This window comes from Heptranchias perlo, chromosome 22, assembly GCF_035084215.1.
Source record: "Heptranchias perlo isolate sHepPer1 chromosome 22, sHepPer1.hap1, whole genome shotgun sequence".
Taxonomy (NCBI): Eukaryota; Metazoa; Chordata; class Chondrichthyes; order Hexanchiformes; family Hexanchidae; genus Heptranchias; species Heptranchias perlo.
In genome coordinates this window covers 24,024,578-24,156,495 of record NC_090346.1, presented here as the reverse complement: position 1 = coordinate 24,156,495, position 131,918 = coordinate 24,024,578, and the positions used below count along the sequence as shown (strand labels likewise).

Below are 131,918 nucleotides of genomic sequence, written 5' to 3'. Positions count from 1 at the left end.
TTCATCTCTTGCCAAGGTCCCTGTGGGATAACACTGCCCCATTCTCACATCGGCAGCAGATGGCTATCACTCAGGAAAGTCACTCCAAGCCTCTTAACAGCAAATCTGAGTGTGTCTGCACAGACCGCTCATTTCCTATTAGCATTTTAATCTGTTCATTATTTCACATAGCATGCCCTGTAGACCCTCCTTTCAAAACAAGGTCTTAAGGCAACAAAAAGATAATTGTGTGTTGATCAGGTGCTTTGTTTCAACTTGATGGAAAATGTAACTTAACTCTTTGTTTACAAACTCAGATTCATATCTGTTTTATTAAAAACACATATACTTACAATATAGAAACTAAATTTTACCAGTCCCTTAGGAAATGAACTAGATGAGCTTTCTTATTGATGATAGTAGCTGGCAGAAGAGGAACTGCTGGTAATAAATCTCAAAAACACTTAATGAATTCTGATATTCAAAAATCCCTTCTATAGAGAGCTTGCTGTTTAATAGTTTTATGTTATTTCATGAGCCTATAAATAGTAATGTGTGTCAAATTATCCTCAGTCACGATCTCCGGGAATATGTTGTACTGAATAATGTAATAATAATCGTTTTGTTCTGACCAGCATATTTAAAGTGCCAGTATCAGTGTCAGTAGCACCTCTGTTTAGTGTTTATTTTAACCTTTGATTGATGGAAGAAATTGTGTGCTGCAAAATTGTTTATGCAGTGTTCCTATTAAAAATGAGGAGGGGAAGCTATCAACTATTTTTTAAACTTCTCTATAATCTGTTAGAGTTCCCCAAAACAACTGCAGACAATTGTATAGTTCTCTTTTTTTTCTAACATAGATAGCCAATTGTTTAATGGTTTCACTTTTTTATGTTTTAACCTATTTGTTGAAATGGTTATTTTGGAGTTTATTTACTTGTTTTCTCCAATTATGACTGTGGAGATCAAGGTTGTGAGATCAATGTAACTTATATTGAAAACACCCAAAAAGTGTTTTCAAGAATATCGATAGATGATAGATAGCTAATCATAAATGTGTGGAGTACTTTTTTAAAAAGTGATCATTTAGTTCCCTCATATTGTTCTCCAAGGGAGAAAACTCCACCCAGATCTCTGCCAATTTCAGTAAGTATTGAGGCAGCTGCAAAGAATAACGTGAGAGCATAGGCTAATTCAATCCGACTTCTCCTTCCCTGAGGGAAGTGCATTGCCTCTATTCTGCATTTCTCCTGATTGGACGATGGAGATTACAATCTTGCCACATGGGTATTAGAGGGTGAACTCAGACCCTAGACGATGTGCAACCTTTGTTTACATTTAAGAATGCGTAAAGTTTCAAGGGAGCCTGTAAGTGTGTGTGTGTGTGTAATACAATGGAGAATTGTTCTGAGTATAAAGTATAAAAAGGCCTCACCGTATGCTGTAATAATAGGCTTAAGTTATGAAGACAGATACAGCAATTGTTTAGAAGGTAGATTTAATGATTTTTCCATTGTATAACATTTCAATTATTTACTAGTATAGACCTAAATTTAAGATTATAATCAGTGCCTCTGGCCTGCATAAATCTGTTGTACAATATCAATTTAACAGATCTACTTGTAGATGATGATTTTGTTCACCCTATTAGCTGTCTGAAAAACCCATCGCACATCCACCTATAGAACAGTACTTGTCTTCATGAAAAACTGTTACACTACCCTTTTGTTGCATTGCAAGCAACACAAAGATGCATTTCATCATCATGCTACATTTGGTAAAACTTTTCAATGAAGGTAGCTAACTTGAAAGTTATTGGTCCATGGTCCAGCATGTTTATGTATCAACTCACCAGGCTAAAAAGCAATTGAACATTGGTTTACATCCATGATTATCCAAAGGTGAGTTCCTGGTTTCAGAGTAAGACACCAAGACAATGCTAGGCACTTTAACAATATAGAAAGATCCACAAGGAAAATCACTCTAACCTGTTCTCATGTATTACTTTGCAGTAAGTTGCAAAACAGAATTAACAAAGCCTGGGAACAGGACACCTATCTACTCTTTGGTTCAGGAAATGGTAGGTGTTTGACGAGGAGGAAGATATATTTAACAATGATGGCTGGGGGGTGGGGGGAGCGATAGGGCAATAATTGAAATGGTTAGTGTATTATGTTTAGGTTGCAGAGCTGTTTTCTGTTCTTTGCTTAGTCAATTAAAGTTTATACCTTTATGTTATGTGAATAAAAGGGTGTGCTCACTTTGGCATCATTTACATGAAAGTGTGAATATATTGCTTATCAAACAATTGTAATTCAATAAAAATAAATTAGTAAATGAAAAAGGTAACTATTTTCAAATGGTGGAAAATATTGTTCATGTTCAACACACCAAGAGCTTTAAGTTGCAAAGTAAAAACATGTTTATACAGGGTGGGGCAAGCTGAAGCAGCACTTGATCTCCACACAGAATGTTGAGTTGAAATCCTAGGCCTTGCTATAATTCCAACTCTCCTACCTCAGGTGGGCAAGTGTGTTTCTTTGTTAGTTTTCAATAAGGATACTTCATGAAATGTTACTTTAATGGAGACAGGACACTCAGTCTCAGTAGAAAAAGCTTACACTTATTTGATTGAGTCACCTGTCAGCCATTCAGAGTATTACTAATAACTGCCAGAGTGAAATTTGCTCCCCAGACATGTTGGAGTTGATACAAAAACATTAAGTGCTGGGAACACTCAGCGGGTCAAGCACCATTTATGGAGAGAACAGAGGTGTGGACCCTTTGTCAAAGCTCAGGAAGATGTATTTGGTGGTGGATCGTGTTGGAGGTGGCAGAAATGGCAGAAGATGATTTGTCAAACGGGGAGGCTGGAGGGGTGATGACAAGGGGACACTGTTACGGTGGCGAGGGCAGAATCACGGGAAATAGGACAGACCCAGTCGAGGATCTTGTCTACCAACTAATCCTCAGCTGAGGAAAAAGGAGGATGTTTCAGAGTGCATGTGTGGAAGGTGGCATCATCAGAGCAGATGCAATGTGGACAGAGAGACTGGAAGAGGGGAATGGAGTCCTTACAGGAAGCTAGGTGGGAAGAAGTATAATCCAGGTAGTTGTATGAATCGGCGAGCTTATAATAGATGTCAGTAGAAAGCCCATCCTAAATAGAAAGAGACAAAGCAGAAATCACGTCGAAGAGAGGAACAGAAGTTATTCAGTTGGCATTCCTGGAAGCGAAGTGACAGTGAATTAAACAATAGAAACAAAAAGCAAAAAATCTGAAACAAAAACAGAAAATTCTGGAAACTCTCAGCCGGTCAGGCAGCACCTGTGGAGCGAACAGAGGAATTAATATTTTGGGTGTGGACCATTCGTCAGAGTCCAGTTGTTCAAGTTGACATTCATATAGATCCCTATGTAAACTGCTTTCAAAATGTGTGTTATGGGGGGTCATTTTCAACTTCACCACCTGGGGATAATCTGGCTGAGCAACTCGCCCGCCTGTTGTGGAATCGACCTGAAATCAATGGGATGAAAATCGGGCAGATTCTATAACAGGCAGGTGATCAACTCTGCCAGGTTATCTCAATGATTTCTGGGTTATTGTAAAGATGTGGCTGCCGTAAATGTATTTCTCTCTTATGGATCATAACTCTTTAGAGCTATTGTGGATGGCTTTTAAAAAAACACATTCAGCAGTTGTAAATATACGTTAACTATTCATTATTAGTGGTTCAAGCAGGGAAATAAACTGTTTAATCTGTGTTGTTGCCAAACAACATTGAATAATTTTACTGTTAATTACACTGGCTTGTAAACCACTGCATGCTAGATATAGACTATAATCATATTGTATGATTAAATTAATATTAATACTTGTATTAGAATCTGGGTAAATAATTGTTCCACCACCAGCAAATCCATCCTCTTACAAAGAACACTTGAAAAGTCTCAGAGGCTTTGTGTAGCTGGAAACGCATTGCTCTTTGACTACTGATACGGAGACAATGTACCACTTCCTGAGGCAGAACCTAACAGACACACCAACATAGGTTCATTGCCAGACTTCCCCCTTCCCCCCACAGCCCCCGCCACCCCCCCACCCAAAAAAAAACTGCCCAACTGGTATGCAACTAGCAACCCATCTTAATAGGTTATTAGTCATATATCCCCCCCAGTCACCAGAGAGTTTCCCACAAGAAAGCACACATTGCAGGGGGAGATACTGTCAGCACAGCACCAATTGTTGTTTGCATTTTAAACACACGTTAATGAGAATGCTAACCATATATCATTTTAATCATTTTTTTATGAATTGCAAGTTCATTTCTCTGCAGGCTTCATAAATGATTAAACAAAGTGAAAAACTGCATGCATATTGTATGGATGCTTTTTGGTGAGATTTCGTGCCAGGAATAACAATCTACAGACCCCCTGAGGCTGGATTTTAAACCCTTTTGAGTCAAGTCAAGATTTATCATTAGATTTTTCATCTATAAACAATCAAAATCTGATTTTTATGCAACACACACACAAAAAATTGGATAACCTTATCATATTAGCCAGAGGTTTAAAAGCTATTGCTCATGCAGGAGCTGCATAATCTGTTTTCAGAATGATTTAGTGAACAGCTTATTTACTTTCTTCATTTTGTAATAGAATCATGATCACTGTCTGGGTAAAAAAGATAAGCATGATCCAATATAAACAAACCTGCCGTGATAGTTATCTAGTAAAGTTGTTGATCTTGAAACCTACTAGAAATTAAACTTCAGTTGTCATTGTTAAAGGTATTGCATTATCCCACAGGGAGGCAGTGTGATTGTGCTAATGTAATGTAAGCTGTTTCCATAGCAATAGAAAATACTAGATAAATAGTTAAAGATGAGGCCCCATAACGTTGTATATGAATGTTCAGTTCTTAAAATGTATATAAGTGCAATTTGCATTATAAATATTCAGATAGATTCTCATCTGTGCTGCCACTTTTGATATTCCTGATGCCTGTTCTTTCCTCACCTCCACTATACTGGACAACAATATTTCACAATCCCAGCCATATATGCACTTGGCCTAAAACTCAGGGTACAGAAACCTCAATGGCTCACAAGTTACCACAATTCTGAATGCTCACAGCACTATGGTCCATCCCTTTATTTTGGCATAATTTGCCCTTCTTGCCAGCACCAGACAAAGATAAAACACTTTTGTGACATATGCCAATCTGAACAGATAATGCATGGATTATGCCTGAAACTGGGAAAATAACAGGCAGTCTGGGTCTCCTTTCATGTGGCCTGATCCAACCCATCCAATGTTCCATGGAAATGTATACTCCATCCCTCTGCCCTGCTCAAGGGCAAGTCAGACCAGCCTAAGTCAGGGAGAAGGTGACAGCCAAAAGTACCAAATTTTCAACCCATACAATATTGTCTTCCTGCTGCCATGTAAATGACTCCCAAGCACAGCTTCCTTCTTACAGGTGACCAGGCTACCCTCATCATCTATAACTGAAATGTCCTTTAAGTTTGCACAACGATGTTAATGATTCTATTCAATGTAAGTCATTGCAAAGCTGTGTGTGAATAAGATGTAATGTAATCCAGGTGTCTATCAATCTAATATATAATCTTTAACTTTAAAATGGTAGAATTTTAGTGGTTCCAGTCCATAACACTCTGGCATCACATTTCCTGTGTTGTGTTCAGACATTATGTTTTTTGATTATCTGAAATTTTTAAAAAACACAATCATAGCTCTCTAACGATCCCAATCCACTGTAATTATGCTGACTCATCAAGATTTACCAAATCTGATACTTAACCAATCAAATTGATCAAAACATTTGACAAAAACCTTTTATCCACTATTTTTTAACAATAACTGAAATTTATAAAGGCCTAAATTCTTTTCCGCCCTAAATTGGATCTGATTCCTGCAGCGTGCAGTGTCAGAATGGAGTGGCCTGAGGATCAAAGTTAATTAGTCCTCAGGCTTCATCAGAATAAATCAGGGCCAGGGTCACCTAAAAAATGGCCTCGACCAATTTAGCAGTGGCCTGAACTCCCATGCAGATCGGGTGTGGGCCTCTGCACTGTTAAATTGGATATTTTTGCGCCATGAAGCAACAATGTTAAATTTTGACCCCATAATGTCCAAAAAAAAGGTTTGTATCACAAGAAGGTCATAAAATTACATACTTCACAATAACACAATTACATTTTACTATGAAATTATCTTTTGTGCCTTTGAGTGCCTTGGTTAATTTTTCTTTCCTTTAATATTTTTACTTGAAGGCGTAACCTGGCCTCTCCCAAAAGCCAGGTTTTGCCCTGGGTATTCTCCCCTGAGGTATCACTCTATCAGCTGAAGAGAAGTGCCATAGTCCTGAGCATGTGTGAAAGTGTGCACAATTTGCCAGCATGCTTCATAGCTCTTTCTCAGTACAGGTGGAAAGGCAGATGTCCTCATGATGTAAAAGGATTTCTCACCTTCTGAGTTTTTCAGAGGATTCAAAAACAAGCTGTAGGAATTAAATTTTCCAGTAAAGTTTCACAATTGTTACCAACTGTTTAATTTTTAATTCAGAAAGTGAGCACAAACAGGAGTCAATTAGCCAGCAAGAGAGAAAGAGAAAGACTAAGAGGATTTACCAGAAACTGTGCTTTATTTTTGTTGGAATAAAAAACAATTATTTTTCATAGACAGATACTTAGTGATTGACGTTTATCTCCCAGTAGGAAACTGGCTGGAAGTGGGTGGGGCAAGAGCAACGGCTGATTGGAGGAGTTGCTGTTGCCAGGCCATCCCTTATTTGCAAGGTTGAAGTGAGGCCTGAACCTGAAACACACTCTGCATAAGCAACTCAGAGATGGAAATTCGGTCAATGCTGCAGAGCCCACAGTAGCTTAAAGGGAAGATGCATTTTTTGTGACCAAAACAGGTTGGCAACATCATCGAGCTGCAGGAAGCTGTCTGGGGGCAACAAGAGTTGCAGCCAGGTCCTGAGGTTTTAGAGGTTTTCAGCCATAGAGATGCTGGTGGAGGATGTTCAGAATAGAAAGGAGGTCTTCTTTCCCATGGATGGTTGGCGGGTACCAAGCCATATTGATGAGTAGGCACGGCAAGAAGCAGCACAACATATAAATGCAATCAGCATTATCTCCAAAACTTTCGCTGCAATGCAGAAAAAAAATAATGATCTCACCAGGAGTACCAACGTAAGACTCCCCTTCACAGCTCTCTTTCTGCACAACCTTGTAGGACCCTACCTTTGCTTCGTCACTATGGCTCCTACCCTTCCCTGCTTGCCCTGGCTGTCCATAAGTTAGCAGAGAAGACCTCACTGCATTTTCCTTTCTGCTTGCACTCACACCCTTAAAAGCTGCTACTGCCTTCACAACTACTTCTCCCTCTTAACCTCAGTTACTGCTTTGTCCTGACAGAAATTGGCATCCCACTTGACTTATATAATGAGTTTGAGGGGACTGCACTGGGGGTTCATGGAGCACACGTGAACAGGAACAGGTGGAGGTGGCAAGGAAGGTCAAGGGAAGATCTAATCGGAGGGCCAGCTCATGTTCTAGTTCTGCTGAAGAGGATAGAAATATAGAATTCAGGGGCCCAGCATTTAAAAGAAAGATGATTTCTGTGCACCAGCAATTGCTGAATACATTGACTACCTGCCAGGGAGCTTCCAAAATATGACTGATAGTATGGTGGAGTCCACAACCAACTTGTGTGGGGTTCTAATGCATGGCATCAACACTTGACAGTCGATCATGGAGCATCTGATCACCTCAATGGCCATTGCAGCTGAACAACTTCCCCTCCCCCTCCCCCCTCCCCCTTCCCCCCTCCCCCCTCCCCCACAGGAGTCTCTGACACCAGTAACAGCATTTCTCACCAATGCTTATACTGGGGTCATGCAGGGTCTAGGCTCAACCATCTCTTCTGCCTTGAACAGGCTGGGAGATTGAATTGATAGAGGCTTCACTTGGATCGCTGATCTCCTAAAGTCTGCTCTCCCACAGATCAGTAGATGTGCTGAGCCACAGCCTGGTTGCAGAGACAGATGTACAATGGGAGTGAAACATGATGCCATCTCTTATGATGACAGCACTTCTATGGCCCCATGAACCACTGAACCAATGTTCACCCTGATGCCAGAAAGCCAGCTGGGCCAGACTCCCCTGGCAGACGCTGAGTTGTTACAGTCTGAAGCTGGGCCCTTTCAGGCACGAGCTCCTCGAGGCCCTTGAAAGAGTCACAGCAGCCTCCTACCTCGCATGTTGCAGCTATTGGGGGAGAACTAGAGACAGAGCACTTCAGAGAGGCATAAGAGCTCACACAGGGTAAGAAATAGTTTGTAGGCCTTTCTGTAAGCCAATAAAACCACAATGCTGTTGAAAGTTTTGTGTGTGGAGTATTCCTATAGCAATACTGTTTATTTTAGGGTGGAAGGACTGGGAGAGATGTTGGACATAGGATCAAAGAATCATAATCTTACAGCGCAGAAGGAGCCCATTTGGCCCATCATGCCTGTGCCGGCTCTTTGAAAGAGCTATCCAATTAGTCCCACTTCCCTGCTCTTTCCCCAAAGCACTGCAAATTTTTCCACTTCAAGTATTAATCCAATTCCCTTTTGAAAGTTATTATTGAATCTGCTTCCATCACCCTTTCAGGCAGTGCATTCCAGATCATAACAACTTGATGGGTAAATAAATTTCTCCTCATCTCACCTCTGGTTCTTTTGCCTTTCATGATTTTGAACACTTCTATTAAATCTCCCCTTAACCATCTCTGCTCTAAGGAGAACAATCCCAGCTTCTCTTGTCTCTCCATGTAACTGAAGTCCCACATCCTTGGTACCATTCTAGTAAATCTCCTCTGCACCCTCTCTAAGGCAAGGGAGCACAGATTGTTCAGCTGAAGTTCTCCTCAATGTGCTGTTGCCAAAGAGCTCTAACTGTAGGCAACTGTTGGACCCTCCCTGCTTCCTTGCCATCTTCTATGCCTTCAGTGCCCTTTTTCTCATCATGCTGAAAGTCATCCTCCAAAGGTGGCTCCATGTGTTGTCCCCATTGCAAAACAAAGTTATTCAGGATACAGCAAACCACAGTCATATGGGACACCCTTTCTGGGCTGTATTTCAAGAAGCCATCAGATCTGTCCAGGCATCTGAATTGTTGTTTAACAACTCCAATGGTCTGTTCGATGAGAGCTCTAATTGACCCAAGGATCTGATTGTAGTGGAGTTCCACAGCCAAGTATGGGTTTGCAAGAGGAGTCACGAGCCAAGTATGCTTCGATAACCCTTGTCTCCAAGCAACCAGCCTATAACTTGCTGTGCAGGGGCAAACAGTGGAGGAATGGACAACAGCTGCAACCTAATATCATTATGCAGTTGCCAGGAAAACAAACAAAGACCTGCATGATGCACTGCTGGTTATCACACACAAGTTGCACATTATTAATAGAGTGGAAGCCCATGCAATCTACAAAGACAGTCATGTGTGTGTGAAGGAGTCTGCAGGGTGACATGAGTTATTTAGGTCTTGGACTTGAGGGAAACCTACAATCTGTGTGAGCCCCATCGTGTTTACTTTAGCGTCAGTCACCTACTTAAGATAAGGATAAACTGAAGACTGATGTTGCTAATATTCCCACCAGCAGCCTGGAAAAAGCTGGAGGTAAAGAAGTTGAAGACTGCATTGACTTTGATTGCAACAGGCAATGCTATGCTGGCAGCAAGTCTTCCTGCAGGATATGACAAACTCTGTCACTGCCTCCCTAGAGAATCACAGCCTTCTTATGGACTGCTCCTCAGACAAATACAGGTATGTTGTTTTGAGCCTATAAACGCTGTTGGGAGGGTAAAGATTCCTCCAAGCACACCTCTTTCTCTTTGCTCTCCCTCCAGCTGCAGTTCTGTTTGCTCCATCTACCTGCTCTTCTTCCTTCTCCTCCTCCTCCCAGAGTGGGATTCCTAGAAGGACCCCCATCAAGAAACAACTGCAATGTCAGAAGCCCCTTAATAGTTCAGAAAAGTAACTACAAGCACTTTCATTTCCTTTAAGGTCAAAATGCACAAGCAAGCAAAATGTCTCCAAAAGCCCTATACAGCTTTACCTGAGAACAGCTGAGGATCCCTTTAAATGTTGTTTGAAATGAACTCCTCAGGATGCACCACCTGTGGTTAGTGGGCAGAAGCAGGAAGTGGCATTAGTCAGGCAGTAAGGTCTGAAAATTATGTTGGCGTTGTAATAATACCACTTGAACCCAATCTGAATATTTCATGAGGCCTGTTTCAGACACGAGCTCTGGCTGCCAGGAATTATGTTCCTGGCTCCTGTAAAAACTACCACCCCATTTTTGAGCACAAACTGAGCTGTAAGAAAATGAAAATCATCCCCTTAGAATTTGAAACCAATGATCAGTGATAGAATATTTTTAGTTAATGGACTTTTAAAATTTTTCTCAGTGTCTTTTCTCATGCTGTTAAATTATTTCTGAGCTTTTATTTCCAAACAAAAAACAAACTGGAATTGAATTCTGAAATCTTTTCAGGTAAAGATTTTATAAAGACAGAGGCTAATTACAGAATACATTTTTTTTGCATTGGGCTCTTTCCTGGTTGCAACAGGTGACACCAGTCATATTAGTCAATTTGCAGTCCATGCGTGCACCAAGCAGTCACTGACACCCTCTTCGCCAAGGCCGACCAGCATATCAGGTTCCCCATGGACACTAGGAGCCAGCAGGAAAGGGTTGTAGGTTTTGTTAACATAGCAGACTTCCTCCAAAACCAATGTTTGATTGACTGAACCTAAGTTGCCATCAGTACATCTGCCAATGAGCCAGCAACCTTCATGAACAGAAAAGGCTTTCACTACCTTAATGTTCAACTGGCGAGTGATCACCACCAGTGCATCATGCAAGACGGTGGCCACTTTCCTGGCAGCTAACATGGCACCTACTTACTGCATCAATCCTCCATTCTCCCTCTCTTTGACCCAGCACGCCAAGTTAGAAGCTGGCTATTCTCTTTATACCCAGCTCATGGCACCTGTCCGAAACCCACACTCACCGGTTGAATGGAGATACGTGAGCCATGGGACCACGAGAGCAATCATTGAGGAAGGCCATTGGAGTGCTCAAACAATGCTTCTGCTGCCTGAACAGGTCTGGAGACTTTCTGCAGTACAGCCCACAGAGAGTGTCCTGGATTGTGGTCATCTGCTACATTCTGCACAACTTTGCAGTGCAATGAGGCCAGCAAATGGAGCCTGGACAACATGAAGGCCTCTGCCATCTGATGAGGAAGACCACAATGACATTATGGGCATGGAGCTGAAGCAAGAGTGCAACAACATCAGATTGCAGCTAGAGCTCTTCAGCAGCAGTTAATTGACCACTGCTTCATCGGAACTCTTCCCATCCCCCCCCCCTCACCTCACCTCTGCATTAACAGTCCTGAACACCATCTGTACCAGTCTTTCCAAACCTCCAACATTGATATGCATGACACCTGACATCGCAGGCTCAGTGGCAGACAAAGTCATAATTGCAAATGGTGTGACTCTATAATTGCTTACAGAACTGCCATGAAACAACATTATCACCCATGTGTTAGCCTTTCTTAAGTGATCTGTTTGCTAGTCTAGTGTTTGTATGAGTTTCTTCCCCAGTAGCTTCAGTAAGGGTGGTGGAAGGCTGCTGATGCTCAGATGAGGCCCTTGAAATGCTTGTGATCGGTGGCCTCTAGGAGCTCGAGCCTGAGAGAGCCCGGCTGCAGAATGCAGCAGGTTGGCTGCCGGGACAGTCTGGACCAGCTGACTACCTAGCACCAGGGTGGGCATTGGTTGAGGGTATGGCGAAGGAGCGAACATGTTGTCATTCTGAGAGAGGACAGCATATTCCACTCCTAATGAGCCACTGCCACTCCCATGGGGCACTCCCACTGATCCTCAGAAGAATAGACTGTAGGAGATGTGTGATATTATTGAAGCCCATATCAATATGTTGCCCCAGCCTTTTGAAGGTGATGGAGATGGTGGAGCCCAGAGCTTGACTGGCACTAGTTTGAGCTTTGATCAGACAATTTAGTGCTGGTGACACAGAGTCTTGGACAGAGGGCCCGGTTGCAACATCCACAGAGGTGACCACATGCTCCATGGTAGACAGCAGAGTGCTGATGCCTTATACCAGAATGCCAAATAAGATGCAAGCACTCTTTAAATAAGCGACGGGCCCACCAGAAACCCCTCCCTCCAATTCGAAATGCTGCCCATGAATGAGCTCCATATAAGTCCCAATTATCAAAATGGTTCAGGCCTCTCACTGATGATATTGGGCAGTTGACCCGATTGCATCACCTACCACCCACCCAAAGTCCACCCAAAATCAAAGCCATACACATTGAATATAGTTTTATAATTCAGCAAATTCCTCACCAATTAGTAATGACATCTTGTTCTGAATTTATTAATTTATAACTTGACCTCTGTTATTATAAATCCATCCATGGAAGGTCAAATATATTATAATAAACTTGGTGTTACATGGTTAAACACTCTTGTCACTATAAAATAGCGTATGCTCCAACTGTGAGCAAAGCCATGGGAGATCTGCTAATATATATATACACATGCATCTAGAGTGCATTTTGTCCATCACACCTCAGGTATTAAACTTCCTATATCACACCTTAGGTATCACACTTGCATCAAAATTCATCCACTCCATACAGGTTAAGTGTTGGATTGTCCTTTTAGGCTGCTGGTTAACTTCTGCATGTTTTTCCCTCTATTTTCTGCGTTCTACTACTGAATTGTGACTTCCGCTAACAAGTGTTTTCTGGTGCTGGACTGCTTTTGTCTGCCTTCAAAACAGTTTTATTGCAGTCATGGGTGGTCTAGTAGGTCTGCTTTTGGGATTAGAGGATGAGGGAGAGCAGCCAGGTAGACAGGAGAGAGCAGGAGCAGCTGGGAGAAGAGGGAGAGGAAGGCACCGCGCAGGAGGCCATACCCACCGTGGGTCTTCAGGGAGCACTTCTCGTACCTCAAACTCACTGAGCAGCAATGCCTCAGGCACCTTTGCCTCATTAAGAAGACTGTCACCGAGCTATGTCACCTACTGCAGCCGCAACTGGAGTATCAAGCTAGGGCATGGACAGCACTGCCTGTGGATATCAAGGTCATCGTGGCCCTTAACGTTTATGCAACGGGCTCCATCCAGTCTGCAGCGGGTGACATCAGCGACATATCCCAGTTTGCTGCTGTATCCGGGTGGCCACCAATCCTCTCTACATCAGGAAAAACACTTACACTACTTTCCCAATGAACAGAGTGAACCTGGACGGGAGAGCAGTAGGCTTTGCCCGCATGACAGACCTCCACAGAGGCCAAGGTGCCAATGACTGCACCCACATTGTCTTGAGTACTCCCCATCATCAGCCTAGTATCTTTCTCACACAGAAAGGGATTCCACTCCCTCAATGTCCAGTCATGATTCATTCATCCTATGCCAGTCCTCTGTGCCACCTTTATTCCAACCAGGCCGTCAGGTAACAAGTTGGCAATTGGGCGACAAGGGGTATCACCTCTGGACATGGCTCATGACTCCTGTCAGGAACCTGGGCACAGTTACAGAAATGATGTAGGGTATTCCTTATTTCCTGTGATTCTTGGACATTGGACGAATAGTCAAGCAAAGAAAGTCACCCTCACTCACAGTAGTTTTGTTAATCAAAAGTAATTATTTAATGATGTTATAATTCATACGAGCATTCATAAAGCAAAATCAAACCACACATATGACTTTCCTCTATAAAATCCCATTATACACTTAATAATTTGTAACATCATTATGTAAGACTTAACAATTCATACACACATCAGGCAAATCGTTAATATATATACAACCTTTAAACCACAAGGATTTTGCTCATTGAGGCCTGAAGGTTGATCAGCTCTTCAGTCCACAAGGTCCTCTTCGTCTTGCGTGATGTTTGACTGCAGTGTGTGATCCTTGTGACTGCCGTGTGGTGGAGAGACTGTTCTTCTCTCGAGTTCTTTTTATATTTTTATATTTTACCAATAGAACGTAGAATTGGGGAGTGTCAATTGCTCCCTGTTGCTATGCCTTAATTATTAACATACCCCAATGATTGACAGAAGGAGGGGCATCCTGTATCCACAGTGGGGGCAACAGGCCCTCCAGACATTTGCTCCAGAGGCAGTGGGAGGCAGTAGGGGATGAAGTCAATGTCAGGTGCATAGAACCACAAACATGGATGCAGTGCAGGAAGAAATTCAATGCTTTGACACGAGTGGTCAAGGTGACTGAGGTCAACTGTCAAGTGGCATCTCCTACCAACTACACCACTAGCCGCATCCACTGCTCCACGCACTACAAACCCCATCACCCACCTACCAACAAACTCTGTCAATCAGTACTCAACACTTCCAATCAGATGCTTCCTCTCACCCTCACACATTATCACTGTTGCAAGCTGCACACCCACAACTCACAGGTCACACACACTAGCAGCTATTCAACCATGACAGCCACATCACCCAAAAATCTTGCAGGACACTCACTGACACACGTCCCGCTTTCTTGCAGGAGAAGGTGGTGCAGAACAGGAGGCAGCAAGTGGCAGTGGCTCCATGGAACATGAACTTGCTGTCCTCTCTCAGGGTGACAGCATTCCTGTCCCATCCCTGCCACTCTGCCAGTGCCCTTGCTGTCGCCTGTCAGCCACCCTGTAGAGTGTTGAAACTTTACTATAGGAACATAGAAAGATAGGAGCAGGAGTAGACCATTTAGCCCCTCAAGCCTGTTCCGCCATTCAATGAGATCTGTGACCTAACTCTATATACCCATCTTAGCCCCATATCCCTTAAAACCTTTGGTTAACAAAAATCTATCAATCTCAGATTTAAAATTAACAATTGAGCTAGCATCAACTATCACTTGTGGAACAGCGTTCCAAACTTCTACCACCCTTTGTGTGTAGAAGCGTTTCCTAACTTCACTCCTGCAAGTCCTGGCTCTAATTTTTAGGCTATGACCCCCAGTCCTAGTATTCAAGTATAGGAGACCTCCAAAAACAGGTACAAATGCATCAGCAGCCAGAAGCAATAATCCAGCAACTAACTTGTAACTCCTGCATGATCCCTTTAAATAGCGTGGTGGGGGGGGTCTTCCGTGCTGTGTAAGGCAGTTCCTGTGCGAGGTTAAGACAGTGCATTGGCTGAAGTGTTGAGTTCCAAAATTACATCTGTCCCTTTAAATCAGCATTGCACACTGATCTTCTGCATAGTCTCCCTACTTCACATGGTGCCACTTTCATTATCTGCGGGTGCACGAATGCCTTTACCAATATTGTGCACACATTCCGGATGTCATTTTGGGTCCTTAGGAGTCCACGGAACACCTTCACAACGGGCACTACGTGGCCCAATTGAGACCCCCATGTGCTCGAACCATGAAATGTAAAAGGCTTTTTTACTATCTCTGTTTATGGCCCCTTTCATTTCTATATATAGACATCCTTAATGGTTCTGACGTCTCCAATTTTGATTGCTTCAATGGTTTCAAATCCATTCCTTATACCATTTGACCATATGTTGGATGCAATACTATTTGATGTTTTACAAATCCCAGTTCTTTGAACAGATTACCAGATAGGAATGAGAGGCCCGTGCCTTTTCACACCTATCATTTCTTTCCCAATCCAAAGCCTTTGATGTATGTCCTTGTTGCCTGCTCTTACATTACTTCATGCTGTGTTAAAAAGCTTGTGTTTCCAAAAGCCCATGTGTTTTAAAAGCCTGAAAACCCTCCACGCTCAATATTATCCATCTAGCTTATTTATTTAATTATCTAGATATCTATCCGCAGTACAATGTCTTTGATTCCGAAACTCATACTTATCCAATGCCATCAGCATTATTGAGGGAACACAGGATTTGCGAGAACACAGTTTACTACATTATTGTTTGCAGATTTTCAAATGTCTTTGTTTAAACTGTTAACCTTTTCCTTCAAATGTCTTTTGTTAAATGGATTTTGAACCCCACAGTGACCTACAAAGAAATCCATTCTGTCACCAGAAATATCATCGAGCAGACCGTAGGCATTCTCAAGCAACGCTTTCACTGCCTGGACTGTTCAGGAGTATTTTGAAATACAGTGAATCCAGATTTATGGTCATGTGCTGCATGCTGCATAACTTCATGATAATGGAGGACCAGCCCTTACCCTCACCCGAGCAGGAAGAAGTCAAGGCGGAGGAGGAGGAGCAGCACGAAGAGGAGGAAGAGGAGGAGCAGCATCGCCCAGAAGTGCCCCATTTGCCAGAGCTCTTAGAGATTAACTCATCCAAGAGTGCTTCACGTGAACCATCGCTCCCATCCCAATACACCAACAATCCCACAATCCTTATCATCATCGTCTTTACTGCCACCATCCAATTGCACTTACTTCACTACAAATATTAACACCAACACCAATTCTAGAAAAGCAGATCCAACAACTCAAATCCATCTGCATATAATATTTAACTGGAGTAATTAAGAATCACCCTTGTGCAACCCCTTAATGACTATCTTATGTGCTTGGTCATCTATCCTAGCACTCCTATGAAGTGCATCCCCAGTGACTACAGCTTGGGAGGTGCTGAACTTCCATTGAGGACACTTCCGATGGCCATGGTGGGTGGCCTTGAGCAGCTGTGAGCCTTGAGGGCCCAGCTATAGACTGCAGCATTTTGGCTTGGGCTACGGCAGTCCAGTCCAGCCCAGCCCAGCTGGCTTTGTGGCACTAAGAAGGGCATTGGCAGCGTGGGTGGCAGGGGAGCAGGAATACTTTCACCCTGAGAGAGGACTGCAAGTGCCTCTCCTGTGGATCCAAGGCCACTCTCATGGAATTCCGCCTCAGCACTGCTAAGGCTCTGTGTAAGATCAGAGTGAAGGAGTGATGTGATGTTCTGGAAGCAGTGTGAGCTGTCATGGAAGCTGTCAGTTGAGGCTCCATCATTATGAGTGCTACTGTTGTGCTCATGGAGGTGACCACTTGCTCCATGTCGGATAGAATGGTCTCCATGCGCCACACGAAGCCTCGACACAAGTTGGAGCTGGAATCCTCCATTCTCTGGGCCATTGCTCGCAAGCTCACTGGCAGGTTTCCAAGTGCACCTAGCATTTCCTGGCATATGTCTATCAGCCTTCTTTGGGAGACTGCGCCCTCAAAGTGAGTATCTGAGACATCTGTAGCAGAGCTAGTATGTGATCTCGTCCCCCTGCGTGTGTGTTTTCAGGCACGATTGAATATCAAGACCATTGTGTTTTGAAGCAGCCCTGTACCTTATTGGTAAGAGCATTTGTCTTGCAATCCACTGAGTATAGGTTTAAGTCCTGGGGCTGCCTGGCACTCAAATCTATCAACCTGAATTATGATAAATGTTATCAACTGTCAGCCAGACTACTACATGGAATGCTTGGGGCGATGGAGGCAAGATTTAAATCATTCATCTCACTCTGCTGCATGCAGACTGCCTGTTGGCATAACAGAGCAGTATTTGTAGGAGTCAAAGAGATGCTCACAGCATGAACCGTTCTATGTTCCTTGTTAAAAGGAGGATAGAAATTCAAAGTTTGAAAAGTGCCAAGAACAGAAATTATTGAGGAATTATAAGTGTGTATGGGCTACTAAGGTGTATAGGGATCGGTATCTGCATGAGTGGTCCAATTAACAGCCCACACATCTGTCCAAAACCAATCAGAGGTCCTATAGATTTTAATAGTTCATCCTGACCTTCTGTTATGTTGTATAATATATACAAATTATTTTTCTTTCTTGCCTCTATTTATGATAAATGACTGGCACCAGGCCAAATTAATTGACCACAAAATTGAGGAGGCAACGAAGAACAATGCATGTAGGATAATGGACAATATCCAAGGTTCAACATCAGAGTGAATGACTATTGTCAGAGGTATGCAATATCAGGCCATAAATCTACAGATTCTGACATCAGGAGCACATGCTGATAAAGGGAATTGTACTTACCATGTTCCTTTAATGCTAGTTTGTAATATTCAGCATTAAACATTTTATGAAAGTAATATTTTTATAAATTACACATTAAAAATAGCTGTAAAGAAGGTTTTTGTACGGAATTAATGAGTTTCTGAATACAAATATTTATTTTCAGGTCTTCTTGAACATAAGCAATTCATATTCAGTTTTTGTATTGAAAAGGTGGCACATAAAAAGTGGGAGACAATAGCTACTGGAGATACTTTTGAGGAACAGGCCCTCCAGATCCAGGGGCAGGAATTGAATGAGATAGTAGGAGATGGAGAAGCAGGAGACATGGTCACAGCTGAGGGTTTAGAATAATGGTATGGTTCAGCACAGAAGGAGACCATTCAGCCCATCAGGCCTGTGCTGGCTCTTTGAAAGAGCTATCCAATTAGTCCCACTCCCCCGCTCTTTCCCCGTAGCCCTTTACATTTTTTCCCTTCAAGTAATGATCCAAGTCCCTTTCAAAAGTTACTATTGAATCTGTTTCCATCATCCTTTCAGGCAGTGCATTCCAGATCATAACAACTCGCTGCGTAAGAAAATGTTTCCTCATGTCGCCTCTGGTTCTTTTGCCAATCATCTTAAATCTGTGTCCTCTGGTTACCGACCCTTCTGCCACCAGAAACAGTTTTTCCTTATTTACTCTATCAAAATCGTTCTCTTAAATTTCTCTGCTCTAAGGAGAACCACCCCAGCTTCTCCAGCCTCTCCACATAACTGAAGTCCCTCATCTCTGGTACCAGTCTAGTAAATCTCTTCTGCAACCTCTCTGAGATCTTGACATCCTTCCGAAGGTGTGATGCCCAGAATTGAACACAATAATCCAGTGAGGCCTAACCAGTGTTTTATAAAGGTTTAGCATAACTTCTTTGCTTTTCTACTCTATGCCTCTATTTATAAAACCAAGGATCACATATGCTTTTTTAATGGCCTTCTCAACTTGCCCTGCCATTTTCAAAGATTTGTGTACGTACATCCCCAGGTCTCTCTGTTCGTGCACTCCCCTTAAAATTGTACCAATTAGTTTATATTGCCTCTCCTCATTCTTCCTACCAAAATGTATCACTTCACACTTCTCCGCATTAAATTTCATCTGCCATGTGTCTGCCCATTTCATCATTCTGCCTATGTCTTCCTGAAATCTGTTATTATCCTCCTTAATGTTCACTACATTTCCGAGGTTTGTGTCATCTGCAAACTTTGAAATTATACCCTATATACCCAAGACCGGGTCATTAATATATATCAAAAAGAGCAGTGGTCCTAACACCGACCCCTGGGTAACACCACTGTGTACTTCCCTCCAGTTTGAAAAACAACTGTTCACCACTACTCTCTGTTTTCTGTCCCAATTTTGTATCCATGCGGCCACTGTCCCTTTAATCCCATGATCTTTATTTTTCTAACAAGTCTATTATGTGGTGCTTTATCAAATGCCTTTTGAAAGTCCATATACACAACATCAACTGCACTACCCTCATCAACCCTCTCCGATACTTCATCAAAGAACTCAATCAAGTTAGTCAAACACGATTTTCCTTTAACAAACTTCCTCATTAAAAAGGTGTTACTATGCAGATTTTGCCAAAGATTTGCTTGAAGCTGCTGTTCTGTGAAAGCTCTCATGTCAGTGATTGTGTTATTGAATAGGATACAAGGTGAAGCAAGTGTTGTACAAACTGTAATTGAACAATGGGAGGCCTTCAAGGAGGAGATGGTTCGGGTACAGAGTGGACACATTCCCACGAGGGGGAAAGGAAGGGCATCCAAAGCTAGAGCTCCCTGGATGACTAAAAATTATTAGCCCATACTTTTCCAAGTGCCAATTAATTTTGTCCAGGATTATTGTCTCTAAATGTTTCTCCACCACCGGTGTTATGCTGACTGGCCTGCAATTGCCAGGTTTATCCCTCTCCCCTTTTTTGAACAGGGGTGTAACATTTGCAATCCTCCAGTCCTCTGACCCCACTCCCCTATCTAAGGATGATTGGAAGATTGTGGCCAGAGCCTCCGTAATTTCCACCCATCCTTCCCTCAGGATGCATCTCATCTGGACCGGGTGACTTTTATACTTTGAGTGCTACCAACTTTTTAATACCTCTCCAATATTGCTATTATCTCCTCCTTTACTGCTATATTGGCAGCATCCTCTTCTCTAGTGAAGACCAATGCAAAGTATTCAGTTATTACCTCAGCCATACCCTCTGCCTCCACACGAAGATCTCCTTTTTTGTCCCTAATCTGCCCCACCCTTCCTTTGACAACCTTTTACTATTTATATATTATAAAAAACTGTTGGGTTCCCATTTCTGTTAGCTGCTAATTTATTCTCATATTCTCTCTTTGCCCCTCTTATTTCCTTTTTTAGATCTCCTCTGTATTTTTTGTATGCAGCCTGGTTCTCTACCATATAATGAATCTTCCATTTATTATAAGCCTCGTTTTTCTGTTTCATTTTAATCTCTAATCTTTAGTCATCCAGGGAGCTCTAGCTTTGGGTGTCCTTCCTTTCCCCCTCATGGGAATGTGTCTACTCTGTACCCGAACCATCTTCTCCTTGAAGGCCTCCCATTGTTTAATTACAGTTTGTACGACACTTGCTTCACCTTATATCCTATTCAATAACACAATCACTGACATGAAAGCTTTCACAGAACAGAAGCTTCAAGCAAATCTTTGGCAAAATCTGCTTAGTAACACGTTTTTATGAAGATGTCTTCCTAACACTTTTCCTCTTTCTGTATCTGCAGGTATGACAGAATAAACTATCTCGGATCCTCAGAAATTGACTCAACCAACTCTTCACACAGCACCCTGTCACTCAACTTTACTCTTGTCAATATGATCGGTTAAAATTGCAGCCTTTCAAGTGATTACTTTTCTGTAGATTTCTTTGGGATCTCTGTTGATTTATATTTCAGTAAATCAGTATGCTTAAGTTGTGCATTTCAGCCAATGAGAAAAGTGTAACACTTGATTTGTTTTCCCCCACAATGGACAAATTTAATGTGCCACACACAGATTCAATGGCCTTGATATTAATCTACCCCCCCCCTCCATGACAGGCGGGAGAGGGTCGGGGGTTGGGTTGCCAACTCTGGTTGGAGGCATTCCTGGAGGTTTGATCACGTGACATTCTGACCACGCCATCCGGCCATGTGACACCCAATCACATGACTTCTACAAATGCATTTACCTTATAAAGGATGGGTACCCTGTCGTTGACTATTTTTGCTCATGGTGTCATGCTAGCAGCTGTTGTGCGGCAAGTTCCAAGAAGCAGGAGGCCACCCATGAGCAGGTGAAGAGGGGAAACCGAGGAACCCCCCCACTTTCCAGACCCCCCCCCACCACTTCAGGCCCCACCATTTCAGACCCCCCACATTTCAAAGACCATCCCATTTCAGAGACCCCCACATTTCGAAGACACCCCTAATTCAGACACCCCCATTTCAGACAGCCACCATTTCAGAGACGCCCACATTTCAGAGACCCCCACATTTGACAGATGATCCCCATTGCAGAGAGCCCCCACGATTCAGAGACCCCCCGATTGCTGAGACACCCCCCCCCCCCGATTGCTGAAACCCCTGGAATGCTGACACCCGTGATTCCTGTCTCTCCTGCCCCTTCACACGGTCGTGGCTCTCTGTGGCGGCGGTCGGGTGACCGCAGGCTTCACCCAGCCTGACGCAGTGGGCGCACTGTGGTGGTAAATTTAAATCACTGATCTCCTGGATTCCGGGAAATTCACGGTCATTCCGGGAGGGGTGAGAGCCTGTGGGGGGAGTGTTAAAAGGTGAATTGTGCAGAACGCGACCCCAACCCTCTGCGCAAGCGCCCGTCGCCATTTTTAAGGCGGCGGATATCAGGGCGTCTGAGTGGAGAGGCGAGACGCTCATTAACATATTTAAATCGGGCTTCTGCGATGCAATTGGGAGCTCGATTTGGACTTAATTGTTGCTGCACGGGTTTCCCAGGGGTCGGCAAATTTAGCAGTGAAAGGGAGGCGAGAGCAACCAGATCCCCAAGGTAAATGGCTGTTTCAGCACTCCTTGTGGGCCAGGAGGAGCAGGAGTGCTCCCCCAAGGCCCTTCAAGGAAGCCTTAGGTCCTGCCCCCCCACCAACCCCGCTCTCCAGCCTCCCCACAGCCCTCCCGATTGCTGACCTCCCCCCAGCCCTCCTGATTACCGACCTCCTCCTCCCTATCCTGATTGCCGACCTGCCCCTTCTCCCGATTGCTGGGGACGCTCCCTAAGGGTTCAGCTGGACATTAAAAATTCCATGGCACTATTTGAAGAAAGATAGGGCATTGTCCAGCCCAACATTCCTCCCTCACCTTACTGCTGTTTGCAGGACCTAGAAGTGTGCAAAAATGGTTGGTATGTTTACCTGTGTAAGTTGCTTTGAGACATTTCGGAGAGACATGATAATGTGAAATACATTGTATATACCTCTGGATGAATTACTGTTTTCCTATGTATCATTTTCTGTGGATTTCTATAGCATTTGATTTATGATACAAAGTCCATATTGTCACTGGAATCAAAGCCTGTTTTAATTTAGTGTTATCTATACAGGAAACTACTACATTCATCATTGCTGTTGCTTTAGTTTTATATGTTAGATTCCTCTCTGCAGCCGTAGTGAAACTATAATGAACCACAACGAACAGCAAGAGTAAGGAAAAAGGTCATGACTTTCACAAACAAAATAAACATGCAGACACCAAATATTTTGACATAAATAATATGCTCATTAATATATGAACTATAGGACTGTTCACAAAACAAGGGGGATAAGGTTAAATTCATAACAGACTACAGCAATTTTGATGACCAATTATTAATGCTTAAAATTTTTGTTACCTTTTCAGTTTTTCACATAATAATCATGATTATTGCCATAATTTAAATGATATTTAACTTGATATGTTTCCATCGTAAATGGTAGCCTTGAAGGGAAGGAGGAAGTTTTACAAGGGATTTCTGGAAAACCTCAGCAGGTGGAATCTGACAGGGAAGGAATAAAAGAGGATGTAGAACGGTATTTGGGAAAAGTCCAGAAAGAGGATACGGCTGCAGAGAGGAATATAACATGTAAAACTAAAGCAACAGCAATGGTGAATGTAGTAGTTTCCTGTATAGATAACACAAAATAAAAACAGGCTTTGATTTCAGTGACATTATGGACTTTGTATCAAAAAATCAAATGCTATAGAAATCCACATAAAATGATACATAGGAAAACAGTAATTCGTCCAGAGGTATAAACAACAATGTATTTCAAGCATCGGTATGTAAAAGGAATGGCAAGGTGCAAATCAGGGCCTCCTCTTCACATGTGGCAGTCTGAGACATTAAACTTATATCTTCTGTTTTGTTGCATATATACATTTATAACTCATACGTACACTAAATCAAAGAATACATCACAAGCAAGGAGAACAAAATGTCTGCAAAAAGTAAATAAGATTCTGTTTTAGCCTGGTCATGTGATATGGTCAAGAACAAGTCTGTTTTGTGCGAATGATGCGCTAGTTTCCATGGCGGTGGGTCTGGAGATGGAGAAACACAGAGACAAATAACCACAATAATTGATGTGGATCTGTTTGTGATAGACACGTTATAAAATATGTGTAAATTATATCTTTGCATATGAAATTGTAGGTAGGCCAGGGCATTGGGATTTTTACATTGGAGCTATGGCTGCTGATTCTGATATGGTTTCCTTTATTTTTGTTTTGACCATCTTTGGGTGGAGCAAATATACAAGACTTGATAGGGGCAGATGTGAGCTAATTGTGATTGCTGCAGCCATCAAAGGCAGTGTCAGGTCAGATGAAATTCCAATAGCAGATCCAAACAAGTGAACAGCTATTAGACTGCTTTCCATTTCCCATTCACCCAGATGACAGAAATAATTAATATTGATTACCAGGATGTTCAGAAAGGATATGAGAATTTCATCTAAGCTATTTGCCTATGTTAAAAAGCCTTTGATTTGAAGTGTAAGATGCTGCCTGGACCAAGTATATTTACTGCAGCCTTTTGCTATATCTTTAATTCACTTAGCCAAATTGGAGTTATGTCACAGCAACAAGATAGATCTCCATGGAGCTGAAATACTCATGTTACATTGAAAAAAGATCCAATTAACAGATTCCGAAAAAGGACAGGAATTCAAAGAATTCCATAATGCTTTGTTATTTTGGCTTCAAGAATTGGTTTTAAGTATCGGTGAGATTTAAGTACTGAATAGTTATTTTATCTGCTGATTTATTTTGTTTCTGTATAAATTTATATCTTATAATAACTATAATTTATCATTTAGATTGAAATATATGCTCTGTCTGTGTGGTGTTTTCTTATCGGTAAGGTAAAGTGTTTGTTTATGCACTATTTCCAGTGCATGCCCAGAAGTACAAGGTAGATTGCTAACCCTGAGAGAAGTTATTTTCAATCACTTCATGCATAATGTTCAGATCCAGCTTGTAGGATGCAATAAAGAGCATTGAGAATGAGCCCAAATTGTAACATTATTCTATCATACTGTACAGCAACAAGATATATATTTAGATCACCAATGCAATAATCTCATTGGCCAATCTTTACATAATGATTTATAATGGTAATTGACATTCCTTTATATTTATGAAATAGTATTTTTTTTCTGAATGACATTTTTATGTAAGTATGCTTGTTATTTTGTAAATAAAAGCAATCATAAGAAATGATCATCAAGGGCTCGCCAATTGGACAAAATTCCATTAAGAAGCATCATTGATTTAGATTTAATCTAAAATAATATGCCGCTTTTAGAGAAGCAAAATAGAAGATAAAGAGATTAACTGACTGGTGTTCTATCGTTGCATTGAAATCAATATGAAATATGGTTCTGTAAAATGAGATATGCTAAGTAACATGGTGATATGAACACCTCTGTAATGTGGGGATGGGAATCACAGTGTCAGAAGGAAAAATAAACTAATTCAAGATGTTAAAGAAAATAACATGTTTTCTATTTTACATTTTCTATATTTTTAGGAAAAAATCACTAAAAGAATGGAAAATTAGCATGTCAATATTAATGCTAAATGAAAAGTATGACATTCAGCAAATCATGGTGAAAAAGCAACTTCACAATATGTTGAAAAATTATTTAATATTTCATGTTATTTTCCATTGTATGTTTTCCTCCACATACAACAGGATCGGGCTATCGTTCAGGTTTGGCTCTTGAGCGGGGCAGCCTCTTAGCTTAGTGTTTTCACCACCTACAGTAGACACAATTGGGTGGGAAGTATAAAGTGTTTTATCTCCCCTAACTAGTTAATATAAATATGTCTAAAAGCATCTACGTCACAGGAGATATTGTAATTTTGAATGATGATTTCCTCCATTTCAGGTCTCTCCTCACATCATGGACCCAAGTCAATGGCAGGTTACAGGTGTCTTTGGGAGAAGCTCCAATAGCATGCTCTGAAATCAACATTGGAGACTGGTTTTGATGGCATCTGAGCCAGGAAAAGGCTGCACCAACCTGGTACTATTGTGTGCTGTGTCTGTCTAACAGCTACCTCCATTGAGAACTGTGCAGAGTTTTCAGGCTGGGGCTTACTTACAACATATTAACAGAGGGAATTGCTTGGATGATTACAAAATTACAGAAGCTCTTAAAGAAGTATTGTTCTATGATTCTTTTCCCCATTGGTCAATGGGCTTGTCAAAAGGTATGTAGAAAATTAAATTACATAGAACAAATTAAGACTGGTTTCTGTGTCCTTAATAACAGAGATGAATTTACAGAAAGGTGCTACATTATAAAAACTGAAAATAAATTACTAGATATATGTTGTGCCCTGATTTCACAAGCAGGCTGTCTTGTAATTTTCATAAACTGAGGTATTTTTTAAGTCACCCCCCCAAGATTTAATTAGGTTAGAACTCCTTTTCCTTTTTAAAGACTGAACATCAATGATCAATGAAATATGGAGCTGATCAGAATTCCAAACAGTTAGTTTTTCAGTCAATAGGAGATTGAAAACAGCTACTTCCACCTGTGTTATTTCTCCCAGCAAAAAAGCATATGGTAGAAATTCATGTTGGACGATAGTTTTAAAATGGGCGTTATCGCATGGGCCACCTGTTATACGCCCTGCTCGATATTCAGTAACATTTGCTTCAATATAACAGGCGGTCAAAGCAAAACCACCCATTTTGCACTACTGCCTGAGACGAGTTTATACCCATTGTGTTTATTTGTGTTGTATTCCAATTATATTTTGGTACCACCTCTTGACAGCTGTTGGCAAGGATGTAACATAGGCTAAATAACTGGAGTTTCGATGCTTAATTAAATTCATGTACATAGAATTCTATATATTACTGTGCATGAAAGAACTCCCGTTTATTTTAAATGGGTTAATGTCTACGCTAAAATAACCAATAAGGAATGACATTTGAATATGGTAAGCTTAATTAGCGAATATAACCAACGGTATTTTCTAAAATATAAACTTCTTCATTTGTACAGATTTACATGCCTACATTTTCTTTAATTGGTCTAGTTTAGATCAGTTGCTATTGGTGTGTATTGGTGCAATTGTAAGTGTATTATTTACATCCAATTTAACTAGGTCAGCTCATTAGTACAGCTTTGAGTGCAGATTTGGATGATTGTAGGAAGCACATTAGTGGTCGAAATATGAAATTTAAAAGAATGGGAACAATTAAAGCAAACAATCACAATAGGGTGATAAATGCAAGTCTTTCGAGACCCTTACGAAGCATCGCAACCCATTAGCAGCCTTTGCCAAGATTGAAGAGACTGGAAACTAAGACAACTAATAATAAAGAAACAGGAATCCCAATCTGCAGGCAAGTGATTGAGCTGTTTGATGGCTACTGAAATAAAGGTGGTTCTGCAAGACGTGGTTGCAAGGACAGTGGTCATCTGTGTCATTCCAAGGGGCCATCCCCATAAGTTAACAATACAGGATCCCTGCTAAGAGCTGGAGCCAAGTTTAAGGCCACAGCTGACCATTACTGCCACAGCACATGGTAGCCCTATGTTGCCCTAATTGCAGGTGTTCATGCAACATGTGGTATGACTCTGCATCGGTTCTTTGTTAACTCAAATCCTGTGACGACAGTTCTCCATGGTCATTGCGAGGCAACTGTTCAGGAGGTGCAGAAATAGTTAGAGGCATCTTCATAGGTGCCGCCAATCAAGCTCCACTGACTTTTGCTCACCCTGGTATGGCTTTTCATTCAGTGTCATGGAATGCACACTGTGATTGAAGTGTTTCCAAGCAAGCATCAAAGATTACAGTTAATCAGGTATTCATATATCTTGGTGGTGCCATCTGCTGTCCCAGATACTTAATGAGAAGAGCAGCCACCACATGTACTAATTGTCTGGCAAAGCAAGATATGTTCACCTCTGCCTGCAGTTGCAGGGGTGCGGGTACTGGTAGGTGGGCACAGAGCATCTCTCATACAGCTTGACCCGCCTGGCATCTCTCCATAGATCCTCATCTTCTTCATCCAAACATGCCAGTAATGGTACTGGGAATGAAATTCAGTGATTAAATGTTGACAGAAAAAAATGACCAAAATAGTAACAACAGAAAGTAATGTTTGTGGACGTGAAGTGTGCACTAGATTTGTAATGATATATAGATTTAATCACCATTTCACCAAAAATGCATAAGCTGCAAGTAACTTTGTCTTTTCCTCCCCCAATCTCTTATTTCCAATTATTTATATTATAAAATATGTTCTTTGCTCTATTTCTCATACTAGACATGCCTTATTTGCTTAAGATGCAAGTACTTCATTGGTTTGTTTATTCTTCCGTTCTCAAAAATGTCCTTCTTTTTCTGAGTTATTTAATTTGTTGTGTGATTATAAGATTTTTTCCTCTCCCTTACTCCCTGCAGTGAACTTCTTGCCATAGTACTGCTGAAGGAAGTTTTTCCAAATGTTGAGTCTTCAGTGACCAGCAGATGACCAGACAGCATTTACCTTTGCACATGCCAGGCTGACTGACTTGTCTATAACCACAATGTTTGAGATCAGAATCATAGCACCTCATAAATATCCTGCTCTAACCCCAATTCAAACAACGCCCCTTCAGTAACAGTGCTGCATTACAGGAGATGCAGTCTTTCAGATGAGACATTAAACTGAAGTCCCATCTGCCTGGTCAGATAGGTGTAAAAGATCCCATAGCACGAATCGAAGAAGAGCAGAGAGTTCTCCTAGCCTCGTAATGTTCTCTGGGATATTCCCAGTGTTTTGGAGTTCACCAAGAAAATTGAGGATATTAACAAGTGGCTGGCAAGATAGTATGAAAGTAACAAGCCTATCTTCATAAGACAGAGGAGGCAGGAAAGAAATAGGATTGCTGCAGGAGTTCCTCAGGGCAGTGTCCTAGGCCCAACCATCTTCAGCTGCTTCATCAATGACCTTCCCTCCATCATAAGGTCAGAAATGGGGATGTTCGCTGATGACTGCACAGTGTTCAGTTCCATTCGCAACCCCTCAAATAATGAAGCAGTCCGAGCCCGCATGCAGCAAGACCTGGACAACATCCAGGCTTGGGCTCATAAGTGGCAAGTAACATTCGCGCCAGATAAGTGCCAGGCAATGACCATCTCCAACAAGAGACAGTCTAACCACATCCCCCTGACATTCAACGGCATTACCATCACCGAATCCCCCACCATCAACATCCTGGGGGTCACCATTGACCAGAAACTTAACTGGACCAGCCATATAAATACTGTGGCTACGAGAGCAGGTCAGAGGCTGGGTATTCTGCGGCGAGTGACTCACCTCCTGACTCCCCAAAGCCTTTCCACCATCTACAAGGCACAAGTCAGGAGTGTGATGGAATACTCTCCACTTGCTTGGATGAGTGCAGCTCCAACAACACTCAAGAAGCTTGATACCATCCAGGACAAAGCAGCCGCTTGATTGGCATCCCATCCACCACCCTGAACATTCACTCCCTTAACCCACCGGCGCACTGTGGCTGCAGTGTGTACCATCCACAGGATGCACTGCAGCACCTCCCAAACCCGCGACCTCTACCATCTAGAAGGACAAGGGCAGCAGGCACATGGGGCCCGATTTTAGCAGGGCTGCGGGTTCTCGGCGTATGGGCAAGCGGACGTGTGGGTAACGCACCCGGTGAAATTAGTGGGTTTCCCGTGCGATCGTAGCAGGCAAACCACTAATTGGATCCACTTACCTGCTCCTCCGGGTTCCCCACTGCTGATCTGCGCGTCGGACGGGCTGCACATGCGCAGTAAGATCTGTCAGCTGGAGGCGCTCTATTTAAAGGGGCAGTCCTCCACTGACAGATGCTGCAACCAATAGCAAAGATGACTGCATGGAGCAGCCCAGGGGGAAGGCTGCTCCCAGTTTAATGATGCCTCACCCCAGGTATCAATACATGGGGTGAGGAGGAGGGGGAGGACAGAGATCTTCCACCCGGCGGGCGGAGGAAGCGGCCTGCCTCCGCCACCAGGAAGGCCTGGCTTGAGGTGGCAGAGGGGGTCACCTGCGCCACCAACATATCGCCCACCTGCACACAGTGCAGGAGGCGGTCCAATGACCTCAGTAGGTCAGCCACAGTGAGTACACGTAGTCCTTCCCCTACACTCTGTCTGCCACATCACTGCCCCCACCCCACATTTCCTTCGGCACTGCCAACACTACTCTGTCACATCACCCCTCATACCCACTCAAACCCCATCCTCATTTTACCTGCACCTACTCACCTCGCCAGTATTCACCCCGCCACTACCACGCAACCCAATCCTCATACAATCTCATGGCTCTATCCCATTCTCACCCTCTAGTGCATCTCTCTCACGGCCAGCCTCACTCAACCTGCCACCACCTGTGCTGCAGCCACAGGGCATGCATCACATATGTGCAGTAGGCAGAGTAAGGCAAACGTGTCGTGAGCATGAAGGGGATGCACAAGGGTGTTTGAGGGTTTGTCATGGTTGTTACTTCTATTGAATTTCAGAACAACTCACATCACACATTATATTGGCACCACTACTGCCATGTCTTCGCGAATCCTGTCCGGTTTGTGCAATAATGCCCGCTCCTGGGTATCACTATGAGGACCCACCACTGATGCCACCCATTGTGTCACTGCAGAGTGGGTGTAGGTGTATTTGCAGGGCTCTTCTGCGCAGACGACTGAGAGACATCGGCGATGTCCCCTGTTGCACCCTGGAAGGCTGCGGAGGAGAAGTTCGGGAGGGCAGTGGTGACTTTGACAGCGACAGGTAGGAAGATGGTGCACGGGCCAGCCAGGAGCAGCTCGGCATGAAAGAGGCTGCAGATGTCCACGGCTACATGTCGAGTGACTCTGAGCCTCCGTGTGCACTGCCGCTCAGAGAGGTCCAGGAGGCTGAGCCTCGGTCTGTGGAACCTGTGGAGAGGGTAGTGCCCTCTGCGACGCATCTCTCTCTGCAGTAGCCCTCCCTCCTGCTGTACAGGTGGATGTGTCACAGCACTGTGTTGTGGAGCTCCACGTGTCAGAGGTGGACGGCGTGGATGGCGAGGCTGGTGATGCTGTTCGCCCTCCGAGGAGGTCATGACTGCAGCTACGGCGGCCCCCATCCGCAATATGTACATCTGAGGGGGTCCGCAAGGTAGGTACTTGTCTCCGGACCCTGGGGTAAGTGTGCAGGTTGGTGACTTTGACCGTCAGGAGGAGGGTGGTGGAGGCCAAACTTTGTCCCAAGTGACAGAGTGGCCTCCTGCAATGGGTGAGGGTCTCCCCCCACTACCTGTCAAATGGACCTTTGCAGCTGCCACAGGCTGACAGCTGCAACACGTCCATTCGAGCTGGGAGTGTTTCCCCCAGTGTGGGAAACAGTCCCATGTTGTTCAAAAATCCCACATAGTCCCTTAATCAGGTCAGTTAATGACTTGAAATACCAAACTAAATATTGTCAAGTGGCATCCCGCTGGCTTTAATTGCCTGCGGGATTCCCACCAGCGGCGGCTGTGCGCGCACGCCGGCGCGTCAGCGGGGACTGGGCGGGATCGAGGCTGGATCCAGTCCCGCTCCTGGATTTCCCGATTTTTGGGCCCCCCCCCCCCCGCTGAGAACGCACCCAATAGCGGGTGGTAAAATCGAGCCCATGGGAACACCACCACCTGCACATTCCCCTCCAAGTCACACATCATCCCGACTTGGAAATATATCGCCGTTCCTTCATCATCGCTGGGTCAAAATCCTGGAACTCACTACCTAACAGCACTGTGGGAGAACCTTCACCACACGGACTGCAGCAGTTCAAGAAAGTGGCTCACCACCACCTTCTCAAGGGCAATTAGGGATGGGCAATAAATGCTGGCCTCGCCAGCGACGCCCACATCCATGAACGAATAAAAAAAATGTATATACATGAATGTTTGAAGCATTAGGAATAAGAACTAAAAGCTGCTTTGGCAGTAGAGAACTATTGGGAGTATCAGAAACATAGCTAAAAAATGAGAATGGAAGTGAATACAGCATTCAGGGGTATTAGAGTTTATGATTTATATCAATTAGTGTTGATTGCATTCAAGTGGTGCACATCAATTGGGGACTTTCTGGTATCCATTTGTATGAGAGCTTATCTAGGGTGTGGAGCTGGTTAAGTGGAGCTCTGTGAATAAAGGTGTAGCCCCATATATTAGGTACACCTTATTAGTTATCAAAGTTGATCCAGTGGAAGGGAGAAAACTACAGACTGAACTACCCTAGTCAGGCATTTCCAATGCCAAAAAGTCCAAACAGCAGGGCTATGCTGGACTCCCAAGTCAGCATTAGGCAGACAAATTATTATATGGATAAGAAAGATATATGAAAACAAAAATGTTATTTTAGTGGGAAACGTCAACCAACTGGAAAAACCTAAGTGCTTTAGAATCAGAATTGTTAAATGTAATGCACGAGTGTTTTATGATGCAATGTGTCAAGGAAGCAACAAGAAGCAGTGCTTCTCGTGATCTGATATTTGCAAAGGATCCAGAAATCGTAGAAATGGAAGTCCCTGCAGCACAGTGACTAAAGTATGATAAAGTTTAACATGATCTGGAGTCAGATACACCCAAGATCAGTATATAACTTTAAAAAGGCTAAATTCAATTCTAAGGCTAGTCAATTAATTCCTTGTGCACTAGGGCTGCCAACCTCCCCCGGAACGGAATCTCCTGGGCACTGCCTGTTGCTTTGTGCCTGCATATTTCCTTCCAAGCTACTGAACCTGGCCATTTATTGAGGTCCGATGAAGCTGAAGGTTTGACACGGCGGCATTACATTGACAGTTCTTCCAGTCACTATCCGAGGGCTCTGTGCTCCTCACCACACAGCAGGGCTTTTAGAAGGTCTGGCGGCTTCTCCTCATCTGCCTCAGATGTCAGGTCCTCTGGAGACTGGGTGAGTCCAGCATGCACTACATTCCAGGAGTTTAATCATTTCATCTCTTCCCATCGTCTCAGTCGCAGATAAGGCCATCTCTGATCACTTCCTTATCTCCCTCACCACTCGCATCCTCCTTCCTACCCCAGTCTTCTGCGTTCACCCATGGAAAACACTCTACCCCAAGTCACTTACAATAGCTTTTTCAAACTCCCAACTGTCTAGCCTTTGGCCCTCCATTCGCACAGGAAGAACTGAAAAATACAGCCCAGGAACACCCTCGGTTCCAGCCTTGGTCTGTACTGAGGCAGCTGGCATGAGAAAGCTTGTGAACTCCCCTGGTGTTGCTGCAAAAATGGGAGAGAGTGTAAGCCTTGTTCCCTTCTCCTGAAATGGGAGAGAGTGTAAGCCTTGTTCCCTTCTCCTGAAATGGGTGAGAGTGTAAGCCTTGTTCCCATCTCCTGAAATCAAGACTCATACTGCAGTGTGGACACTGGGTGCCTGCCACTATGGCTATACATCACACGTGTCTCATGCTAGTTGACTGTAGGGGGGCAGAACTCTTTGCTCATACCAAGTCCGCACACAAGCACCCTCCATTGAGGGGAGGGGAGGGGAGGGGGGGGGGGGGGCGGTGATCAGGAGGAACTTTTACTGATTCCTCTTCCCTACTCTACAACTGCGTCCTGCGGTGCTGGCGTGAATTGTGAAGCCCCCGCTGTTCCCCACCTGAGATCAGCTGCCTGAGCACAGACCAAGGCTGGAACCTGGAGACTTCCTGGTCTGTACTTTGTCGTTCTTCCTGTGCGTTTGAAGGCGTTGTTATTTAGAACAGTTCTAATTATTAGCAGCACGTACGTGCATCCTTTTTTGTTAAAACAGTGAACTCTCTCTCTCTCTCCATCTCTCCCCTTCCCCTCAGATCTGCCTCCGTGGCTGAGGCACCTGAGCACAGTGGTCTTTACTGCCTCCTTTACCATCACTTGCTTCCAACTGCAGCAAACCGTGAGAAAACAAGGAAGGGACCAACAGAGCAACAGTTAAAGTAAATGACAACACACAATTATTCACACACACACACACAGGGGGGGGGACACTCGACGGCGGCGGCGGCGGCGCCTCCCACCCCGGGCCCGCCACCACCACCCCTGGCCAATCGGAAGCGGGTCAGGCGGGCCAATCGGAGCGCAGCTTGAGAGGAGGTGGAAAGCCGCTCGAGCAGCGTCTGTGGCGGACTCGGGGCAGCGGCTCTCTGTGGAAAAAACCTGCTGCTGGCGCCAAGTCTGAGAATAAGAACTGCGCAAGAAGAATTTATTTTTTCTTTTTGTTTTCTCCCCCCAACTCCAAGCGTCGTTTCGAACAGGCTCAGACAGGAAATACCACAGATTCCGTGACGTTGCTCTCCAGTGCGCATCCGTGGTGGCGGTTATGCGAGGTGCATGCGCACGGCGACTCCTTGCCGCGCAGGCCTAGCCAGTCTCGCCGAGGTTTTGGCGGCTGTGACTCTCCATTAGTTCGCCGTGTGACCGTGAGATGAATCACAAAACCGTGTGTCTCACGGAGGATGACGACGACGATGACGAGCCAGGGAAGCCCAGTGAAAACCTACGATTACCTGCTGAAATTCTTGCTCGTGGGCGACAGCGATGTGGGGAAGGGGGAGATCCTGGAGAGTTTGCAGGATGGAGCCAGCGAGTCCCCCTACGCCTACAGCAATGGTAAGGGAACCTGTCAGCTGCATGGATTAGGCACAAACATTGCAGCCTGCGCCAGTTACAGTCCGAGTACTTGAAGTTGAATGCGTAACCTGGGCATTTAAAAAGAATATTTTATTTGTGTTAACTCTTTGGCGACTAGACAAGGTATCGCTTGTATGCTTAAGTTGGACGTATCAAGAAAAATATTCACAATCAGGGTGAAATATGCAACACGGTTAATGCTTACGCATGTTTTTGGAAACTGCACTGGGGTGTAAACATATTCATGAATGTGCCGAGAGGAATGAATCCCTGTGAACATCTCATTGGTGTTTCCTGATTTCATTTCACAATGCACTTCATTTGATATTGTAAATCATAACTTACAATTGCTGAAATACTTTTAACCCCCGATGTGAGCTATTTCCTTAGAATTGTCATGTTTATAAAGCTTCATTGAAATTGCGTAACATTTATAAAAGCCTGACCTGTCTGCTGAAATGTTAGTGATTCCAAATTCTTCTGCAGTAGCAATGGACTTGTTTAAAAATTAATAACTTGGACTTTACTTTAGAGCTTGCAACCGTTTTGTTTTGAAATGAACTGGTAGCTTTATAAAATGAAAGTTACTGATCAAGTTTGAATGTGCTGGATCAAATTTTATTGTATTCTCTGCTATTGTGCCTTAGTCATGATGTGGAGATGCCGGTGATGGACTGGGGTTGACAATTGTAAACAATTTTACAACACCAAGTTATAGTCCAGCAATTTTATTTTAAATTCACAAGCTTTCGGAGATTTTCTCCTTCCTCAGGCAAATGTTTCAAGATCTCCTTGAAGCCTACGCATTTATACATATTGAACAATAATACATGGTGTTTACAGACTGCCCCTGCAACTGCCCGTTGCCAAGGCAATCACCGTGTTCAGACAGAGAGGTGTTACCTGCAGAACCTCCGAATACACATTCAACAAAAAAACAAACAGGGAAAAAAAACAGAGAAAAAAAACACAGAGAGAGGCAGAAACATCCGGAAGGCAGAGAGAGCCAGCAAATGACCCATTATATTAAAAACAGATAACATTTGTTCGCTGGTGGGGTAACGTGTAGCGTGACATGAACCCAAGATCCCGGTTGAGGCCGTCCTCATGGGTGCGGAACTTGGCTATCAATTTCTGCTCGACGATTTTGCGTTGTCGTGTGTCTCGAAGGCCGCCTTGGAGTACGCTTACCCGAAGGTCGGTGGATGAATGTCCATGACTGCTGAAGTGTTCCCCGACTGGGAGGGAACCCTCCTGTTTGGCGATTGTTGCGCGGTGTCCGTTCATCCGTTGTCGCAGCGTCTGCATGGTCTCGCCAATGTACCATGCTCTGGGGCATCCTTTCCTGCAACGTATGAGGTAGACAACGTTGGCTGAGTCACAGGAGTATGAACCATGCACCTGGTGGGTGGTGTCATCTCGTGTGATGGTGGTATCTGTGTCGATGATCTGGCATGTCTTGCAGAGGTTACCGTGGCAGGGTTGTGTGGCGTCGTGGACGCTGTTCTCTTGAAAGCTAGGTAGTTTGCTGCGAACGATGGTCTGTTTGAGGTTGGGTGGCTGTTTAAAGGCGAGTAGTGGAGGTGTGGGGATGGCCATAGCGAGGTGTTTGTCCTCATTGATGACATGTTGAAGGCTGCGGAGAACATGGCGTAGTTTCTCCGCTCCGGGGAAGTACTGGACGACAAAGGGTATTCTGTTGGTTGCGTCCCGTGTTAGTCTCCTGAGGAGGTCTATGCGATTTTTTGCTGTGGCCCGTCGGAACTGTCGATCGATGAGTCGAGCGTCATATCCCGTTCTTACTAGGGCGTCTTTCAGCGTCTGTAGGTGTCCATCGCGTTCCTCCTCGTCTGAGCAGACCCTGTGTATTCGCAGGGCCTGTCCATAGGGGATGGCCTCTTTGACGTGGTTAGGGTGGAAGCTGGAAAAGTGGAGCATCGTGAGGTTGTCCGTGGGCTTGCGGTAGAGTGAGGTGCTGAGGTGCCCGTCTTTGATGGAGATTCGTGTGTCCAAGAAAGAAACTGATTCTGAGGAGTAGTCCATGGTGAGCTTGATGGTGGGATGGAACTTGTTGATGTTATCGTGTAGTCTCTTTAGTGATTCCTTGCCGTGGGTCCATAGAAAGAAAATGTCGTCGATGTATCTGGTGTATAGTGTTGGTTGGAGGTCTTGTGCAGTGAAGAAGTCCTGCTCGAACTTGTGCATGAAAATGTTGGCGTATTGGGGTGCGAATTTGGTCCCCATGGCTGTTCCGTGTGTTTGGGTAAAGAACTGGTTATCGAAGGTGAAGACATTGTGATCCAGGATGAAGCGGATGAGTTGTAGGATGGCTTCCGGAGATTGGCTGTTGTTGGTGTTGAGTATTGATGCTTGAGTATTGAGTATTGAGTATTGAGTATTGAAGCATCAATAAAACAGGGCATCTGTCGTTAGTTAGACTTGCCCTTGTATGTTTAGGTTTTTAAATTTTTTGCATGGCAAGTTGCTGAAAGTGCGAGCAGATAACGTCGTAGCGAGGGAAACAGGGCATCTGGGACCTGAGTGGACAGGGTAGGCAACTGTGTATCTCCTAAACCAATCAGATTGAAGGGTTGTGAAATTAACAGCGCAAGGACTGAGAAGGAAGTGTAAATTAGATTGGGTGAATCCAATGTCAAATCAGGTACAGAAAGAGAAATAGAGAGGGAAAGAAGGACTGGATTAGGAGAGAGGGGAAAAAAGGGACACAGGTTTTTTTAAAAAGTTGCAAAATTTAACATTTTTAAAATCTGCAACTACAGTTAAAACCTGAAGGAATGACACTTGTAACTTCATGCCGTTCAATGCATTTCCATGGTGAGGCAGACAGCGAGATGCCATTTTCGTGAAGCTAACAGCGGAGTGGCACAACTTGTACAGCAACTTTTGGATATTTGAGTTTAACCGCGTATCTGCCCTTCGCCTGAATTTGCTGTACCATTACCATTTGTACATAAATAATGACAAACGCCATTAGCCGTACTGTTATTTTGACAGGAAAATCTGGGCCAATAAATCTTTGTTCCTGCATAAATCATTGCCCTCAAAGCAGTTTGTTGTGAAACCGATGTTTTGATGTAATGTGCTATATAAAGGCAAGTTTAAAAAAAATAGCTGAACTGAGATCATTGGGAGAAATTATTTTTGATTCATGTTGTGGGCAAAAGTGAGTCTGTATTGGATATCTTGCTTTGGTACAAATGTTATCAAATTAATTTGCATACTATAATTTTAGTACAGCGTGTACATGATTGATCCTGAGAGACTTTTGCGGTCTGTTGATGCATAGGGGAAAATTGTATACATCTTAATAATTATGTGAGACAAGTGTTTATGAAACTACACCCTGACTTGCAACTGTAGGTTGAATTGGGTTAGTCTACTACTAAATATGATTGTGTGTGTGTGTGTGTGTGTGTATATAATATGTGTATATGTGTTTTTTTTTGTAGGCAATTCAGTTATGCTTCCTCTTGCTAGGAGGACAAGATGATCAGAACTAGTATTTTGATGTCCATTGTGAATGGTGGTTATGGGCTGGCAGGAACTGTTATTTGAGTAGGTCATCTTGCTTTTTGTGTGGCATTGTACTTAACAGCTTGGTGAGAACGAACAATTCACTAAGTGAGACAAATAAGTTCAAGCAGTGGTACTTGTGACCTTGGGGTTTGGAGTTGATTTGTCTTATGGCTGTGTGCCTCTTTTGGAAGAGTAGTTTTTTTTAGTTTTGAATTCGTGCATAAAATTTCTAGTGAAATGCTTGATGATTGTTTACCACAAGTTGAGTAGGTGGCATGTAATGACTGCAGTTTTGAGTGAGGAATCTCTCACACACAAGCTTTAATTGGCATCTTTTTTATATATAGTGCTTGTGTGTTGAAAGTAATGTAGAGTTGGTTCTGCAAATAATCATCAGATGCAGCTTTGTAATGATCCCATGATAAAGATGGGGATTATAGCTAGATAAATGCACATTCTGAACAATATACAGGTTACATATGAGCAGTTTTTCTAAAGTATTGCTTAATATACAAAATTTATGTAATGTGGTTTTGAACTGGCTACAGTGACCAACATGATTGAGGGGTTTTTGTGATGCTGTAAAATAAGTGTGAATTGGTGGTCTATACAGTAATTAGAATCCAGATATTGCAGACAGCAGCAAACTAACAGACATCACTTTGCTTTTATCAGGCAAAGACAGTTTCTGCCTTGTGAGCTTTACCATTCCAATTTCATATATTTTACCACTGTCTAGTTATCAACAAAAAATTGTTTTGTCATGTGGGATTGGATCTTGAAAATGATGGTGTTTTAATATAAAATGTGGTCTTGAGTGGAAAATATAATGGGTTTTAACAAGGCGTTAACTGTCCCGTACATGTGTTGATTTTGTACCCTTCCATTTGTGCATCTTCGTTGGTAATTTTGCCGTATTGCCAGGTAATCAGAAGTGCAACACCTGTGTTTATGATCACTGACTTCCTCACTTCAGTAGTCAATTTCCTTTGATAGGTAGCTGCAGTCTCCCACAAGTCTTTAAAACATTGTTTGTAATACCTGATTTATCTTTGAAATCAAAAGGTAATTTTTTAAAGAACAGGTCTTTTTGTTAATATAATAATGGATAAATTTGTTACAATCATAGTAAAGGGCATATTTAATACCAACAATAACTCACTTTTTAAAAAAAAAATCAAGCTTGTGCATTGACTTGAATTGGATCAGAATTGCCAGTTTTGTGCTTTTTTTCAATATCAAATTTTAACTTTTTTTAAATAGACAGTCATGTGTGGTCATTGCAGTACTGCTCTAAAATATGTGCAGCTTAGGTGTCAGCCATGGCTCTGTGATAGCACTCTCACCTGAGTCAGAGATTGTGGGTTCAAGTCCCACTGCAGAGACTTGAACACAAAATCTAGGCTGACACTTCAGTACAGTACTGAGGGAGTGCTGCACTGTCGGAGGTGCCATCCTTCGGATGAGACGTTAAACTGAGGCTGCATCTGCCCTCAAGTGGACATAAACGATCACGTGGCATTATTTCGAAGAAGAGCAGGGGTGTTCTCCCTGGCTGCTCAATATTTACCCTCAACCAACATCATTAAAACAGATTATCTGGTCATTATCACGTTGTTTGTGTGACCTTGCTGTGTGCAAATTGGTTGCCGCATTTCCCACATTACAACAGTGACTACGCTTCACAATTATTTCATTGGCTGTAAAGCGCTTTGGGAGGTCCTGAGGTGAAAGGCACTTATAAATGCAAGTCGTACTTTTTTCTTTAGCTCTCCTGGGAAAAACAGCGTGTCCGGCTGATTGAGAGTTTTTAAGTTAGGTGCTCTGATCTAAAATATATATTTGTAGTTTCTCTTTCCAGCTAGTGAAATCTGCCTGTTTATTACTCTATTGCATAGCATAGGAGGGAGAAAAAAAAGATGTCTGCTTTGAAAAATGATAGCTTCCAACCCAAGCCCTGTCTGCTAAAAATCCTTCAGTTCCTGGTACTGTTGTTTGGTACTAATGTCTAAATGTTTTGTCATCAAACCACTTCAATATATGTATCAACATTGTTATAAATTGGATAGCCAGGCTAGAATACTAGAGCCTGGTCTTTAGTTGTTTCCAAGCCTTTATTCACAGCGCACACACGTGTTATTTAAAATTTATGTTTCAATTTAATTGCTTGTTTGTTGTAAAGTATAAACAGAATACATGATGAGCTGTGAAATAAAATCTGTATCCCATTCATGCCACTGTCTAACTCAGTTGTAGCTTGATTGCTTCCCCCAAGTCAAGCTCCCAACTGCTTAGCTGTTGATATTTCATTCACCACAATACTTCTGTAGCTATTGATTTGCTCCATTGCTCCCTCACCTCCTCATTTGATGCTCTTATCCCCAACAAAACCTTTACTCTCTCCCATCCTGGCCATTTCCCTCCAGTATGGCTTCCATCTTTGCACTCTCAAGTCCTAGGGGTGCAGACTTGAGTGTTTCTGACGCACAACTGATTTAACCATCTATCATCAGATCTGGCTTGACCATATCAAGTGCTACCAGGCCTCATTCTCCTGCCTAAACCAACCACACATCTAAGTTCATCCTTCAGAACAAAAATAATTCCTGGCTTTTCTCCACTACCAACTGCCTCCTTAAACTCTCCACCCTTGTTTCCAACAAGTGTGAGGAACTCATGAACTTCTTTGTCACTAAGATTTAGACCACCTGTTTAGCTGCCTCTGCTGCTTTTCCCCCCCTTCTCCTTGCCCACCAAACCAAACCTTCCCCCGGGCTCTCTTTCCTTCCACCCGCCCCCCCCCCCCCCCCCCAATCCTGAACCCATGTGCCTCTAGTTTCTCCATTTTATGCTTCTTTGAATGCATCTTGCACATGAGACCAATCTTCTGATCCCTTGATCCCCATTCCTTTTGGGATGGAAGACCACCCAACTTCCCTTCCTGGCCTCCCTGTTAACAGACATTGTAAATGGCAACCCCCCCCCCATAAAGCTCACCTTTGTACCTTCAGTCCTGGCAAACTACTGCCCAATCTCCTTTTTCCTTCCAAAGTACTTGAACACGCTGTCGCCTCAAAGCCGTGCCCATCTTTGCCATAACTCCCTGTTTGAATCACTCCAATCAGGTTTCTGCTCCTGCCAAAGTGCCCTAATAATGGTCACAAATGATATTGACTGTGACTGTGCTGCATATTTCCTCCTTGACCTCTCTGCAATCTTTGACAGAGTCAACCACATCATTCTCCTCAAAGTCTCTGTTGTCCAGTTTGGTGGGACTACCCTTGCTTGGTTCCGTTCTTACCTATCCAATCATAGCCCTGACCACTCCACTGCCTCTATGTTGTCAGACTGCTTGGATGAGCTGCAGTTTAGCTGCAGCTAAATTTTGGGAAGATCGAAACCATTGTCTTCTGCCCCGCCACACAATTCATAATGTTACCAAAGATTCAAACCCTCTCCACAACAACTGTCTTGGGCTGTATAGTACGGTTCACAAATCTTGGCATTCTATTCGACCCCAGGCTGAGCATCCGACCCCATATCCTCTCTATCACAAAAGACCACGTGCTTCCACCTCTCATCACCCGACTCTGCCCCTACCTCTGTCCATCTGCTGCTGAAACTCTCATTCATGCCTTTTGTGAGCTCAAGGCTTGACTATTTCAATACTCTCCTGGCTGGCCTCCCATCCTCCATGCTATGTAAACTTCAACTCATCCAAACCTGATGGAGAGGGTGCAGTGTAGATTCACCAGAATGATACCTGTGCTAACAGGATTCAATATGGAGGATAGGTCGCGTAGATTAGGCTTGTATTCCTTTGAATGTAGAAGATTAAGGGGTGATCTAATTGAGGTGTTTAAGCTGATTAAAGGAGGTGATAGGGTAGATATGGAGAAACTATTTCCCCTGGTGGGGGAGTTCAGAACAAGGGGGCATAACCTTAAAATTAGAGCTAGGCCATTCAGGGGTGATGTCAGGAAACACTTCACACAAAGGGTAATTGAAATCTGGAACACTCTTTTCCCCCAAAAAGCTGTTGAGGCTAGGTCAATTGAAAATTTCAAAACTGAGATTGATAGATTTTTGTTAGGTGAGGGTATTATAGGTTATGGAACAAAGGCGGCTAGATGGAGGTATGGTACAGATCAGCCATGATCTGATTGAATGGCAGAACAGACTTGAGGGGCTGAATGGCCTACTCCTTTCCTGTGTTCCTATGTTCTTAACCTCTGCTGCCCATATCCTATCCTGCACCAAGAGCTGTTTATACATCACCCCTGTCCCCTCTGATGTACATTGGCCAAGTCCAACTCCTCAAATTTAACATTCTCATCTAAATTTAAATCCCTTCATGGTCTTTCCCCTGCCTATCTCTGTAACCTCATACAACCCCCCCCCCCCCACCAATTTTCTGTTCCCTGACTCAGGTTTCATCCCCTTTTCCCTGGTGCCACCATTGGTGACCATACCGATAAGCTCCTACACTCTACGCTTTGGAATTCCCTAAACCTCTCTGCCTCTCCACCTCCCTCTCCTTCTTTAAGACCCTCCTTAAAACCCACCTAATTGACCCTTCCTAATATCTCCTCCTTTGGCTTGGTGTCCTTTTTTTCTGATTATGCCTCTGTGAAGCACCTTGGAGCATTTTGCTACATTGAAGGTGCTATATAAATGCTTGTCAAGACCACTTGAGATATCATTGAGAGATAAATTGTATATTGAGTATGCTCATTTTATATACTTGCATGTAAGGTACTTGTAAGGCAACCCACAAAATTCTATCCAATCACTCCCCAAAAAGAAAACCCACGACATAAGACATGTCATCTCATATCTCTGTATCTATCTGTATATTATCTCCAATTTTAAATCGGCGGGAGCTTGGAATGAAGTTGGGAGGGAAAGTTGCCAGTTACGTATCGTTTTTTTATTCGTTCATGGGATGTGGGCATCACTGGCAAGGCCAGCATTTATTACCCATCCCTAATTGCCCTTGAGAAGGTGGTGGCGAGCTGCCGCCTTGAACTGCTGCAGTCTGTGTGGTGATGGTTCTCCCACAGTACTGTTAGGTAGGGAGTTCCAGGATATTGACTCAGTAATGATGAAGGAACGGCGATATATTTCCAAGTCGGGATGGTGTGAGACTTAGAGGGGAACGTGTTGTTCCCATGTGCCTGCTGCCCTAGTCCTTCTAGGTGGTCGAGGTCGCGGGTTTGGGAGGTGCTGTCGAAGAAGCCTTGGCGAGTTGCTGCAGTGCATCCTGTAGATGGTACACACTGCAGCCACTGTGCGCCGGTGGTGAAGGGAGTGAATGTTTAGGGTGGTGGATCGGGTGCCAATCAAGCGGGCTGCTTTGTCCTGGATGGTGTCGAGCTTCTTGAGTGTTGTTGCAGCTGCACTCATCCAGGTAAGTGGAGAGTATTCCATCACACTCCTGACTTGTGCCTTTGTAGATGGTGGAAAGTAGTAACATGGACAGGAGCAGAGGAGAAACTACAGCAATGCTGAAAGGGAATGCAGGGGTGTCGTGCTACTGAAGGATCCACTTCTTTGGCGAAATTTCCTCACTGTCAGGGAAACCGGAATGAGATTACGACTTCCTCACTCCCTTCTTCTTCCCCTTACATTTAGTCTTCAGCATGGAGATAAATTTCTAGTCATGTATGGCAATACATTTGAGTGGTTTTTGAGTAGATTGTGACTGGGACAGATGATTATCACAGCTAATAATTGATCTCGGTTTGTAAAAAGCACTATGCAGGAGATCAGTGGATTGTGTATCAATCTTCTAACCATTTAAAAACAATATTTTTACAAGTGATTAACAACTGTGCATTTGTGCAGACAGAAGAAAATGAATAGTTAGGCAATTGTCCATTCTCATTTGTTATATTAAAAATGGTGTGTGGTCATAACAGAGGGTATTGTACCCTAGGTGGTCTGGTTAGCCCAATGCTATGTGACATAATGTTACATGACAGGCTAACCCTGAAGACTCAGTTTACAATCTGATGGATAGATGCAGGAGCTTGCTTTCTTCCCCCCCCCCCCCCCCCTGGAAAAGAATGGTCAATGTTAAAAAGGCACTAAAAACGTCCTAACTAACTACAAAGCAAGTAGGATGGAAAATCAGGACTATGAAAAGTAGAAGACCTCCTGACAACCCTTGCAACAATGAACAGCATGAATGGATACCCAAATGTGGGAATGTCGACTTGGGCTGCAGAAGACCAGGCAAAGAAAGAGATTTCCCCCTTCAAATCAATATCCGATGTTTTGTTTGAAGACCAAAAACAAAATCAAAAGCAAGTAAAGTTATCACAGGGAGTGTACCTGTCCAGGAAACAAAGATAGAATGGCTTGGAGTGTGAATGAGCAGTATTGCTCCAGGACCTTGAACTATCCAGTAACCATATGGAAACATATGGCTTGTGTCCAAACCCCCACAAGATAATGGAAGAACCCTGTGCACCTCCATCCTGAGAAGAACCCTTGCCCCACGTCCCCCTCTCCTGCTCCCTTCTGCCTCTATCTCTTCCTCACCCACTTGACCTTCTGCTTCCATTCCCATCTTGTCCTCCTCCTTGTCTGCTCTCTGTCCCACCATCCCTCCCTTTCTCTGGCTCCCGCCCCCATCCTTTCTCTTTCATGATCCTGCTTTACATTTAAAGTGCTCTTGGTGTTGACACCCTGTGGGCAATGCTACAGGAGATCGACTAGTTATAAAATAAAAATAGATAAGCTAGAAATATACCGGATCAAGCAGCATCTATAAAGAGAAAAGACGAGTTAACATTTCAGATGTATGCTCTTGATCAAAACTGTATGCACCCAAAACATTAATTTGTCTTTTTTCTTTACAGATGCTGCCTGATCTGTGTGTTTCCAGCATTTTATGTTTTTATTTGAAGTTTTTCCCCTTTTTTTCTGACACTCATCATGAAATTCTGAATCAATTGATATTTTGTTAACACGCTGTTACAGGGTTAAATGCTATTACAATATTTACTGAAACATTTGTTATGTTTATATACACCTGTGTATTTCTAGGACTGTGAAAAAAAAATTAGTTATTTCTCTGTTAAACCTTTTCCTTTTGTTGATTGACCTTACTTACATCATATATGATAAAATCTGAATACTGGGCATCTGAAATAAAAACGAATGTAATGCAGGCCTTCTAGCATCCAAAAGGAGAAAAGATCTGGATGATGTTACAGGATGAGGCCTTTTATCAGAACTTGGGTTTTCAAATTAAAATATTAACCTGTTCTTTTCAGATGCTGATAGACCCAATGTGTGTTTCCAGCATTTTCAGTGTTTATTCCTTTCCCATTATGTTCTTGGTATAGTGTCATAACATAATTAACTACATGTGCCAAACTTACCAGAGAAAAAATCAGCTACAATAGCACTAGTAATGGAAGACACAAATTGTGATTAACATCACAAGTTACAAAAGTATGAATATAAAATTTGTGATTTAGAACATAAATAGGAGAAGGCATAGGATATACGGCCCCTCGAGCCTGCTCTGCCATTCAATCAGATCATGGCTGATCTTGGCCCTCAACTCCATATCCCTTGATTCCCCTAGAGCCCAAAAATCTATCCATCGCAGCTTTGAATATATTCAGTGACTCAGCATCCACAGCCCTCTGGGGTAGAGAATTCCAAAGATTCACAGCCCTCTGCGTGAAGAAATTCCTCCTCGTCTCAATCTTGAATGGCCGACCCCTTATCCTGCAACTGTGCCCCCTAGTTCTAGACACTCTAGCCAGGGGAAACAATCTCTCAGCATCTACCCTGTCAAGTCCCCTAATAATCTTACATGTTTCAATGAGATCACATCTCATTCTTCTAAACTCCAGAGACCATTGGCCCATTCTACTCAACCTCTCCTTATAGGACAACCCTCTCATCCCAGGAATTAATCTAGTGAATCTTCATTGTACCGCCTCCTAAGGCAAATATATCCTTCCTTTAGATAAGGAGACCAAAACTGTACGCAGTACTCCAGGTGAGGTCTCAGTAAAGCCCTGTACGATGGTAGTATAACATGTTTAGTAGGGTTGAATGTCTAAAGTACATTTAGACATTGATATATATTAATGACTTAGGTGCAGAGGGTATAATTACAAAGTTTGCAGCTGATACGAAACTCGGACATGTAAACAATGTAGAGGATAGTTACAGACTTCAGGAGGATGTGGACTGGTGAAATGGGCAGACACATGACAGATGAAATTTAACAAAGAGAAGTGTGCAGTGATACATTTTGGTAGGAAGAATGAGGAGAGGCAATATATCTTTGAAGGTGGCAGGACAAGTTGAGAAGGCTGTTAAAGCCCAGATTCCCAATCTTTTTTTATTAATAGAGGCATAGTGTACAAAAGCAAGGAAGTTATGCTAAACATTTATAAAATACTGGTTAGGCCTCAGCTGGAGTATTGTGTTCAATTCTGGGCATCACACTTTAAGAAAGAGTTCAAGGCCTTAGAGAGGGTGCAGAAGAGATTTATTAGACTGGTACCAGGGATGAGGGACTTCAGTTATGTGGAGAAGCTGGGGTTGTTCTCCTTAGAACAGGGAAGGTTATGGGGAGATTTGATAGAGGTGTTCAAAATCATGAAGGGTTTGATAGAGTAAATAAGGAGAAACTGTTTCCAGTGGCAGAAGAGTCAGTAACCAGAGGACACAGATTTAAGGTGATCGGCAAGAGAGCCAGAGGCGACATGAGGAAACATTTTTTTTAACGCAGTGAGTTGTAATGATCTGGCATGCACTGGTTCTGAAAGGATAGATGGAAGCAGCTTCAATAGTAACTTTCAAAAGGGAATTGGATAAATATTTGAAGAGAAAACTTTTACAGGGCTATGGGGAAAGAGCAGGGGAATGGAACTAATTAGATAGCTCTTTCAAAAAGCCGGCAGTCACGATTGGCAGAATGACCCCCTCCTGTGCTGTACCTACTGTGATACTAAGATTTGCTTTTGCAGATCATCAGATTCCATGAAATGTGTTACAGCCTTGCTATCTATTCCTACTAATTCTCTCTCTAATGCTACACATGGTTGTTTTTCCTCAACTTTCCAAATTGCGGGTACTGCTATAATGTGATTTAAAATAACTAGTAATAGGTTTAATGTGTATAGTTTTTAAATATTAATTTGGCCCATTGCACTGTTTCCTGCTACACAACTCAAATTGTATTTGTGGCTTTCATCTTTTGAGCAGAAATGTTCTTGTCTACAGGCAAAGCATGTCCCAATTAAAACAACGTTTAACGGCAGTAGAGGTCTGTGGAAAATTTGGATAAAACCTGTGGGGGTTTTGTTCAAAAATCTGCAGGGCATTCTGTATTTTCAACAAACCTCTGCAATCTAACCTTTTGTCAGAATTATTTAAGGACCGAAATAAAGGATTGAAAGGTCACACTTTTTTCTGATCTTTTTTATTTGCTAATTACACAGTAAGATGCAGTTAAATCCCACTAATTTTGTACGATTTGCTAATGATGTGATCACACTTAAAAATAATATAGCTCTTTGCTCACTAGTGATGGAGACACCCCCAACTCATAAATTAGCTAGACACTTTTCTCATTGAAGAGGGAGTCAGAAATCCAGCAGTTTGTTTGAGCATCCTGTTTCTCTTAGTACTTCTTCCATAGTGAGTGTTTTTTATTTTCATTTTAATCGATGGAATTGGCTTGGAAGAGTTTGATACGATGGTGCGAAGAGCTAAATGTATGTGCACAGTAGAATGGGTTTGGGAGGAAAGTCACCGAGTCTTAATTTTTTTTTACATACTGATCATAACTGCTGTGTCGCACAGTTGGGTACAATAGTTTCCTGATGGTGAAGTCCAGTGGAAATCAAAATTGACAATTGCCTGCAAAAATAAATATTTGCAGGTGGCTAAGATGATGATTATATTCAGGCTATTATCAAAGTGGAGTGTTTCTACAGAGCAGTTAGATATTGTCATTCAGTATTATATTTCATCACTTGCATATACACTGACATGCAATGATGCAATAAATCATCCTGCCAAGCAGGGGAAATTTCAGTGAGATGTATTCTGAGTCCTGCTGTGTTCAGAATAGCAGTATGTTTTGAGAACCTATGCAGACCAGCTCAGTGAACAGCTGAGGTACCTATTGTTTACTGTTGTGATTTATAAGTCTTCAATTACATGACTGTCCTGATCTCAATTTGTTTGTGCTTGCATCACTAGTTATGCACATTGTGGACTTCTGCCTATTGGATAAATTCTCTCAACTTGAATAGTAAAAAAAAAAATCAACACAGAATTGTGGTTCAAATGTAAACTGGTAATCTATACAGTCTTTAATATTATAGCTACTAATTGGAACACTTTCTTATTGCATAATCGGCTTTGTTTGTTTATAGCTCCAAAACACAATTCCTCTATAGCTGCCTGTATAGATGAATACGCGTCAGAGTTCAAATGTGTTCGTTTGGCACTCGGATGTTTGTTTGTTTTCCAATTTGGTGGTGGGGGGAGGTGAGTAGTGCTGTGTCTGAGACTGTGGGCTTTCTGCACACTTCTCCATGACAGTTAAAAGTGCAGCTATTAATAAAATAGCTTTCATCGTCTGTTTCTTTTTTGAATTGTTGAGAAATATCAGACTCTTGAGGTTCTCCATTGTCATTACAAATACTGGTCACTCGGCTGCTGTTAAGTCTTAATAACTTGGCGTAGTAACCTCAGTGTGGGATCCTGTTGTTGTCTTTTATTTTCAGAAACCTAATTATTTGTAAGAGTTACTGTTAAATATTGCACTGAAATAATTTTTAATGAAATAAACTGAGTGGAAAATGCATTACTATTTGTAATATGCTCTTTTTAATTTGAATAATTGTAACTGTTAATGCTAAAGTTTAGTATTTTTGGTTCAAATGGATGTACTGAAAATAGCTGACTTTTGATTGAGAATCTTCAGCATTTCTCTTGAGACCATAGAGCCCAATCTTTGCCTTGGGGAAATGCTGCTTAATAGGTTTGGCACAAAAGGAGAGTTTTCATTACAGCTTCAAAAGGTTTTACAAAACTATGATGGTCTAGACTAAAGGAGTGAGACAAATGCCTCATCTGGCAGATTGAAGCCTTTTGGCACTCTGGGATCTGGCCACCTCTTCATGAAACATGAGCTCCAAATAATTGAGATTTGATATTGTACCCTTCAGTATGTATACATAAATGGAACATCTGGCCCGTGTATTAGCTTGTTTTGAGAATTTTACATTTTTTTTGGTGTTGTATTTTCCTATTTCTATGCATAATTTGGTTTAGCAGATTGGTTGCAATATTTCAGCTTGTCTGATATTTTGAAATATCTGAATTTTAGAATTGGGTGCTCTGGAAGTCTAGGTAAAAGCATTTAGAGAATAAAGAAAAATGAATCTAGTGTATTGCACATTTTTCAGAATGTGAGCTTATTTTATCTTAACATTAGCAAGAATGTTCATCATATTAGGAAGTAGAAGACTACAAACAAATGTTTATAGTGTAGGTTATCTAAAATGAGGCCTTTTGTTTGAAAAGGTGCAATAATATTGCTGTAGTTTTAGAATAACTAGGAACAAAAGACTAAAATGCTTCAGCTACTTCTATTTATTGTTGTACGATGCATAAAGCTCTATTATTAGATCACTGTCCTCTGCCCCATTTTGCATCTATGTGCCAAGTTAGTAAATCGGTTTACGATATCAGAGCACCTCAATGATTCCATGTGCAGCATTGCCTGTTGTGGTGCCCCCTGACTATTTGTTCTGGAAAACCTGGTGCTGTACATGGCAGGTACTAATTTTGACACTGTACCTGCTTCAAAGCAGTGTAAGCTGGGAATACTGAGTAATACTGCTGTCTCTGCTCTTGTGTGGAGGGGAGAGAGAGTAGAACACTTTTTTGTGTGCAGGTCTATTTACACTCCTGTACACTGCTCTGCTAATTGACATCCAAAAATATGGGTGAAATTTTATGCACACAACTTAGAGTTGGCCATTTTAAAGTTTCAAGTTTGCTTTTACTGGTTACAATTATATTGCAGTTGATGTGAAGCTCAAGTGGTGAGAGTCCACCTCCTGAAGGTTCTTTGGAACCAACTGCATAAACTGAATGAAATCTTATTTGACATGTATAAGAGGGAATGAGTGAAATTCCAGCAATACACTTGCTGCCATTACATACTTGTAGACAGGTAATCTGTAAATAATACAACTGCAGATTACCCATTACCATGTTTGTGATCTGTTACTATTGAGATTTTTAAAAAACTTTTACATTTAAAAAAAACTCTTGTCATTAAGGAACTATTATTTCTAAGGTTTTATTTTTTGAGCCACCATGGTTCCCTACTGCAGACGGAAGGAATGATCTTGCCTTTATATAGTGCTTTTCATGTCCTCAAGATATCCCAAAGTGCTTCACGGTAGTTTCTGGTCTAGAAATTGGAATGAGTTTTGCCCAGTTTTTGGGTCTAAAACGGGTGCAGTGATGACAAATTTTGTAGTGTGACATCCCTGGTAGCTGCCTGAAAAGAGCAAAGACCTCATTTCGATATGAAAGTCCTGGGCCCACTTCACGAACTGTTTGCTAGAGTCGTAAAAACTAGTCAGAACTTGCAAGCTCTGACTAGTTTTTCCAGACCTGCAGCAGCCTAACCAGCAGTCCTTTTAAAGGGGCCACTGGAGGCTGACAATGAAATAGTCATTTAATGGCTCCACATTAATACTCATACTCATAATTGCCCTTATTTAACTTTAAAACACTGGTCTTAGACTTACTCTTCTCTCCCTCAAACTGCGAAGTTCAATCATATTGTGATCACTGCTACCCTGAGGCTCCTTTACAATGAGGTCGTTAATTAATCCTGTCTCATTACACATTACCAGATCTAAGAATAGCCTGCTCTCTAGTTGGCTCTGGAACGTGCTGCTCTAAGAAACTGTCCTGAAAGCACTTTATGAACTCATCTTCCAGGCTACCTTTGCCAATCAGATTCTTCCAATCTATATGTAAATTAAAATCACCCGTGATTATCGCTGTTCCTTTCTCACAAGCCCTCTTTATTTCTTCCTGTATACCCTGTCCTACAGTGTGGTTACTGTTAGGGGGCCTATAAACTACTCCCACAAGTGACTTCTTGCCGTTACTATTTCTTATCTCTACCCAAACTGATTCTACATCTTTCTTTTTGGAACTAAGGTCACTTCTCTCTATTATACTCATGTCATCCTTAGTTAACAGCTACCCCTCCACCTTTTCCTAGCTTCCTGTCCTTCCAAAATGTCAAGTACCCTTGAATATTCAGGTTCCAGCCTTTGTCATCTTGCATCCATGTCTTTGTAATGGCTATCAGATCGTACGTATTTATTTCTATTTGAGCTGTCAATTCATTCATTTCATTACGAATGCTACCTGCATTCAGATACAAAGCCTTTAGTGCTGTCTTTTTACTATTCTTGCAACCTCTAGCCTTATCTGCTGGTGCACTCTTAAGTTTGCATTCTCTGTCCCTTCCTGCCATTCTGATTATCATTTCCCTTATTGCTACCTTGCTGTCTTGCCTTGTCTTCTTTCTTTAATTTATCACATCTTCCCTTACTTGATCCCTCACCCCCACTATTTACTTTAAAGCCCTCGCTACCACCCTAGTTATACGATTCGCCAGAACACTGGCCTCAGCAGGGTTCAGATGAAGCCTGTCCCAACAGTACAGCTTCCACTTTCCCCAGTACCAGTGCCCCATGAATCGAAACCCATTTCTCTCACACCAATCTTTGAGCCACGAATTTAACTCTCTAATCTTATTTGCCCTATGTCAATTTGCTCGTGGCTCAGATAATAATCCAGAGATTATTACCCTTTGAGGTTCTGCTTTTTAATTTAGCCCCTAGGTGCTCATACTCCCTAAGCAGAACCTCTTCCCTTGTCCTACCTAAGCTGTTGGTACCTACGCGGACCATGACAACTGGATCGTCCCTCTCCCACTGCAAGTTCCCATCCAGCCCAGAGCAGATGTCCCGAACCCTGACATCAGGCAGGCAACACAGCCTTCTGGACTTTCGTTCTCGGCGGCAGAGAATTGTGTCTATCCCCCTGACTATACTGTTCCCTACTACCACTACATTCCTGCTAATTCCCCCCGTTTGAATGGCTTCCTGTACAATGGTGCCACGGTCAGTTTGCTCATCCACCCTGCAGCCCCCTGCTTTTGTCCATAGAGCTGCAAGCACATGTTGGACAATTGCAAAGGCTGAGGCTCCTCCACTTCTACCTCCTCGATCCCTTTACCTGCCTCGCTCGCAGTCACATTCTCCTGTCTCTGATTACTGACCAATTTAAATTACCCTATCCTAAGGGGTGTGACTGCGTCCTGGAACCGAATGTCCAGGTATTTTTCCCCCTCCCTGATGTGTCAGTGTCTGCAGTTCGACCTCCAGTTCAATGACTGAGCCGAAGCTCCTTAAGCCGCAGACGCTTACTGCAGACGTGTTTGCCCTGGATCACACTGGGGTCCAGAAGCTCCCACATTCTGCAGTCGCTACACATCACCTGCCCTGCCATCTTTATTATGTGTTAATTATTCTTAATTAAATTTATAATTTATAACGCCTACTACTCCCAATAAGCTTTACAACTGCTAGTAAACCTTCGACTACCACTAAAACCTTAAAATTACTAAGTTACACTCGTTTTGGAAGTTAAACGAGTCAATTACTCACCAACCAATCACTTGCATGTTTCCCTATGACGTCGCACTGGATTTTTCTCAATGTGTTGGGTAGGTTCTGACTGGCAGCGACTGGACTCTCGCATTCTCCGCGCTGTGTATATCCCCACTCTGCTCTCGCTCTTTCCCGCCGCTCGCCGACATATATGTCATGTGGGGATGGGAATGCATTTGAGATATACCCTTTTATATGCGTGCTGACGTTTTGAGTCAATGCACTGAAGCTTCTAAGATTGTCAGTAGTATGACGTGTGTGTTAGGTAGGGAAAGCCCATGTAATTTCCAAGTTTTGCAGGTGTGACGTGAGGATTGGATTTTCCTGTGCAGGCGGTACTACACTTGAGTAATGCACTTGATCTAAATATTTTGGCTGACAGCCCAGCATTTAGGGCTGGGATACAAATCCAGCCTAAGCTACACTACCAAAATAGCTGACATAAAACCCTGACCTTACTAAATGCATATTATTGATACTTATCATATTCTGTTTTTTTAGGCAGTGTTCTGTTATAAATTGATAAGAATCATCCTGCAAATACATAAAAATGTATTCCTTGGTAATGAACTGCTGTAGGCAACTGGGGTTCATTGGTGTTCTAACAACAGGTTTCTTTCAGTGGAGTGGGAATAGAATTGCTATTAATGTTTATGTTGGCAAACAAAGTTAGCCGTTGTTTCAAATTTCAAACAGTAATGCTAATTTCCATCCCTTTTAATTCTTACACTAATTCAGTATTTGTAGAATGGGTGGTCACTAAAATACTATTTGTAGGAAATTAAGTATGTTGATTTTGTGATACAAGGAAAAGGCAGCCTATGTGTGATGAAGTATTTGTCTTTGAATTTGGGAGGGGTGCAATATTTTAGGCTGGGTATGCATTTGTGGACGAGGCAGCAAGTTTCTAAGTCCGTGACTATGCTAATGAGGATTGATAATGTTATGGAGAGTTTGTTAATGTGGTTTAATTTGTTTTGTCACCTGAAAGATCATTGCTCATTAACAGCTTCATGTTCTGTTGGACATATTTTGACCTTTATTTAGAAGATGAGGAATTTATGCAAATTTGACCATTGAATAAGCAATTAAATTCTGGTCTAAGCAACTCCCGCCCCTCCCCCCCCCCCAACAGTAGAAATTCATTTAAGGGTCCTATTAGAACATGTTAGTTTTAAAATAGCTTTCTGAAAGAAAGATACTTAATTTTATTTTTTAAAATTAATTCAGTGTCCCAGATTATTCAAAATCATTGAGATGTCAGTTGATGCATTTATTTGGATACATGGGAAAGATAATGTTTCTTGGTTCTCATTAATTTTCTTTTTCCAATTTATCAATGATAATGCTGATAAAGGTTTCACTCTTGCAGATTGCTTCTTTAGGGCCTTTTAATTTATGTGCTGTGTAGGTGGGAAGAACATGCGGTGGGATTAGTGTAGCATAAACTTGTGGACTTTTGCTTTTCACCCCCCTCCTCCATTGATGCTTATGCTGTGAAGAAACCACAGAACTCTGTTACAGATTTCTCTCATAATTTTAGATGAGGGCAGGTGCCCACATTAGTTTCCTCATGAGCCTCCCCCAATTTATCAATGGTAATGCTGATGAAGGTTTCACTATTGCAGATTACTTCTTCAGGGCCTTTAATTTATGTGTTGTGTAGGTGGGAGGAACATGTGGTGGGCGATTTAGTGTAGCATAAACCTATGGACTTTTGCTTCCCCCCCATTGACACTTATGCTGTGTAAGAAACCACAGAACCCTGTGTTAGAGATTTCTGTACTTTCAATTTAAGATGAGGGCAGGTGCCCATGTCCGTTTCCTCATGAGCCTCCTGCAGCTGTGTTGCAGTCCTATTCTGCTGCGATATGGGTATTGTGAAAGTCCACACTGACTGTGATGCAAGCACTTTTTTAAGCACCTGCCTGGATAAGGGATACCTTCTTCAAGATGGGTAATTGATTTGAACTGAAAAGTTTAGCCTATTTGCCTTTTTGCTCAATTGTAAATTAAGACCATTTTATTGTAATGTAATGTTGGTTTCTCAAATGGAAAATTTATGTTTTGTTATTCTTACGGCTTTAGTTTATTAACTGATCTTTCATAACATTTAGACACCAATAAGATAATAGATTTAAGACACACCTTATTGAAAGAAACCTCTTGGGCAATGGGTATCTAGTTGGACTGGCTCTTCATGTGATATAAAGCACATCCTTTTATTGCAGTGCAAATCCTGTGCATTTGCTGTGCAAACTTTGTTCCAAGTTTTATTTTAACTTGGCTTTTTAAAATACAAAGTGAATGTTGTAATGAACGTCAACATTTAAAAAAAATAAATTGCAACTTCATACAGGAAGCAAGGATCATGATTTCAAACAGCTCCACAAAAGAAGAGAGAAAAAGCAATAATGGACAAGATTTTATTTCCACTATTAATATCAGCCCTCAGGCTAATGTTAATGGTTTGAAACACAGTGGCACAAGACATATCAATAAATACATTGTTGCAGAAATATGTAAATCAACATATATTCTCCCAGTGCACTTTTGCACCACTACTGTCAGAAATTGGGAACAGAAGGAAGCATTCAATAAAATACAAAACTTGCAACTGGATGCAATTTATGCTATTGTATTTGTCATCGTGGATCACTGTGATAGTGTTGATATTTATGTTCTATTTCTGTTTGTGTTTTAAAAAAAAAGTGTACTTCTGATTGCATCAAAAATGACCCCTAACAAAAATCATCTTTTATTCCTGAGCATCTATACAAGTAAAACCACTGTAGGTTTCCTCACTCTAAAATTGCTGCAGTTTCTATGATGCTGCTTTCTATACAGAATTGTGTTGTGCTATAGATTTTGCATTTTGTCTGGTGCGCTCTTATTTTCTGATTACAATAATGTTAAACTCCTTTTTAGCATTATATTTTGTAAACGCAACTGTGTTTATCAAGGTATTATTTATTTGTTCCTTTCAAAATTGTTTTGTTGATTTGATTTAAACATAACATTTTCCGAATACAAACATTGATTTATTTTGGCTCAAAAACATTAATTTGCAAGCAGCTGATTACACTTGATATTTTGACCAGAATTCAGGAAAAGCATAAAATCCAAAGACAGACTCATAATGCCATAGTAGTTTTTCACAGACCTTTACTTGAAAGTATGCCTTTTATTCTATCCTGCTTATTATGACATTCTAAAAATGTGTATTTGAAACAGAATTTAAAGAAATTATGAAATAAGTTAGAAGCAAGATGGTTTATTGTAGCAACTAAAAATGAGAGCTTACTAGTTGCCCTGATGTTTTCAATTAATATGGCCCTAAAGATGACATTGCAGAAGTATTGATATGTGAAGCACAGATCCGCTGGGGCAGTAGGTTAAGTTAAATAATGCACATTATCTTGTCACTCCAGTTGCACATCCAATATTAACTGTTATGTATTCCCTTTTGGTCCTTGGCACCCTGCAGTCTAAACCATGACCATAATTCTGACAGTGAAAAATAAGACTAAGACCTAGTAAGCCATTACAGGAAATAGTAAATACACTCAACAACAACTTGCATTTATATAGCGCTTTTAATGAAGCAAAACTTCCCAAGGCACTTCACCAGAGCGTTATCAAATAAAATTTGCCACCAAGCCACATATGGTAATATTAGGGCAGGAAAGAGGTAGGTTTTAAGGAGCATCTTAAAGGAGGAGAGAGAGGCGGAGAAGTTTAGGGAGGGAATTTGAGCTTAGGGCCTAGACAGCTGAAGGCACGACCGCCAATCGTGGAGTGATTTAAAATCGGGGATGCGCAAGAGGCAAGAATTGGAGGAGTGCAGAGATCTCGGAGGGTTGTAGGGCTGGAGTAGGTTACACAGGTAGGGAGGGATTTGAAAACAAGGATGAGAACTTTAAAATCTAGGTGTTCCTGGACCAGGAGCCAATGTAGATCAGTGAGCACAGGGATGATGGGTGAATGGGGCTTGGTGCAAGGATATGGGCAGGCAGAGTTTTGGATGCGCTCAAGTTCATGGAGGTTGGAAGATGGGAGGCCGGCCAGGAGAGCATTGGAATAGTTAAGTCTAGAGGTAACAAAGGCATGGATGAGGGTTTCAGCAGCAGATGAGCTGAGGCAGGGGCGGAGGCGGGCGATGTTACGGAGGTGGAAGTAGGCAGTCTTGGTGATGGAGCGGATATGTGATCGGATGCTCATCTCCGGGTCATATAGGACGCCAAGGTTCTATAGAACGGTCTGGTTCAGCCTCAGACAGTGGCCAGGGAGAGGAGTTTGTGGCAGGGACTGAAGACAATGGCTTCGGTCTTCCCAATATTTAGTTGGAGGAAACCTTTGGCCATCCAGTACGGGATGTCAGACAAGCAGTGTGACGAGAGACAGTGGAGGGGTCAAGAGAGGTGGTGGTGAGGTAGAGTTGGGTGTCTTCAGCGTACGTGTGGAACTTGACATGTTTTCGATTGATGTCGCCGAGGGACAGCATGTAGATGAGAAATAGGAAGCCAAGGATAGAGCCTTGTGGGACTTTAGAGGTAACTGAGTGGGAAGAGAAGCCATTGCAGATGATTCCCTGGCTACGACTGGAAAGATAAGAATGGAATCAGGTGAGCGCAGTCCCACCCAGCTAGATGAAGGAGGAGAGGCATTGGAGGATGGTGTGGTCAACTGTCAAAGGCTGCAGACAGGTAGAGAAGGATGAGGAGGGATAGTTTACCACGGTCACTGTCATTTGTGACTTTGATAAGGGCCATTTCGGTACAGCGGCAGGAGCGGAAACCTGATTGGAGGGATTCATCCATGTTCGAAGAATTTGAAGAGCAAAGGGGGTTGAAGATGGTTGGAGTTTGTAAGGACAGAGGGATAGAAGGTTGGGAACAGGTTGCCTACCTTGGCTAAAGGGCAGTACATGGTGCAGGAAAACTGGAAATTACCTTTTTTCAAAAATGCAAAAGAGCATCGCACAGAAATTATGCACATTAACGTGTCATCCTATTTATATAGTCTCAGCTAACTAACAGTATTTGTAGCAGCCCATATGGGTTAAGTTTACTCAAAGAAAAACTGAACACAGTAGTTCAAATTTTGGGGGTGAAAATGCTCCTGAGGAGGAAAAAGTTAAACCGTTTATGGGAAAATGCAATTTTAAAGGGCGATAGACTAGAACTGACCCCTTGATAGACGATATTAGGATGTTCATTGGCAAGATAGGTGTAGAGGAACAGAGGGACCTTGGAGTGCTTTCCTCCATGCATCTAAGTCACAAATGACATTCTCTGTGATTGACCGTGGTAGACTATCCTTCCTAGTCCTTCTCAACCTCTGCAGCCTTTGGTGTGGTTGATCACACCCTCCTTCTCCAAAGCCCCTCCTCTGTTGTCCAGTTCAGTGGGACTATCATTTGGTTTCACTTTTAACCCATCTAATCATAGCCAGAGCATCTCCAGTTTCCCACCCCTTGCGTGCATTATTTCTGGAGTTCCCTCAAGTATCTATCCTTGGTCCCCCACTCTTCCTCATTCAGTGGCTGCCAGTTGGCAACATCATCTGGAGACATGGGGTCAACTTCAACATGTACATCGACGACATCTAGGTCCACTTCTCTACCACCTGTCTCGACCCCTCTACTTTCTCTGTTGTCAGACTGTTTGTCTGACATCCAGTCCCAGTTAAGCCGCAGTTTCCTCCAGTTAAACATTAGGAAAGTTGAAACTATCATGTTCAGCCCCCATCTATTTTTGTATGTTTTTCAGCAAGTAAGAACAAGGTGGCTGAAGGCTGTTACCAATAGTGGGGTGATGGGAGGGGGTATATGTCACAGGGATGGAGTGTTCAGGAGGGGATATAGGGCAGGAGATGAGAGAGGATTGGTGGGGTAAGACCATGGACAAATTTATGCCAATATTAAGCATTGGAAGATAAAGAGCCAACGTAGTGTAGCTCGGGTAGGGCTAATGGGCAAGCAGGATCTAGTGTGAGACAGTATATGAATGGCACAGTTTTGGACAAGTTGAAGTTTACAGAGGATGGAGGTCAGCAAGGAGAGCAGTGGAATAGTGAAGTCTGGAGGTGATCACTTACAAGGTTTTTAGCATTGGAGAGGCTGAGGTAAGGGTGGAAGTGAGTGGTTGTCTTGTTGGAAAGGCTGTTCCGCTAACGGTCAAGCAGGATACTAAGGTGTGAATGTCCTGGTTCAGCCTGAGTGTAGCTGGGAAAGGGGATTGAATCTGTGATAAGGGCATTTGTAGCGGTGGGAAAAATAGATGATTGCTGTGGTCTTCCTGATGTTGAGCTACAGGAAGTTGTGACTCTTTCAGAACTTGATGGTGGACAAGCAGTCTGATATCATGGAGGCAGTCGAGGGGTTGACAGAAGTGCTGAATGGCTAGAGCTGGATGTTATTAGTATACATGTGGAAACTGGCCCTATGCCTTTTTGATGCTGCTGAGGGGAAGCATGTAGTTAAGGAAGAGGATGAAATCAAGGATAGATCTTGAGGGACTTTGTAGGTGACACTGTGGGGGAGGGAAGGGAAGCCATTGCTACAAATGCACTAACTGTATATAAATAGGAATGGAACATGCAAGGGCAGTGCCAAGGAGCTTGACAATAGAGGAGGGACTTTAGAGGCGAATGGTTTGTTCATATTGAGTGCTATGGCATGGTCAAGGAGGGATAATGTAGCACAGTACCAGTGACTTTGGTTGGGTTCTTTTTGGTGCTTTGAGAAGGGCAGAACTGGAGGGATTTGAATAGGGAGTTAAGAGACAGATAGTCACAGAGCTGGGAGGTAATAATACATTCAAGGACCTTGAGAGGAAAGGGAGCTTTGAGATGGGGCAGAAGTTGGAGAGAATAGTTGGGGACAAGGATATGTTTTTTTTGAGCAGGAGCTAATGGCACATTTTAAGGGGAAAGGGAACCATTGACTATCAGCTTGGATGCCAGGAAAGAAATTTGATTCGGAATTGCATGGGGTGGGGATCGAGAATGTAGGAGGTGCATTTCATGGGTGAGGGGGGAGAAAACTGTAGAAAGATAAAGGTTTAGGGCTTGTGTGAGTGGGAGACTTTGGGGCAGAAGGAGAGGAATTTGAAGTATTTGGTTCTGCACTCGTTCTCTCTCTCCTCTCCCCGCCCCCCCCCCCCCCCCCCCCCCCCCCCCCCTGCTTTCTGCTCTCTTTTGAGTGTGCTGACTCAAGTTGCAGTATGGGTGTATGGATGCTGGCAATCATTTGCCCGTTCTTTATCTGGGAGTCTATATTGTGTATGCCAACAGGCCAATGAACCCTTGAGGCCATTACAGCTGAGTCTGATCCTGCTCTTTCCTGTCACCCACACACACATACACTTTCCAGCAGGGATTACTGGAAAGTATGTGTTTAGAGCAATGAAGAGACATCCCTGAGGACACCAAGAAGGAAATGAGAGAGAAGTTACTGGAGATGATTTAAAGAGATAGTGATTGTAAAGCGAGGGGGTTTGGGAAGAGAGTTTGAGTGCTAGGGTACGTTGACCATTGGCTCTGCTGCTGATTATAGTTGGAAGGGATGGGAAACACACAGTAGATCATCAGTCAGAGGAATGGTGAGTCCATCCTGAGAAATAGGTCTGAAGCAGATTTTCAAATGGAGATGATGATTTTAAAGCTAATGTGTGGTTGAATGAGAAGCCAGTAGAGGTTAGTAAGGACAGCAATATTATGTATAGAGGATTTAATATGGGATAGATATTGTAGATAAACCATACTTCGTAACAGAAGCATTGAGGCTACTCAGTAAACTTGGAGATGGGGCAATAACAGCAATTTGGAGGTTGAGAAGAAAACTGGGAATAGAATTTGCAGTTCAAGTAGAATACAATATAGTTGCCTAATTTGCATCTAAAAGCATGAAGGTGTTACTAATCCGGCAAGAATACTGTACCAATGTTACACCCGAAGATCGATAACAAGAAGGTGAATACTGAAGGCCATGATAGACCATGCGTGTAGTTTGAAATTGCCCTCTCTTTTAGCGCATCACCTTTTTATAAATACGCTAAGTTACTGGCTGCGTTTGTGATGACATAGTCATCAAGTCAAAGTTGAAATGGAAACCTGCTTGGGTATTTCCCAATGTAGTATACATAACTCAAAAGGCCAATAGAATGACACACGGTTCTTCAGATAGCCGAAATTGGGCTGAATAACAGAGTTAATGGTTCTTTTTAAAGTAATTTTCACAATCCATGTACATAATCATGGTGACTACCTGTCTGTTCTTTTATTATGCTGTAAAATATAGCAAATAAAAAGTTGCTAGCATTTTGAATTTTTTTAATGGAATGGTACCTATAATTTGCAGGCAATTTGTAGTGTGTGATGAGCCAATACCATAACAACTGTGTAGAGAGAGTTTCTATTACTGACTGCCAGATTCCAGATGGTTGTGAGAGATTATACAACAGCAGGGTTAAAATATCCCCCAAGCTAATTAGTAGCTGCCGTGAACTTATTGTCCAGGCGTAGCTCATGGCTTCCAGGAAGCAGGATGTCCTGTCACAACCTCCTTCAACCTGCCCGGTGTTGCTTTGCATGAAATACGATTAACATTTGAGGCGAGAAGCGTCTCTCCAATTCACTGTCAAGAATTTGTGAGCTTTTAACAGGATTTCAATTACAGTATCTTTCCTACAGCTTCGACGTGCAATTACATTAATGCATTCAGGGGTCAGAGTGAATAAATTAGTAGCCGTAAAAGCAAAGGAAAACAAAAAATCCCACTCAGGATTATGAGATGCATTTTTTTTCCTGAGAAAATTATGCTTTTCCTTCCAATGTTGTTTTATTGTAAAACTGCCTTTAGCAGAAAGAAAATCCACAATATAAACTTTTTAATGCAGACTTAAATGCGCTTCCAATTGATGAGTGGTGGTTAGTGGTTCTGTCAGTAATACAATAAGCTTTGTTTAATTTTTCTATGTTTGTATATGGAAAATGTTTTTGCTCTTTTATTGGCCTAGCATGTTGGATTTGTTAGCTATTTGTTCCAGCTTTTGACCACTTCTCGAGGCAGTGTGACCCACTTCTCTCGAGTCACATGGTACACTAAGATGAGCAATACTGTTGTTCTGATTATTGTACCAACTATCGATAGCACCTTTTAAAGTGCTGGGATATTTCAATTTAGGGACATGCAGCTTTGAACTGTTATTTCTCTACCTACCCCCTCTTTGGATTTAGGTCTCATTGGGCTGCTTCATTTCCAGTTTAGAAGGCAGGGAGATGACCTCTCCCTATATCTCTGCTAATGCTACTCTTGAATTGGCCATTAGATGTGTGAGAGTGGCTAGAGAGACTTTATTTTCTAATGAGAATGGCCCAGTGTGAGAAATCACCTTGCTCAAAGTAACAGCATATGGATGGCCTGTGGAGCTCAGTTTCCAGCTGAAAAGTGAGCAGTGACATGGTGATGCAGCTGGTGGAGGCATGTGGAATGGGAGAGAGTACAATTTCTACTGATGCTCTAGCTACAACTTGATGAGTGATGTGTCGTTTGAAGAGGTTCCTAAATGCAACAACAGATGTCTAGAATATAAGGATAGCTTGAAATCACTGGCAGAGATATTATACTTATTCACCATTATTCCCAAATGTGGCACTGATGGATTACCATGTACTATAAAGCTACTGTTTTATAACTTGGGAACTAGCAGTGTTCATCTAGCTAGAAAAATGCAGCTGAATGTGTTGTCAGCTGAATGTTTAAATTGTCATTTAAAAATGGTGTAAGCAAATTTGAAATGCTGTATGCTCTGCTTCCGATGTGGGATATTGAAGCATTCCTATGCATTCCCAACCTGTAATATGTTATGGGGAAGGAGGTGACCGAGGGAGACCAAGTGCTCTCCTAGACGATGAGTCATTTTGTTGGACATACTACCCATTGATTTTGTTTTGCAGCACCAGCTAGGGAACAGGTTGCCATTGCCTCCTGGACTTAAAGATAAAGGAGGGAATGTAATACTACAGTTTTCTTTTTAAAAATAAAGGAATGTAAGTGTTTTGTTTCTGCTGGGAGAAAATGAGTATGAATCAATGGGATTGAAAGGGTCATTCCTCCCTGATAAAGCAAACTGAAAAAGAGGGAGCACCCTTGGAAGCCACTCTGAATCTGTTTCAGATCAGGAATCTGCAGTTTTTGTTCCACTCTTTTTAGAAAACAAGTTGTTTGGCTTTCTCTAAAATAAAAAATGCTGTTGGGAAGGGAAAAAAATCAGCGCCAATTCTCCCCAGAAACAGACTGAGTTCCATGGGACATTATTTTTTAAAAACTTGGCCCCAGGGCTCTAATTTCATGGGTGTGTTAGCTATGGCTGCTTCCACGTTGTCATCGTCTGTCAGAGCTCACCTTGCTGTGTTATCCTTTACTTCCCCAAAAAGTGCTGGAAGAGCGGTTCCTATGTGAAGCAGTCTTCAGTTATCCAGTCAAATGAGAGCAACAGTGCTCATGGATGGAGACGTTAGCTAATGTGGTCAAGGAGTTGGAGGTAGGTGAATGGCACTACAAACTGATTTAACAGTTTCTGGAGTTAACTGTTCCCTCTAGATAAGACAAAGTAAGAAATAGGTTTGATTTATTTTACCTCTGTATGAAAGCTTTATACTTTTTGACAATTGGAACTGAGTGAGAAATGGAAAGTTTGTTTGTAAATATGTGTATTAGTAAGACCATTTTGTATTTGTTTCAGTGATAAGTATAATTTTGTAGGCAGGCCCAGGGTGTCAAATCAAAACCCTCTTCTATTCAAAATGTCACTTTCTGTATTTTATTAAGTGGTATTTAATAGCCTTTCTTTAGGACCTCTTCATTTAATTTTACTCTTACAAGTTGTATCAAAAGATAAGTCATTCGCTTCAGACTTATTTTCATAGGATGTAAATATGAACCCAAAACTTGTTTTCTCTGACACAAGTATTGTTCAGAATAGCTAATGTTATACTTAAAATAAAAATGAACATTCAAGCAATGATGGGCCAGCTTTCATTGGTATGTAGGTTGAAGCTCTAAAAGGTAAATATATTGTGTGCCATATATATCTTGGACATGATTTTAATAATATGTGGTACCTGTATTTCAGTAGTGTCCTCAGCTGCGTCAGATTGTTGGCCGTCCACATCTACCACCTCACGCCACAATAGCCTTTTTATTCCCACTTTCTCCCTCTAAATGTCACTCCTGCTCTTTAGGGTTTTTTTATCCTTGTTTTTTAGTCTTGCTCCCAGAGAAAAACTCTGCTTTTTCTTTTTTAATTCCAGTGTTATTTTTAGCAGCTCTGCTATTAATTTTTAGCATGACTTGAGTGTTTTTTTTACTGTCAGTCCAGCTATTTATTTATTCCTGCTTCCAGTATTTGTAACGCTTAAGTGATAGGGCGATATGAAACATTAGGGGAGGAAACGGTGGGCCTGATCCTGGCACTTGGCATGGGCCACATTTAGCAAAAGTTATTTGGACACTGGGGTAGAAATTGGTATGCGTTTTGCTCGTTTTTGGGTGTAAAACTGGTTCATTGTACGTCAGTTCTGAGTGTGAGGTCTTGCACCTAATCTGTATACCTGTGGTGTGATCACCATCATATTAGTTCTCAATTTTTAGGCAGACTTGGTGGCTGCCTGACATCTGCATTCGATCAATTTAAATATGCAAAGAAGGGTCCTGTGCCTGTTTTAGGTCCCTTTCTTTTGCCAAATATATGAAAGACTAGGTAGAGCCATGCAAGTTCCGACTAATTTTTCCAGTTCTACAGCAGCCCTTATAGGGACCATTGGAAACTGCTGAAGAAATAGTAGGGAAAGTTTTATTTTTACCTTGCCCTTGCGTGGAGGATCAGGAGTGCTCATCCTAACCCCACAGCACTGCTGCCAGCCTGCATCTGCCAGCCTGCATCTGCCATCCTGCATCTCCTGTCCTGCATCTCCTCCATAATTTGGAGCTTGTGATGCTCCCTGAGCGAATTGAGAATCCTCAGTCTCTGACCCCTTCTTTCCCATTTGCCCACCAGTGGAAACAATCTTTCACTTTTTCCCCACAGTACAGTCCCCAGTTTTCACTCTCACTTTTATTGGCTGCCCCCCCCTCAGCACCGCACCCACTCACCACGTTGCTGCTTCTGGCTCTGCAGGAGTCCCAATCTTCAGCCAGAAGTGCCGAGTGGATAATCCATCTCCGCTTTCTCCCGATATCCCCACCATCACGGAAGCCAGTCTTCGGCCAATTCGATTCACTCCACGTGATATCAAGAAACGGCTGAGTGCACTGGATACAGCAAAGGCTATGGGCCCCGACAACATCCCAGCTGTAGTGCTGAAGACTTGTGCTCCAGAACTAGCTGCGCCTCTAGCCAAGCTGTTCCAGTACAGCTACAACACTGGCATCCACCCGACAATGTGGAAAATTGCCCAGGTATGTCCTGTCCACAAAAAGCAGGACAAATCCAATCCGGCCAATTACCGCCCCATCAGTCTACTCTCAATCAGCAAAGTGATGGAAGGTGTCGTCGACAGTGCTATCAAGCGGCACTTACTCACCAATAACCTGCTCACCGATGCTCAGTTTGGGTTCCGCCAGGACCACTCGGCTCCAGACCTCATTACAGCCTTGGTCCAAACATGGACAAAAGAGCTGAATTCCAGAGGTGAGGTGAGAGTGACTGCCCTTGACATCAAGGCAGCATTTGACCGAGTGTGGCACCAAGGAGCCCTCGTAAAATTGAAGTCAATGGGAATCGGGGAAAACTCTCCAGTGGCTGGAGTCATACCTAGCACAAAGGAAGATGGTAGTGGTTGTTGGAGGCCAATCATCTCAGCCCCGGGGCATTGCTGCAGGAGTTCCTCAGGGCAGTGTCCTCGGCCCAACCATCTTCAGCTGCTTCATCAATGACCTTCCCTCCATCATAAGGTCAGAAATGGGGATGTTCGCTGATGACTGCACAGTGTTCAGTTCCATTCGCAACCCCTCAGATAATGAAGCAGTCCAAGCCCGCATGCAGCAAGACCTGGACAACATCCAGGCTTGGGCTGATAAGTGGCAAGTAACATTCGTGCCAGATAAGTGCCAGGCAATGACCATCTCCAACAAGAGAGAGCCTAACCACCTCCCCTTGACATTCAACGGCATTACCATCGCCGAATCCCCCACCATCAACATCCTGGGGGTCACCATTGACCAGAAACTTAACTGGACCAGCCATATAAATACTGTGGCTACGAGAGCAGGTCAGAGGCTGGGTATTCTGCGGCGAGTGACTCACCACCTGACTCCCCAAAGCCTTTCCACTATCTACAAGGCACAAGTCAGGAGTGTGATGGAATACTCTCCACTTGCCTGGATGAGTGCAGCTCCAACAACACAAGAAGCTCGACACCATCCAAGATAAAGCAGCCCGCTTGATTGGCACCCCATCCACCACCCTAAACATTCACTCCCTTCACCACCGGCGCACTGTGGCTGCAGTGTGCACCATCCACAGGATGCACTGCAGCAACTCGCCAAGGCTTCTTCGACAGCACCTCCCAAACCCGCGACCTCTACCACCTAGAAGGACAAGGGCAGCAGGCGCATGGGAACAACACCACCTGCACGTTCCCCTCCAAGTCACACACCATCCCGACTTGGAAATATATCGCCGTTCCTTCATTGTCGCTGGGTCAAAATCCTGGAACTCCCTTCCTAACAGCACTGTGGGAGAACCGTCACCACACGGACTGCAGCGGTTCAAGAAGGCGGCTCACCACCACCTTCTCAAGGGCAATTAGGGATGGGCAATAAATGCCGGCCTTGCCAGCGACGCCCACATCCCGTGAACGAATAAAAAAAAAATCTAAGTCTCCCGACTGCCCCCACCAAGCCCCGATCTCAGTCTCCTGCCCTGTAGTCTCCCCATCATTCTGGCCAAGTGAGTGCCGGGGGAACGGTGAGTGAGGCTCTGCTCTGACATGAAGTTTAAAAGCTGCAGTTCTCTCGGGCATTCGTGGCCCATTTCGGGACACATGGCAACACTAAACGCAGGGCACCGCGAGCCGGATTAAACTGTATCCTGCAGGCTGGATATTTGACACCCCTGTCTTACACCCACTCCTGGTGTTTACTTTTTAAAATTACTACACTCCTCTTTTCATTCCTACCTCCAGCTTTTAAAAAAATTTCATTCACTGTAAAAAAAAAAATCTCCCAAGCCTTCATTCCCCGCATTTTTATAATTATTTATGATATTTTTACGTTTTTGCTCACCATTCTCTTTATCGTAACAGCCCTAACACGCTTCCCTGCTTGGTGAGTGCACATTAATGGCATGAAATCCAACAACAAATTCTCGAAGTCTTTAACCTTCCTTCTGAAACTTTGCAACATTTCCTGATGCTCAATTTTTACCACTCACTCACCATCACAACCTTTATTCCCACTTATTTCTATCAACCTATCCAGAGCCCAGCTGTTTCAGCCTCTTTCCTCCCCTAATGTTTTATTCCGCCACACCACTTAAGCTTTACTCCTCAACCTACTGCTGAAGCCATAACCTGCAATTTCACACGCAGTGAAAACAACTGAGAAACCGGCACACGTAAAATTCTGTTAATATTTTATACACATTATAGAAACAATTCTGCAAGTTTATTTATTTTACGTATATGTTGTGTCTATAAATATATTTTACTGTACAATTTATATATTTCACATTTTTACTCTGATTTCCTTTTTGTGAAACCTTTTACAATTATGCAAAAACCTTCTGATATACTACTTTTATCACAGTAACTTTTGTCTGTTATATTTTCTATTACTCTACAACAGCATTCTCTGTTGTACCATCCTGTCCTTATCTGACAGCATATCATCTGAATTCCATGTGTAGTGCCTCAGGAAATTGACTAGCGATATATTAAAAAATCTGCACGCACTTCCGGTCAACTTTTCCCATTATAAAATCCTATGTTCAATGTTAATCTTGGCTCAGTGGTAGCACTCTCACCTCCTGAGTCAGAAGGTTGTGGGTTCAAGACTCCAGAGGCTTGAGCATATCATGTAGGCTGGCATTTCAGTGCAGTACTGAGGGAGTGTTGCACTGTCAAGATGCTGTTTTTCGGATAAGATATTAAACTGAGGCCCGTCTGTCTGCTTGGTTGGACGTAAAAGATCCAAAAGCACTGTTCCAAAAAGAGCAGGGAGTGCTCAATCTCCTGGCCAGCATTTATCTCACAACAAACATCAATTTAAAAAAAAAGTTTATTTGATCATTTATTTCATTACTATTTGTGAGTCTTGTTTTGTCCAACTTGGCTGTTGTTTTTGCCTATATTACAAGTAACTACACCTCAAAAGTACTTCTTTGGTTGTGAAGCGTCCCAAGGAAGCGGAAGGCACTATATAAATGCAAATTTGTTCTTTCTATGTCCAGATTTATATTGGAAACTGCCCCTGTAAACTTGTCATGCTGTAATTACACTCTCTTCCCTGCCACCCCTGGTGGAGCTGTTATAGCATCACTGGGGGAGGGATATAATTATAACGTAACAGAAACTGCCTTATTAAACTTGTCATAAATGTGGAGACAGGAAATTTATAATGCAAATATAATAATCAGGACAGAATGTATGACTTTAAAATGGGGACTGAATTGCATCTCTGTGCCCTGTTCCAGTTATCCCAAGCCCTCTAACCCTATACTTGGTCTTGGCTTCCATTAAATGTCTGATTTTTGCTAGCCCTCATGGGGTCTCCGATAGTGAACTTGTCACTTTGCCAGTGCAGGTAACCACAGCTTGTGCTGTCTTTCACTGAAGTCCATTTCTACAACAGCATTTAGTAGTGTTCAAGTGGGAACATTCCTCCATGGAGAACCACTGTTCATTTTGTGTCTTAAAAGTTTTGTTTTCTTAATTCCAGTTAATATATAGTGATTTCATGTATAAAGAAAATTGGCTTCAAGAATACTTTTGCAGATGACTGGCTATAATATATAATAGAAATTATGTACCCTGCTTCTAATTTATGTAACATAAAATATATCTACTTGAAAAATATTTGCCCGTCAATTTCCCCCCCCCCCCCCCACCACCACCATTCTGAAGGTTTGTATGACTAACAGACTCTTATAAATATGTATTTTTCAAAATCATATTTCAGCTGGTAGCACGAGCAAATGGATTGTGCACTCAATTTCCACAAAGGTCCCCCTGCCCCCATGCTGTGTTCCTTGCATGCTTTAATTCCGTGCTTCACAATCTGAAGAAAATTCAGGACAACCCAGTGGCTGTCAAAATGCGTTAAGTGGTTAGAGCAGTGAGAGAGCAATGTAAATTGTCGGATGCATGATGGATTATATCTTGCATCTGTAAGTGTCTCAAATCTACTCTTTTTACTACAGCAGATATCTGAAATGTTTGTGCTCTTGTCTGCCATCTCAGTGGTCACCTGCAAAAACTGATGATGATTTTTTAAAAATAGAATTGCTGAATGAGAACATGCTGTCTGAGTTGCAAATGTTGTGCTATTTACTGAAATATTCATGGTATGAATATGCAAAACGGTCACTTTGTAAATGGAAAATGTTACACGTGCTAAGTGTTGTATAGATGTGTTTTTATTTTTGCAGCAGGAGTACAGTTAGAATCATAATCTTACAGCCGTACAGAAGGAAGCCATTCGGCCCATTGTGCCTGTGCCGGCTTTTTGAAAGAGCTATGCAATTAGTTACACTCCCCTGCTCATATAGCCCTGCAACTTTTTCCTTTTCAAGTATTTATCCAATTCCCTTTTTGAATAGTATTGAATCTGCTTTCATGGAGTGCATTCCAGGTCATAATTTACTGCATAACAAAGTTTCTCCTCATCTCGCCTCTGGTTCTTTTGCCATTTATCTTAAATCTGTGTCCTCTGGTTACTGACCCTCCTGCCAGTGGAGACAGTTTCTCGTTATAATGTTGAACACCTCTATTAAATCTCCTCATAACTTTCTCTGCTCTAAGGAGAACCATCCCAGCTTCTCTAATCTCTCTACGTAACTGAAGTCCCTCATCACTGGTAACATTCTAGTAAATCTCCTCTGCACTCCAAGGATTTGACATCCTTTCTAAAGAGCGGTGCCCAGAATTGGACACAATACTCCAGTTGAGGCCTAACTAGTGATTTATGAAGGTTTAGCATAACTTCCTTGCTTTTGTACTTTATGCCTCTATTTATAAAGTCAGGGATCCCATATACTTAACAGCTTTATCAACTTGTCCTGCCACCTTGTTTATCATTTTTGCCCTACAATGTACATTTTTTTTGTTCAAATTATTAGGACCTAACTTGCAACGGCTTCATGGCATAACTGGTTCTAATTAAATATACAGTTTTACCTCTGCTGCTGGAAGATCATACTTCAGTACTTGCTGGAAATCCACTCCCTGTTTATAACTATTTTGATGGGAAAATATTACATTTTGTTTTATTACTGCAGCTGTGCATTACACAGATGCAATGCTGTGAAAAAGAGCCTCTTTATCTGAGAGTGCTTAATGTCTGAGTGACTCAACTTTAAAATGTGTGTTTTCTGGTGAAATGGGAAAAATTGGATAATTGCGGGTGGATTTTGAAAATCTGCACCAATGTGTTTGCAACGTGGCTAATATTTGGAAAAAGCGGCAACTTCAGTTGGATGAAATACACTTTGTAGTGAAATCATCATATCAACAACACCCTGAAGCTTGTTAGACTTTGTCATTTGTATCAATTGGGCATTATAATTGTTTTTTCCAATCCTCAAAAGTAGTGTGGTAAGTAGCGCTAGATTCAGCTTTAGGAATCGTTTTTTCTGACAGCTAAAATGGACTGGTCTGACAACTTGAAAACCGCTTTCTCTCAACTTCCTATTCCATTTCTAGTTTGTGGTCTTGTAAATTGTAGATTTGCTGAGGTTCCAAGTACTAAAAAAAAACAGTTCAACCTCTACAGACTCTTGGTTATCTCTGGACTTTCATTAAGTCAGCCACTGGAAGAGAAAACAAACTGTGATCACCACCAGTATTGGTGCTAACAAAACTCAAGGGGGGTGAAATTAGTCTTGGGCGGTAGTGGGAGATGGACAGTAGCGAATCGGCAGCCTGTTTTACACCCCACTTTTTTTTTCCCTCCCCATTAAAGTCAATGCAAAAGTAAGTCGGGCAGGGTGCAAAGCAGACTGCTTTTACTGCTTTCGTGCCACTTCTTATGACCAATTTCACCCCCAAGATGTTTCCATTGTACTTGATGTAAGATCTAGATTCCAAATCTCCTGGTGTAAATCTTTCCTTTTGTGATATAATTTTTAGTAAAACCACTACTATAAATTGCTCCCTGTGGTTCAAGGACGAAAGTAAAATATGGTCTATTAGTTGCACCACAATGTGTTGTTCAGTTGACCAGCTGCTTATCGCTCTGATTTTATGTGAATATGACATGCCAAAGAGAACATCTAGGAAATGATTAGTGTCTTTTATGCTAAATTCTCTGGGGTAAAATTGAAATCTGCTTCATTTTTTCTGAAGTCAGGAAGGCTTAATTAATGATTTTGGATGTTAGTGCTTGTGGCGCTTTCCCTAATGCTAACTGCACAACTCTTAAACAAGTTCAGTTAACAGGAATTTATAATTTTGCAATAATTTGGATGTCACAGCTGAACGCAAGCAAAGGAGGGAGGGGAAGTAGGGCTGATCTTTCTGCAGCAGCTGGAGCGTTTAGGTGACCATACAGCTTAATGTTGAATCTTTCAGCATTCTCTGGCAGTTTGTGGAGATAATTCCCTTATTCTGCCTTTAATTGGGATTATCGGGTGTACATTTTAAAGCTTTACAAATTTTCAAGATCATGAGGTTACTATTCTGTAGCATAAACAGTTCAGCTATTGTATATCACTATACAGAAAATTGTCTCCACATATACGTAAAGTAAAAATGATCTTTTTGTGTGGGTGAGAATATATAGAATTCTGACTTGTACTGTCTGTAGTTGACACTTGATAAATGAATGTGATGGTAATGAAAGGACAGGTGAATGTTGTGAAGGCCGGAGTAATCAATATTGTGGCAGAGCACAGCTGATGCATCTGATTTGCCAGGCAGCACATGACTAACCGTGTTGAGAGTTGTGTACAAGGTAGGTTGTCAGTTTCAGTTGATTTGACCTTCAGCCTGGGGAGGAACAAAAAGTGCAGACTGATTAATCTAGCAGGATCTCTCCCCATCTGTGCAGATCATCAGAGCCTTGTTACAATAGATGGAATGATCTTGTTACCAGTTCTAGAAACAGACTTACAACTGATATTTACCCCGTGCTGCTGTGTGGAACATGATGCCGATGTAATAGCACCTGTCAAATGTAAGTTGTGCTGAATCTGCCAGTTTATACAGGTAAAGACTTGTAATCCTCTAATACTAACATAGTAACCTTGCATATAAAAATAGAAAATGCTGGTGACACTCAGCAGGTCAGGCAGCATCTGTGGACAGAGAAACAGAGTTAACGTCTGTTCGATGACCTTTCATCAGAACTAGATGTTGGAGATTAACAGCTTTTAAGCAAGTTCAGAGCCAGAAAAAAGGGGGTGGGGTGCAAGAAAGAACAAAGGAGAAGGCCTGTGATTAAATGACAAAAGGGGTGATGGTGCAAGGCAAAAGGGGGGTGATAATAGGACAAGAAAAGAAACAAAAAAATGGGACCAGAGGAGATGTAAATGTTTACAGCAAGAATAGCAGAGGGGGAGAGAAGCATGGAAAGTCTGGCAAAGAAAAAGAGGCTCCTGTGCCTAGGGAACGTGGTGACGGGTAGGTAGACCCCAGGGGTGCGGACCACCTCAAGCATCAGCCCACACCACCTCCAGTCCCAGTGACTCTAGTGCAGCCATTCCCAATTACCAGCACCTGCTGTCCGAGAAAATGGGAGCGGTGGTTAAGATCTAAAGTTGTTAAACTTGATGTTAAGGCTGTAAAGTGCCTTCTAGAAAGATGAGGTGCTGTTCCTCGAGCTTGCATTGAGCTTCATTGGAATAGAGTAGGAAGCCAAGGACAAAGAAGTCACCCTCCATGACCTCTGCACTTCAATTCTTGCGTCATGCGCACTCCCGATTTTAATCAGGCCACCATTGGCGGCCATGCCTTCAGCTGCCTAGGCCCTAAGCTCTGGAATTCCCTCTCTGCCTCCCTTCCTCTCTCCTCCTCTTTTTAAGATGCTCCTTAAAACCTGCCTCTTTGACCAAGCTTTCTCACACATTCAGTTTCTCAGTCTGCTTGATTCAGAGGCACGAGCAGAAATGAGGCAATATTTGCATCTGGTAACATATATGTACTAATGTACACCAGTAATTAGTCCCACTTTCAGTGTTATTTTCCCCATATGTTTTTAAAGGTTATATACAGCTAGGAATTTGTGAAAGCTGAAGAGATGGCCATACTAGACCACGTACTGTATTCACCCTCAAGTGTAAACTTCTGCTCGGCTGTTTCCGCATTTAGGTTCATTCTTTTACTAGAATTGGCTAACCTGTAATGAAAGTAACCTGTTTGATTATAAACTTCCTCATTCTGTCTGGAATCTGATTATACCTAACAGACTTAAGGGCTGACTCACTGGCTCATTAGATTAGTCCTGCCAGGCTTGAGAGCCAGGAAATTGGGTGTGAATCTAGGCTCATATTTGCTACTGACCAAACTGACACACTGGGGTAAATTTTAACCCCCAAGGACAGGCAGGTGGGGAGTAAAAATCCTTCAATTTCAGTGCGGGACCACATCCCAGCTCCAACACGCCTACTTCTGGGTTTAACCCAGGCAGGTATGTATGGGTGTGGAGAGCAGACACCAGGAAGTCCCGCCCCCACTTAAAGCTGGTGGGTCGATACTTAAAAGGGCAGTGTACCTCATTGAGATATTTGAGGTACTTAATATTTTGTGTATTGGACACTTAAAAAAAAATTTAACCGTACCTGCTTGGGAAGCCATGGGAAACCATTCACGTCAGGTGAAAGCAGGTGGGAAGGGCCAGATCCATGAGATGAGTGCCTTTATCGCACTGCTTATGAACCCGGAGGAGCAGGAGTGCTTCATCTAGGCCCAACAAGCTTACCTGGCTGACAGGGCCCCCGCAATCACCCACCCCTCCCCGATCCTCTTCCTCACGGTTCCCCTCCCTGATCCTCTTCCCTGCCCATGATCCCTCCCTCCCTCCCTCCCTCTGATCCCTGGCTGTGGCTTGCTGCAGTAGGCCTTCCTGCCCGACAGTCAGCTTGTCAACCAGACTGACTGCTAGGCACAAAACCCAGAAATGTAATTGATTGACCTCATTAAATTGCGACCTGCCCACTTACCTTCCGGGTTTTGCACCCGGAGATCATCTCATCTCTTTCCCCCCTCCAAACCGGCTTACAATTAAAATTTACTCCACTGAATTTGATGTCTACGGAATACAAATAGGGCTTCCCAATCTTCTCATTGGATGGCATTGTGTGCTGTGCACTTTAATGGCCCACTTATATGGGCGAACTAAGGCCAATGAAGTTCTGGCCTTTCGGGTAGTAATTTGATTCAATTAAATTCTAAACATCTGTATCATTATGGGTGTTTTGAGTTTTTTGGAGGAAGGAAAGAAGGATGTGATAAATGTTTGCTTGCGTTAAAGGTCAGATGCGTGTAGAGAGCCAGGCACATCAACCTTGACCTTCACAGGCTTTGCTTCATCAGGGAAGCAGTAACTGAGTTGTGTCGTACTCTGGCATCTGACCTTCAGACCGCGTTAACTACAGAGACAGCACTGTCAGTGCTAGTGAAGATTCCAGTGGACCTGACTTTCCCTGCTAGCTGTGGAAGTGACCTCACAGAGGATGTCCATGCCAGTGGCTTCAAGGCACAGCATGAGAAGGGCATCACCAGGTTAGGCAAGTTGCTGCCTCAGGGCCAAATTATGCCCCTTCATCGATTGTTTCACACAAGTACTTCTGTTACTTCCAAGGCCCCACTGTTATTTAGAAATCAATGCAGAACTGGTCCTCTGCACTGCAAAGCCACCTCATGGGTAGACCCAAACTATTTAATCAATACGGCCTTCCTTTTCACTAAGTGCCATGGAAAATCTGAGACTCAGTGGCAACCTAAGTTGAGGACTAGAAGGCGCCTCGGACGCTGATCCTCACTATCTCCACCTGCAGCAGAATGAGGGAGGATCAACTCTCAATTCTCTGCCTCACATGCCTCATCCTGCACAGACTTAAAAGGTTGATACCACTCTGGCAGATGGATGCTGTTAGAATTGTAGCTGTAAGGGGACATTCCTGTGCAAATTTTAGTCCTGCCCCTGTTGACTAGCAGTTATATTTATGCAAATTCAATCAATACACTCTCAGCTTTGGTTTCACTTATTCAACGTTTAATCCTCCAAATAAGGTAAAGTATTTATAACCAAGTGAACTTGGCTGGGGAAACTAGGTTTCTTAAGTTTACAGTTCTTGAGCTCAATTTTCTTGGGCCGAATCCAAATTTCTGTTACAATTTGCTGGTTTATATACCTTTTTCTTGACTACAAATTATTAATCTAAATGGCCATATATGATAGGCTCAGTGTAATCTGATCATGCCCTGTTCATGTCTACACCTTTTAAACTACATTGGTAATTATAGTATTGATTGATATGGGTGAAGATGATTCCATTCTTCAAATATCTTACTTTCCATTTTCTCAGGCACCTTGTCTCTCCTTTCGCAAGGTCACCACACTATTCTAATTAAGCTAGTCTCTGTTCCCTCCCAATGTTCGTACTGTGATAAATATCCAGGTTTTATCTCCCCCCCCCCCCCCCTCCCCTCCCCCCCCCCCCCCTCCCCTCCCCTTTTCAAAGACCTGTCTAATATCTCAGCAGGGAAAGCAAAGGCATACATTATCTGCTGTTCTACTTTTGCTCTTCCTTATTTGACTGAAGCCAATAGTTTAACCCTTTTCTACCCAAGCCTCCTAACATCCCAGCCTCCAGGTGTTCCGAAAAGCGATTTCTGGATGATGGCAAGAGTGGAAAACTATAGTTATGAGGAGCGATTTGTGGTGATAAGAGTATTACCACTGAACTAGAGAAGCCCAAGAGTAGATTTAATAGAGGCTTTCAAAATGACAAAGTGCTTTGACACTGGATAGGGAAAGACTGCTTGTTCTGGTTAAGATGTTAGTGAGAAGGGGTCATCAATGTAAAATCCTCAGAGGGTGAGGAGAGAGGTTAGGAAATTTTTTTTCTTGCAGAGGATTGTTTCACCATGGAATGCTTTGCCATTGGGAGCGGTCTTTTAAGGAAAAATTGGATGACTATTTGAAGCAGAGGAAGATACAGGGTTATGTGGAGAGCGCAGCACAGTGGGATTAATTTTGGATTATTCTAGCAATAGGCCGGATGACCACCACCTGTGCTGACTCGCTTGGTATTTTCCTCAGATCCAACCCTATGCATATTCAATCTTCTGCCAGCAGGACATGGACTTTGCACACACAGGTTCGTAAGGATTTGGTGGTATGAAGATATATGGACTTGTGATGCAATCGAATATCCCCATAGCAAAAGTGGTCAAAGCGTATGGGTGGCCTCCATATTTAGCTGAGCAAACAGTAGATGTGGGCCCCCTTGTGTGAATCAGCTGCCCCAAGCTTTCACAAGTATTATGAAATCTGTATTTTAGTATGCACTCTGTAAAGCATGCCGAGAGAATGTGTGTACACAAATCACTAAAAACTAGTGCAGAGGTGCAAAAGTAATCAAAATGAATATTGGAATGTTGGCCTATATATCAAGGGGATTGGAATACAAAAGTGAGGAAGTGATGCTTCAGTTGTACATAGCCTTGGTCAGACCCCATCTGGAGTACTGCAATCAGTTTTGGGCACCAAACCTCAGGAAAGATATATTGGCACTGGGGGTACAGCACAGATTCACCAGAGTGATACCAGGGCTTAAAGGTTGAAATTATGAGGACAGGTTGCATAAACTTGGTTGATATTCCCTTGAGTTTAAAAAGTTGAGGGGTTATCCAATCGAGGTGTTAAAATGATAGGGATTTGATAGGGTAGATACAGAAACTATTTCCTCTGATGGGGGAATCCAGAACAAGAAAGGACAATCTTAAAATTAGAGCTAGGTCATTTAGGAGTGAAATCAGGAAGCAATTTATCTCACACATGGCAGTGGAAATCTGGAACTTTCTTCACCCAGAAGGCTCTGGATCCTGGGTCAATTGAAATTTAAGACTCAGATCGATTAGATCTTTGAGTATGGGATATGGAACAAAGGCAGGTAAATGGAGCTTAGATACAGATCAGCCATTATATAATTGAATGGCGGAACAGTCTCGATGGGCTGAATGGCCTGCTTCTGTTTCTGTGTACCCGAGAAAGCAGATGGGGCCTTGATTTAACATCTTATCTGTGCCAATTGTATGAATTACATCAATTAGTGTTAATTGTATTCAGGTGGTGGATATCAATTGGGGACTCTCTTGTATCCTTTTTATATCGGAGAGCTTAGCTGGTGTGTAAGGGGCACCTCTGAATAAGGACTTGGAAGCAACTAAAGACCAGGCTCAAGTATTCTGCCTTTCACCACATGGCTCCCAATTTTAACAATAATGTAGCATGCCCTCTACCACACTGGAGTGTCAGTGTAGATTGTGTTCAAGTCCCTGGAGTGGGGCTTGAACCCACAACCTTTTGATTCAGAAGCAAGAGTGCTACGACTGAGCCAAGGCTCTCCTTGGATATTCCCAATCTGTATTGCACAAGAACATGGGTCTGGCAAGCTTACTGGATTGGGCAAGCTAGTTATGTAAGAAGGACCTTTTAGAAACTCAGGATCTTGGGTATTTCTCTTTCAAAATGGACTTTCCACAAAGCTTTGAGGTTTAAAGGAAAAGATTTGATTGATTGCAGTAAATCCAAAATAGAGGGACAATTAAGACACAGAATTAAGGGGAAAAAAACTATTATGTGGTAAAGATTGCTTATGGAATGTTAAAATTGCTCACATCTCAGCCTGTCATATTTTCTGTATTTTAACGGCATGGTAATAAGTTTCAAAGAAATAGTCCTTTGGTTCATCCCCCTCTTTTAGTGATCTGACTAACTTATGCTGTGGGAAATTCAAATTAGCCCATACCTGATCTCTGTTCTAACAATATTGAATCCAGTCACCAGGATAGTTCTCTGCTGGTGCAGATGCCTGTCTGTATAACTTGCCAGCCAAATTCCTCATGCACATGCCTCTTTCCTGATTGCTATTTGTCACATCTAGTACTATTGGCCAATGAGGAAAATGTTAGATTTGTGCATGTGGATAAAGCTTGCTTTATTTAGAACAAAAGAAATGCACCCAAGACATATAATGCCCATATGCAAACTTTATCAAAATACTTAATAGAGCTGCTCATTGTATAAATTGAGAATGTATATTTTTAAATGGTGAGGTTGACATCAGCATGCAATTAGATTAACGCTGTGTTTTGGTTTGGGCTTGGTAAAGACCCATTGTAGTTTTACAACAAATATTCTCCCAGATGAAAAATGTCCCAAAACTTCCAATATTATAGAATCACAAAGTTACGGCACAGAAGGAGGCCATTCGGCCCATGTCCGTGCTGGCTGAAAAAGAGCCATCCAGCTTAATCCCACTTTCCAGCACTTGGTCCGTAGCCCTGTAGGTTAAAGCACTTCAAGTGTACATCCAAGTACTTTGTAAATGAGTTGAGCATTTCTGCCTCTCCCACCTTTTCAGGTCGTAAGTTCCAGACCCCCACCGCCCTCTGGGTGAAAAAATTTCTCCTCAACTCCCCTCTAATCTTTATACCAATTACTTTAAAATCTATGCCTCCTGGTTGCTGACCCCTTTGCTAAGGGAAATAGGTCCTCTCTATCTAGGCCCCCTCATAATTTTATACAGCTCAATTAAATCTTCCCTCAGCCTCTTTTATCTTCCAAAGAAAAAAACCCCAGCCTATCCAATCTTTTCTCATAGCTAAAATTCTCCAGCCCTGGCAACATCCTTGTAAATCTCCTTTGTACACTCTCCAGTGCACTCCCATCTTTCCTGTAATGTGGTGACCAGAACTGTCCGCAGTACTCAAACTGTAGCCTAACTAGTGTTTTATTCAGTTCTAGCATAACCTCCCTTCTCTTATATTCCATGCCTCGGCTGATAAAGGAAAGTATCTCGTATGCCTTCTTAACTACCTTACCTACCCGTCCTGCTATCTTCGGGGATCTGTGGACATGCACTCCAAGGTCCCTCTTTTCCTCTACACCTCTTAGTATCCTCCCATTTATTGTGTATTCCTTTGTCTTGTTTGCCCTCCCCAAATGCATTACCTCACACTTCTGGATTGCGATTTAAATCATAGGAAATATTTTAGAGAAATAATGCAACAGAGCAGAGAATCTACATTCTGAAACCTACTTACGGAACTTTATTTCCAATTTAAAAGTCTTGCATATTGCATCTGTTGCTGCTTGCCTGAAGGTGTAGTAGATATCTGATCATTTTCTATTCTGTTGCCTGACATGGGTCACCATACACAGAATTGCAACCTTTCTAGTACTTGTGGGTATCCAGTTTGTATGGTTTGAGTAACATAAGATCCAACTTGCTGCCAAAGGGGTGGGGTCGCAGGAGCTCTGTGTTTGTGCACCACATCAGGGGTTGTGAGATCCACGTTTGAGTTCCTTGACGATGCTGATGCTTGCACATGGGCTTTCCTGCAAATGGCACTTCAGTTAAGAACTGCTTAGCTCAACAGGAGTAAGGGACAATTGATCAGGTACTTGTATGGAAATTACACTTGAACTACCCCTGTATGCTGAACAAAGGATTTTATTAATAGAAGACAGATAAATCTTGATCATCCACTCTGTCAGAATGCAAGACTTGTGACACAGGAGGCTGTGGGTAAGAAAGGTAATTGAACCCTGTGTTTTAATGCATCAAGGAACAATTGTACTTGTATAGCTATTAATTATATATTTGATCTATAAATTTAAGATTATGCTGTGTTGACCTACAAGAAATTGTGTATAACTCAGCTTTTAAATTGCTTACCATAAATGGCATAAGTCTTTGATGCATTGCTTTTGTTCTAAATTGCATTCTCCCCATGGTATTGAATAATTTAAAAAAGGATTAATAATTCAGTATTGTTCACCATGTATCTGGAATGTAGCAGTGGAGAAAATGTAGAGTTTTTAATCATGCACTTTGAAATGGAAAAAAGATACAGCTAAATGTTACTAAATCAAATCACTGAATCCCTGAAGTTCTAAACGTTTTCCTTGATCTCAATGTAATTAGTTGATTTTGAAGGTTTCAAAAAAATATTACCTGCTTTGATTTCAAATTTTGCTATTAGATGGTAGTCAGTAGCAGCAACTGCAGTTTCCTTTTGAGATAATTTCGGTGTAAGCTACAAAGTGCGTTCAAACAAATTTTCCAAGGTGAAAGATACCAGTTAAAAGATAAATTCCACTTCTGGCTTTGATATGATTAAGCAATGCTTCCATTTAGCTTCAATAATCAAACTTTTTTGTAAATTTACAGCAAAATAAACATAATGTTTAACAGGAGAATTTTAATTGTCAAAGATCGCATGGAGAATTTTTAACATTTAGATTGGTACATGAGACCAGGTAAGGTACAGAAGTCTTGTGAAAATAGTAAAATCCTGATCCTTTATATTGCAAATCAATTTTACTCATAAAATTAGGTACAGCTTTCAGATCAATCACTCCAATCGTAGAGAGAGAATTTGTCTGCAGTTCTGTACCACAGAATTAACTGTAGGCATACTTCAAGCTATAGAGGCCTTTTAATAAGGAGGGTAAAACTATACAAAGAACAGTGCACTCCAGGGAGTTGGGCTGTTCGGAGTTTCTCTTTATTATATAGACCTTGCTTTTTCTCAGAGGGTATGGTGCCATTAGTAGCTCCACTAAAACAGATTGTCGTATGTTCATGGAGAAAGGAACTTCCCCAGAGAAAGCTTTTTGGTTTGTGCATGCGATGCTTTTATTGACCTTAGCATGCGTAACAGGAATGGATCCAAAGGATAGCTGCAGGCAGACCTCAAAGCCTAGCAAATTGATACAATTTTCATAAATCCTGAAGTTTTGTATATTAATATAAGAAGCAACTGGAAGGAAAAAATTCACTTAAATGTATTTTTTATAAATTTCAGTTATTCGATTTTGGATTTGTTCTCTATGCATTTACGCTACAAGTTTCGTGTCAGTGCCAAGTGGTTTTGGCTTCAGCACTTGACTTGCACAATGCATAAACTGCTTCCACACAAGCTAAGAAACTTTTTTAGTTTTCAGTAGCTTCTAATGGAGTCACTGGATGGATGTTACATAGATGACTACAAGTAACTCCACTTAGCTGCCTCACATGCTACAGATAGTGAGAAGCAGGGAACTGAAACTGGCAAATGAATAGGTGACCTTTCTTTGATGTAAAGTCAAGCCCCCTCATAGTCTTGTTTGCTGCTTTTACCTGCTGGCCTTTCCGTGCATATAATTTGAATTCCTTTTGGAACAAAGATCCCTCGATGGTTCAGCCATTTAAAGACTTAATGAATTAATCTGAATTGCCAGCAGTTGAACCCATTCCTGTGTCTGACACAAGATGGAATCTGCGCATAAAATATATCCATTGTCCTTCCAAGGATCAATAATATGATTAGTACCTCGAATCAATCTTCTACATTGTGGCTGATCAATAGATCAAAGATTCTGCCATTTGGTATCCAGTTTGAAGTTTTGTCAAGGGAAGATGGTTTCCATCTTGACTCTGGCTGTTTTATAATTGAATAAACATAAATTTCAGAATTTTTTTTTCCCTATTTATTTAAACCAGGAAGAAAACAGTACTTTCATTAGAATTGTGTGTCTTCATTCTGTAGTAAAACTTTGCTAGCCTATCTTTAAACCATATTAAATCAAAAGTAGACAAACTTATCAAACAATGTGAAGTAACGCATACTATACTTTTTGGTACATTTAGCACATAAATTCAGAAATTACATTATGACTATGTGACAGAGGTCTGTCCTGTTTCACATCTCAATTTTCTACATTTTTATACAAGTCATCAGATCTTCCTTCGTGTTCACAGTGAGTTGGATGTTTTACAAGGGTATAAGTGTTATACCATGTCATAGAATTGTAGAATGATGTTGCACAGAAGGAGGCTATTCAACCCCTTGTGCCTGTGCCGGCTCTTTGAAAGAACTATCCAATTAGTCCCATTCCACTGCTCTTTCCCTGTAGCCCTGCAATTTTTTTCCCTTCAAGCATTGATCTAATTCCCTTTTGAAAGTTATTATTGAATCTGCTTCCACCACCCTTTCAGGGAGTGCATTGCAGATCATAACTTGCTGCGTAATTTTTTTTTTCTTCATGTCGCCTCTGGTTCTTTTACCAATTACCATAAATCTATGCCCTCTGGTTACTGTCCCCTCTGCCTCTGAGAACAGTTTCTCCTTATTTACTCTATCAAAACCCTTCATGATTTTGAACACCTGTGTCAAATCCCCCTGTAACTTTCTCTTCTCTAAGGAGATCAACCCCAGTTTCTCTAGTCTCTCCACGTAACTGAAGTCTTTCACCCCTGGTGCCATTCTAGTAAATCTCTACGGCTTTGACATCCTTCCTAAAGTGTGGTGCTCAGAATTGGCCACAATACTCCAGCTTAGGCCTAACTTATATCCTTGCTTTTGTACTCTGCCTCTATTTATAAGGCCAAGGATCTTGTATGCCTTAACAGCCTTCTCAACTTGTCCTACCACCTTCAAAGGCTTGTACACCCCCAGATCTCTTTGTTCCTGCACCCCCTTTAAAATTGTACCATTTAGTTGATATTGCCTCTCCTCATTCTTCCTGCCAAAATGAATCCCTTCACACTTGTGTGTTAAATTTCATCTGTCATGTGTCTGCCCATTTCACCAGTCTGTTTATATATCTTCTTGAAGTCTGTTACTATCCTCCTCACTGTTTACTACATTTCCAAGTTTCATGTCGTATGGAAACTTTAAAATTATGCCCTTTTATACCCAAGTTCAGGTCATTAAATATATCAAAAAGAACAGTGGTCGATCTAAACACTTCCCTCCAGTCTGAAAAACAACCGTTCACCACTACTCTCCGCTTTCTGTCCCTTAGCTAATTTAGTATCCTCACAGCCACTGCCCCTTTAATCCCATGGGCTTCGATTTTGCTAACAAGTCTATTATGTGGTACTTTATCAAACATCTTTTGAAAGTCCATATAGACAACGTCAACTGCACTACTCTCATCAACCTTCTCTGTACTTCATCAAAGAGCTCAAAACAAGTTAGTCAAACATGATTTGCCATTAACAAATCTGTGCTGACTTTCATTTATTAACCCATATTTTTTCAAGTGCCAATCAATTCTGTCCCGAATTATTGTCTCAAAATTTCCCCACCACTGACATTAGGCTGACTGGCCTATAGTTGCTGGGTTCCCCCCCCACCCCCCTCCCATTTTTTGAACAGGGGCATAACATTTGCAGTCCTCTGGCACCACTCCCATATCTAAGGAGGATTGGAAGATTATAGCCAGAGCCACTGCAATTTCCACCCTTGCTTTCCTCAGCAATCTAAGATGCATCCCATTTGGACCAGGTGGTTTTTCCACTTTGAGTGCTGCCAACCTTTTAAGTACCTATCTTTTTATCCTATCCAATTTCTGTACTACCTCCTCCTTTACTGTGACATTGGCAGCATGCTCTTCTTTAGTGAAGACAGATGCAAAGTACTCATTTAGTACATCAGCCATGCCATCTGACTCCACAGGATCTCCTATTTGGTCCCTAATCGGCCCCACCCTTTCCTTGGCTATCCCTTTACTATTTATATGGGGGATGTATAATCCTGCTAAGATCGATCTGCTTCTGTTTTAAGGCACACAATATTATTAAGTAAACACAATTTCAAGGCTCATTCAGAGTTTAATTGTTTTGTTGGGGAACTTCAACATCAGAACGTATTTGTGCATTTCAGCCTGGAGCTCGAAAGCACCTTGTATTTTAACTCTTTATTCTTAGTACTGTAGTTAAGAAACCCAGAATAAAATGTCTGGGTTTCTGTTTTGCTCACTTTTTTCTAAGATTTTTGAAGTTACATGGTACAAACATTGACTTGTGTGTTAATAAATATTTTGTGTTGGTGGGTGCATATTCACATTCACATATATTCACATTCAGATGTACACATACACACATTGCAAATGATTAGATTTTGTTCTCTTTTAATAAAGATTGTTAGAAATTTTCCTATGCTTAAATGTGACACAGATGTATCCACCATCCCCGTCACTTTCCCTGATATAGTGCCCACTTGGGCATTCTTGACTCTGAAGACCTCTGGGTTGAATGCACATAATAGTTGTGCTATTTCGGGTCTAAATTGGAAGGGAAGGGAAATCCAAAGCTCTGTACTATTAACTGCCTCCTTTTCATCTCCTTCCCCTATTTCCTGCATCCTTACATCTAATACCATTTGTGAAGTGTGTGAATTTATTTGACTCCAAAACTGAGAGCATTCATTTATTTACCTCAGCCTCACCCCCTCTGCCTACTCCAACCTAACACTACAGCTTTTCCTATTACCGCCCTAGCCCTCAACAGACTCCTTTTCAATGAGACCACTATCCTATTTCCTTAATCCCCCTTCGACCACTCAATTACCACTCCCCAGTCCAGTATTCACTGACATAGTCAGCTGCTCCCTCTCAAGCACCATTTTGTTCCCTCTGCCATAATCTCCCTATTCAAAATTCCTAGCCATCTCTCCATCCCATATCCATCTCCCCTTCGTCTTTTTCAGGGTTCTGGAATTTGTCGTTGCCAACCTCTTCTACCATTTCCTGTTCAAAATTCCTTCAGTCTAGTTTCAGCCCTTTTCACAGCATTTAGACTGACCTGGTCAAAGTCAATGACATTTTGTATGACTAACCGCAATGTACTATCCCTTCTTGTCCTCTCTGGTTTAACATAGTTCACCATCCTCTTTCTTTGCCTCTCCTCTAACACTGTCATTACGTGGTTCCAGGCCTATCTGTCCCAATACAGGCAACTCCTGTCCTGCAGTAGCTGGTTTCTTCCCATTCCTCACCTATATGTTGCCATTTAATAACATTACCCATAAGCAAGGGGTCAGCTTCTATATGTGCTGACAATACCCAGTCTTTTACACCCTGATTGACCTCTGCTGTATTGTCTGACATTCAGTTGTGATGAGCCAGAACTTCTTACAACTCAACATTGGCAATACTGCAGCTATCCTGTTTGGTTCTCTCCAACCTCCACGTCTTGGCACTAATCCCATCTGCCTTCCTAGATGCCACTGAAGCTCAACTAGTAGTATGCAACCCTCTATGTTCTGCTTGACTTTGAGCTTCTAACCCCAGACATGGTCCATCAATAAGTCTACCTTTTTCCAGCTCTGAAATATCTCCCATCTCCATCCCACCTCTTCCCACTGCTGCTAATATGCCTCTGTCAACTCTAGACTTGTCTTTTCCAGGATCCTCTTCCCATCCTCCTTAAACTGCAGCTCACCCGATCCTGCACAAAGCTTCACTCACCTATTGCCTCTGTCCTTGTTGATGTCTATCTCTGTCCCTCAAAACCCTTGTCTACAGACCCCTCAAATGCCCTCCAACTCTATAACATGGCTTGAACTGTCCTGATGCAGGATGGTACAAGGCTGGCAGGGTGATCTGCACCCCTGGTGTCGCCTGCATTGTTCTTCCACCATACTCCCAGGCCACTGGAGCCTTCTCCGTTTTGGCAGATTTTCTGTGCTTCCCTCTCCCCCTGCTGTAATTATTTACACATCCACTCAGGGTCACGGATACACCTTTTATCTAATTTCTCTCATTATTGCCTCCTTTTGTCACACCACTTCTCTCATTTAATCATCTCCTGTCCTCTACCTAATCACACAACATTATTTCTTTGCTCTTTTTGTTGTTTTTGAGGCTTCAGTCTAAATCCTGACAAGCTAAAATGAATTTAGCATCGACTTTACTCCCAGACAGAATCCACAACAAATCGATCTAACAAATCAGTTAAATAAATCAGTTTAACTTACATCCTGGTTGCGTGCTTTATGTGGCATGTGCAGAACAATGATCATTTAATTGCTGACTGGTTTCAAAGTGGATGGCCATTGAAAACATAAATAATTACCCCATCAACAGAGTCCTTACGTTGTTAAATAGCAGCCCTAACATTTTGAGGCGAGTTTAATTAATTTTTATAGTCCTAATGCAGCAATTTCTTGACATTCATGGGGAGGTTGATGGCGAGCTTCAGTTTTTGCAAAGCTAATGGCAGTTTGCCACAAATTGCTGGATTTTTTACAAACTAGTAACAGTGTGTGCCTTTAACTCACTGTTATTTTGCCAGCAAATTCTGGGCCTTTTGTTTACCTGCCCATTGAAAGAGGATCTGGAGATTTTTCGAAGAACCTTGCTTAGTGAGAAAGACAAAACCAAAAGTTGTCCTGGACCTCATTAGTTCTATTAATATTGTGCATGTGCATGCCCATCAGTCTGCAGATAGAGTGCATTGCTTTTTTCAGAAAAAAAACCACTGCTCTTTTTGTTTTGAGAAACTGACTGGGCCAGCTATATCTGTGCAGCAGCCCTAGTTCAACCAGATCAACCATATTTCCAGGTCACTGCAGTGAGAGAGAACGGTGTGAGTACCAAGATGTGTGCTTGCATAAAAGGACTTAATGTAAAGGACTCTGAGAATGTCAAGAATCCTGAAATGCAGTGATTTGGTTTCAGAAAGCAGTTAAAATGATCAAGTTAAGTACTGTATTGCTATTTTATCTGCAGTTTTAACTTCTTTCGAATATACTTTCTCCTAATAGTTTGTAGTTTAGCCTGAAATGTATGGTCTGCTGTTATGGTGTTTTTCCACCTATGTGAGATCAGAAGTATATGGCGGGCATCCTGTACAATTTCCAATATAATCCAGTGGTAAAGGGGTAGATTGTTAGCCCTGAGACATGCTACATTTAGTTCACTACACATTTGTTCTTAGGAGACACAGGCCTGCATGTGAAAGCTGCCTTTTATCAGTGAGCAAAAGTAGTGTGTCAGGCGACGGGCTGAATTGTAACTACCTTGTCATTTATATATTTTTTTTATTTTCAAAACCAGAAGTTGTCCTGGACCTCATTAGTTCATTAATGTTAAGCATGTGCATGCCCATCAGTCTGCAGGTAGAGTGCAATGCCTTTTTCAGAAAGAAGCCTGGCTGTTTGGAGGAAAAAAAACACTGCTCCTTTTGTTTGTTTTTGAGGCCTCAGTCTAAAATGAAACTTTTTTTTCACAAGCTGACTGGAAAAAAGTTGGTTGGCAAGTGAGTTGTAGACTGGAGGTACCTGAGCAGATCAATAATTTGGAACTTTTTCACATTGGTACAATGATGATGTAATTTCTGTGAACTTGGGGAAATTGACCTTTTTTGCTTTCTGCATTTCTGGGAAATGGTTATATGGCAATTTTGAGAAGGTTAGTATTCATTGTTAAAGCTAACATTATTTAGGGGTGGAGTCACACGGCAGTCTTGATATAGCATAAAATGAAGGAAGGATAAAAGACTACCTAATCCCTTTATTTCACGTGGACACCCATTTCCTGTTACAGACCCGATCTGACCATTTTTAATTTTCATACTTGAAAATCATGCCCGTTTACTATATGCAAAAATTGGGAATTAACACTTCTCATTCTGAGTGCACAACAAGAGTCAAGAAATCGAACACTAAGGTGAAGGTTATATTCTTAGTTCAGAGCTTCTTTAACTCTTAATTCTTTGTTTCTACCTTTTTTGGTTTTGTACAGAATGCCTCTGTTCACTATCCATTCCATTCATTATTTAAAAAGCTTTTAAAGATATGTTATTCTGCCATGTTTGTTGCAACAAAGTGAATCTTGAGTCCCGCGCTTTCAAAAATGTCCTTGAGTTGATTTTCAGAGACTAATTTTTCTAATGCATGTCTCTCCTCCATATTTGACTGTAGGATCCAGGTAACAAAGGAAAATGAGTGTAAATAAAACATTTTAAACACTTTTTAAGAAAGTACAAGGTAGTTACAATAGAGTAGATTAGATGGAAATGAAATTAAAATGGAGAATATGAAAAAAGGATAAGGGGAGAGCTAAAATAAAAATATTTTTTAAAAATTCTTGTTTAATTGTTTAGGATTAAAACTACAGTAATATAGCCACTCCTGACATTTGAGTAGGTTTATTACTGATGTCACACACAGTATGTGAACTGAAAAAAATTGTAAACAATTTTACAACACCAAGTTATAGTCCAGCAATTTTATTTTAAATTCACAAGCTTTCGGAGGCTTCCTCCTTCCTCAGGTAAATGTTCAGGAGCTCCTGAACATTAACCTGAGGAAGGAGGAAGCCTCCGAAAGCTTGTGAATTTAAAATAAAATTGCTGGACTATAACTTGGTGTTGTAAAATTGTTTACAATTGTCAACCCCAGTCCATCACCGGCATCTCCACATCATGAAAAAAATTGAAAATGGCAAGTGCACGGAGGATGTAATTCTCTTTACCTGCCAGACCACTGAACTTTAATCCCATTTACTCTGAAACAGATATTACATTATTTAGAGCCGATGGCTCCAATTACAGTGCTAACATCACAGTTGCAATAGGCCAATTAGCAGTCTCTTGTGCTGTGACTTTTGCAATTCTATGATTTCCCACTAATCGCCATTTGCAATTTATCTGCCCAGTTTCAGATTATCTTTTTGAATTTTAAACACTTGCTTCAAACATTGTGCTTTCTTAATAACTTGGTAACATCTGCATACATGCACATTTTACTTTTAATACTTTCATTGAGATCCTTCAGAAATATGGTCAACAGCAGTGTATGGATCACTGGTTACAGCTGTTCAGTCAGAACCACACTGTACTATTGATCACTACTCTTGATTTATTATTTAGCCAATTAATTATCCAGTTATCCAAAGAGTGACCATAACATGATAGAATTCTTCATTAAGATGGAAAGTGAAGTAGTCCAATCCAAAACTAGGGTCCTAAATCTAAACAAAGGAAACTACGAAGGTATGAGGAGTGAGCTGGCTATAGTAGATTGGGAAGCTTTATTAAAAGGCATGATGGTGGATAGGAAATGGCTAACATTTAAGGAACGAATGCATGAATTGCAACAATTATATAGTCCTTTCTGGCGCAAAAGGAAAAGCGGCCCAACCATGGCTAACAAAAGAAATTAAGGATAGTATTAGGTCCAAAGAGGAGTCATATAAAGTTGCCAGAAAAAGTAGCAAGCCTGAGGATTGGGAGCAGTTTAGAATTCAACAAAAAAGGACCGAGATTAATTAAGAGGGGAAAAATAGAGTACGAGAGTAAACTTGCAATGAACATAAAAGTAGACTAAAGCTTCTACAAGTTTGTAAAAAGAAAAGATTAGTGAAGACAAATGTAGGTCCCTTACAGTCAGAAACGGGAGAATTTATAATGGGGAACAAGGAAATGGCAGAGCAATTAAGCAAACACTTTGGTTCTGTCTTCATGGAAGAGGACACACAACATCTCAGAAATGCTAGGGAACCAAGGGACTAGTGAGAAGGAAGAATTAAAGGAAATTAGTATTAGTAAAAAATAGTGCTGGAGAAATTAATGGGACTGAAAGCCGTTAAATCCCCAGGGCCTGATAATCTGAATCCCAGAGTACTAAAAGAGGTAGCCCTGGAAATAGTGGATGCATTAGTTGTCATCTTCCAAAATTCTATAGATTATTGAACAGTTCCTGCAGACTGGAGGGTGGCAAATATAACCCCACTATTTTTTTTAAAAAGAGGGAGAGAGAAAACAGGGAACTACAGCCGAACATCAGTAGTAGGGAAAATGCTAGTCTATTATAAAGGATGTGATAACAGGACACTTAGAAAATATCAACGGGATTAGACAAAGTCAACATGGATTTATGAAAGGGAAATCGTGTTTGACAAACCTACTGGAGTTTTTTGAGGATGTAACTGGTAGAATAGATAAGGGAGAACCAGTGGATGTAGTTTATTTGGATTTTCAGAAGGCCTTTGATAAAGTCCCACATAAGAGGTTAGTGTGCAAAATTAAAGCTCATGGGATTGGTGGTAATATACTGGCATGGATTGAAAATTGGTTAACCAACAGGAAACAGAGTAGGAATAAATGGGTCTTTTTCGGGATGGCAGGCAGAGACTAGTGGGGTACCGCAGGGATCGGTGCTTGGGCCCCAGCTATTCACAATATATATCAGTGATTTGGATGAGGGAACCAAATGTAATATTTCCAAGTTCGCTGACGACACAAAACCAGGTGGGGTTATGAGGAGGTTGCAAAGAGGCTTCAAGGCGATTTAGACAAGTTGAGTGAGTGGGCAAATACATGGCAGATGCAATATAATGTGGATAAATGTGAAGTTATCCACTTTGGAAGGAAAAACAGAAAGGCAAAGTATCATTTAAATGGTGATAGATTGGGAAATGTTGATCTGCAAAGGGACCTGGGTGTCCTTGTACACCAGTCACTGAAAGCAAACATGCAGGTGCAACAAGCAGTTAGGAAGGCAAATGGTATGTTGGCCTTCATTGCAAGAGGATTTGAGTACAAGAGCAAGGATGTCTTACTGCAGTTATACAGGGCCTTGGTGAGACCACAGCTGGAGTATTGTGTGCAGTTTTGGTCTCCTTACCTAAGAAAGGATATACTTGCCACAGAGGGAGTGCAGCGAAGGTTCACCAGACTGATTCCTGGGATGGCATGACTTTTTTGAGGAGAGATTGGGTCGACTCGGCCTGTATTCACTCGAGTTTAGAAGAATGAGATGGGATCTCATTCAAACGTATAAAATTCTGACAGGGCTAGGCAGACTGGATACAGGATGTTTCCCCTGGCTGGGGGTGTCTGGAACGAGGGGTCACAGTCTCAGGATATGGGGTAGGACATTTAGGACCAGGATGAAGAGAAATTTCTTCACTCAGAGGGTGGTGAACCTATAGAATTCTCTACCACAGAAGGCTGTGGAGGCCAAGTCACTGAATATATTTAAGAAGGAGCTAGATAGATTTCTAAACACAAAAGGCATCAAGGGGTATGGGGAGAGATCAAGAATATGGTATTGAGATAGAGAATCAGCCATGATCATATTGATTGGTGGAGCAGGCTCAAAGGGCTGAATGGCCTACTCCTGCTCCTATTTTCTATGTTTCAATTTACCCCTCTCAAATCCCCCCCCTCCCCCAACCTTCCTCCTGCTCCTATCATTTTCACTTTAGCCACAGATCTCTTTTGAGACACCTAATGTGGTGTCACAAGGCATTTAATAACATGCCTGCCTTTTGTAAGTTATTACTGAATTTGAAAACAAAATTAGAAAATAGTTATCAGGAATTTGGAGCAAATTACTTTTTTTGTAATTTATAAAATGAAGAAATCTCAGAATACTGTAAAGATACAAAGGGCCGTTCCAATGTACAAAAAAAATCTTTTGTATTTTTGCAGGAATTGACTATAAGACTACGACAATCTTGCTGGATGGCAGACGTGTAAAGTTAGAGCTCTGGTAAGATTATTTTATAATTTTTTTTTGCATTCAAGAAGAACTTGTTTATGATTTCTGTAGACTGTGTATTGTATAATAAGCAGAGAAAACCATGGCATAATCCCCCGCGACTACATATGGTCAAGAGTTGGAAATGCAAGTTTCGCTTAAAAACGAAACCATGGAACTCCACGCCAAAGTTTAAAGTTGGCTGAGTTTGTAGCAAAGTATGTAGCATACAGTGGTTGAGTCATTGGGACAGTGACATTTGCAAGCTAATTGCATGTATGCATCCTCATGTGTGACTCGCACAAATATGCTTCACTTTGCATGCCTTTTAAGTACAAGCTAACAGTGGAAAAGTGCTTTCTGTTTAAAATATTCATACTGTGGACCATAAGTTTATTTGTTTTAAAACAATTTAATGATCATTAATTTTCAGTAGGGACAAGTAACAGTTTTTCCCTGAACAAATTTAATTATTCAGCTAAATTTATTTTTCATTCCCTGGATGTGGGAATCTGTCATTTATTGCCCATCCCTAGTTGCCCTGAGAGGGAGGTGGTGAAGATGCATCTTTGATATTACTGAGTGGCTTGCTAGGCCACTTCAAAGAGCATTTAAGAATTAACCACATTGATATGGGTCTAGAGTTACATATAGGCCAGACTGGGTAAGGATGGCAAGCTTCATTCCCTTAAGAAAGCTGAACCAGTTGGAATTTTTTGACAGTCGGACAGCTTCATGGTCAGTTTTACTGATGCCATTTTCTTGTTTCCAAATTTTGTAAACTGAATTCAAATGCTCAAACTACTATGGTGGGATGTGAACTCATGTTCTCTGGATTATTGTCAGCCATGGCTCAGTAGTAGCACTCTTGTCTGAGTCAGAAAGTTGCGGGTTCAAGCCTCACTCCAATGACTTGAGCACTTGGTCCAGGCTAACACCTCAGTGCAATACTGAGGGAGTGCTGCGTTGTTAGAGATGCTATTTTTGGAATGAGACATTAAACCAAGGTGGAAGTAAAAAAAAATCCCATGGCACTATTTGAAGAAGAGCTGGGGAGTTTTCCTGGTGTTCTGGCCAGCTAACATCCCTAAAACATGTTATCTGGTCATATATCTAATTGCTGTTTGTGGGACCTTGCTGTGCTCAAATTGGCTGCCACGTTTCTCTACATTACAACAGTGATTACACTTCGAAAAGTACTTCATTGGCTGTAAAGCCATTTGGGACATTGAGGTCATGAAAAGCACCATATAAATGCAAGTCCTTTTTTTCTGCCTGTCTTTTTTTCTTTTCTGTCTATTTTTCTGCCCCCCCCACCCCTCACCCTGGATTACTAGTCAGTAGGCCATTCAGCCCCTCAAGCCTGTTCTACTATTCAGTTAGATCATGGCTGCTACTGTAACCATTACACTTAAGTACCTCATGACAAAACACATCTGATTAGAATTTCTTCATAGAATACAGTGTAATACAGCCAAAAATCATTCATTCAAGCATAGTTTGTACAATTAGATACTGAGAGCTGACCCTGTTATACATAAAATTCCTTGTGATCCCAACTAATCAAAGTAAACCACAGGTTGCTTTACAAAGAGGGTCAACATTTCCTTTTCCACCAAAAAAGGATGTCATACACTTGCTAAAACAGTGTACATACTTCACTTCCTTGGTCTCCTCAAAGGAGGTGTGACCATTGTGTTTCCCGTTCAGCACTGAATCAGTGCAACATTAAATACATTAGTCATGCAATACTGTAATGTACTGAATAGAAAATTTCCATTAAATTATGATACTCAAGAGATTGGGTATACATATATGAACAGGACTGTATTTTGAAGGAAAAAGCTTTGCAAAATCAGATTAATGAATATATGTGGCTAAATAGCAATTTTTTTCTACTGTCTCCATTTAATGATAACCCTGATCACTAGAGTGATGCAGTTAAATAAAATCTGGTAATATTCAGTGATGTAAATTGAAGAATTGTTGGTAAGAGACACCTATGCGCAGGTGAAGTTCAATTAGATATGCTCATAAAGAAAATGGGGTTAGCTCTAGTGTTTAGAATCGTTGACACACTTTCAGACGTACAAACATAGAATCCCAGACTCTAGATAAATTCAATTGCAGCTCCCTGTATTCAGCATGTTACACTGACAGTTGGGTTGCTAGTTGGTGAACTTTTTGAGGAGTAGTATAAAATCGAGTTCTTGGAAAGTGAAAAGGCCAATTTTTGCCTTTATAGTTTCAGAAACTTTATTGAGAAATTCATGTCTGACGTGGAGATCTGTGTTTCTTTTTATAATGTTGCTAATGCTATATCACGCTGATTCAGATTTGTAAATCTGGGGCTCTTAGTAGCAAAGGTTTCCTGAGATTCCTAATCTGATTAATGCTGATTAATCTGATTAATGCTGTTCTGTTAACCATAATCGGACTGGTGGCGTCAAACAGCTGTCATGTTCCCCCACCCCCCCACCCACCCAGGTTGCAATGGAGCAAATATACAAATTAAACCAGGGGACTGGAAGGTAGCCAACACCTGTTCAAGAAGGGGGAGAAGGATAATTCAGGTAACTCTCGGTTATGGGCAAATGCTTGTGAGATAATTGAGGGCAGCCAGCATGGTTTTATTAAAGGCAAGTCGTGTTTTTACAAATTTTGATTTTTTTTTTGAAGTGATTGGATAGGTAAAATCGATTTTATAGTTTATATGGATTTTCAGGTGGTGTTCAGTAAGATGTCTCTCGAGGCTTGTTACATAATTTATTCAGTCACCTATGGCGGGTAATGAAGACCAAATGTTTGCCTTTAGGTGAAAGGAGTTAGAAGGCAAGAAATAATTGGACCATGATTTGCAAATGTAATTAAGCCCCCATTTTAAAGTCTCACATTCTGATTTTTTTTAAATTTAAGATGACTTTGATAAAACTTGCACTGATTTGTGAAGCTGAGAACTAGATTTAGCAGCATAGTTCCTCTGCAGTACATGCTGAATAGCTAGAAGATGCAAAACAGAGGGGCCAGTGTTACCACTGGCTGGAGGATGTAATCATAGCATGCCAAGTTTACACAGGCAGTTTCCATTATAAATGTGGACATAAGAATTTATAATGAAAAAAATTTGACACAGGAAGTGCACACAGACCTGTGAGTGTGTGTATTGCTCTCTTTTTGTCTCGCTCATGTAAACAATAAACAATTTGTTAGTTTGTCTTGGTAATCAGAATGCACTTGACATCCATTGTGTTGAAAAATCTTTGATCCCTGTCTGTTCGCCTATCTGAACAGCAAGAGATCAGACACCGATGCAGACATTCAGGTTTTTTAAACCAGGATGTTACAAGGTAGTCAGGTTTTTAAAGAGAAAGCTGCGAAGGCTTCCACTGAAACTAAGGTTAGAAATAATTGGAGGACAGTTAGCGGTCATCTTGATTAAGTCAAGTAAGATGACCCACTTTTATATGAGAAAGCATGGCATATTATTATGGTTACATGAAGTTAAGTTGAATCAGTTGAGTTTGATTGTCAACTGCTATTGCTATTATAGTCTCTGACTATATATGCTATGCGTTTTTAGAACCCTTCACTCACCTGACGAAGGAGGAAAGCTCCGACAGCTTGTGATTTCAAATAAAACTGTTGGACTATAACCTGGTGTTATGCAAGTCCTTACATTTGTCCACCCCAGTCCATCATCGGCATCTCCACATCATGGCTTGTATGTTCACTACACTATGAAATTAAGCAGCTTAATTCATTTGTGGCTTTGTCTCTCCAAAGTGTTTGTTTGGTCCATCTTCAAAAAAGTCGAAAAAACAAACATGCAAAAGACGAAAGCCGAGTTCAGATCATGAGTATATGATTGTTGCACCCTTGGGTTATGCTATTACGCAAGTAGATTTAGGTTAGTATTAGCCAGCTCTCATAATAGTAAGATGCGCAGACTGCTTGCAGAAGTGAATGATGTCACTGAACCCAAAATGTTATCTATGGGAGAGCCAAATTTAATTTAATTTCTGTCACTCATTCGCTCACTTTCTCTTTCTGGCCGGCTGCCTCACTGTCTGGCCGGCCGGCTTGTGTACGTGCGCTCACCCCCCTCTCCCCCTCTTTCCCCCCCCCTCTCCCCCCTCTCCCCCCTCTCCCCCCTCTCCCCCCTCTCCCCCCTCTCCCCCCTCCCCCCTCTCCTCCCTCCCCCCTCCCCCCTCCCCCCTCTCTGTTTCTGCCGGCCCCTGCCGGTAATAGGAGCATAGAGAACAACAGCAGTATGCAGAATAAGTTCACCAAGATGATACCAGGGCTAAGAAACTAGTTATTAATGAAAAACTTGCAAGGCTTGTGGATTATTTCCATTGGAACATAGAAGGCTAAGAGAAGATTTATTAGAGCTTTATAAAATTATGAAGGATTTTGATAGGATAAAAAGCAAAATACTATCTCTGGTGTTTGGGAAGTTAAAATTATCATCGAGGTTGAGGATAGAGGTTAGGAGAAACCTTTATGTGCAGAAAATTGTTAATGCTTTGCTACAGAGCAGATGAGGCAGAGACCCATGCATCTTTTAAAGGGGGACTAGTAATCATTTGAAGTAGATAGAAAATGCAAAGCTATGAGGAGCACAGGGCAGTGGGATTAGTTTTGCATTGCTGTAGCAAAACACCAGCACAGATATAATTGGCTGAATGACCTGTGTCCTCTAAACTTCTATAGTTCCCCATTGTAGTCTACTATATAATGTTAGAACCCACTTTAGGAACACAGGTCCAAGCCTAAACTTACCCTGGGTAGCTGTCTTTTTTTCTTCCCTCTATCCCCCACCATCCTCTGGAGTGTCTTTTTAACATTCTGGACCTATCGAACATTTAAATGTTCAAAAGAAAGTAAATTGAGTTTCTTCAATGCATGTCTGTCTGCCATGAAACCCACACCATCTGAGTGAATGTTAGAATCAGTTTCTCCACCCTTTGGGCAGAAATATTTCAATTAGCCTTTTTAACTGAAGGACTGGCACACATCACAGGATATTGTATACCTCTCACATGAGCCAATTCTCTGCTTCATCAAAGGAATTAAGTATCAATAACGTCATATGAGCTGGTGCCATTTTTTACAGTTGATGGGATTTGCCCATTTACCCTTCACCATAAAATAGAACTGATTTCTTTCCCTCCTCCCACTACTGAGATTATTGAGAAGGTATACAAATGTTTACACCAATATTTTTTAAATGGAGTTTGAAGAAAACCCATAGGATTGCCTAAATGCTTGATGTCTTCATATACTCTTGTATATAACTTTTGTTTTGCTAAGTCGCTAATGCTCAGATTTTTCTTGCTAGTTTGTTTTCCTCTCCTGAAGGCATTGACTCTTTTTGCTGGGTTTGCTATAGGTGTTTGGCACTCTGCAGTACCTCACTCAAGTGGCCATTATTCAGCAGGCTCTTTGACTATTTGGGGGTTACAGCTGAGCCAAATCCATTCCTCAACTTGGGTATATACGCAGGAGTCACCTGGTTGTGATCAGGAGCAGGATATTTGGCTGATTTTCTCCCACCCCTTCTCTTTCCCAACCCAGCACAATTGGGGACAATTGTGCTCCTCCCACTGTTCCAACTGAAACCAGTAAACCCAGCATAGACCAGGAATTGAATCTGAAAACCTCACTGGTTTGTATGACTAATTTCCTTACTAATAAATTGAGTTATTAGGGGGTCCCATAATATCATGTTTAATTGAACTCGTCTCTGGATAAGTCCATTTTTTTTTTCTGGAGCTGTAAGCTCAATTTTGGGTTTTGGCTTTTTTTAAAAGCCTCAGATCAACAGGTTTTAAATGTGATTTTTAGTATTCAAATTTACAAGTAATGTTGACAGGAAAGCACAGAGTGTTCTTTCTAGCAGAGGTTCAAACTGACAGGAAAGAGGTGAAGTAATGGCTAATAAAACACAGCAGGGAAAGTAGCATAGTTAAGATGTAACATTCTTTTCAAGCCTTCAAAAGAGAGTATGACACATAACCAGACAAGCAGCACAAAAAAGTTCTTGATCTTGGATATCACTGAAAAAGAGTTCAAATGAGGCATTAAGGAAAAAGCATTTTCAAGTGGTAGTATAGATCAAGAATATTGAAGCTCCTTAATGAAGTAGTAAGTGCAAGATTATATAATTTTGGTTATTTTTTCACACATGTAAGTAAAAACATTCAAATGACTATAGAAAATAGACTAAAATCTTATTAGTAAAATAAATAAAACTGAATCCAACTTGATCAATTTTTTGATAAGCCAGAAATACCAAATCAGATGGAGCTAGTTAGTCTTCATTACTCTGTTCTATTAAAGTCATAGGCAGTCACCCTACTCCACATATCACATTTAGCATGAAGCTATATTTATCTTGGCAAAGATAAAACTTCACTGTTTAAGATGGGTGTCTCTGCCACCCTCTACTGTTCTGGGTGATGTGCAGTTTCTATAGGCAGAACATGAAGTAAAGTCTCTGAATAATTTAATAATGTCCACAGTAATTCTACAGTTATTTTCAGGGGTCAAAGGTAAATATGAAACTGGTTCCTACATTAGAATATGTAATTGTTTACAGTACACTTAAATGTGATTTACAAATATTGATCTAAAAATTGGTACTGGAAATTCTAAATAAGTTATCATATTGCATATCTTTTAATGGGCAGACTGCATATAATATTCATATGGTTATTGAGATATTAAAACACTTAATATCAATATCTAGTAGGGATTCCTCTGGGAATTTGAGGAAATTGCAGAGATAAGGATGGGGCAAGGCTTAGAAGGATTTATTGATGAGGATAAGGATTTTAAATGTGATTTGTTGAAGCAAGTGTAGATCAGTGAGAAGAGGTAATGGGGGAGTGGGAAAGTCTGGAGATTTCCCGGATGAAAGGGCTGAGGTGGGGACAAATATAAGTAGGCCATGTCATCAAGGTGCAAATAAGTAGGCTTGATGATAGATAGGATATGGGGTTTAAAACTCAGCTCAGGGTCGAACAGGAAGCCAAGATTACAGATGGCACGGTTCAGCCTGAGAGTGGCTGGGGAGTCAGGTGGAACCTGCGGTTGTGTGGAGTTTGTAGCGCATGCTAAAGACAATGGCCCCAATGTTGAGCTGGAAACTTGACGTCAGGCAGTTTGACTGAGCTGGTTGAGAGAAATGGTGGCGAGATAAAGCTGGTTATTGTCAGTGTAGATGTGAAAGCTGGCCCTATGCCTACAGATGATTTTGCTGAAGGACACCATGTAGAAAGAGAAGGGGGCTTACGATTCATTCTTGGAAGACCCGGGAAGTGACAGTGTTCGGGAAGGAAATGAAGTCGTTGCTGGAGATGAATTGGCTGCATTTGAATAGGTAGGAATGGAGTTGGACAAGGGTAGTCCCATGGAACTGGGCAGTGGAGGAGAGGCTGGTGGAATTCAAAGAGGGACTTTTGGGAAATACAGACACAGAGCTGGGAGACAGTGACACATTCAGATTTTGTTTTTAAGAGAAGTAAGGGAAGTTGGATTTGGGGTGGTGATTGGAGAGGACAGTTGGGTCAAAGGTGGGTTTTTTGAGGCGAGGCATGATAATATTGAAGAGAAGAGGGACAGTACCCGAGGAAAGACAGCAATTGACAATGTTGGCTAGCATGTAGAAGTAGGAAGGAGTAGAAGGAATAGGATTAAGGGAGGAGAAAGCAGACCTCATGAACAAAATGTACTTTGAGAGGGCAAAGAAATGGGTAAGAGACTGTGGAGGAGGGAGGGGTGGTGAACAGGAGGAAGGGAGGATACCCCAAAGCCAACTGCACAGATGCTCCTGATTCTTCTTTGCCTCAAAGATAAAGATTAATGAGCTTCTCAGATTTGGCGTTTGAGATTTGAGGTAGGGGAGAGGGGATTAAGAAGGTGATAGGTCATGAGAAAAAGGAGCTTGAGATTGTTTTGAAAGAATTGGTCAAGCTAGATCGGGCAATTGATGACCAGATCCGTTGTGTGCCAAATGGAATCGAGTTTCTGCCCTTCTGACTTGAGGGAACAAAGCTTGGGGGAGGGGGCCGGTGACGGTGACCAGAGGTGTGAGTAAATGATTGATCTGTTGGTGACAAGGATGCCAAAGCAGAGGCAAGGGAGCAATTAATCAGGCCTACAGCAGCAGAGATGTTATGACTAGTGAAGGGCGAAAGGTGAGAGAGTTGGAAATTTGTGAAGGAGCTGGGGGAGAGTTTTTCCCTATTGTGAGAACAGTGGGATTGGAGGAGGATTGGGGAAGGTGGATGGTAAGGGGGACAAGGAAGCAGTCAAAGATTGCCTTTCAAGAGATAAAGACCAACCTCAATCAAGCGATCGTACTTTCTAATCCTTCATCTTTCCTCTTTTTATTTTCTCCACCCCCAATATTGCAGCGCCCATATAGATCACATTTTCATCATTTACAAAAATTATGCGGCTACTATGAAAGAGACATCATGGCCCAGACGTTAATGGGGAGTGTCTGATCAATGGCAGAGCCTCATTTAAATAACCTTCTGCAGACTCCTGCCCGACAGCTGGGCCAGAGGGCGGGAGCACAAACAAGCAGCAGGAGGCCGCAGCCAGGGACCCGTTGGAGAAGGTGGAAGCCAGGACATTGCGGCTGTAATCAGGGCTGGGGCATGGGGGGGCCAGGAAATTGGTTCTAGTTAGGGGAGGGGTGGCGAAGGCTTCCTTCTGAGGCCTGGGGGGGAGCACTCCTGCTCCTTTTGGCCCACAAGCAGTGCTAAAAGGAGCTGATCTTCAGCACTTACCTTGGCCAGTTGACACCTCACTCCTTGGATCTACTGCTGGGCAGCCCACAGTGTGGGCATACTCTTGATTTACTGTTAAGTTTAAGTCATGTTGCCGATGATGTCATCGGGCAGTGACTTTTGAATGTTAATTAGGCCCTTGCCTGCCTTTTGCGGAAGCCTCGTCGATAGCCTGATTTGTGTTTGGTAAAATTTAAACGGCCAGGAATGGGGTCAGGTTGCTCGATCCCGATATTTTAACCCCGACACCCCGGGCCGGTTGGGGTGGGGGGGGAGCTTAAAATCGAGGCGCACTTTTCCAATTTCGATTGAGAGCATCACACTCTGCTCCTCCCCTTTGGAAAATATCCATTGTAGGTTTAACATCTGTGCCTCTTGATGAGGAAACATTTTGAAAAAGCCTTTCCTCAAAATTTTGCTTTTTTTTAATGGAAACTCTTCAAATGGATGTTAAAGATCCTATATGACTATATGAAAAAGAACCAACATTTTTTCCTCGACCTATATCACCAGATCATTCATCTCATTGCCCAACTCTGTTACCTGGACAAATAATTAATTGTGTTGAGAAGTTTCAATGACACAAGATGCCTTAAATCCCCATATAAATGTAAAAATAATAATTATTTCCATATTAGTGAACAGCAGGATATTCCCATATCAGTTTAAGAAAATGCAAGTAATTACTACAATTCAAGTTGGAAGATGGAAATATTAATTTACTGATCCTAAAAGAAATTTTAATAATCTTGTTAAATTATTGGCATCTGAATGTTTCCCCCCCCCCCCCCCCCCCAAAAAAAGTAACTGTTCCTATTTACAACTTGAGTGTCTCTAAAATCTGGAGTAATGATAAAGCAGTATTGAGGGAATTGCTTTGGAAGTATGTTACTGCTGATGAACTGCCATTGTCAAAGCTTGTTCTCTTTTGTTTCAGGGACACTTCAGGTCAAGGGAGGTTCTGCACGATCTTCAGGTCCTATTCCAGGGGTGCGCAAGTACGTAAAACTTTGATTTAAAAATAAATCGCTTTATCTGATTAAAAAGCATGAGTATATAAATATCTGGACTACATTTGTTTCTAAAGATTTGCCACCATTTGAAATTTAATTTGCAGCATGTTGTTGCATTAAACCTGTTAATAACTTAATTGTATTCTTTGTGAATTTTTTTTTAAACCCACAATAAATTGCCACATAGGCCAACATATCTGTCTACCGATGAACTGCACCATGAAATAGAACAGTCTGGATTAAATGTCTACTTTTCCTAAACCGCAAGTTCATGTTAATTATGGAGACCTGATTAGTAGAAATGTGTACTTTCTCGGTATCGGGAAGGGAATGGGGGAGTATTCTGGTCTACTCTAGAATACCTCCTTGTTAATAATAATGCAGCATTAGAAGAGGCCTGCAAACAAAGTGGATGTGGAAGGAAAAGTTTCCTAAACGGATTTGAGATTTTTATCAAATTAAGTACTAAACTAGAAATTTTCGAACGAGAGGAAACTTAATAGGAAATACATCACTGGTGTAGTAGGGCTGTCGACTGAGGTTGCAGCTGAAGTCCATTATCTAGGAAGCTGTGCTCTACATCTAACTCTTCTATACTTGACCTGAGAGTGCTTGATGTCAATACTGCGTGCCCGAAATTGGAAAAGTGTTCATTCTCTAGCATTAACATCGCTCTGCTTAATGAGGACAAATAAATTGGAATATAATATTAGAATAACTATTTAAATAATTTTGTTTTTGCTAATAGGACTCTTGCGCATAACGAGTAGTTTGATACAATGTTGTTGCTGGAGAATGGAACACATTCCCATTTTGGGCCTTGGCAAGTCTCTAACTCAATTAGAATTCTAATAGACATCCAGTTTGAAAGTGTGTTTCTGGCAAAAAAAAGTTGAATCTTTGCTTAAAATCCTCCATTTTGTATTGAGTCTGGTAATGCTTTGGTGAAATAATTCTAACTATGATTGCACATTATTGAATCATTCATCAGCTAGGCATGTGTGGAACTGTCAGCTGCTCTTCCCCCACCCCCCCCCCTCCCCAAATGAAGGCATACCAAGAGAGTTTTGACATTTCAACCCAATTTTGTTAATTTCCTATAGTGTGGCAGCTGAGACATGCAGTGACTGTGCTCAAGGGAGATTATGCTTTGATTAGACTTTTCTACATTAAGACTGAAAATCAAGAGGTCAAACAAAAAAAAACTTGGTTGTGCTGCCTTTATTTTCCTCTAGTTAATAACATTTAATAGGTTAGGAATCTATTATAGGTTTTACAAGAATAAAATCCCTTGCCTTTCTCTCCAAATCAAAATTTGAATTCTATTCACTTGCATTTTAATGGAAGGTTATAATGTACCATGAGAGATGTAGTATTTGTGGCAGAAATTTAAATTTGAAAGCATCTGAGGAAAACTGTATAATTTCATAAATTTAGTAATTGCACAGTCTTTGCATAACGCAACATAAATTTATGAAGAAAAACACATCAATTTACACATTCACAATGTACGCTGCAGAACAGAAAAGGCTGTACTTGTTCCATGGAAGAGTACTTGAGGCTGATTCTGTTTGTGTATCAAGTATCTGATTCTACCATCACCCACAGGGAAGCCACATTCAGAGATCACGAGTCAGGCTACAACGTTGTAGCCCCGATTCTCCCAGCTGCACTTGCATTGAGCGCAGCTCCCCAATGGGAGTGCCGTATCACAATCACCCTCACCCCATTGTATAAGTTGTGTTGGCTAGGCCCTAACAAGGGTCAGTGACGGTGCGCATCTGAGTTGTATACTGTACTGAATAGCTTGTTTAGCCTTTGAATACTGTGTTCTTCATAGTTTGCAAAGTGCACTTCTGCAGTAGTAAAGATTTTTAATCAAATTGCGCACTATTTTCATTAGGTAAGTGTGAACTACATGTGACTGATTCTAGAATTCCCATTGCACATGTTTTATTGCATTTCCACATTCCACACTCAGGAAAGAGTAGTACTCACTATTTCATGTGAATTTATAGAGTACAGTTAATAAAATCTAAAAGCAATATCAGAATATTTTGCTAAATACTTTTCCCTTTAATAGCTGTGCAATAAAAATGTCCTGACTGGAAATTTGACTTGAATTATCGAAAATAAATCAATGGTAATTGACCATTGTGTCTATATACATTATATTTTTCACTACATTTGTTACAATATTTTTCTCTCCAAAATTAAATTCTCAAAATAACGTTAAACGGTCATAGTTTAAAATGGAAGCTTGCCAAAATTTGCCTTTCATTTTTTTTTGTTACGGATAGGAACAGGAGGATGCCATTCAGCCCCTCGAGTCTGTTCCGCCATTCAATAACTTGGTTAATCTGTGTCCTAACTCCATCTATCCGCCTTGGCTCCAAATTCTTTAATACCATTGGTTAGCAAAAATATATCGCTCTCAGATTTAAAATTATTAATTGAACTAGCAGCTACTGCTTTTTGTAGGAGAGAGTTCCACACTTCTGCTACCCTTTGCGTGAAGAAGTATTTCCTAACTTTTCTCCTGAATGGCCTGGCTCTGATTTTAAGGTTATGTCCCCTTGTCCAAGACTCCCCTAGCAGTGGAAAAGGATTCTCTTTATCTACCCTATCAATTCCTTTCAAAATCCTATAAACCTCAATCAAATCACCCCCATAACCATCTATATTCCAGGGACTACAAACCTAGTTTATGTAGTCACTCCTCATAATCTGGTGAATCTGCACTGCACTCCTTCCAAGGCCAATATCTCCTTTCTAAGGCGCAGTGCCCAGAACTGTACACAGTGCGCCAGATGTGGTCTAACCAGGGCTTTGAATAGCTGTAGCAAAACTTCCTCTTTTTATAACTAGAGAGCTAGAATATAGGCAAACATTCCATTAGCCTTTTTGATTATTTTTTGTACCTGACGACTGCATTTTAGTGATCTGAATACATGGACCCCTGAATCTCTTTCGACCTCCACTGTGCCTAGCTTTTCACCACTTAAAAAAATACTCGGCTCTATCCTTTTTTGGTCCAAAATAGATTACCTCACATTTACCTTTGTTGAAATGCATCTGCCACAGTTTTGCCCACTCACTTAATCTATCAATGTGTCTCTGTAATTTTATGCTCCTGTCTACACTATTTACTATGCTACCAATCTTTGTGTCATTGGCAAACTTGAATATATGGCTTTTATTGTGCTATCAAAGTCATCTCTATATTTATTAAATAGTTGAGGCCCCAGCACAGATCTTTGTGGGACACCTAAGAAATAGGAGCAGGAGTAGGCCATACGACCCCTCAAACCTGCTCCGCCATTCACTGAGATCATGGCTGATGTTCGACCTCAACTCCACCTTCCTGCCCGATGCCCATATCCCTTGTCACCACTAGTCACTTCCTTCCAATTCATTATCCCTACTCTCTGCCTTCTACCACCTAACCAATCTCCTAACCAGGTCAATAATTTGCCTTCACTTCCATGACCTTAAATTTTAGCGAACAGCCTCTTACGTGGAACCTTATCGATTGCCTTCTGGAAGTCCATATAAAGTACATCGATAGTCTACTACTTTAGTTACTTCCTCAAAAAATTCAATGACATTCGTTAGACATGACCTTCCCTTCAGAAATCCATGTTGGCTCTCTAATCAGCTCAAATTTCTGAGTGCTCACTTACTTTGTCCTTAATTACAGATTCCAATAAGTTCCCCACAACAGATGTTAGTCTAACAGGTCTATAATTTCCTGGTTTCTCTCTCCTTTCTTAAATAATGGGTACATTTTAATGCTGTATATTGTGCAGTAGAAAAAAGGAAAGTTAGACAATCACAGAACACAATCCATTTACAGCTTTCCGTGAATAAAACAAAGCTTTTCATTATAGTTTTAATTTTAATGCAGAAATGATATTGGCAATTCAACGTTATGAAACAATTTTATGTAGAGGCATTTAACAATATTTTATTGGTGTTTGATCAATTTATGAATGTATGTAACTGTTGCATTTATATAGCGCCTTATCATGTGTCTCAAGAGCTTCACGTACAGTGAGTTACTTTGAAGTGCAGTCACAGTTGTGTAGGAAGTCAACTTGCATCCAAGTTCAGGTATTGATTCCAAACTGTGGTTGCAGTTCTTATCACTGACTTCTGACCCATTTAAAACAATTGCAAGGAAGTTTAATCTCAGATCCATTTAAGGCTGGGTGACCTAATCTTGGAGAGAAATCATGCAGATTGTACTAACCACAAATAATCTCGTTTTGAAACCACGGAGAAGTCCGTGGCTAGCTAATATTCCTACTTCCAGTAAGATAGCAAGCAGCTACAAAAATTAATAATTTTAATGGAGAATTTTTACTTCAAGTAGTGGTCAGAGGTATACTACTACTATAGTTTCTCTGTTCCACTCATTTTTCGTGGTTTAATCTGCTTTGTAATTGAACTCTGGGTGAAATGAGTATATTTCCCTGTTGATGATGAGCCATTTTTCATTCAGGATGGCTGTTTCCTCTGTAAAGTGCAATGCTAGGATGTAATTTTCATCCATAGTTGATTACACTTCCATAAGAAATAGTAAGTTACGATAGTTGCATAATATAGGAAGGGTGTGTCCTGTCAGCCAGATTCAGTCAGTGAACGTTTCTGGCTCTCAAAGTCCCAGTGCAGTTGCACACTTGTGCAAAAATTCATACTCCTATTCAAAATATTTTTTCTCCTGTTGGCTTCAACTTCTCAAGCCAGGAAAATTTAAAAAAGAACTGCTCCCTTATTGATTGCTTTGCACTAGTAAGAGAGGGTTGGCTTTACCAATCCTTTGGATCCAGGAGATTCAAAAAGCTTGTGTTTTCAAGAGAAGACCATGGAAGCAGAAGTCGGTGTTGATTACACAAAGTGGTGGAGGTGATAGTGGAGATCACAGTGGGCAGCAATTGCAGCAGAGTAGGTGGCAGTGGAATAAATGTAGCGTCTCCAACAAATGTGGAAATCTTTTCTTCAAAATGAAAATGACTCTGTTGGACACAGGGTCAGGTTCCCCTTTTTTAAAATTCGTTCATGGGATGTGGGTGTCGCTGGCAAGGCCAGCATTTATTACCCATCCCTAATTGCCCTTGAAAAGGTGGTGGCGAGCCGCCTTCTTGAACTGCTGCAGTCCGTGTGGTGAAGGTTCTGCCACAGTGCTGTTAGGTAGGGAGTTCCAGGATTTTGACCCAGTGACTATGAAGGAACGGCAATATATTTCCAAGTCGGGATGGTGTGTGACTTGGAGGGGAACGTGCAGGTGGTGGTGTTCCCATGTGCCTGCTACCCTTGTCCTTCTAGTTGGTAGAGGTTGCGGGTTTGTCGAAGAAGCCTTGGTGAGGTGCTGCATTGCATCCTTTAGATGGCACACACTGCAGCCACGGTGCACCGGTGGTGAAGGGAGCGAATGTTTAGGGTGGTGGATGGGGTGCCAATCAAGCGGGCTGCTTTGTCCTGGATGGTGTCGAACTTCTTGGAGCCAAACTCATCCAGGCAAGTGGAAAGTATTAATTCATACTCCTGACTTGTGCCTTGTAGATGGTGGAAAGGCTTTGGGGAGTCAGGAGGTGAGTCACTTGCCGCAGAATACCAGCTTCTGACCTGCTCTTGTAGCCAGAGTATATATGTGGCTGGTATAGTTAAGTTTCTGGTCAAGGTAACCCCCCCCCCCCCCCCCCCCCCAGGATGTTTATGGTGGGGGACTCGGCGATGGTAATGCCATTGAATGCCGAGTGGAGGTGGTTAGACTCTCTCTTGTTGGACATGGTCATTGCCTGGCACTTGTCTGGCGCGAATGTTACTTGCCACTTATCAACCCAAGAAGCCTGGATGTTGTCCAGGTCTTACTGCATGCGGGCACGGACTGCTTCGTTATCTGAGGGGTTGCGGATGGAACTGAACACAGTGCAATCATCAGCGAACATCCACATTTCTGACCTTATGATGGAGGAAAGATCATTGATGAAGTAGCTGGAGATGGTTGGCCCTAGGACACTGCACTGAGGAACTCCTGGTGCTTAGATGATTGGCCTCCAACAACTGCTACCATCTTCCTTTGTGCTGGGTTATGACTCTAGCCACTGGAGAGTTTTCCCCCTGATTCCCATTCACTTCAGTTTTACTCTGGCTCCTTGGTGCCACACTCTGTCAAATGCTGCCTTGATGTCAAAGGCAGTCTCTCTCACCTCACCTCTGGAATTCAGCTCTTTTGTCCATGTTTGGACCAAGGCTGTAATGAGATCTGGAGCCGAGTGGTCCTGGCGGAACCCAAACTGAGCATCGGTCAGCAGGTTATTGGTGAGTAAGTTCCACTTGATGGAAGGTGTTGTTGACAGTGCTATCACTTTGATGATGATTGAGAATAGACTAATGGGGCGGTAATTGGAGGGTTTGGATTTGTCCTGCTTTTTGTGGACAGGACATACCTGGGCAATTTTCCACATTTTAGGGTAGATGCCAGTGTTGTAGCTGTACTGGAACAGTTTGGCTAGAGGCGCGGCTAGTTCTGGAGCACAAGTCTTCAGCACTACAGGCGGGATGTTCTTGGGGCCCATAGCCTTTGCTGTATCCAGTGCACTCAGCCATTTCTTGATATCAAGTGGAGTGAATCGAATTGGCTGAAGACTGGCCTCTGTGCTGTTGGGGATATTGGGAGGAGGCTGAGATGGATCATCCACTCGGCACTTCTGGCTTAAGATGGTTGCAAATGCTTCAACCTTGTCTTTTGCACTTGCGTGCTGGACTCTACCATCATTGCGGATGGGGATGTTTGCAGAGTCTCCTCCTCCCATTAGTTGTTTAATTGTCCACCACCATTCACAACTGAATGTGGCAGGACTGCAGAGCTTTGATCAGATCCGTTGGTTGTGAAATCGCTTGGCTTTGTCTATAGCATGTTGCTTCTGCTGTTTAGCATGCATGTAGTCCTGTGTTGTAGCTTCACCAGATTGGCACCTCATTTTTAGGTAAGCCTGGTGCTGCTCCTGTCATGCTCTTCTACACTCATTGAACCAGGATTGATCCCCTGGCTTGTTGGTAATGGTAGAGTGAGGAATATGTCGGGCCATGAGGTTACAGATTGTGCTGGAATACAATTCTGTACGTGTACAAACATGTATGCGGATGACTCCCAGCTCTACCTCTCCACCACTTCTCTCAACCTCTCCACTGCCTCAGTTGTCAGACTGCTTGTCCAATATCCAATCCTAGATGAGCTGTGATTTCCTCCAGTTAAAGGAAAGAAAAGGACTTGCATTCATATAACGCCTTTCACAACCTCAGCATGCCCCAAAGCACTTTAAAGCCAGTGAAATACTTTTGAAATGTAGTCACTGTCGTGATGTACGGAAACACAGCACTGATTTACACACAGCAAGGTCCCACAAACAGCAATGAAGGATATGACCAGTGATGATGTTTGAGGGATAAATTTTGGCCAGGACACCAAGTGAACTCCCCTGCTGTTCCAATAGTTGCATGGAATCTTTTACGCCCACCTGAGAGGGCAGCTGGGACCTCGGTTTAATGTCTCATCCGAAAGTCAATGCTGCGTTTCCTCACTACTGCACTGAGGTGTTAGCCTGGACGATGTGCTCAAGTCTCTGGAATAGGGCTTGAACCCACAAGCTTCTGATTCCAGTGAGTGCTATCACTGAGCCATGGCTGACACCTTGGACATCTTGGGAAAACCAAAGCCATCATATTTGGCCTCTGCTGCAAACTCCATACCCTTGCCACCCATTGCATCCCCATTCTTGGCCACTTTCTCAAGTTGAACCAGACTGCTCTCGGCGTCCTATGTGACCCCAAGTTGAGCCTCAATCCCATATCCTGTCCATCGAGAAGATTACCTGCTTCCAGCTCTGTAACATTGCCACCTCTGCCCTTGCCTTAGCGTATCTGCTACTGAAACCCTCATCCATCCCTAGTCAGCTCCAGACTCGACTATTCCAGTGCCCTGCTGGCCGGCCTCCCATCCTCCACCTTGCATCCTTCATAAACTTCAGCTCTTCCAACGCTATGCTGCCCGTATCCTCTCCCGCACCAAGTCTTACCCATAACCCTGTGCTTTGTGACCTGCATTGACTCTTGGTCCCCCGTGCCTTTTAATCTATAATTCTCATCCTTGTGTTTAAATCTCTTCACTACCTCTCCCCTCCCAATCTCTGTAAACTCTTCCAGCCTTATAACCCTTCAGAGAACTCTCCATTCTTCTGACTCTGGCATCTTGTGCATCCCCTACACCTCACCATTGGCAGCTATGCCTTTAGCCATCTAGGCCCTATGCTCTGGAATTCCCTCCCTAAGTGTCTTTGACTCTCTACCGCCTCCTTTTAAGATCTTTCTTATAACCAACTTTTGACCAAGCTTTTGATACCCTTCTTAGTCAATGGTTGAAATATCTAGCCCACAACCTTTTTTTGTTTGATTGAGTTTTGCTATTGGAGTTTACACTTTTACTGTGCAGCTTCAAATCATACAGGTTTGTTTTTAATGCACGTGAGCTGAGATAGCTGCACAGAAGGAAGAAGCTTGAGCCCACTCTCCCTGTTGCATGCATCTGTCCTCAGTTTGCACTTCATTAATGTAGAGCTAATATCAGGAACTTTGTGTGGGGAATCGAGAGGGAAATCCAATGATTTTATCACTGTGCCCATTGCACTGCCAGAGGCCAATTTTTCAGTTAGTACTCCCCTGCCCAATGGAGTTCTATTCAAAATACCAAATAATCTTTGTGCCTTCAGTCTCATTCATCCTGTGCTATGAGATATTTTTGAGTTGTTATAAATGCAGGTGGCTGTCTTAGCTCGCTGCATCACCACACAGCTGTGTCATAAACTTTAAGCGCCTTTGGACATTTTGCAACATTAAAAGTGCTATATAAAAATGCAAGTCGTTGTTGGATAACATTTTTTGTTCTGCAATTCTGTGAAAGTCTTCATGATTTTCACCTGCTTTCTTCATATCCTTAATAGCACAGTTACAACAGTACAGTAGGTGCTACTTACTGATTCGCTTCCAAAATAATAGCAACATTCTAAGATAAAAGGTGATATTGGGAGTTCAGGCCTGTAATTTGATCTTGTAGTTCTGCTTTCATAAACTGTATATGCCATGCTCTTGCAGCTTTGTGTCATTAGAACCCCTTGATTTAAATTGTGTACATAACAGCAGTCATTGTACTTCAAAAACTAATTGTGTAGACCACAGAGTGTCTGACATGAAGGGCCTATATGAATGCATGTATTATTTATTATATGTTGTGGCTTGTATAGCATTGCACAGTAGCACTGCTTTGATTTCTCATTGCTGTTTTGGGAACCTGATATGGTTTTGCCTTCCTTTTTCCTTAATTCCCATTGCTAATGTAAATTCAGCAAGTTATTAACTACAACTTACCTAGACCTTGGTTCACTGATAGTGTTGTGACTAAACCTCCTTTATCTTAATCTTAGAAAAGCTGTGTTATTAATGGAAACCGTTTGTTTTGTTTCTCAGGGTATACTCTTGGTTTATGACATCACTAATAGATGGTCCTTTGATGGGATTGACCGGTGGATCAAGGAAATTGATGAGGTGAGGCGCGTTTTTGTGTATAAGTAACATTGAACTGCTCTTGAAAGTACCACGTCATCTAATTTATACCTTTTTTCATGTGCCTTATTTAATGATACTTGACCTGTTTTTTTTTACGTGCTCATCAATCTACGTGTTTGAATAGAGGAGGGGTATCCAAACTATTGCCCACAAGCTCTGGTTACCTGGCTTGCAAAGCACTCGTTCCTCATTTCCAAAAATACTATTGCTATAAGTTTTGGATTTTTACATACAGGTTGGTGGTTTGAAAAGTATTGCTCTGACTGATGGAAAATATTGTTCAGTCGGTGAAACCAACCAACAAGAGAACAGTCTTTCCAATGTCCTTTTCTACTAATCAGGAAATTACATTTTTCAATCTACCAGCACTATAATTAAAAATCAGAGCTACACAACCAAAGGAAATCTCATCCACCAGCAAGTTGTGAGGCAACAGGACAACTCATGATTCTAACTGAGTTTACTAGTGGCATATTTTGAGCTTTTGCCTGAGGAGAGAATAAACTAGATCCAAAATACCAATAAGATTTTACAAGAATAAGAAACCCTGGGCTGTCCTAAGCAAGTTCCTAATATTAGTAAATGTTTTTTTTAAATACGGTCCATGATGCGTGAGTGGTGCATTGAAAGAGTTTGGACACTTCTGATGAACTTCCTCCTGGATGCTACTGTAAGGCCACAAAACCTATTTTCTATCCTTTTGACATATATGTAAATTGTAGTACACGGAGCTTTTCCCAGAAAGATCAATTGAACAATTCCTGCATAGCAGTTTAATACTGCCTCCATACAGTATGATGTGGAGATGCCGGTGATGGACTGGGGTTGACAATTGTAAACAATTTTACAACACCAAGTTATAGTCCAGCAATTTTATTTTAAATTCACAAGCTTTCGGAGGCTTCCTGAGGAAGGAGGAAGGAGGAAGCCTCCGAAAGCTTGTGAATTTAAAATAAAATTGCTGGACTATAACTTGGTGTTGTAAAATTGTTTACAATCCATACAGTATGATCAACACAACCTCTACGCAGTAAAGTTATTTGCTTTCTGTGCCTAGCACTGAATGCAGCAAGTTAGCACTATGTTTTGGGGAGATTGATGTAATAAAAAGAATTTGCATTTATGTGACACCTAATCTTGTTATCAGAGTGGTAGCACTCTCTCATCTAAGTCAGAAGGTCATGGGTTCAGATCCCACACCAGAGACTTGAGCACATAATCCAGACTGACACGTCAGTGCATTACTGATCTCTCCGATGAGACATTAAACCGAGGCCCCGTCTCCCCTCTTCAGGTGAAAGTATAAGATCCTATAGCACTATTTGATTTATGGGGAGTTCTCCCAGTTTACTGACCAATATTTATCCCTCAACCAACATCAATAAAACAGATTATCTGGTCATGTATCTCATTGCTGTTAGTGGGACCTAGCTGTGCTCAAATTAGCTGCTGAGTTTCCCTATATTATAACAGTGACTACACTTTAAAAGCATTTCATTGATTGTGAGGCGCTTTGGGACTTCCTGAGGTTGTGAAAGGTGCTATATAAATGCAAGTTCGTTCTTAAGTTCATTTCTTTCTGCATGTCCCAAAACTTTTCACTTGCAATTAATTATTTTTTGAAATGTTGTCACTGTTGCTTTTTAGGCAAATACAGTAGCCATTTTGAGATGAATGACCAGTTAACTTATTTATGGTTGTGCTGGTTGAGAGAAAGATATTGGCCAGGAGAACTCTGCTTTTCCTTGAATAGCTGACAGGCCTGCATCATCCCTTGGCCATGTTAAATATTCAAGACAGGAAATAGTGGCACTTTTAGGCCTGGACAGTTGGAATCTTTTAACATCAACATTGTACTGTACTAAAATGTTAACCTAGATTATATGCTCAAATCCAGGAGTGGGCTTTCAACCTTCTTACTCAACACTTTGTATTTAATTATTTATTCTTGGTTTATTCTCTGGCCACCATTCACACCCTCCCCAAGACTCTGCTTGGCCACCAGGTGTCACACCTAGGAAATTCTTGGGCTGTCAGCCCAAATGAAAAACACTTTAGACACTTTATATGCCTGCAAAGAGTTAGCAACTCCAGACTCTCTTTCCCCTGCCCCACCCCCACTCAATGCTATGATACCCACAGACTCTATCCCCAGTGCCAGCAGGCCCAGAGACCTTCTCTCCTCACTGCTTCCAAACACCTGTCTTCCCCGCCCTCTCCTTCCCTCCCTCCCCGCGAGAGAGAGAGAGAGAGAGAGAGAGAGAGTTCCAGAGAATGGAGCGAAGGCAGCTGATGGCATGGCCGCCAATGGCATGGCAAAAGGAGGACGGATGCACAAGAGGCTGGAGACAGAGGATCAGAGAGTTCTGGGGTAGAACGTAGGGCTGGAACAAGTTAGGGGGAGACTATGGAGGGATTCAAAATTTGAAACATTGGGAAACTGGGACCCAATGTAGGTCAGCAAAGATGGGGTGATGGGTGAGCAGGACCTGAGGCTGGATAGGATACGGGATGCAGAGTTTTGGATGAGCTTAAGTTTACAGAGGGTGAAGGGTGGGAGGCCAGCTAAGAGAGCATTCGAGTAATCGAGTCTGGAGATGACAAAAGGCATGAATGAGGGTTTCAACCACTGTTGGGCTGAGGTAGGCAGGCTCTGTTACGGAGGTGGAAGTAGGCGGTCTTTGTGATGGGAGGGGGGTATGGGTTTGGAAACTCAGCTTGGAGTTGAATATGACAGAGGTTGCAAATGGTCTAGTTCAACCTGACAACGTCCGAGGGGGAGCAAGGAGTTTGTGGCGAGAATGTAGAGATTATGACTAGCCGAAGATGATGACAATCTTCTCGATTAACTGGAGGAAATTGCAGCTCATTTAAGACTGGATGTCTTGGGCAATGGAGAGGAGAGAGGTGGTGGAGAGGTAAAGCTGGGTGCCATCAGCGTAGCGTGTGGAAGCTGACTCGTTGTCTATGGATGATGCCAAGGGGTAGCATGCAGTTGAGGAAGAGGCGGGGGACCAGGATGGATTCTTGGGTGACAGTACGGGTGTGGGAATAGAAGCCATTGGTGGTGATGCTCTGGCTATGGTCTGATAGGCAAGAGTGGAACGATGTTGGGGGGTAATCCTACAGAGCTGGACTACTGAGGAGAGGTGGTGGTAGAGAAGGATGGTGTGATTGACTGTGTCAAAGGCTTTAGGGAAGATGAGGAGGGATCATTTACCATGATCAGTCACAGAGAATATCATTCATGACTTTGGTTAGGTTAGTTTTGGGAGAGATTCAGAGAGGGAATTGCAGGGGAGATGGGCAGAGATCTGGAAGGTGTGAACCCTAATGATATGTAAATATCTTTTTATAAACAATTTAATCTATTTTACGTTGTCATGTTAAGCTAACCTTCCCTTTATTCCTAAACTTAAATTATACTAATCTAATTTTTCAATTGTTTTGATTTCCATTTCCATATCCAATGTAATTATTTCACATTTGCTATATTCCTAACTTAGCCATTATATTACCAGAATAATATGTTCTACATTCCATCATGTACAGTCCTCCTTTATAAATGGCTCATCCTCTGACTCACCATAAGCAATGCTACAAGTTATGTGTTAGTGCGTATAAGAATACTTTTAGAATTTAATTACAAATGGTGAACAGAGGAATTCTTCCCCAAAGTGCTGAGCAAACATGTCCCTTTTGATATCTGGCTGGTGGTTGTGCTGCGTCTGCTGGAGATGACTGCCGTACGCCTCTAACGGAGTGAAATTACTTTGTGATATTAGCATACAAGCATTTGTCTGAAATTCCTCTGACCTTTTAATGGGCATAGGCTTGTTTATTTTGTGTGGCTTAACAGAATAGCAAACAGAAGAATTTCGTACCAACACTTCAGCACAGTCTGGATCTAATAACACATTGCACAATTTTACCTTTATAAGTGAGTTGCAATGCAGAGCTGACCTGACTACAGTGCAAAGAAGTTCAGTGACATGAAATTACTGAGTTAAATCTGTGCGTAAATATTTTCATTTTAAATGGAAATTTAAGGCAGGTTGAAATATATAGTTGCCTTGGCATTTATAGTTGTGGCAAATTGGATTCAAGAGTGTAATTTCAAAGGAACTAGCCCAGTTTATTTGTGTATTTGTATAATTGTGTGTTCATGTGTATGTATGTGTGAGTTCACCATAAAACCTTAATTTCCTGCTGTACTAATGGAATTATTGTGAATTTCAGGCATGTGAGTATACTGATGCTCAGTGGTCATAACTACATGCTCTTATTACTCCAACTGAGGAGCTAGTTTGAATTTATAATAGAAATATAGAAGCCAAAAGTGTAATTTACCTGAAAGTAATCTATTGTAGTTCTTCTTTGAGCTAATTTGCATATATAGATGGAAACTGTTTACAGGATGATATTGAACCTAATAACCAGCATGATGGTTGTTCCTGGTAAACTGATCTCTTTTATAATAACCAATAGTAACTTCAAACAAAAGATCAATCATTTTTCAGGCAAGGGATTTAATTTGTGGTTGAAGTCACTTCTGTGCTGCACTGTAAGGATAAGCAAGAAGTCTGTATTAGAAGTAATCTTTAAATTCAGCTTCTGGAAAGCTGACATTTCAGTTATATGTGAAACTTTTTTGTAGAATTACCTCTGTTTTGGTGGGGTTTTTTTAGGGTTGTGGGGGAGATAACTTCTGGTGATATCAGCCTGACTGCGGACAAACATTTTATCCCTATTTGGAATAATGTATCAAATTAGTAATTTTTAAATGTTTTGACTTGTTAAAACTAGGAATGTACAGGAAAGCATTGTAGTTTATTACTTAATATTGATAAGCATGAAATGTGGCTTTAGTGAATGTACTTAACATTTCCAATATATTTTAGCTGCTTATCGATGTTAAACATATTTATTGTAATTATAATTTCTTCTATCATCTTTCATGGGTAAAATTGCAATGAAGGTGAAATGGAAATTAGTATTTTACTAAAAATTTCACTGGATGCCATTTGTATGGAAATTAAATATGAATTACAGAAGAAGGGCTGGATCAAACATTTGCAGAGAGAATTTGTCAGGCTATTCCTTCCTGGGTATGTTATCTTTCCACTCCCGGGATGAATGGCTTATTTCCTGCTTTCCCTACTACAGAATGGAAGTATTGGCTTCCCTAGGATTTCAAAGACAATTACACTGTCGCACTGATTTACCCAAGGCTATTACAATGCTAGCAAAGAATCTGCAAAATGTACAAGACTAGAGAGTTTCTGAAATTGACTGATTTTGAAATTTACTGGCTAAATCGCACAATAGTTCTTCTGCATCCTACCATCATACCCCACCTGCCGTGAATTATGCTCCCAAAACCAACAAGGCAGCCCAGCTGTAAACATTAGCTATTTCTATTGTATAGAATACCTGTTCCCATGAAGTCTCACCTGGTCTCTACTCTAATTGTGTGTTGTATTTGTGCTTCGAAGGTGAGTGTCAGCATGCTTTCCCTCTTTCCTTCCTTCCCCAAACCTGGGGACATTGAAGATGCAGGTTTTGAGCACATTTGGTGTGGCCATTCATCACCAGACCTGGCTGGATCATCGTGGACAATATTGTGCCCTGATCTCCACGGCCAAAATCCTCCCATTACTCCAGGATCATCCTGGAAGGTACAGATCACCCCAGAATCCTTTTCGTGATGACTGACCCACCCCGTCCTTCCCTCTTCCTCCTTCCCTCTCCACATCCACACTTCCAGCATCAAGTGTGAGGAGCTCCTGGATTTTTTTTTCATTTCCCCCCCCACCACCAGTTCATCTCCAAAAGACCACTTCCTGTGCCTATGATCCTTTCCCAACCCAACTCCTCATCCGATAACCATCTCTTAGCCCAGTATTCGCCAACAAGGTCAGTTGGCCCCCTTTTTTTGGACTCTGTTTTGCCCCTGTTCAAGAATAGAATTTTGCCTAACCCTTAAACACTCCAACTCCAGCCCTATCTCCAACCTTCCTTTCCTTTGTAGGGTTCTTGAAAGTGTTGTCACCACCCATTTCTGTGTCCACTTCTCCCATTGCTCACAGTATAACTCCCTCCAGTCCATTTTCTGCCCTATGGAAGAGCAGAGGGTGCACACTTGCACATTGGGCTAGAAGTGGTCAAGTACACTGTCAACATTCTTAGTGCATCACATTTGCGGTTATGATCACCCTTTCTTCTCTTTAACCTGTCTGCGCTGATCTACATGGTTAACCACTCAATTGCCTTTCCTCAGTGGTTCACCTCCTTGTCACAGCCTTTGCTTGGTTCTACTCCTATCTGTCCCAACGTGGCAAGTGTATCTCCTGTGGTCACCTCGAGTCTGTCGCAAGGTTCCATCCTAGGTCCCCGTCTTCTCCTCAACTATGTGCTGCACTTTGGCATTATTTGTAAGCATGGGACCAGTTTTCACATGATTGCTGATGACACTCAGCTCTACCTCCCTGTCACCAACCTTGATTTTTATTTCTTAAACTAAACTTTGGCAAGACTGAAGGCATCATGTCCTGTTCCTGCCAAAAGTTCCGCATCCTACCGCCTACACCATTCCCCTCTGGCTGTTTGCTTAGGCTGAAATCAACAGTGTGTAACTTCAATATCATGCTTGACCCTAAGCTGACGTTCAAATCCCATGTTTTGGGCATCACAAAGACCACCTGCTGCCACCTCTGCAACATTGCCTACTTTCACCCTTCCCTCACTCCCACTACCTCTTAATTCACATCATCTTCACCTCTCTGCTCACTTGCTGCCAATGCTTTCTTCACTGACCTCCCTATTTTAATCCTTCATTAGCTGCAACTTGTCCAGAACTCTGCTGTCTGCATCCTATCTGCAACCTCCATTGACTGCCCATCCTCTAGTGCATTAAGTTCAAAATCCTTGATATGTTCAAGTCCCTTCGTGGTCATGCTTCTTCCTATTTCTGCAACCACCTCTAGCCCTAATTGCCAGTGTGCACCCTCTGCTCTTCTGGAATTGACAATTGCATTCCTACTCTCTCTGCTCCACCTTCAGTGGTGGAGCTTTCAGCCACCTTGGTCCCACACGCTGGTACACTCTCCCTAAACTCTACTGCCTTGTTATCTCTTTCCTCTCCTTCAAAGGTCTCATCAAAACCTACCTCTCGGATCATGACTTTGGTTACCTCACCTAATCTCTTTCCCACCCCCCATACCTGCCATCAGCTGTTAGCCCTGTGAAGTGCTTTTGGATGTTTTATTACTTTAATGGCATTATAAAGGTGAAGTTGCTGTGCACCTAATGCCACCTGGCTGAGATCAGCTAACTCACCACAGTTGAGGGATCAAAACTGGAGCCGTTTTGGGAGTGTCTGGTTCAGCTGCTTCCTGGATAAGCTTCCTCTGTTATCATGAAACAATTGTAAACAATTTTACAACACCAAGTTATAGTCCAGCAATTTTATTTTAAATTCACAAGCTTTCGGAGGCTTCCTCCTTCGTCAGGTGAACGATGTGAATGCAGGGGGTGGTGGAGGCAGATTCAATCATGGCCTTCAAAAGGGAACTGGATAAGTACTTGAAAGGAAAAATATTTGCAGGGCTACAGGGATAGGGCGGGGGAGTAGGAATCGCTGGATTGCTCTTTTATAGAGCTGGTGTGGACTTGATGGGCCGAATGGCCTCCTTCCGTGCTGGAACCTTTTTATGATCCTGTTATTTCAAACAAACTGGTTCATACCTGCATTAAAATAGCACCAAGGGATATTGTACAGACACATTAAGCATTTGTCCACTAATGTCACCAATAGTTATTTTTCGGGTTTAATCTTTGAAGAAGATACTACTGGTGTTTAACTACTATCGCTGATAACTACTTAATCAGCGTTTCTCCCTCGCCAGCAATTTCTTCACATCGTTCACCTGACGAAGGAGGAAGCCTCCGAAAGCTTGTGAATTTAAAATAAAATTGCTGGACTATAACTTGGTGTTGTAAAATTGTTTACAATTGTCAACCCCAGTCCATCACCGGCATCTCCACATCATCATGAAACAATGCTGTGCATCTTTAAGGATTAGGTTTTTCATTATTGTAAAGGGCTGTTGAAGGGTGTGGTAATTACACAGGTTATTATGCAGAATACAAGGTCTAATGAATATAGTATTGCTTATTGTATTGCAATATTTTTAAATGATATAACTAGAAAAACCTGTTCAGTCATTCTAATCCAAGCTTGTATAACCGACTGCAGCACTGATAACATCCTGACCTTGCCATGAAGTAATTGGATTCCGTTTTCAAAATGAAACTTTAAGTACAATGACATAGTATGGAAAGAAGCTATATGCACTATTCATGGTGATCTTCTCTTGCATTGTGTTCATGTAATGCACTAAACGTACAATTATTTTTACTTCAGTCAGTGTGAAGGACAGGGCCATCATTTTATTTATGGCACTTTTATTATGCGTATAAATGTGCAATAAAATAGCATGTATGGTTATGAAATTAGGCTGAAAAGAAATGTATAAAACCTATTGTGTCCAGTTCTGGGCACCACACTTTAGGAAGGATGTGAAGGCCTTCGAGAGGGTGCAGAAGAGATTTACTAGTATGATTCCAGGGATGAGGGACTTCATTATGTGGATAGACTGGAGAAGCTGAGGTTGTTCTCCTTGGAACAGAGATGGTTGCGAGGAGATTTGATAGAGGTATTCAAAATCATGAAGGGTCTAGATAGAGAGAAACTGTTCCCATTGGCGGAAGGGTTAAGAACCAGAGGACATAGATTTAAGGTGATTGGCAAAAGAACCAAAGTTGACATGAGGAAAAACTTCTTTACACAGCGAATGGTTAGGATTTGGAATGCACTGCCTGAGGGGGTGGTGGAGGCAGATTCAATCATGGCCTTCAAAAGGGAACTGGATAAGTACTTGAAAGGAAAAAAATTTGCAGGGCTACAGGGATAGGGCGGGGGAGTGGGAATCGCTGGATTGCTCTTTTATAGAGCTGGTGTGGACTTGATGGGCCGAATGGCCTCCTTCCGTGCTGGAACCTTTTTATGATCCTGTTATTTCAAACAAACTGGTTCATACCTGCATTAAAATAGCACCAAGGGATATTGTACAGACACATTAAGCATTTGTCCACTAATGTCACCAATAGTTATTTTTCGGGTTTAATCTTTGAAGAAGATACTACTGGTGTTTAACTACTATCGCTGATAACTACTTAATCAGCGTTTCTCCCTCGCCAGCAATTTCTTCTTGTCTCCTATATAGCTTTTATAGGGATTAATTTTTTTTTAATGTGTCTGTGTTTGTGTATTTGTGTGTATGTATGGAGATTGTTTGGCAGACTTTGGACGGTGGCAGGAAATGTTTTCTCCTTTTGCAAGGTATTCCCATTCTGCAGATGGGATGCTGCAGCAGCACCAACTGTTCCATTGTCCACACTCTGTGAAATGAATGGTTGCAGGGATCTGTGGAGAAAGCCTGTAAATAAAAGTAAACAAAACAGAAAAAAGTGATTGCAAATCCAGGTGGAATTCTGTGGATAAGTACCTATCAGTAACGGTGCTTACCTGTGGAGTGTAGGGGCACTCTGTTTATGAAGATGCATTTTTTTGTTTGAGGTACAAGAGCTGTGTACTATTTTTTGCACAGACGATGCACAATTTGCATAACTTTTGCTTATTTGAGATGGCCTCTTTTAATGTTTACATTTCTTTGACAAGAAGTAATTACCAACAATCCCTGAAAAAAATTACACAATACTCAACCATTTGTTAAGGAATACAACCAAAAATATTGGCATAAAATTTAAATTAACAACCTTGGTCTTGGGATATTCCAGAAATTATTTCATTTCAATTGTGGCCAATTGTACAAAGCAGGAATATAGCAAATCGTTTCATGACCAACTTGAAATTTTTGCAACTTAAATTTGTTTTTAAAAAAATTGATATTATTGAATTTTAGATGGAAGGCAGAAGTAACTATAAAAGTTGTTCATGGGTTTACAACAGTGCATTTTTCTTTGAAAGAAGAATATCTGCACTCGAACATTTTTTTGAACAAATATAAATCAATTACATTTACTTACAAAATGTGGTCATTATTCGAGAGCATGGAACCACACCACATAATTAACTATTCTGCACTGGCATGTGATCCTCTTGCAGATGGGTTGAAATATTGGATTTGTTGATTGAATTGGAGAGTTGCTATAAATATTGTGGCTTATTTATTCTTAGAAAAAAAATGTCTGGTAATTATGATGGATGTAACATTTACCTCAATTCAGACGCCTGTTCAGATTTAAAACACTATCAGGTGCTTTTATTCCAAGCTTTTTTTTGCACTGAAAACTAAAATGACAGCTTATGTCTGTAGCCTATATATAACTTCACATTTGGAGCCATTGATGACTGACTCGACCTCTAGTCAGGAAGGACAAAAATGTGGACCAGGAACAAAAGTGTTCACTATCATTTATGCAATGTAATTGTCAATTAAAAGGCCACAAATAAAAACCCTACAGCACAGTTTGTCATAACTAGGTGGTAAAGATTGTCAAATTGTACAAATTAGTGTAGTTAGGTGACACTGCAATATAGAAATGCAGCAAAATGTACTAACAGACTAGAATCTAGAAAATGTCTATATTTTAAGAATGAGTACTCGTGATATTCCATGATGTGGGATTAAAGAGTCAGATTTACAATTATCACTATAGTGTTCATCGGTATTCATACTGCTACACTCAGAAATTGATCAGAATGTAAATGTCCAGGTCATATTCCTCAATGTAATCATGTTTGTAATTATGTATAGATTACATTTCATATTTGATCAATATAGGCATTCTTTCCCATTTGTGGTAGTTAAAATTATCCTTGGATGGCGTTGTTATGGACAACGAGCAAAGATCTGTCTTTATTTGGAACTCTGCTGAAGCAGGTGCCCTCTTTCTCACCCAATTATATCCAGTGTTAATTAAAAGAGGGAAGTGTGGGTGAGGAAAGTTCTTGCCAATTTGGATCTCCAAGCTCTGCTAAAATCAGCTGCAGTGCAAATCAACAAACTCTCCATAGGGAGCAGTGTGTTTTTTTTTAGTCTGAATGAAAGAAAGGAAAGGACTTGGATTTATACAGCACTTTCATAACCGTAGAACATCCCAAAGCGCTTTACAGCTAATTAAGTGTAGTCACTGTTGTAGGGAAACACGGCAGCCAATTTGCACACAGCATGGTCCCACAAACAGCAATGGAATAAATGACTAGATCATCTGTTTTTGGTGTTGGTTGAGGGATAAATATTGGCCAGGACATCTGGAGAACACCCCTGCATGTCTTCAAATAGTGCCATGTTTTTTTTTTAAATGTCTACCTGACAAGGCAGGTTTAACACCTCATCCAAAAAATTGGACCTCTGACAGTGCAGCACTCTTAGTACTGCTCTGAAGTGTCAGCCTAGCTTATGTGCTCAAACCTCTGGAGCGGAGCTTGAACCCATGACCTTCTGACTCCGAGGCAAAAGTGCTATCATTTGCCAAGACTGGCTGACACTGGCTGAATGCCAGTTAAGAATAATTTGAGCCAGAAAACTTCATTTAAAGGACCAATGCTTTTGGGTAAAGAATACAATAGCCAACAGATTTAACACCATCAAATGTGCACAGTATACAAAGTGTCACAGTTGATTTTATATTGTCTTTCTTTTCAGCATGCTCCTGGTGTGCCGAGAATCTTGGTCGGTAACAGGTTGCATCTGGCCTTCAAGCGGCAGGTACCCACTGAACAGGCACGTGCCTATGCTGAGAAAAATGGGATGACATTCTTTGAAGTCAGCCCACTCTGCAACTTCAACGTGACTGAGTCCTTCACAGAACTGTCTCGTATTGTACTTATGAGACATGGCATGGAAAGGTTCTGGAAGCCAAACAGAGGTAGGAGGAGTTATTTCATTTTCCATTTTTGCTCTTTACAGTTTGCTCTTTAGAGCGCTTTTAAATAAAATGTTATTTTATAAATGGACACACAACTTGTTCAGTGATCAACAGGAAGAACTGTAAATTTGTTTGTTTAATGTTGTTAGCTAATCTCAGCTGGGTTGACAGTAGGAGTACGGCAATTGGCCTGAGCACCTCTAAGCTATCCTTTGATTCTTGCTGGTGAGATCAGGATTTGATTCTTGCTGGTGAGATCAGGATTTGGCTTGGCTCTAGTGCCTCCATGGTCGAATAGCATTCACCATCAAATGCCCATTTGGATGAGATACTGGAGGGCTACCAGCACCTGTGACACTGCATTAAGAGTTGCTTCAGGAGGGAAGGGACGCAAAGGAGAGAAAATTGACGACATCTAGAAGAACAGGAATAAATGAAAAAAGCATAGAAGGTACTAAGAGCGAATAACAAGGCAGGAATTTGAGGGGTGCGAAAGATGTCACAAACTGATAAGCAACTGCTGTTGCTGTTGGCTGTTCACAGCACCTTGCAGAATAACAATCAAGTTTGTGATGCAAAATTATGTGGGGCACCATGAACTATTGAATCATGATGAGATTTTTCAAACAGGGACTTGCAATGGACCACCATATTTTCAAATATTGTTTTTTTTTTAACATGTCGTACAAATCTTTTGTAATAACACCAGTAAAGCTCTGCTTCAACTGGACTTGGTAAGCTTTAGTGTAAAAGTATATAGTATTTCTCTGAGCCAGTTCTCCAGATGGTGTTGTCAGCACTTGCTTTGAGATTAAAATTATGCTGATGTTGATCTTTAAATTTTGGGCATTTTTTTTTCCAATGGGAGTCTGGCGTTCCGACTGGCATTCTATTAAAAACTGCACTACTGATTACTGCTTTTAAAAAAAAAAGATGCTAATTAGCACAGAGAATGTCTTAAAACTGTTTACTGCAATATATTTTTCAACTTTAGTGTATTATGTAATAATGTCAGTGCAATTAATGTAATTTTTCAGTAATCTCTGCCCCCAAGTGAGCAGACCTGGGAGTACAAGGATAAACAGTAGAGGCTCCCAGTGTCACGTTTCAATCCATGATATTTGTCAAATAATCTATGTATTGGATCAATTTGGGAACAAGCCATACAATTTCAGCTGAACTTTTATTGCCACTTTTTAATAAGATTAATAAGGACTTCAAAGTTAATTTTTCCTGGGCAATTTGGCTCAGAACAATAGGTTTGTGAGCAGATTTTACTAATGAAACAAAAAGTCAAGAGCCAAAGGTTGTTAAAAAGATTGTTCTTTTGGCAAGTTTTTTGGCAAGACTGAAGCTATGGGCTAGATTTTCCACTCACTGACTATGAAGGGATGGAAAACCTAGCCCTATTTCTTCCTGGTTTGACATGCTGTAACTGGTCCAGAAACTGTTATCAGGAAAATAGTGATCATTATTTTCTAATTAAAAATGGTAAATATTAACCTTTTTTGTTACAAAAGGGAACACTTTGGCAAAGTATTTGCCATTATATCTATTGTCATTGTTCAAATCGTGCCCTGTGGTTTGATTTAAGTTGCCACCTAATCGACCTTGTGCAGTTGATGACGCCTTGAAACCTTGCGACTACCCATTTGCTTGGTTTCTAACTTTTTCTTTATAAAACTGTAAGCAACATTTATTTTAATGAGTCACATTTTCCAAATGAAATTTTGAAGCCTTGTTTGTGTACCAGGGTGCAGACATCTTGAAAATTGTGGCAATTTGGCCCGTAGCCTTATTTAAAAAGTTCACAATTCCAAGATATTGAAGGCTTGGACCACTGTTCTTCATCATCTGTACTTTTAAAATAATCTTACGTTGCCATTCTGAAAAATAATCTATAGCGTTGCAGTTTTCTAGAGGCTTCAGATGAATTTTAGGCTCTTTGTTCGTTTATATTAAAGCAGTATTCAAAACAAACTGATTTTTTTTTCTTTTTGTTAGTTTTCACACTGCAAGACCTCTGTTGCCGAGCCATTGTTTCTTGCACACCTGTTCACCTTATTGACAAACTACCACTACCTGTTGCCATAAAAAGTCACCTCAAGTCTTTCTCCATGGCCAATGGAATGAATGCTGTTATGATGCATGGGCGTTCGTACTCGCTGGCCTCGAGCAGCGGTGGAAGCAAGGGCAACAGCTTGAAGAGGTCAACTAAACCCCCCCGACCACCACAGAGTCCACCTCCGAGCTGCACACGCACTAACTGCAAAATCTCTTAGCAAAAAGGTTTTGTTTTAAGCTCTCCTGTTTGGCAAGAACTTTGCCAGCTGGTCAAGTTTAGAACCTGAACTCCAATGAAACCATTCTTGCAGCTTCCTACTGGACCAAATGAAGATATGCTCTGCAATTTTCAAAGGAATCTCTAATTTTTTTCATCAATGAGCAAACACGCTAGTTGAAACAGACACTCATTACATTTTGTTTTGACAATTTGCACTGAAATTTCAAACTAGAGTGTTTTAAAGCGGCTTGCAGGTGCTACAGTTAATAAAGGGACAACCAATTTTAAGGAAGGTGGTACTGGCATGTTTACATGGCTTTGATCAGAACATAAATCTTTACCTTTGTCCTCGTGACTAATATATTATTGCTACATGGTGGAAAGAAGAATCTCTGGGAATTGAACCAGTACAAATGCAAAGAATGCTCTTGCTACTATAATTCTTACTAGCATCACTAAACTTCCGTGCCTTTGATATTATAGACTATATCTAGCCTGCAACGGCCTGCATGTGGCCTTTCATAACCTTAACCATGCCTTGCATCTTTATCTCCTAAAGACCAGGACAACTCTTGAGATCAACGGTTGACTGACCAGGTCATATGTTTTCCCCAATTCTTAGTACAAAGATTAATCTGCATTACTATTTAATTTATATGTTATAGACTATTTGTGTTGTAATTTTCTTCTCTCTGTCATAATGTATGATGTCATTGTTGATTTAGTAGTTATTTAACTGTCTCCCACAATAGTAAAAGTTGTAGTAACTTGGTTCTAGTGATGGGGATTTAATCTCCATCTTCAATTTCTGGACAAGTCAAGTATGATATTATTTCCAGCAACATAAAGAAATTTCAAGGCGTCACATCGTCAAAAAAAAATTCTTCTGGTGAAACTGATGTCTGAATGGAAATTATGTAAATCAACAGAACAGAAACATTTCAGTTGGCCTTTTTATGTCATTTCAGCTTGTTGGAACAGAAGGTTTTAGCAACGATTTTAGCATTTGTATTGTGCCAGAAGCACCCTTGTCACTTCTCTCACTCATTTTCCCCTCTCCAAAAAGGAAAAGAAATAGAATGCTTTCCCTCTTTTTTTTGTAAGTGATGACTATGTGTTTCTCTTATTTCTATAAAAGTCTTTGCATTTTGATCACTAATTATAACAGCTTTCTATTTTGGATGACACTTGTCAAAGGTAAACTGACTAAATGGAGAGAATGCATAGGAGAGACCTACTGTAACACTGAGGCTAGGCCACCTTCTGCACCTGGATAATAGTTGCAGTATCACCTAATCTTTGAGAAAAAAGGGAACAATTGAAGCAAAATGTTCAATTATGTAAAACACTATTTCACATTTATTATAGCTGCTGTGTGACACTTAGAATGATCTTTTAAGTGTTTTATTGGCATTTTTCTTTGTACAGTTTCAATGTTTGACTGTGAAATAAATTTTTTTTTTGCAAAATAAGATGCCTGTTTTGTCTTTTTTCAATATAATGAATTACCTAATGCACTGCAGCGACACATCTTCAAAGTAATTTTTCCAAGAGATGATCGCACTGCAGCACTTGTTTTATGTATCAGTGGACTTGAAGTCTGACTTGTGTCAGCTCCAGTAGGTTGTGGGTTCAAGTCCCAATCCAGGACTTGAGCACATAATCTGGGCTGACATTTCAGTGCAATGCCAAAGAGTGCTGCATTGTCAGAGGTACTGTCTGTTGAATGAGATGTTAAGCCAAGGTCCTGTCTGCACGTTCAGGTGGTTGTTAAAGATCCTATAGCATTATTAGAAGATTCCTGCTTAAAGTTCCCCTTTCAACCAATGCCACCAAAAACTGACTTTCATCTTATTTGCTCTTTGGGGACTTTGCTACCTACAAATTGTTTGCCACATTTGCCTACATAACAGTGATTATTAGTTCATGGATCGAACTAAGAATGAGGTTCTGCTGAGGGAATTTGAGGAGACCATAAGTGATAAGAGTGGGCCATTTGGCCCTTCGAGCCTGTTCCGCCATTCAATGAGATCATAGCTGATCTGATTCTGGCCTCAACTCCACTTTCCCGCCTGTTCCCTATATCCTTTGACTCCCTTGCTGATCAAAAATTTGTCTAACTCAGCCTTGAGTATATTAATGAATCAGCTTCCACTGCTCTTTGGGGCAAAGAATTCCAAAGGTTCACAACCCTCAAAAGAAATTTCTCCTCATCTCCGCCTTAAATGGACGACCCCTTATTCAGAGATAATGCCCCCCTAGTTCTAGATTCCCCTATGAGGGGAAACATCCTCTTAGCATTTACCATGTCTCGCTCCCTCAGAATCTTATGTTTCAAAAGGGCTCCTCTCATTCTTCTAAACTCCAGTGAGTATAGGCCCAACCTGCTCAATCTTTCCTCGTAAGAAAACCCTTCCATACCTGGAATCAACCTAGTGAACCTTCTCTGAACTGCCTCCAATGCAAGTATATCCTTTTAAATAAGGGGACCAAAACTGTATGCAGTACTCCAGGTGTGCTCTCACCAGCACCCTGTACAGTTGTAGCAAGACTTGCCTGCCTTTATACTCCATCCCCCTTCCCAATTACATGCTGCACCTGTATGCTAACTTTTTGTGTTTCATGTACAAGGACACCCAAATCCCTCTGTACCGCAGCATTCTGTAGTCTTTCTCCATTTATATAATATTTTGCTTTTTTATTCATCCTACCAAAGTGGATGATTTTACATTTTCCCACATTATACTCCATCTGCCAAATTTTTGCCCACTCGCTTAACCTGTCAATATCCCTTTGCAGACACTTTGTGACCTCCTCACAACTTACTTTTCCACCTATCTTTGTGTCATCAGCAAATTTGGCCACAGTACACTCGCTTCCTTCATCCAAGTCATTGATATAGATTGTAAATAGTTGAGGCCTCAGCACTGATCCCTGCGGCACCCCACTAGTTACAGATTGCTATCCTGAAAATGACCCTTTTATCCCGACTCTGTTTTCTGTTAGTTAGCCAATCCTCTATCCATGCCAGTATATTACCCCCAACACCATGAGCTCTTATCTTGTGTAGTAACCTTTTATGTGGCATCTTATCGAATGCCTTTTGGAAATCCAAATACACTACATCATCTGGTTCCCCTTTATCCACCCTGCTCGTTACTTCCTCAAAGAACTCTAATAAATTTGTCAAACATGATTTCCCTTTCATAAAACCATGTTGACTTTCCTTGATTTTATTTTGAGTCTCTAAATGTCCTGCTACGACTTCCTTAATAATCGATTCTAACATTTTCCCAATGAGAGATGTTAGGCTAATTGGCCTATAGTTACCTGTTTTCTGTCTCCCTCCTTTTTTGAATAAGGGTGTTACATTTGTGGTTACATTACCATTTGCGGTTACATTACCAATCCGCTGGGACCTTTCCAGAATCTAGTGAATTCTGGAAGATTAAAACCAATGCATCCACTATCTCTGTAGCCACTTCTTTTAAGACCCTTGGATGCAAGCCGTTTGATCCAGGGGACTTGTCAGCCTGCAGACCCATTTGCCTAGTACTTTTTCTCTAGTGATTGTTTTTTGATCCTCCCTCTCCTTTGCCCCTTGATTAACTACTATTATTGGTATGCTTTTAGTGTCTTCTACTGTGAAGGCAGATACAAAATATCTGTTCAATGCCACTGCCATTACCTTGTTTTCCATTATCATAGAATCATAGAAGTTTACAACATGGAAACAGGCCCTTCGGCCCAACATGTCCATGTCGCCCAGTTTATACCACTAAGCTAGTCCCAATTGCCTGCACTTGGCCCATATCCCTCTATACCCATCTTACCCATGTAATTGTCCAAATGCTTTTTAAAAGACAAAATTGTACCCGCCTCTACTACTGCCTCTGGCAGCTCGTTCCAGACACTCACCACCCTTTGAGTGAAAAAATTGCCCCTCTGGACCCTTTTGTATCTCTCCCCTCTCACCTTAAATCTATGCCCCCTCGTTATAGACTCCCCTACCTTTGGGAAAAGATTTTGACTATCTACCTTATCTGTGCCCCTCATTATTTTATAGACTTCTATAAGATCACCCCTAAACCTCCTACTCTCCAGGGGAAAAAAGTCTCAGTCTATCCAACCTCTCCCTATAAGTCAAACCATCAAGTCCCGGTAGCATCCTAGTAAATCTTTTCTGCACTCTTTCTAGTTTAATAATATCCTTTCTATAATAGGGTGACCAGAACTGTACACAGTATTCCACGTGTGGCCTTACTACTGTCTTGTACAACTTCAATAAGACATCCCAACTCCTGTATTCAATGTTCTGACCAATGAAACCAAGCATGCTGAATGCCTTCTTCACCACCCTATCCACCTGTGACTCCACTTTCAAGGAGCTATGAACCTGTACTCCTAGATCTCTTTGTTCTATAACTCTCCCCAACACCCCACCATTAACGGAGTAGGTCCTGGCCCGATTCGATCTACCAAAATGCATCACCTCACATTTATCTAAATTAAACTCCATCTGCCATTCATCGGCCCACTGGCCCAATTTATCAAGGTCCCGTTGCAATCCTAGATAACCTTCTTCACTGTCCACAATGCCACCAATCTTGGTGTCATCTGCAAACTTACTAACCATGCCTCCTAAATTCTCATCCAAATCATTAATATAAATAACAAATAACAGCGGACCCAGCACCGATCCCTGAGGCACACCGCTGGTCACAGGCCTCCAGTTTGAAAAACAACCCTCTACAACCACCCTCTGCCTTCTGTCGTCAATCCAATTTTGTATCCAATTGGCTACCTCACCTTAGATCCCGTGAGATTTAACCTTATGTAACAACCTACCATGCGGTACCTTGTCAAATGCTTTGCTGAAGTCCATGTAGACCACGTCTACTGCACATCCCTCATCTATCTTCTTGGTTACCCCTTCAAAAAACTCAATCAAATTTGTGAGACATGATTTTCCTCTCACAAAACCATGCTGACTGTTCCTAATCAGTCCCTGCCTCTCCAAATGCCTGTAGATCCTGTCTCTCAGAATACTCTCTAACAACTTACCCACTACAGATGTCAGGCTCACCGGTCTGTAGTTCCCAGGCTTTTCCCTGCCGCCCTTCTTAAACAAAGGCACAACATTTGCTACCCTCCAATCCTCAGGCACCTCACCCGTAGCTGTCGATGATTCAAATATCTCTGCTAGGGGACCCACAATTTCCTCCCTAACCTCCCATAACGTCCTGGGATACATTTCATCAGGTCCCGGAGATTTATCTACCTTGATGCGCGTTAAGACTTCCAGCACCTCCCTCTCTGTAATATGTACACTCCTCAAGACATCACTATTTATTTCCCCAAGTTCCCTAACATCCATGCCTTTCTCAACCGTAAATACCGATGTGAAATATTCATTTAGGATCTCACCCATCTCTTGTGGTTCCGCACATAGATGACCTTGTTGATCCTTAAGAGGCCCTACTCTCTCCCTAGTTACTCTTTTGCCTTTTATGTATTTGTAGAAGCTCTTTGGATTCTCCTTTGCCTTATCTGCCAAAGCAATCTCATGTCCCCTTTTTGCCCTCCTGATTTCTCTCTTAACTCTACTCTGGCAATCTCTATACTCTTCAAGGGATCCACTTGATCCCAGCTGCCTATGCATGTCATATGCCTCCTTCTTATTTTTGACTAGTGCCTCAATCTCCCGAGTCATCCAAGGTTCCCTACTTCTACCAGCCTTGCCCTTCACTTTATAAGGAATGTGCTTACCCTGAACCCTGGTTAACACACTTTTGAAAGCCTCCCACTTACCAGACGTCCCTTTGCCTGCCAACAGACTCTCCCAATCAACTTCTGAAAGTTCTTGTCTAATACCATCAAAATTGGCCTTTCCCCAATTTAGAATTTTAACTTTTGGGCCAGACCTATCATTCTCCATAGCTATCTTAAAACTAATGGAATTATGATCACTGGTCCCAAAGTGATCCCTCACTAACACTTCTGTCACCTGCCCTTCCTTATTTCCCAAGAGGAGGTCAAGTTTTGCCCCCTCTCTAGTCGGGCCATTATTTCCCCAGTCTCATCCTCTAAGGGACCTATATTTACTTTAGCTGCTCTCTTCCTTTTTATATACTTAGTAAGAGCTTTTACTGTCAGTTTTTATATTTCTTGCTAGTTTACTCTCATAATCTATTTTCTCCCTCTTCATTTTTTTTAAGTCATCCTTTGCTGGTTTCTAAAGTTTCCCCAACCTTTGGTCTTACCACTAGTCTTTGCCACGTTGTATGCCTTTTCTTTTAATTTGGTACCATCCTTAACTTCCTTAGTTAGCCATGGTTGGTACACCCTTCTCGTGGAGTCTTTCCTCCTTACTGGGATATATTTTTGTTGAGAGTCATAAAATATCTTTTTAAATGTCTGCCACTGCTTATCCATCATCATACCTTCTAATCTGTTTTCCCAGTCCACTTTAGCCAACTCTGTCTTCATGCCATTGTATTGTCCTCATTTAGGTTTAATAGGAGCTAGGCTCTAAACTAAATTAATAAGCAGAACCCCAAAGGTGGTAATCTTTGGATTACTACCTGAGCCACATGCAAATTGGCATAGGGTCAAACAGATCAGAGTGTTAAATGCATAGCTCAAAGAGTGGTGTGGGAGACAGGGGTTTCAAATCATGGGGTACTGTTACCACTACTGAGGAAAGAGGGAGCTGTTCTGTTGGGATGGGCTCCACTTAAACCGGGCAGGGACCAGTGTCCTGGTGAATCGAATAACTAGGGCTGTAGATATGGCTTTAAACTAAGAGGGGTTGGGGTGGTGGTGGTGGTGGTGGGTGAGTGGAAATTTAGAAATCTAAAGAGAAAAGTCAAGGCAACAGCAGTATAGTGATTTGGGTAAAGATAAGCAGAGTATGACAGGAAGGGACAGAGTTTAAAAAGTTAAAATTAAAGGCTCTTCATCTGAATGCACGAAGCAT

General features: G+C 41.7%; 1 protein-coding gene across 1 annotated transcript; it reads left to right on the top strand.

Moving 5' to 3' along the window:
• The first annotated feature begins 33,712 nt into the window (after window positions 1-33,712).
• rab40c (RAB40c, member RAS oncogene family) lies at window positions 33,713-126,411 on the top strand. Its single transcript, XM_068003157.1, has 6 exons — window positions 33,713-34,236; window positions 91,214-91,274; window positions 101,001-101,061; window positions 110,602-110,679; window positions 122,433-122,655; window positions 124,660-126,411. Exons 1-6 carry the CDS (start codon window positions 34,083-34,085, stop codon window positions 124,935-124,937), a joined length of 855 nt encoding a protein of 284 aa, XP_067859258.1. The 5' UTR covers window positions 33,713-34,082; the 3' UTR covers window positions 124,938-126,411.
• Window positions 126,412-131,918: the final 5,507 nt, after the last annotated feature.

Coding starts and splice junctions, on each gene's coding strand:
- rab40c (XM_068003157.1), top strand. CDS start 34,083: ATGACGACGACGATGACGAGCCAGGGAAGCCCAGTGAAAACCTACGAT. Junction 34,237..91,213: donor CCCCTACGCCTACAGCAATG/GTAAGGGAACCT, acceptor GTATTTTTGCAG/GAATTGACTATAAGACTACG. Junction 91,275..101,000: donor CGTGTAAAGTTAGAGCTCTG/GTAAGATTATTT, acceptor CTTTTGTTTCAG/GGACACTTCAGGTCAAGGGA.